This window comes from Panthera pardus, unplaced genomic scaffold (genome assembly GCF_024362965.1).
Source record: "Panthera pardus isolate Hobbes unplaced genomic scaffold, ASM2436296v1 HiC_scaffold_2, whole genome shotgun sequence".
Lineage (NCBI taxonomy): Eukaryota > Metazoa > Chordata > Mammalia > Carnivora > Felidae > Panthera > Panthera pardus.
Genome location: NW_026526765.1, coordinates 35,440,358 through 35,584,536, shown reverse-complemented (window position 1 = coordinate 35,584,536; position 144,179 = coordinate 35,440,358). Strand labels below are relative to the sequence as shown.

General features: G+C 37.2%; 1 protein-coding gene across 1 annotated transcript; it reads left to right on the top strand.

The window, feature by feature from the left end:
• The first annotated feature begins 24,334 nt into the window (after positions 1–24,334).
• Positions 24,335–105,703, top strand: FGF10 (fibroblast growth factor 10). Its single transcript, XM_019464312.2, has 3 exons — positions 24,335–25,550; positions 98,611–98,714; positions 102,764–105,703. The coding sequence occupies exons 1-3, from the start codon at positions 25,178–25,180 to the stop codon at positions 102,959–102,961; spliced, it is 675 nt and encodes a 224-aa protein (XP_019319857.2). The 5' UTR covers positions 24,335–25,177; the 3' UTR covers positions 102,962–105,703.
• Positions 105,704–144,179: the final 38,476 nt, after the last annotated feature.

Here is a 144,179-nt window from a genome sequence, read left to right as displayed (position 1 = left end):
AATCAAGTTTAACTCACTGATTTTTAACTCACATTTTCATGTTTAATGTCTACTCAAGTATTTTGCTCATTTTTAATTGGGTTGTTATTTGCTTAGTGAATTATAGGGTTTTCTTCTATATCCTATATACCACTTCTTTGTCAGATGAATGCTTTGTGTATATTTTCCCCCCATCTGTGGTTTGCCGATTCATTTCCTTAATTGTGTATTTTGACAAGCATAAGTTTTAACTTTCAAAAAAGTATAATTTATCAATTTTTATAGTTACTGCTTTCTGTAACCTTAGAAACTTTTGCTTATATACACAATGAAGAAATTCTCCTGGCTTTTTTTTTTCCCCCTGAAAGTTTGATGATTTAAGCTTTTGCATTTAGGCTAATAACTCATCTTGAATTAAGTTTTATGTATAGTGAGGTAGAGTTAAGCTACTTCTTTTTTTATAATATATTTTATATTTATTTATATATATACATAGACATATATATGTATATACATACACACACATTTAAAGTGCATTTTAATACATTTTATTTTTAGAGCAATTCAGGTTCACAGCAAAATTGAACAGAAAGTAGAGAGAGCTCCTGTCAGCATACTGTGCACTACCTGTTACCAATCTTAGGGCAGGACTACAAATACTTCTGTCCACTGAATCTTAATATTAGAGTCACCAAGGAAAACACAACACAGTTAAGCACTGGATGGAATAATACTTTACTTACATAAAGAGACAGAGAAAGATCAGCTTCAATACAGGGTGTGACCCATGGCCAACGGTCTCTCCTGGCAGCCAATACAGGACAGTTTGCTTACTTACATCCTTCTCTAGCAATGGTTAAAAAAAAAAAAAAAATCCTGACCCCCCCCCCCCACCCCCCGCTTGTGGAGTCTAAAATACTCAAAGCTGGTGGACTCGCTGAGGGCCAACGACTTCCATGCTTAAGCAGAACAAAGGAACACGCACTGCTCCTGAAACAGGAAATAAAATTTCCCGCTACAAGGTGGTAAATCTAGCACAGGCTGTGCAGTTCTTTACCTGTTGGTAAGTTAGTGCTGCAGGCCCAAGGCTCGTTGTTTTACAGCAGAGTAGGGATCAAAAGACTGAATGTATGAGACTGCATTTCTCAATAATTCCCATAGACAATCTGTCCCCACCCATGCATAACCTACCCCCACTATCAACATCCTGCACCAGAGTGGTATATTTGTTGTAACTGACACATTGTTATCAGCCAGAGCTCATAGTTTACATTAGGATTCATTCTCTGTGCTGTACATTTTATGGGGTTTAACAAATGGATAATGACATGTATCCACCATTACAGTCTGCACACTAGTTTTACTAGCGTAAAAATCCTGTGCTCTGCCTGTTCATCTCTCTCTCTCCTACTCAAGACTGGTGAGCACCGATTATTTTTACTGTCTCCATTGTTGTACTTTTTCTAGAATGTCATACAGTTGGAATAACAGTATGTAGCCATTTTGGATTGGCTTCATTCACTTGGCAATATGCATTTAAGTTTCCTCCATGTCTGTCATGGCTTGATATAACTCATTTCTTTTTAGTGCTGAATAATATTCCATTCTCTGGATGTATTTGAGTTTATTCACCCATTCGCTAATAAAGTACGTCTTGGTTGCTCCAAAGTTTTGGTAGTTTTATGAATAAAGCTACTATAAACGTCTGTGTGAAGGTTTTTGTGTAAACATAAATTTTAAAATTCATTTGAGTAAATACCAAGAAATATGATTGTTGGATCACATGGTAAGCATAGGGTTAGCTGCCTGTCTTCTAAAGTGACTGTACCACTTTGCACTCCCACCAGCAATGAATTGGAGTTCTTCTTTCCAAATCCTAGCCAGTATTTGGTGCTGTCCATATCCTGAATTTTTACCATTCTAATAGGTGTATGGGATCTTTTTTGCTGTTTTTTTTAATGTTTTATTTATTTTTGACAGAGAGAGAGAGATAGAGCATGAGCAGGGGAGGGTCAGAGAGAGAGGGAGACACAGAATCTGAAGCAGGCTCCAGGCTCTGAGCCATCAGCACAGAGCCCGATGCGGGGCTCGAACTCACAGACCACGAGATCATGACATGAGCCGAAGTCGGATGCTCAACCGACTGAGCCACCCAGGCGCCCCTCTTTTTTGCTGTTTTAATTTGGAATTCTCTAGTAACATGATGTCGATTAACTTTTCATGTACTTACTTGCTCTCTATTATTTATTTATTTATTTATTTATTTATTTATTTATTTATTTATTTATTTATTTATGAGAGAGAGAGAGAGAGACAGAGAGAGAGAGCGTGAGTGGGGGAGGGACAGAGAGAGGGCTCAGCATGGAGCCCAATGCAGGGCTCAAACTAACAAACCATGAGATCATGACCTGAGCTGAAGTCAGATACTTAATCAACTGAGCCACCCAGATGCCCCTGTATATCTTCTTCTGTGAGGTATCAAAGTAACCTGCCCAGTTTTAAATCAGGTTGTTCATTTTCTTTTTGAGTTTTAAACTTTCTTTATATATTTTGGATAACAGTCCTTAATTAGATACGTCTTTTGAAAAATATTTTCTCACAGTCTGTATTATCAACTTATTCTCTTGACACTCTCTTTTGCAGAGCATGTTTGTAATTGTTACGAAGCCCAGCTTCTCTATTCTTTCTTTCACGGATCTTGCCTTTGATGTTGTTTCTAAAAAGTCACTGCCATACCCAAGGCATCTAACTTTTCTCCAAGGTTGTCTTCTGGGAGTTTTATAGTTTTGTGTTTTGCATTTAGACCTATGATCCATTTTTTAAGAAATTTTTTTAATGTTTATTTATTTTTGAGACAGAGAGAGAGAGAGAGAGACAGAGCATGAGTAGGGGAGGGGCAGAGAGAGAGGGAGACACAGAATCTGAAGCAGGCTCCAGGCTCTGTGCTGTCAGCACAGAGCCCCACACGGGGCTTGAACTCACAGACCATGAGATCATGACCTGAGCTGAAGTTGGACACTCAACCAACTGAGTCACCCAGGCGCCTCCCTATGAGCCATTTTGAGTTAATTTTTGTGAAGGTGTAAGGTCTGTGTCTGGATTTATTTATTTTTATTTATTTTTTTGCATGTAGATGTCCACTTGCTCTGGCACCAAATATTGAAAAGACTATCTTTGCTCCATGTATTGTTTTTTTTTGCTTCTTTGTCAAAGATAAGTTGACAGTATTTTTGTGGGTCTACCTTTGGGATCTCTATTCTGTTTCGCTGATATATTTGTTGATCTTTTCACCAATACCATGCTGTCTCGATTACTGGTAGCTTTATAATAAGTCTTGAAGTCAGGTAGTGTGAGTCCTCCAATTGTTCTTCTTGTTCATTATTGTGTTGACTATTCTGGGTCTTTTGCCTATGTAAACTTTAGAACCAGCTTGTTAATATCTACAAAATAACTTGCTGAGATTTTAACTAGGATTTTATGGAATCTACAGATCAGGTTAAGGAAAACTGACAACTTGACAATATTTATCCTTCTTATCCATGAATATGGAACACTTCTCCATTTATGACGTTCTTTGATTTCATTCATCAGAGTTTTGTAGATTTTCTCATTTACATCTTGTGCATGTTTAGTTTTATAACTAAGTATTTCATTTGAGAGATGCTAACGTAAATGTGTTTTTAATTTCAAATTCCACTAATTACTGGCATACAGAAAAGTTGTTGACTTTTGTATGTTAATCTTGTATCTTGCAATATTACTATAAATGCTTAAGCTCCATGAAGTGTTTTTTTATTGATTTTTAAAAATTTCTACATAGACAATCATGTTATCTACTAAGAGTTTTATTTCTTTTTTCCTATTCTGTACACATTTTCTTTTCTTGTGTTATTGCATTAGTTAGGACTGATAGTACAATGTTGAAAAGCAGTGGGTAAGAGGGGACACCCTTTCCATGTTCCTGGCCTTGGTGGGAAAGCTTTGAGTTTCTCACCATTAACTATGATGTCAGCTGAAGATGTTTTATAGATGTTCTTATCAAGTTTTGGAAGTTTTCCTTCTATTCCTAGTTTGCTGAGTTTTTGCCATGAGTGGATATTGGATTTTGTCAAGTGCTTTTTACGCATCTATCTAGACGATTATGTGATTTTTTTTCTTCTACAGTCTGTTGATGTGATGGATTATATTGATTTTTGAGTGTTCAATTAGCCTTGCACACCTGGGATAAATCTCGCTTGCTTGTGGTATATGACTATTTTCATACATTGTTGGATTTGACTTGCTAATATTTTGTCAAATATTTTTGCATCGATGTTCATGGCAGATATTGATCTGTAGTTTCCTTTTCTTGTAATATCTTTGTCTGGTTTGGTATTAGGGTATGCTGGCCTCATAAAATGAGTTAGGGAATATTCCCTCTGGTTCTAGCCTCTGAAGCACATTGTGGGGAATGTATTTAATCTATTGCTTTAATGTTTGGTAGACTTCACCAGTGAATCCATTTGGGCCTGGTGCTTTCTGTTTTGGGAGGTTATTAACTATTGACTCAACTTATTTAACAGATATAGGCCTACTCAGATTGTCTATTCCTGTGTTGGTTCTGGCAAATTATGACTTTCAAGAAGTTGATCCATTTCATCTAGATTATCAAATTTCGGGGCAGAGAGTTGTTCATAATATTCCTTTGTTATCCTTTATTATTCATCAGATCTATAGGAACAACTCTCCTTTTATTTCTCAATAATATCAATAATTCATGTCTGCTTTCTTATTTTTTAGTTAGTGTAGCTAGAGGGTTACCAATTTCATTGATCTTTTCAAAGAACTAGCTCTGATTTTGTTGATTTTCTCTATTATTTTCCATTTTCCATTTCATTTATTTTTCCAGTATATTATTTTTTTTATTTCTTTAAATTTAATCTGCTTTTTTTTAGCTTCCTAACATGGAAGCTTAGATCTTAGATCTTTCTTCTTTTCTAATATATGCATTCAATGCTATAAATTTCCCTCTAAGCAGTGCCTTTACTATATCCCACAAATTTTGATAAATTGTGTTTTCAATTAATTCAAAACATTTTTTTTAATTCAAAAAATTTTTAAATTCCTCTTGATATTTCTTTTTTGAACCATGTTTTATTTAGAAGTCTATTGTTTAATCTCCAAGTATTTGGGGATTTTACAGATTTTTTATAGCTATTTTATTTGTTATTGATTTCTAATTTAATTTTACTTTAGCCTGAAAGTAGACATTGCATGATTTCTACTCTTCTAAATTTGTTAAGATGTGTTTTATCACCCAGAATATGATTCATTTTGGTGAATATTCCATGTGAGTTTGAAAGGAGTATTTAGTCTGCTGTTGTGGGATGAAATAGTCTACAGATATCAATTTTATCTAGTTGAATGATGGTACTGCTGAGTTCAACTATCCTCATTGATCTCCTATTTACTGGATCTGCCATTTCTGATAGAATATTTTTTAAATCTTCCAAATATAATAGTGGATTCATCTATTCTCCTTGTAGTTCTATCAGTTTTTACCTCAAGTAGCTTGATGTTCTATTATTAGATGCATACACCATTCAGGATTCTTATATCTTCTTGGTATACTGACCCTTTTATCATTATGTAATGCCCCTCTTTATCTCTGATAACTCTCCCTGCTCTTAAGTCTACTCTTTCAAACATATAGCTACTCCAGCTTCATTTTGATTAATGTTACTATAGTAGAACTTTCTCCATTAATTTACTTTTAATCTATATGTGTCTTTATATTTAAAGGGGGTTTCATGGGGCACCTGGGTGACTCAGTCAGTTAAGTGTCCAACTTCAGCTCAGGTCATGATCTCGCGGCTCATGAATTTGAGCCCCGCGTTGGGCGCTGTGCCAACAGCTCAGAGCCTGAAGCCTGCTTCAGATTCTGTGTCTCCCATCTCTCTCTTCCCCTCCCCTACTCGTGCTCTGCCCTTCTCTCTCTCTCTCTCTCTCTCTCTCTCTCTCTCAAAAATAAACGTTAAAAATAAATAAGGGAAGGGAAGCAAAAATAATATAAAAACCGGGAGGGGACAGGGGCGCCTGGGTGGCTCAGTTGGTTGAGCCACCGACTTCCACTCAGGTCATGATCTCACAGTTTGGGAGTTTGAGCCCTACATCGGGCTCTGTGCTGACAGCTTGGAGCCTGGAGCTGCTTCAGATTCTGTGTCTCCCTCTCTCTCTGCCCCTAACCCATTCGCATTCTGTCTCTGTCTCTCTAAAAAATAAATAAACATTAAAAAAAATTTAAAAAAAATAGGGAGGATACAAAACATAAGAGATCCTTAAATATAGAGAACAAAATAAGGGTTGCTGGAGGGATTGTGGGTAGGGGGATGGGCTAAATGGTCAAGAGGCATTAAGGAAGACACTTGCTGGGATGAGCACTGGGTGTTGTATGTAGGCGATGAATCACTGGATTCTACTCCTGAAATCATTATTGCACTATATGCTAACTTGGATATAAAGTAAAAAAAAAAAAAAAAAAAAAAAAATATATATATATATATATATATATGCACACACACACACATATATACACACAAACACACACACACACACACACACATATATTTAAATAAATAAATAAATAAATAAATAAATAAATAAATAAATGGTGGGGGTCAGTGCCTGGTGCCTGGGTGGCTCAGTCAGTTAAGCATCTGACTTCAGCTCAGGTCATGATCTTACAGTTCATGGGTTCAGGCCCCGCACTGGGGTCTGTGCTGACAGCTCAGAGCCTGGAGCCTATTTCAGATTCTGTGTCCCCCTCTCTCTTTACCCCTCCCCTGCTCATGCTCTGTCTCTGTCTCTCAAAAATGAATAAACATTAAAAACATTTTTGTTTTAATAAAAAAATAAAGTGGGTTTCTTATAGACAACATATTGTTGGGTCTTGTTTTTAGATCCACTCACAATCTGTCCTTCAAACCATTGACATGTAAGGTGATTTTCATATAATAGAATTAATATGTACTATATTTGCTACTGTTTTTATTTGTTGCCCTATTCTTTGCTCCTGTTTTTGTCTTCCATACTTTCTCATATATTTTGTGGCACTAAGTATTTTGTATGATTCCATGTTTTCTTCTTAGCATATCAAACATTTTTTTTAGTGTTGTGTTTAATTCACAACATACATTGCAACTAATCTAAGTCCACTTTCAAATAACATTATGCCACTTCACAGGTAGTACAAGTATCTTTTAATAACAAAATACTCCTAATTCCTCTCTCCTATCTCTTGTATCATTACTGTCATTCATTTCTCCTATAAATAAGCACACATTAGCATATATATATATATATATATATATATATATATATAATCAAATACATAGTAGCTATGATTTTGAACTGTTATATATCAATTAAGAATAAGAAACATAGGGGTGTCTGGGTGGCTGAGTTGGTTAAGCCTCCAACTTTGGCTCAGGTCATGATCTCAAGGTTTGTGAGTTTGAGTCTGCATCTGGCTCTGTGCTGACTGATAGCTCAGAGCCTGGAGCCTGCTTCAGATTCTGCCCCTCCTCCACTCGCATTCTGTCTCTCTCTCAAAGATAAGCATTAATTTAAAAAAAATAAAGAATAAGAAAAATAAAAGATCTACCTTTATCACCTGATGCTCTTCTTCTTTTTTTAATGTAGATCACAGTTTTTGACCTACACCACTTACCTTCTCTCTGAAGTGTTTCTTTTAACATTTCTTACTAGGCAGACTAGCAACAAATTCTCTCAGTTTCTGTGTGAAAAAAGTTTCTCCTTCACTCTTGAAGGGTCATTTTTCAGGGCACATAACTTTATGTTGGCAGCTTTTTTTCTCTTAACATTTTAAAATGTTTCACTCCATTCTCTTCTTGCTTACATGGTTTCTGAGGTGTCAGGTGTAATTTTTATCTTTTCCCCTATAGGTATTTTTTTTCTTCTGGCTTCTTCCAAAAGAAATTTTTTTAATCTTTGATTTTCTAAAGTTTAAATCAAATATGCTTAAATGTAGATTTTTTGGTATCTCCTGCTTAGTATACTTCGAGGCTCCTGAATCTGTGATTTAGTTTCCGACATTAATTGGGACAATTTTCAGTCATTATTGCTTCTGTTCCTTCCTCTTTTTTTTTTTCCACTTCTAGTATTCCCAATATGTATATGTTATACCTTTTATAGTTATCCCACAGTTCTTGGATCTTTTTTTTAATCATTTTTTTTCTCATTCTTTCTTTTCCCTTGCTTTTTAGTTTTAGAAGTTTCTATGGTCATATCCTCAAGCTCAGTGATTCTTTTCTCAGCCATGTCCGTCTACTAATGAGTCCATCAAAGGCATTCTTCATTTCTATTACAGTTTTTTGTTCTCTATCATTTATTTTTTATTTTCTTAGAATTTCCATCTTTCTGCTTACATTACCTCTATATTCTTATATGTTATCTATTATTTTCTAGCATATTAATATATGTTTTAAAAATTCCTTCTCCAATGAACACTATAGTCTTGCCTTATCTGACTCTGGTTTTGATGCTTGTTCAGCCTCTCCAAACAATATTTTTTGCCTTTTAACATGTCTTGTAATTTTGTGTTGAAAGGCAGACATGATGTATTTGGTAAAGGAGCTGTGGTAAATAGGCTTTTAGTAATGTAATGACAAGGTGTGGGGAAGAGAAGAAGCATTCTACAATCCTAGGATTGCATCTGCCTTTTGGTGAGTCTATGCCGCTGGACTATGAACTTCACCATTACTTCTCAGTATATCTTCCTGCTCTTAGGTGGAATAGTATGGCTAGAGGAGGCTAGATTTGGCTATTTCCCTTCCCCTATATTTAAAGCTAGGGCTTACTGAAGTTGAATTAAAACTCAGAAGGTTACACTCTTATAAAATAGTTTTTCTTGAGAAAACACCTCATTATGAAGAACGGAGTTTTCTGGTATATTTAAACATGGTTCCTATTCCTTCCGCCTGTCAAAGCCTGAGATTTTTGTCCAATATTCACTCTGAGGACCTGATAGAGCTCCTGGAAGTAAAGCTCACAGAAGTGTGGGAGGCCTCCTATGACCAGGTCCCCATAGTTTTTAACTCTCAGAGTTGTATACACATAGCCTCTAACACTTGTCAATTACTGTCATATTTCCCTGCCCTAGTACTAGTTCCCGTGGAGATACCTGCTCATGGGTTTCTGTTCTGGTAAGTTCTGTTTCCTTGCCTCTCTGTCTGTCCGATATTTGGGGCAGTGGTTTTATCTGTGATCTCATTTCTCTAAAAGATCTAAGAAGAGTTGCTAATTTTTCAGTTTGTCCAGATTTTTGTTGTTAGGATAGCTGTTGTGACTTCTAAGCTGCTCACACGCTGGCCTGCAAATCCTCAATCTCAATTTTTTTTTAATTTTTAATCTGGATTCCCAGTTATTAAAACATCATTTGTTGAAAATACTTTCCTCTACCACTGGATTGCTTATCTAACTTTGTTGAAAATAAGATCACCACACAAGTATAGATCTGTTTCTGAGATTTCTCTTCCGTTTCATTGTCAATTTTTTTTTTTGTCTATCCCATACTGTCTTTATGATACAGAATTACAGTCTTTTATTCTTCTTGAAAAGTGCTTTAAATATATTTTTAGATTGCAATATACATTTTAGAATCAGTTTTAGATTTTTATAAGTTAAGTCTGCTAAGACTATGATTAGGATTGCATTGAATCTACAGATTTTGAGAGAATTAATGTCTTAAAAATACTGAGTCTTTCAAATCATAAGATATATCTCTCCATTTATGTAGGTCTTAATTTCTCTTAAAAACATTTTGTTTTCCGTGTAGAGATATCATACATCTACTGTTTAATTTACTCTTAAGCACTGTATGTATTGTGACATGATTGCTAATGGAATTATTTTATACTTTATTTCTCAATTGTTCCTGCTAGTTTGTAAAGAAAGGTACATAGGTTTTTTCCATATTTGCTTAGTGTCCTGCATCATACTCAGATTTAATTTCTAGTATTTTTGTAGATTCCTTAGGATTTTCTATATAAAGTCATACCACCTGTGAATTAAAGGCAATTAAGATGTTTATTTTGGGGCGCCTGAGTGGCTCAGTCGGTTAAGCAGCCGACTTTGGCTCAGGTCATGATCCGCGTTCCATGAGTTCCAGCCCCACATCGGGCTCTGTGCTGACAGCTCAGAGCCTAGAGCCTGCTTTGGATTCTGTCTCCCTCTCTCTTTGTCCCTCCCCCATTCACGTTCTGTCTCTCTCTGCCTTTCAAAAATGAATAAAATGTTAAAAAAATATTTAAAAAAATAAGATGTTTATTTCCTGTCTTATTCCAACAAATACTGGGACTTCCAAGGAATGTTAAATAAAAGTGGGTGTCCATGTGTATTTTTGCCTTGTTTCCAACATCTAGGGGAAAATATTCAATATTTTATCAACGTGTATGATAGTAACTATATTTACATACGTCATTTATCATATTAAGGAAACCACCTTTTATTCTTTGCTGGAAATTTTTATCACATATGGGTGAATTTTCTCAAATTTTTTCTTTGCACTTATTGAAATATTTTTCTCCTTTATTCTGTTAATACAGTGACTTACGTATTTATATTAAATGTTTAAAAGGGGAATTCTTAAACCCTATTTAGTCAAGATTTAATGTCTGATTTATAATTTTAAATGTTTATAAAAAGCATTTTTAAATCCTGCGTAGTAAAGGCTTAATTTTTTTTGTGCTAAATTTGGTTGCGCTAATATTTTGTTCGTTGCCTATATTCCCAAGAAATACTGGTCTTTGGTTTCCTTTGTTTTTTCAATATCTTAGACTATTAGTTTCATAAAATAATTTGGGAGCAATTTGTCCTCTTTTTCATGAAATGTTTAGTGTAATATTGGGGCTTTTTCTCCATTAATGTTTCTTGGAATTCATTAGTGAAACCATCTGGGTCTGTAGTTTACTTTGTGGTAAAATCTTCTTTAATAATTTGATTTACTTAGGAGATATGGAGCTATTATTCATTTGAGTCTGGGAGTAAAATTACAGATTTATAGCTTCTGTAAATCTGTAACTTTGTGTCTTTCAGAACTCTAGCCACTATTTCTTCTCTTCTTCCCCCTCCTCCTCCTTCTTTTTGTCATATTTTCTCCTTTCTCCCCTTTGGCATACCAATTACACATATATTAGAACTTATAATATTACGCTATAAGTCCCAGAGTCTCTTTTTATGGTTTTAAAATCTTTTTCTCTATATACTCCAGATCATTACCATTTTCCTAGTTAGCTTCACTGATTCTTTCCTTTGAAATTTCCATTCTATTATTAGGTGACATTTTTAGTAAGGAAGTAAGGATGTTGTGTTTTTCCTTTCAGCTTCAGAATTTCTATTTGCTTCTTTTTTTGAATGTTTTTTATCTCTCTGCTTTGATTTCCCACCTTTTAAACCATTGTGAGTATATTTTCCTTTATCTTAATTTACCTCATTGAGTACAACTCTTTACAGTCTTTCTACTACTTTCAACAGTTGGGTCACCCTTACATTGGTATCTCCTGAGTGTCCTTTCTCTTGAGAAAGGATCACATATTTCTGATTCGTCACACATTAAGTGAACTTGGGTTAGATACTAGATACTGTGAATGATATGCTGAGGATCGTGTTATATTACTGATTACTTTAATTGGATTCAAGTTGGAGGCAAATTCTTTAGTAGCTCAAATCCCAGCACAGTTATTTTATCTTCAGCTAGGGTTCTGTTCAGCAAACACAATGGTATATTTATGTTTGACTTAGTGAGTTTACATGGACTTGAGGAGAAGGGTGGGTTCACCAAATAAATTAGAGACTATGTCACAAAGGGAAAAGCTGGTGATGATTCTTGGATAGGCAGTCAATAGCGTCTGCTACATAAAACTCTGAATCGCAAAATACCAGGAGATACTTTTCACATAGACTAACATAGGAATGATAGGTCCCAGAATTGTGCAATGTGGTGCTGTTAAAATTAATTACTAGATAATTTTATGAAAATAGTATTGGAAAATTTATAAAGTAAAAATTGATTTATTTTCATTCAACTGTATAGCCACTGAAATGGGAGTGTGATTAGTGTTGTTTAAGAATTCCAAGGTATGAACATTCTAAGCATGGATATACAAGGAACAGGGAGAGTACTCTAGCCGGGGAAGTATATGGACTGATATATAATCATATTGAGAAAATATACAGTTAAATGGATATCATTAGACTATGATTTTCTAAAAGGTCTATGGTAAGTTTTCTCAAAAAAAAAAAAAAAAACCAAAAAACAAAGAAAGTATATTAAAAACAAGAAACACCCGGTATTATACAAGCAACCTTCTTTATTTAAAGAAGTACCCTAGAGGAGACATGACCAAAATAGTTAGGGATGAAGTCCAGTTAGTTCAAGAGCGAGAATGATATTAAAAATTAAGTCATCTTTCCACACAGATGAAAGGAAATGTCAAGGATTATTTCCTTGGAATAAATTCCTAGAAATCACCTGATGAAAGATTATATCATTGTCCTGCTCATTCATGCAGTTTTTTGACAATTTCTTTTCAAAACTTCCAATTGACCTAGAACTTTCAACTGCTGATCATTTCAGTGTCTTTGGACCTCAAAAATATTACAGCGGCACCTGGGTGACTCAGTCAGTTAAGTATCTGACTCTTGATTTCGGCTCAATGATCTCATGGTTCATGAGTTCGAGCCCTATGTTGGGCTCTGTTGAGCATGGACCCTGCTTGGGATTCTCTCTCTCCCTCTCTCTCTGCCCCTACCCCACTCACAAGTGTACACTCTCTCTCAAAATAAATAAACTTAAAAAATGTTAAAGAAATAAAATAAAGTATTATAAATATATATCATCAAACATAGTGGTCTCATCAGGGATGCCTATGGTTAATCAAGTATCAGATACTTGACTTCTAACCCCTTCTCATCCTAAAGTACCTGGATTTTTGCCAGTCTTTTTTATAGGAGCTTGCATAAGATCTTTAAAAATCTATTTAGTCAGAGTTCCCCTTAATCCACATTTACGTTTACTCAGTATATTTCTCACTCTATTACTATCCTCCTAAAAAAAATTTTACATTATTTTTGCTTTAAGAGATGGATATAGTGAGAAGAATATTGGGAAGTTCGGATACACAGCTTCTAAAGTTCTGTCAGTAATTACCTGGATAATATTGGGCAAGTAATTTTTCCTTTATGGACCATAGTTGCCTCATGTGCAATTATAGAGGAAAAAATGAAAAGAGAGTTTGGTATTAGATGGGCATTTCAGTTCTATTACTCCATGATTCCAGAAGATAACCTCAGTGACAAGATCACACTTCCAATGTTTAATATCATCCACAGTGCAGTACTGAAAAAATATAACCTTTGTTATTCTGGGCCTCATGTGTAAGAGAATTTTAAAGCCAGAAGTTATTTATCCCTTTGCCTAAATATTAGCCCTAGGTCTCACAATTGTTTGTGTCAGAACCAGAAATATAATCTAGATTTCCTAACTTCTAGGTCTCATGCACATCCCTCTTTTTTCACCTGACAATGTCGTAATTACACACTATGTGAGTCTGACGAATATTCTCAATTGTTCTTTTCTCCTCAGGTGAACGTTGTAGAAGACACTATCAGAGGAGATAATTAAAACACAGGTTATCAATCATTTGTCATTCCACATTTTACTCGTATCTGGACAGACTCAGCATTCTCCAATAGTAATGAAAGCCTTGAAAGTAAAGGCTAAGAAACTAAATATCTTCCTGTAAGAAACAGCGCCGGGAAATACACCTTGGTCAGAAAATAAACCCAGAATAACATCCAACAGCAAATAGCATACACATCTCCTGAGTCAAAGGCTGAGTTGAGCTTCAAAATATTGCTCAATTTAAAAGACAGCCCCTTTCCTTTCTATGCATTTTAAGACATTTTTAAATGAAAAATCATTAAAAATCTACTGGTTAAAGATGATCTGCCTCTCCAACAAAAACATGTTACTTTTTATTAGCTTTACTAGTCTCTGTACAGTAGTGCTGAAGATAAAACATTATAAGAAAATAGTGATGATTTATGTAAAGGCTCTTAAAATGGTTCTGTTTGCAAAATGTAGGGCAGGGGGCAACCACTCCCATAGGTCCTGTCCCTGTATAATCTTCCAGTTCCTTCCATAGGAACCTCACACACTTAGAACTGAGGACAGTGCCTCACCTGCTTCTCTCTACCCAAGGGGAAAGCTCCCTGGGCTCTGGCTGTCAGTCTTACAGCTGCTTTGATGAAAGATAGGGATCTAGATGGGATCCCCTCCATCTGCACACCAGCCTCCCTTCACTGTGCCCCTGTAGGAGACAGCCACTGTGACAAAACAGTTCACCTCAACCTCATCCCTCCCCACCTGGGATTTACTTCCAGCTTCTGCTCTTTCCTGATGGGAGCTGAGGGATACCCAGTTTTCTCTTTATCCTCCACCAACATAATGCCAGCCACAAATTTCTAATTTTCCCTAATAGCCACTTAGTGAGGTGGCTTTGAAAAATTCACTTGGTAATAAAGACAAGTCAGATAGGAAGGAACAACAACAACAAAAAAATCCCTCCAAATGACAGAAGCAAATATTTTTAAGACAAAATATTATGTAAATGAAACTGGCTCCCAAGCCTTTACACAATTCATTTCTTCCTAAAACATTCGTCTGCTGCCATGTGGATACAGCCTTGTGCATTTTCAGTAGTCCTAAAAGGGTAGTGTTTATCAATAAAATGTTCCTAAGTACCAAAACTAATTATACTTTATATTGCTAAATCTGGAAGTTGCTTTATTTAAAAAAAAATCTGAGGTTTTTATCTTTACCAAATATGTGGCTTCCTTGCTGTCTGTATTTCATTTCCCTTGCTTATTTACCAAAAGATAAACTAGTCACATTTCCCCCCTGGCTTTGCTTAGTTCTAATTTTTTTTAACCTCACGGACAATTTTCTTTTGAAGTTTGAGAATGGGAGATCCTGTCCTTAGGTTTACTGAGTTTGTTGTAATTTAAAATTTTACTCAATTTAAAAATGCACTAACAGAAATTCAACCAACAAACTTAAAATTCAAAAACAGAGTTGAAAACAGCAGCAGAGTTTGCTACCTAAATTCTAACTCATAAGCAATGAGTCAACAGGGATTTTTTTTTTCCCTCTCGCAGCCCCCATTGTTCTCTGAAAAAATGATTTGGCATCATCCCTCAGGCCTTCAGTGCTCAGATTGGGATCTGGTGTTAAGAATCCTCACTGAAAGACGCCCCAAGTGCTTACTGGGAATGTCCTCGAGTAGCTTAAAAAGGCTTTTTCTCCACTCATTATGTACAATCTATCCGCTGCCATCCAGCCCTAGATTTCTAAGCAAAAAAAACAAATTGTGTTTAATCTTGGCACAAAACTAGCTCAAGAGTCAGGTGTCTACCCCAAGCGAAAGAAAGGGAGGAGCAACTTGGCACATAGAGCAAGCCCTCAAGTTAGGGCAAAAGGCTGTCATTACTACTACTGTGGTAGTATTAATAATTAAATGGAAGAGGCAGTTATGCAGAACAAGTGTCTACGTTTAGCAAAGGAATAAAGAAGCAGAGGACATGCGTTTGAGTATGTATTCAGAACCCAGAACTTTCTGGAAGAATAAAATCAGGCACCTGAAAGAGAAAAATACAGAAACATCAATGTAAAGAACCACTGTCCTTACTCCTTAGATCCTTCCAACACAGATACCCCCAAACTTCGATACTGATATTTCTGAAGTTCAGAGTCCTCAGACTGGGTACCCAGGACTTTTCTATTCACAGGAGAGTGTCCGAAGAGGGGTCCTGGCTCTGCCACCAGAACAGTTTTCTTCACCTTCCTGGACTCCAACACATACATCTAAGGTCAATACTCTTTTCTGCTTCCCTCTGTTATTTGTCAAAGACTACGAACTCACATGTTTATTCTTGTACAGCACTTAAATTTCTTTGATAAACCAAATATCCAAAGTTGCCTTCCAATTACAATGGGCTGCTTTCCCAGTTGTACTAAGCAATTCTTTTACTGGGCTTATTTCTATCAATCTAGAAGCTGACCTCCAAAAGACAAAGAACCCAGCACCAATTCATATAAATAACATTAATCTGTTATAAGTAAATATTGAACTAGTGCAAAAGCTGTTCAAGTATTTGGAGGAAGGTGGTCAAAAGGTACAAACTTCCTGTTGTAAACAGGTACTAGGGATGTAATGAACAACGTTAACGCTGCTATATGATAAGCAGGAAAGTTGTTAAAAGAACAGATCCTAGGAGTTCTCTCACAAGGAGAAATACATTTTTTTTCTTTTAATTGTATCTATCTGGGATGATGGATGTTACCTAAACCTACCGTGGTGAGCATTTCACAATATATGTAAGTCAAATCATCACGCTGCATACCTTAAACTTACACTGATGCACTGATGCATGTTAATTATTTCTCAATAAAACAGGGAAAAATGAAAATGGGCCATGTTAGCTCTTGGCCCTCTTCTTAATTCATGCTTTGCAGTTTAAAAAAAAAAAAAACTATCTTTCAATCAATTCCAAATAATCTGACAGGCTCTGTATTTCAAAAATAAAAAAAAAAGACCAGATGTCTAAGAAGAGGTGCTTGAAGAGGAGTGTGTATTTGTGTATGTATGTTTAATAAATGAGTAAGGTAACTTCTCACAGTTATACTTCTGGTTGCAAAAAATACAAGAATAAACCACTTCTCATATACATTTCCCTATTTTTAAACATGGCGAAAATAGGTAAAACAGTAAAAATAATACCAGCTACGTAAATAAATCCAGGAAACATTGCTACCTAGTGCTATAAAGTAGGAAGAATATAACCTAATCCACCCACAAATGAGCATGACTTTGGTTAAAGGCAAAACAGTATTTCTTTCTCACAAGTTAGCCAAAAAGTTTTCTAAGTCCTTTCTCCCTTTGCCCATAAAATTTAAATACATCAAATCAAAATAGCAAAACCCCACTGACAACTGAAACAGGAATGTGAAAGCCAGAATGGTATAGGCAAGAAGGAGCCATTGTAGATACTTGAGCACAAATTAATTTTAAAATGACATATTTTTGAACTATTATCCTGAGGGCAGTCTCTTTATCCCTTAGCTAGAATTCAAGCAATTTATTGAAATGCTCTCCTAATTCACGGATAGTTTAGGATGTTCTCAACCACAAGGACGTGCTCTTCTAAAGGCACAAATTGGAATAAACTCTGAGAATTTTCCAAAAAAACTGCTAAATGCCCCGAACGTTAGGAAATGTTCTTCCTCCCTATCCCACAGCTTCAGCAGGGGCCACTGTTGTTCTTGCAAGTGTACTACATCTTTTAAGTATATGACGCTTTCTTGCAATTCACTAGTTTCGTGCAGGCGTAGTAGTTCATTACTACTAGCCCTGTCACCCTAGGCAGTTTGCCTCATCTTCCCAGGCCACCAGCCTCCAGCTGCTCTCCCTCCTTCTCCTCCTCCCACTCCTCCTTTTTGTTCTCTTTCTTCCTCCCACACCCCACCTGTGAAGCAAGGGCAGCAGAACTAAGAAATTTAACGTCTTTTCCAACTATAAAGGTTCACAATTTTATAACTGTTCATGCTGATAAGGGGAGATGACACACAAAGGGGAGAAAAAGACAAAGGCTTGATCTGAGCTCCATAAATTCTGGGTTATGTTGATTTCTGTGAAAAGTTATTTGTGAAATTTATGGAATTGTCTAGGTAGTGATCAATCCACAAAATTATCTGTATATATAGTTTGTCTTGCACGTTTTGGTACTGTACCCAGCTTTTATGCCTAACTGAAAAATTCAAGGCTAGCTGCATACCCATTTTTAAAGACTTGTCTTTAGATAAAAACAAAGCAGGCTAGAAAATAATACTATTTACCTCCGTCCTTCTTTTCTAACTAAACTATAAGTAAAGTTCAATGAAACAAATTTACTCACACAAAAATAATGATTTTAAAGATTAGGAAACATTCAAATTTTTCATAGTGAACTGAAAAGAAAAAGGTAATTTTAATATGGAGCTCTTACTACAGCTTTTCACAATTGCATGCTATTTATGAACATAATTTCTACTTTACTGTATTCATTTTCTAGTTATTTGTGTGAAAGTATTTTATTGAACATTTAGCAATCAAAATGTTTTTAGACCTCAAAGTCATTCACTAAATTAAAAAAAAAATCTCTGCAATAATCATTCAAAACTCAATACTAGATTACATATTTCTTGAGGTCAAGTGCCATGTGTCATTATCTTCTACATAGTTCAAAGATTATAGCATATCAAGCAAGCACTAGATGTTTCACAATGCACTTCGTATTAAATTACACTCCTCTGTTACCTTGCACACATATAAAACATATTCCTCACTAGTTACTTACTGCAGAAGATGTGCACTGTAGTCAGTGTCCTGACTATGACACAGAATTTATCCCAACTGACCCAGAAGAAGAGACTGGAACAAAGTTACCAGTCATGGAGGTGTAGCTAGGGGAAATTAACAAGCAAGGAATGATGATGGCAGACCAGCAATAGAGAGGAACTGTTACCACTCCTTGAACTTAAGGGGCAAGCGGAGGAAATAATATTGCAGGGACTCCAATGAAAGTTGGATCCCTGGAGGAGGGGTCATCCAGCAGGATATGTGGATCTGGAAGGACACAGCCAATGTCAGAAAAGTTACAGGCAATTGAAGAGGAGAAGGAGAGGAAGAAATACCCAGAACTCTCTCTCCTGGGCTCTGATCTTCTGGAGATCCCATTCTCCCACCAAGAAAACTAACTGCAAGTTGACACTGGTGATGCACAAGCGTTAACACAGAGCTGAGCAGAGACGGGCAGGAAACAGATCTGAGAACCAATCTACGAAAAACCCAGAACCGTGAATATTGCCTTCTCTCAACACAATAATATTTCTAATAGTAATTAGTGGATAATCTTCTTTGTGGAAGTCTATTTAACAGAGGCAAATTTTGTCAGATAGGGAGAATGAGTTTCAGGTCAAATTATATTTGGTAATATATATGTTTTAATAGGAGGCACACAGGACAGCATATAGATTAGGGAACCCTTACTGGGAAGGAATTAAAATAATAAGGTGGAAAACACAAAATATGCATACAGGAGTCTGAGAACAAAAGGCAAGGACAACAAGTCAGGTTGCATTGTTGGCAAAAAGGATGTAGCCCAGTTGCCCAGACTACAGGAGAAACTGTGAGGGATTGTGTCGGGGGCATATCACAGGAAAAGATGGAACCCTGATCCTTCATGAAGCCAGAAAATAGAAGTCACACAGTTCCCTTCAGCTCTTTTTATAGGCAGTAGGACAACCAGAAAAAAAAAAATTCAGGGGCTATTTTCTCCTCCAAAATCTCTCCATTTGTTTTCTGGGTCCTAAGATAACTTTACTTCATTTGTCATGAATAATAAAGCACCTAAAACCATCCATTCATTCATGCTTTTTACAAGGGATGTTGCTCTTAGTTATTTGTAAAATCCCTCACCATGCACACCCAGCTGGCACATAGTAGGTATCAATAAACTTTAGTTAAATCAAAACCAGTTAAATGAATGCACGAAGAAAGACATGTATAAATGTCTGTTGTTGTTTTAAGACACTGCACCTTTAAAGAAAACATGATGACGTACCAACTGAGTCACAAACATAAATTACTGATATCAGAGTGTTTAAAATTCTGATCAAGGATACAGGACTAAGAAACCTAGAGGGCATGAGGTGGAAGGAAGGACAGCGCTACAAAGGGACAGCTGGAAACACAGAAAACAAACAGAACTCTTCATACTTCACAGCTTTGTCAAGGGAAGGTTCTGTTTACCATCAGCTGGGAGGAGACAAACAGAAGCTTTGTGCAAATATGTTTGGTGTGTTTCGTGCCAATTGAGGCAGAGTGGAGTTTCCAAGAACTTTTGTGATTTATTGTATAATTTAAACATTCTTATATAGTTGTTTTTTTTTTTTTTTTTTTTTTTTTTTCCCTTCAAAAGATCTTTGTCACTACCTGGGCCATTTTTCATTCTCCACAACAGATCATTAAGTCTGTCCGAAAGCTTGGGAATAGAACATTTAATTTAGTTTCAAATTTTGAAAAAAAATAGTTAAGCCAATACCTATGCTTTGAAATATCACACTGCTTTATGGAGATTTAGTCTTAGAGAAGGCAGAATCAAATTATAAGTCTGCTCTTTTTTTTGAAGATGCCATGGATTTCCTAGAGGAGAACTTATACATCCAGATTATATAGAAAAAAATCATTGAAAAACATGGCATGCATTACTTTCTAATTGTGTTCATTTCACGAGTTTTGATAAAAAAGCCCCCCTTTGCCAAATATATATCAATATTTATTTGGCTGATTAACTGGTACTCAATAATTCAACACAGAGCTATTTTATTACTTTTCTCTGCCTAATCTTTTCCAGCAAAAATACATTGGTTTTGCATAAGTAAAGCCTCCTAACCATTCTTATCATTTCCACTCTGCCATCTCTGACATATTAGAGTGATGAGTGGTCATTGATAAGGAGGAGAGGAGCAGGGACAGGGGGAAAGAGAAAACAGACAAGGCAGGTGTTACCAAAAAAATTAGGACAGCAGCCTCTGATTGTTAAAATTAGGACTCAGCCCCTGAGTTCTAAACTCTGTTCTATCACTGAGTGACTTGGGCATCTGTTCATTCAGCTATAAAATGAATGAGGTAGATTCATCTGTTGCTAAAGTTCCCACTAGCTCTGAAGTATTGCACTGCTCTCTGTGGTTTAAGACCTCTTTCCCTTTCAATTGAAACCCCTTGTTAAAAAAATATCACTGTTTGATTTGTCCCAAATGTCACTGACTATACGCATCGTCTCCAGCCTCATCCTGGAAAGACCAGAAGCTCCAACAATGCCTTAAAACTGGCCTCTTCCATATCGGAAAGGGAATAAGAGCTGGGACACACAGCCCGGAAGACTACAACTGCAGACTTCAAAATAAGGCCCGCACATGTCTACTTTGTAGAACAGCCTGGCTGACTTTTGACCTGACTTATTATTATTTGAAGCAGCTTACTGACACTGTCAATTACATCACACATAATAGAACACACATCTTGTAATTGAGCCACAGATAGTGCCAAGCAACATAAAGAATCCAGGAAATACATACTTAAAATGTAAACTGCTCAAACAGAAGAGCTACCGAAGGATCTGGAAGTACATACGCAAACTGCTTCTCTGAGGCTGAATAGCTACAGCTTAGGATTCTTCAGTGGCTGCTGCCATGGTCTTGCTTTTAAAAGCCTCAATAACTTCTCAAGGCATCACATTAAACAAAAGGCCACATCTATTTCCTCCAATAAAGACTTAATCTAATATTACTGGATATGTTTAGGACATAGAAATAAAGCATGCCTTCCAGAGGTTAGAAAAAAAAAAGAAACACAGCCTTTGAGAATTAGTAGGTACCACTCTAATCTGAAGCTTGTACTGTCCTTTTCAATCGTTGCAGAGAAACAATTAATAAAGGAACCCATTAAGACCTGATTATTGCTGCTAAAAAAGGAAGGTAGAATTTCAGTCCTTTGAAGTAACTGAGAATGATTCAGGCCTCATTACAGAGATATAATCTACATTCATACATTTATGTTAGTGATTCAAATCTATTGGGAGAGATTGAATTCCGTTAAATAGTGCATCTTTCCTGTGGAACTTTTCTCAGGCTTTCTCGGGCTAACCTAAGAGGTGACCTAACAATGAAAAGCAGTGGAGTATTTAGGGATTCAACTGTGCTATAAAAGAAAGGCTGTACAGAAAAGAAAAAGAAGAATGAGATATAATCTAAAAAGCTATGTCAGCTTTTCCTTTGGGCTGTTTTGTAAATGCCCTTCCTGTCATCACGCTGTACAGAAGAACGGCGAGAGGACTCTAGAACTTTTAAACACTGCACCTGCTGCAACCAGATTTTAATATGGAAGTTTGACGATGTGTTTTCCCCCCCATTTCAAACAGAATAAAAACACAAAACTTCTCACAAAGATCTGAATAGCTTTCTCTGCTGGAGCAGAAAGTTGGAGTGTCTATTGTGAGCTTTAAAAAAAATTAAAAGGATCTCAAGCTGGCATCAATAGGGTTGATGCCCAGTGTAGAGAAACCTCAAAATAATAACTTCCTGTACTTTGTAACTTTTCACAGCAGAATCTTTACTGTATGGTTTCATCAAACATATTTTTAAAAACAACATGTAGTTTTAATTAGTTGTCAATTCAAACATTTGGATTCTGCTAAACAATTGGACTGAAACTCAAGTCCCTTAGAAACACTACACTCTTTCAGGCATTTGTTAGCTCAGGTATAAAACTGTCAGCTAGAAAATTAAAATTAGCACAGTGATTTCATTTTTAAACACCCATGCTTTAGTGAAAGAACAAAACTTTAAGCATACACATGACATATGCTCTTTATTTGTTTAACTTTCCAATTAATAGCCACAGAAATTAGAACTGATTATATTAAATTAAAAACCCTACTGTGGTGTTCACATTGTCAAAATCTTTTCAGTAAGCATTGCAATTGGTTACAAACAATGCAATTAAAATTCTGATTCTAGCATTACAGGGTTCTATTTCAAAGACCCTGAATGCATATAGGAAAATGTAAGCGCATGCATATAAAGTCATTTTTTCAGGTCACTAAACAACATAATTGGGCAATCATTCCTAATGCCCATCCCTAAAGCTAGATTTTTTTATTTCTTCGAATTTTGTTCGGTTCACAATGAAGACTAAGGTCAAACGCACACTATAGGGATTCTGGCTTGTAGTATATACACAAGCACTTCTGATTAGTTCTCGCCAGATTACAGTTGCAGAGGTCAAACTCCCAAGTTCACCTTGAAGCGATTCTCCATCTTAGAATAGCAGTCTAAATATTAAGCTGAACCATATGAAATTGCCACTTGGGAAGGTCAAGAAATAGAAAATAGTGGCCATTTCATATGCTTCCACATAAGGCTAATGTCCAGCTGCCTTACAGAAGCTAAATATTTTACATTACATCTTCAGTAATTCCCTCCAGTTAAGCCTTCCCTCGTTCACCGAAATTCTAGTAGTGAGCCTCTAGAAACTCTCTCTTACTTGTGTTGGAACCAATTCTGCTAGTATTGTCCTCTCGCGCCTCTTAATTCTTGGCAAGGCTTCCTAGCCAGGGATTTGGTTCTGTCTACACCTGGGTTGTGGGCACTGCTAGCAGTAAGGGTGTTTCGAGGTGGTGAGTGTGGAACCGAGAGGGAGACTGGTAGTTCACTTGCATTGCAAAACAAAGCTCTCTTAACATAAAAAGTAAAGATAGAAAAAAGAAAATGCCCCTTTTATGACAGGGTGCAAAGGAAATCGCATAGAAAACAGCAGAATTCGGCCAAATCGCATGGTTAAATCTTCGCAATCTCAGTAAAGTGGGTTCGCTTTGAAGTGCACGCGTGGTTCAGTAACCGACTCATGCTAGCAATTAGAAATCGGTCTTTTCGGTCCCCGATTTCATGTGCGCCAAGAGAGAGGCGACTTTTAAGGGTGACGATAAATCTCCCTGAGCTTAAAAGGCAGAGAGGGCCAAAGTGTGAACTTTTTACTTCAGCAACGGAAGCGAGAAATCAGTGATTCATTAAAGCAGAGACCTCCTTGGAAGCTGGCAGAAGAGGAGGAAAAGAAGCTAATTATGGTCTCCCTTCTCTGTGCTCACTCCGACCAGTTTATAATCTGCTGCTTTAGAAGGTTTATCCTCAGCATCTTCTGCTTTCTCCCCCAGGCCTCCCCTCCTTCTGGGAGCCAGCGGGGGCGAGAGGGGGGAACAGTCAGCCGAGCACCAAGCTCCAGGTGGCTCTCCAGTACTGCACGGCCAAAAGAAGTTGGGGGGGGGGGGGGATCCTACGCTGCAAAACAAGTGAGAAAGGGGCTCCCCAGAGGGGACTGGTTCAGGCTGGAAGACAGCAAACTTCGGAGAGCCTGAGGCTACAGCTCGCGCCGGTGGCCAGCGCAGCCAGCACACGGACACTTCACAGCAACTCCCCGGAGCTGGAGGCGCGGGCGGAGGCGGCGGCCGCGGGGCCACAAGGCAGGGACCCGGCAGCCCCCAGCTCCGCGCGGAGGCACCGCGCCCTCTCCTCCTTGCTCCCCTGCTCTCCCCCCCCCTCCCAGCCCCCTCCCCCTCCCCCTCCTGGCTTTCCCAGCAGCCGAGGGTTTCAGATGTCCCACCGCCGTTTGACCCCCTCCCCGCCCCCCCCCCCCCCCCCCCCCCCCCCCCCGCTTCTCCACCCCTGCAAATGAGGTTTGACCAGCGGAGGCAGAGCCCACCTCTGGCTTGGAATCACTGACATTTGGACTCCTGGCTGCAACCTGTTTACAAGCGGGCTTTCCAGAGGAAGGGGGTGGGGAGGGAGGGAAGTAGGGCCAAACAAAACACCAACCGCCATCTCCCCCCAAACAAGAAGTGACTTTCTGGAGGCTTCAAATCAACAGGCACCACCAAAAAGAGAAAGCAGGAGGGGGGAAGCAAACAACGGCGACCGGCAGCCGCCTCCAGCCCTGACAACTCCGAAGGGACGCGCTTTTCGAAGGCGGCTAGCAGGCTGGGGCTCTGCGCAGAGGGACCAGAAGGTGCCAACCTCAGAGAGGCGCAGATATCTCCCCCCGGCCTCTGTGGGTTTTGTTCACCGTGCTGTCATCTGTTTTTCAGACTTTTTTTTTTTTTTTTTTTTTTTTTTTTTTTTGCATCTAACATGGTGAAGAAAGGCGTGAAGAAGAGAACAAAGTAACTCCGGGTGGAGTGAAGATCGCTGGTGACCACCGCCACCGCCACCACCAGCTCCTGCTACTGCGGCCACCCACATCCACCATTCACCGGGAGACTCGAGAGGCTCACGGCAGCGGCAGCGGATCCGAGAAAGGAGCCAGGAGAGGCAGCCGGCCCTTCCGAGGAGTTATGGATGTTGGTGTATTCACTTCTGGCCAGATCCGCGCCCAGAGGGAGCTAACCAGCGGCCTCCACCTCCAGCTGTCTCCTTGCCTCGCACCAGGTCTTACCCTTCCAGTATGTTCCTTCTGATGAGACAATTTCCAGTGCCGAGAGTTCCAGTACAATGTGGAAATGGATACTGACACATTGTGCCTCAGCCTTTCCCCAGCTGCCCGGCTGCTGCTGCTGCTTCTTGTTGCTGTTCTTGGTGTCTTCCATCCCTGTCACCTGCCAAGCCCTTGGTCAGGACATGGTGTCACCAGAGGCCACCAACTCCTCTTCCTCCTCCTCCTCCTCCTCCTCCTCCTCCTCCTCCTCCTCCTCCTCCTCCTCGTCCTCCTTTTCCTCTCCTTCCAGTGCGGGGAGGCATGTGCGGAGCTACAATCACCTCCAAGGAGATGTCCGCTGGAGAAAGCTGTTCTCCTTTACCAAGTACTTTCTCAAGATTGAGAAGAACGGGAAGGTCAGCGGTACCAAGAAGGAGAACTGCCCGTACAGTAAGTTACAAATGCGCGCTCCCCTCCTTCCAATTATCCACCCCCCACCCCACAAGGGGGGGAAAATCTGTTCCAGATGTGGCCAGCTAAATATTTACGTCCCCAACCCCTGTAAAATGATGAAGTGGAATACTTTCACACTAAATCACCCCCATACATTGTGCCGCCGCACCCCCTACCCTTGGCGCGGCTCCCTCCATACACCCCCACTCCTTGCCACCCTAGCTGCCCTGTCTCCGCTGCTTGTCATTACCTGGACCGCGCAGGGCGCTGGAGAGTAGTGCAGGCGCAGAGATTCATAGATGCCCCCCTCTCCGTCTCCGTCGCCCTTCCGCACCTCATCCCAAGGTCCCCTCTCCCTCCCTTCTGGAAATGGCTCAAGTAAACACATTTTGTTTCTTTTCACTGGCAATCTTATTAAGAGTTTTGGGACAGCTTCCTCAAGCTGAAAATAATTATCCGCTGTCAATTACAGGGGCTTTATGGGAGCCTTATTTAAGAAAGAAAAGTCAATTCCACTAGCTCCCCACCCCCAACCCTTTACCCACTACCTATCTAGACAGGAGTGCAAACATTTCTCTGGTTTTGATTCTTTTTTTTTTTTTTTCTTTTTTCTTTTTCTTTTTGGCCCCTCATGTTGGTTTGAGTGATTGCAGTCCGTGAAGTTAGCTTTTCAGGCACCAGCGCCGCTATTTGTCTTCTGCCTGCCTTCTCTCTTGGTAACATGATGCTCATGTCTGCATTGTCAATGGCATATGCGCTGCTTTGTGGTGTCCTGTTGTACTCATTTCTTCTGAAACCTCTCATATTGCACAGCCATACTACTACAGCATTGTAAACATCTGGGACTGGATTCACACAGACCTCACACAAATTTCATTGTCATTCTTTTATTTTCAAAGTAAAAGTCGTAAGTCTGTTTCCATGGCTATAGTTTGTCCCACTGGATGAACTTTTCTGCTCTGTATACATAAATTATGACCCCCTCCCCAGCCCACCCCACCTCTGCATTTCTTTCCATTTTCCTTTCTCTCATTCTTTCCTTCTTTACCTCTTGCTCTTCTTTCTTTCTTGCAGGGCTGTGGGCTGGGTAGGGGGAGGGAGAACTGGAGGAGGAGGGGTGGATATTGTGTCTCTTCTTGAATCAGTCCAGCAAAGCCAGATTACTCTGTTGGCTTCTTTTCCTAGCTACTTTCAAGTGGTGAGACTTATTCACCCTCTATTGACTGCTATTTGAAAGGAGCCCGAGGCTATGTAATGGCACACTGAAGACAGTAGACAATGACATTTACACATCTTTAATGACTATTTAGCATTATCTCAATGGTTCTTCCAAGTCACCTCTTTAAGGGACCTTAAAGTGTCAGTCATTTGGGAATTTCTTGCCAACTAACTTAAATACACGGGTCATACATTCCAAGACACCTTGGCCCAGAAAAGTATCTGGTACCAATGGGAAAGACAGTTAATCGGAATTTAGCATTTTCTTTTTAAATAAGGATTTATAAGAATTAAAACTTGGTTTTCTTCTCTGGAGATCCACATACATTTGACATTAACTTCTGCTGCTGCTTCCACTTACTAAAATTAGCAATAAGTTTGTAAGTAATAAAAATACTTGTCAAAGTATTTTAACGTATCCATCTTACATTTAATACTAGAGCTGTTTCTGTTTCTGATTCATAGAAAGTGGCTGAAATAATGTCATTATGATTTCTTTGGGTTAAAAGTCATTTGTTGCCTGAATTCAGTAGGTATTATGTATAGACGTTATCATTGTTGGTTAAAATTTAATACTTTTGTTCACTTCTAAAACAAAATAGTTATGGTGTCATCCAGGTAGGAAAATGGGGAAGAACTGAGCCAAACACTTGCTGAAGAGTGAGCTGAGAGTTAAAAAATAAAAAATAAAAAATAATAATACCCATGGGCTGAAAATCTTCTGTGTATTTTTAGTTCATGGAGATAAATATAATAAATTTTCAGTTTTAAGCTCGAGCAAAATTCCTTTTTTTGGACACTAACTTAATTTTGCTATTGGTATATTTTTAAGTATCTTTATGATTTACTACAAGGACCAATCTATATTTGTTTATACAACTGAAATGACTATTTTCTAAAATCATAATCATGTGTGATTATTTAATAAAATGATTGCTAGGGGTATACCTTGAATTATATTTTTAGAGTAAGAATTATCTGCAAAGAGAAAAGTATCTGATTTTTATTGCATAAAAACTAGTATGGAAAGTTTCCATCCCAATTGTCCAAAATAGAATAATATCCCTTCCATATGATAAAGCATACCAATAGTCCTTATTAAAATATAATATCTTATGTAGTAATGCAATCTTAATCAATGGTTGAAAATGAGAGGGGGTGGGGTTTACTCTGTTAAATAATGTTAAACCATAAATAACTTAGGCTTTCCAAGAATATCTGTATCAAGACATAGCAAGTGAAAAGTAAAGGTTGAAAAAGGCTAAATTTCACATGTGGCTGGGTAATCAGAACACTCCTACAATTTCCAGCTGGACTGATTCAGCTGAACTACATGGTATCATTAAGATATTGTCTAAATGTTGCATAATTGCATGTGAACAAACTTTTGCCATGCCTACAGGGTAACCAGCCGGCCAGCCCACCAAATGGTAGCCTGTTAAATATTAGGATTTCTGAAGAGTGTCAGTTCCTTGTCCAAAAACCACTTTTCAGTAACATTTTCCTAAACAAGTTATTAATTATTTTCAATACACAAAGCTGTTCTTTTGAGGTTTGCTTATTTGAAGCTTAATTTTCTTTGTTACTTTTGACCCTAGTATTATTGCTGCTAAAATACAGTAACAGCTTATCTGAGAGGTGACATGTTTGGGATGTCCTGGGTAATTAAACAACTGTTTTACTGGCTTTTTGCCAGCAAAATACTAACAAAAGGGAAGTAAGGAAATCACCCATAAGCATTGCAAAATCATTTTTAACTTCTACCTCCAAAGCTGGTTCCCAGAAATTGGATGATTCTAAAAATATTATATGTGCTTGGGGTGATTACAAACGTTTATGTGTGTGTGTGTGTGTGTGGAAAGGAGGGTGATTTTTTGTTTGCTTTTTTGTCATTATGTGAAAACAGAATAAAGGGAGCAGAGATGAATTATGTTTCTCCTGCTGGAAGTGTAAGAAAGCTTGAATAATTTAGAATAGCTGTGGTGTATCTGTCACTAGATATGCTTAGGCTCATTTAAGTTTGTTTTATCACTCTTTATATCTAGAGCTTTGCCCTTGAAACATTACCACTCAGCTCTATTTCTGGACTCCTGGAAAGGCTGGATACAGCTGTTGGGTACCCTTGCGACTGGGACTGGATGCGAGTGGGCTGTGGGCTTCTCCCCTGGTTGTCACTGGTAGAAAAGGGGAGTCTAGTGAAAAGAAAATGTATCCCTAAACTTGAGACAGCCAAAAATGGATATTCTCAAAATGGAAAGCCACAGTGCTTATGAGTCTTTGCAGGAAAGGCGATTAAGCTACAATAGAGAAATCAGGATGTACTGTGTAGTAAGTGCCCTGTTTCTTCAAATATATATTTCATTTGACACACAATAGTCCTATAATTTAGATATTAACTATCCATACTTTTTCAAAGATGAAAAATAAGCTGAAAACAGTTAATTCCCCAAGGTCATTCAACTGGAAATTGGTAGAGTCAGGATTCAAGCCTACATCTATTTGATTACGTTATTCCTTTTACCCCCGTTACTGGCAACAATGATACCAATATATTAGAATTCGATATCTCAAAACTCTAAAAAACAAATTATCCGAAATCTTAATTGCTTCTTGCTATGAACACCAACAGTTCTTCAGGTTCACGCTGGAATAGTAGTAAATGGAGAGTGGAAGAGAAGTGAAATATGTTAAAGGTTATCATTGCAGGTGGCTATGCAGACATGGTATCAGACAATGTTAGTGCGTTCTCTAGGTGAAATACCTCTTCCGATATTTTGTTTGGGAATATATTTGCTTACGGAAACGCAAAATACATGTACACGGATCTCACCTTCTTAACAGAGGGCATTAGGAATACATTTAAGAAAATCCATGAATGTCATTGTATATCGTAATTGTTTACAGCTGAGGGCAAAATGTTTAATTGTTCCCACATGTAATAAAATAATTTGGTTGTAAATACCGGTGTGAAAGTGGGCTGTTGCAGGAACTTCTGATATATGACTCTAAAAAGGGCAAAATCTTAGAGACCTAAAGCTATATACATGTTAAGAAGGCTTTAAAATGAGCCTGCAAATCAAAAAGGTACTTCACCACATATAAATGACAAATTACTGTCTGGGATTAAAGGTTTGCATTATTACTTTTAAATCAGGACTGGGGCTGATTGTAGGAAGTTACATAAAGTGAGAAAGGAAGTGTTGAGGGAAATAGGGACTTGAATATCATCTCCTAATAAATGATTTTATTTTGGATTTTTGAAAAGAAAACCTATATACAACTTATGGCTTCCACTGGTGTCTTATTTAAGTTGTGGTTGTTTCTAGAGTTTGGTTGCATAATTTATAACTGGCAGCATTTAATCATGCACATTGAGGATTTATGAAGGTGGAAGCACTGTATTTAATGTTTACATGACATTGTCCCGTTACCTTTACCGCATTCCTACCATATGGACCCTCCACTTTGATGGCTTTATCATAAATCCATTAAAAATGCACAATTACCCAGTTTCCTCTTCATAAACCTGATTTATAACCTTCTACTAGAAGAAACCCAAGAAAACAGTTGGCAGAAATCACATGCCAACAGTGGAATATGAGAATTCAGAAACACCACTCTCTAGGTTGTCTTGGGTATTTCAGGAATCTATGAGGCAAAGGTATGGACCACTCTTTAAAAACAGGTGTTTTCAAAATGATGTTGAGGCACAGAATTTAAAATAAAAATTGTCTTATTAAATGAGGGAAACCCCAGTGCATGCATATTTTCTTCTATATTTTTACTGTCTGCTTTAGAGCAAAAAGGCTTATTCGAGTTCTTTTTTTTTTTTTTTTAACTGTTTAATGAACTCATAGTGGAACGTGAAGGAGCACTTAACACTCCTGTAGTTACCTTCCTGTGCAGAGGCAAACCCCACTTATTATTCAAACGCCTGACTTTCCACAAGCCAAAATGCTGGAAAAAAGTTGACAGCTCATTTGAAATGGAGCTAATGTTCCTCACATTTATGAGCTGCCTGGGAATATCTACATCTTTCCTAAGCCTTAAATGTCTGTATGCTTATCCAAAATTGTAGTACAAATGATATTTCCTTATTATGCTTCAGAAGGAAGAGTAACACATGTGTATTAGTTCAAAGTGATTTTAATCTATCTTAACATTAATTCTGTGAACTTTGCAACGAGGAGTAATTCAGATGACGTTTTTAGTATTACTGTTCCAACATTTGTTAGCATTAATAGTTGATATTTGCTTAATGTAAGTAAGTAAAATATTAGTATTTCCCTCCCAGAAATTAAAGTTCTCTTTTAATTTTCCAGCAAGATGGGACACAAGATTTATGTTTATGTAATTTTAATACAGCTTTATCACAGTTTAGAAAATAATGGGCCTCATTTTGTCTCAAGTCCTCTATACACAAATATCTTCATTTTTCATGGTATATTGCAATCACTGAAGATCATTTACACTTACCATTTGACCAATGGTATTTGTTACCTGTTTTTGCAGATTAAAAATATTTACTTTTCATAATTGGCACTCTTTTTTTTCACTGCCTGTTAACCTTTGCCTGTGCCAGTCAGTCAGTATAACAAGTAATAACCTAGACATAGGCCTTTAAAATTAGTGAAAGAAAATATACCTGCATCTTGGGAAGCCAGTGATATTCTGATCAAGAGCTAATGAATACAAAATGTTGATGCTTTATAGAATCAGTTTAAAAGCAAATATTTAATCAGTACAGATTTTACACAAATAGAAAGTTTCAAGATAAACTAAAAGGGAGCCAGGTCATCCACCAATGGCCTTAAAGGCCATCCAATAATGGCCTTAAAGGTTCCCTTGCCTTTAAATCCGGTCAGTTGTGTTCTTTCTTTGAACACTGTGTTCTAATTGGAACAATAAATCAAAGAAGACACTCAGAGTAGATTCCCATGTAAGGTGGACAACTGGACAGTGACTTTTTACTGCTGCTAACACGTGCATCCAATTACCATTTGAAAGATTCATAGTGCTGGCAGTAAAGCATTGCCTCGTTTTATAGTTCACCTAATAATTCTTCAGCCTAAATCTGTCCACCTTTACCTATATCTAATCTGTCAGTATGTGTGTTATCATTAATGAGGAATTTTCAAATGTTTGGCATGCTTCCTACAATGGATGGTGACATTGAGAGATTAATGAGCCATTTAATTAACCATAATAGAAGAGGTAAAGTATTGATTAGGTCAATATATACCCAACTTCGAGTAAACTGTCAACTAAACATAACCTAGTACTTCCACCACAACTATAACTTAATCATGGATCATGGATAGTATGGGTTAACAGCAACCCAACTCTATGTGGCAATGGTTAACTGCAAAATTGAGAACTTTTTTAAAAGGCATTTTCCTATAATCATTATTGTCTTTCAAGGACCTGGTGTTATCATGCTTTACTGATAAACATGTGTGTTAGTTCATTCTTAACCCTTTTCAAGGCATTGCCCCTGTCTGAGGATAACTTGACATGTTAATAGAGTCTTTACAATTCAAGGCTCATCAGTTTCTTTTTTTTTAATATTAAAAAAATTTTTTAGTGTTTATTTTTGAGAAAGAGAGAGACACAGTGTGAACAGGGGAGGGGCAGAGAGAGAGAGAGAGAGAGAGAGAGACAGAATCTGAAGCAGGTTCCAGGCTCTGCTAAGAGCACAGAGCTCAATGTGGGGCTTGAATCCGTGAATTGTAACATCATGACCTGAGCTGAAGTGGGATGCTTAACCAACTGAACCACCCAGGCGCCCCAAGGCTCATCAACTACTAATAATTCTGTCTGGAGGCATTTATACATCTGGAACATCAGACATCTGCGACAGCCCTGCCTCTATGGCACTGTGAATCATGATACTTTTTTGCCCCTTCACCACTCCGTTGTTTTCTCCTCTTTTTCTTATTTTCTTTTTTTTCCTTTTCCCTGATGTTCAAACCCGTTACATGTCATGTAGGCCAGGGAAAGTCATCCATTATCATTGCTCAGCATGCCATGTTATATTTGGAGCCAGCAGCCTAGACCTTTTTGGATGTTCAGCATCCAAAATGCTGAGGAGTCTCTTCTCATTTTGAATCTGCACTGAATTCTCCCTTATCCCAGCACTCAGACCAATTTCTTACAGCCTTGCCTTTAGTGAAACAGGCAAATCACAGATAAGCACCTTCTGCCAATGAATGCTGATTGTCTGGTTATTCTGCATTTTCCTCCAGATTAAATATTCTATCTCCAATAACTCTCTTTGCTGGTTCATTTTGCCTTTGTTTTAAATTATTTTAGTACATGTAACACTTACTAGCTACTTTGCCAATTTCCCTACATTTTGCCTTTGTCTGGACTCCTATGAGAGAAAGTGAAGCGGAATTAGGAAGTCCAATAACTACTGCTCTTTTATTTTAGTCATCATTTATTTCAAAGAAGATGAATGCTAATCATAAAGGTCTTTACCATTTCTAACTTCCATGATTTCCCTTAAAACACAGGGCTTCTCTGTATACCCCTGCCAAATGTAGCTTTGAAAAGTAAAACCTACTTTTCTCATTAATACTGGTGGTCAAGGGGGAAAAATATAAAATACACATGCATTTATACTCCAGGCTGACCAAATATAGAAATGCACATATATTTTTAGAAAGATATTAAGATACCAACAGGAGTTAGAATTTGAATCAAGAGCATACGTCTCACTTATTTCTTTTAAAGAAGAACCTTTTTGTACTGATTGCTGAATTAAATTTATTTTTATGATATGTAGAATCTGACTATATAAGTTAGATTGGTCTGTTATAATAATTAAAAGTCAAGCTTCTTATAATTGGTTTCAAATTATATAGATACATAGATGTAAGTAGATTTCCAAAGCCTAAATAGCTTTGAATTACTGATAGAATTATTAAAAGAAAAATTAACATTCTGTAATATGGGCAAAATGATAACACATGATATGAATTTGTAAGCTATTTCTTATCTAAAGTGAAATAGCTTTACAATGCTATTAATAACAGTAAGTAAACCAGATTTCTAGGGCGTTTTTTGGAACATCTCTGTAGAAGGGTATGATTCCACAAATATGAAAAAGAAAAGTGCTAAGGATGTTGATAAGATTATGGTATAAAAACTAGATCAACGAAACTACCGAAGTGCTTTAAAGCAGAAGCAAGAGGGATGGTAAAGAACATATGATCAGAATGTTAGAAGCCAGAGGAAAAGCAAAAGAAGCCATTGAGCATTTCGACAGACCATGGAAGGGAGGAAGAGATGTTGGGCTAGAGTGATGGAGACAAGGGTTCTGAACTCCCAGCAAAGAGATCAAGCTAATGAGTAGCTCTGCAAAAGGACGGACATGACAAGAAAGGTGTGAGGGAAATATAACCCAAGCCCTGGCATTTGACTGCATGTTAAATTAACTGAAATGAGAACCTGTGATCTAAAAGGAATCCCACAGAAGTAATCGCAGCCACGGTATCAAAGTAAGGAAGGCTAAATCCAGAATTCTTGCTAAGGAGGCAGCAGGATAGAGGGATTAAAAGTGTGGGCTTTGATGATGACAGGTATGGCCCTGGACTGAAAATGAACTTTGGAGACACAAAAGTGGGTGTATTGGAGGCTTTGACCTGCCAGGGTATATGACTTGGCAACTTGCCATCAGTAAAACAACAACATTAACAATACCTTCCTTTTTCCTATACCATAAAGATTAAATGAGATTATTCATTCATTCAACAGAAATTGAGTGCCTGCTTTGTGTCAGATACTATGTGACACATACATACAGTACTGAAAAAAGAGCCTGGTTTAGCTCTCAGAGAGCTTCACTCTAAAGACAGTGTCAAAAAAAAAAAAAAAAAAATAGCTATGTGATGAAAACTTGGGGTAAATGCTATGGAAGAAAGAAGGAGAGTACTCCAGAAGAAAATAATTGGAAACTATTCTAAATCTCATGGCTAAGAAGTCCTGGAAGGTGAGATGTGGGTGGAAGGAACAGCATGGGGAGGGTTTGGTACCTCCTCCAAGAAGGACAGAATAGGCACACTGAGCCTGGGGTTTGGGGAGAAGTTTGGAGAAGTCAGACGTAATGCACGGAATAGCTTAATGGTGCCTGGTGCATAACAAGTCCTCATCAAATGGGTATTTTATAAAGAAAAAGTAAAGAGGGGCACTTGGGTGGCTTGGTCGGTTAAGCATCCGACTTCGGCTCAGGTCATGATCTCACGGTCCATGGGTTCGAGCCCCGTGTCGGGCTCTGTGCTGACAGCTCAGAGCCTGGAGCTTGTTTCAGATTCTGTGTCTCCCTCTCTCTCTGCCCCTCCCCTGCTCATGCTCTGTGTCTCTCTGTCTCAAAAATAAATAAACATTACAAAAATAAATTTAAAAGAAAAGAGTAAGTTATGACCCAGTGCTCTCTCTGTCTCAAAAATAAATAAACGTTAAAAAAATAAATTAAAAAAAAAAAGAAAGAAAAAGTAAAGAGAATGCTTCCCTTTGTTGGAAGGGAAAGGGCTGGGAAACCAACTAGTTAGATTATTTGCTGAAGTTAGAATTTAAAATATTGGAATTAAAGAAAGAGGCAGGAATGAGGAATAAAATGACATTTTTAGAAAAGGAAATATTACAACATCGGAAATTATTTAAGGTTTGCAATTGTAGCATTCATAATGTTCTGAAGTGTGGGGGGCAAAGAGTAAAGTTCTGGTTTATTAAGAGACTACCAGCAGATATTTAAAAACTGAAGATAATTTGAGGAAAGAGCGAGGAGCTGAAAATAAGTAGAAGGTAACAAATGAGTTCAGGACATATTAGAAAAGAACAAATGGGAAAAGTAGGAATGAAACAGGTAACTAGAGATCGGAAGAAGAAAGATTACTGCACAAGAGGCAAAAAAAGAAGTGACTGGATGTTTACATATTTCAAGACAAACTATGTTCCAAGTTATGATATGGTTTTAAACCAGGGTTATCACAGATGCTTAGCTCTCAGTAAATTCTGTATCTAAGGTTCTTGTTTCTCATCCCACCACGGTGACCTGTTTGGCCCATAGCTTTAAAGGGTTCACAACCTAGAGACAGAGACAGGAGATCTTCCCAAGGAGTTGGAAGATAATATAAGACAGTTTATACTAACCGCCAAAGAAGCAGAGCAGAAATTAAGTGAAAGGTAACCCAAGGGATGCATGAATGACATGGGCAGTGTCGCACCAAGGATAAGGACTCCAGCTAGACACAGATAAAAAGAGAGGAGTAAGAACATCCTAAGAGAAGGCACAGAAGCATATGGGTGCAGAACCTTACATGAAGTTTCCAGGTAATAACAGGCAGGCAAACAGCGTGGAACACTGTTTACAGGCTGGGGGCTTACCTTATGAAACACAAAGTGAAATACACTGGAACATGTTGTCATGTGAGAGGGAGGAATGTAAACACCCTTATATTTGAGAACTTAACTTTTCTGCTAAAATATTACATTAACAGTTTTCATTTAATATTGGCCTTATTTTACTTTTTAAAGAAAAAAAACAGAGAGCAGAGATATATTTTAAAAGAGTATACAAATTACAGTATAAGAGACATAACCTACCCATATTGAAATTCTAGCTTGATCAGCAAAACAAACAAAAACCCAAAACTAATTTTATACTAGGGACACGGAGAAAGTAGTTCCTCTGACCTATACCAAGTGGCATCATCGTTAGCATTCATCATTATTTAAAAATTTAAAATAGTCCCTTTGCAGAAGTTCCTAAAATATGCATAGCACGGGGTGGGGTTTTGTCGTTTCTCAGCAGATTCCCAAAGGCAACTACTGAGGCCTCAACATTACTTGCTCCCATTGTATATTTTTTCTTGTCATTCCTAATTCTAAATTATCTCAGATTTACTTGGTTGAGGTGATTAGGAAAAGAAACAAAGTAGATACAGGTCCTTCTCTTGCTCCTTCTCTTCTCTTATATACTTTAAAAAATTTTTTTAATGTTTATTTTTGAGAGAGAGAGAGAATATGAACAGGGGAGGGGCAGAGAGAGAGGGAGACACAGAATCGGAAGCAGGCTCCAGGCTTTCTGCTGTGAGCACCGAGCCTAGTGTGGGGCTTGAACCCACCAACCATGAGATCATGACCTGAGCCAAAGTCAGACGCTTAGCCAACGGAGCCACCCAGGCACCCCAGCACTTATGTATTTTTAAAACAAACAATGAGTAGGACACAGGCAGTATATATGCAGTCACACCCATAATGAAGACCATCAGCTTTGGAGACAAACTTCTGGATGTAGAATCAGGGTTCTAAAAGTGTGTAGCTTTGTGGCCTTGGGCAAATTACTGGGTTGTGATCCTTGCAACTGTTAAGTAAAGATAGTAATATCGCCCACCTCATCACTGTTGGAAGGATGAGCTTGTAAACTTGCAACTGAGATTATAAATGTGAAAGTCTCAATACCGGACACAGAGTCCGACATGGGGCTCCACATGACCTGAGCCGAAATCAAGAGTCAGACCCTTAACTGACTGAGCCACCCAGGTGTCCCTTAATTATCCCATATTCTGAAAGGATCCCTAAGCCATGGCCGAATATAAAATTAGACAGGAAATTGATATCATACTATTTTACTTCATTTTATAGTTTATGAAGTATTTTAATGTTTTCATGAATTGATTCCTGGAAAACTTCCATACAATGGGTAAAATAGTCCTTGTAATTCCCAAACTATATTTAGGTGAGAAAATTGAGTCCAAAAGTTATGATGCCAGGCTGAAGTTGGATAGTTAGCATAAGTGAGTCAGGATTCAAACTTAGGCCAGTCTTAGCAAAGGTGACCTTCATCTTCTAACTTGGTTTCCCAGGAACAGTCTCAGATGTGCCTCTTGCTCTGGCATATTATTAATAGCACCCTTTTCACTCTCCAGGTCTCACATGACAAAATCACCCTTAACCAACTTGGTCTGTGTAAGGCACAAATCTACACAAGTCAGTTCCCTATTAAATACTTTAATTTCTTCCTAGTGTCCCTAGAACAAGATCCGTATTCCTCAGCATGTCATGTAAGGCCCTCAGTATTTGTTCCCTACTGACTACTCACCCCATTTCTTACTATTTCCCATTATAGATATACTGAGTTGATGTTAGTTCCAGAACACGCCTTGTCCCCTCATGTCCAGACCCTGCACACATTACTAGGTCTGACTGGAGTGATGTTTCTATCGTTGCTCCTCGCACTTCTTCAACTTTCTATTGGATGTCATCTCTAGGAAGCCTTCCTGAACACTCCCCAAACACCTTGTCTCTGGTATTTTAACACAGTGCCACACTTGATTACTTTACCCATCTAGTTTCCTCATACACAGAAAACTTACTGAAGGGTAAGGACTATATACATCATATTGACCTTTGCATCCAAGCCCTTAATACAGAGTCTGGCCTATAATGGGTCCTTTCTATATTATTTACCAGGTAAATTGTTTTTAACTGCATATCCTTGATCCAAGTCACTTAGACATTTTGGTTCAGTCACTTGGTCTGGAAAGTATGATTAATATGCCACCTACCTAAAAAAATGTGGTTGAAGTAAATTATCTTTTAAAACTACATTAGGTTCTAAGTTCCACAGTTCTGAGAACTTGAAAATGTTAGGGCCATCATTACTTAACTGAATGTTAAGAACTTAAAGTCATACTAACTTCTGAATGGAAATATTGTGTAATCCCTGAAATGGATTGTTTCCCATATTTCTCCAGTTTTCCTAAGATTACTATTGACTATGATCAGTGGATATAAGTGACGACTGCTCTCTTTTAAAATTGATGCTGGTTGTGACACAGTTTTGGTTTCAGAGTTATAGTTGGATTCTGGAGTAATTTAGTACCAATTAAGAAATAATCAATTCTTGGTAATTCATTTATAGAAGAAGAGTGTATACACTATGAACAGTGGCAGAACATATGGTTCATAGTCTTGGTCATGTCACAACATTTACTGTGCAACCTTAGGCATGCCATTTACTTTAACTTGACCTTGGACCCTAATCTATGAAATGAGTGAATTGAACTAAATTAGTACTAAAATATTTTTATTCAAGATACTCATTTCCTAGATTAAGGACCAAATTCCACAAGCGTACCTATATTAGGAGATATCAACTATGATATGCTGAATGATAGCCACCCAAAGGTATTAAGTCCTAATCCCTAGAGCCTGTGAATGTTACTTTTTATGAAAAAGTTTCTGCAGGTAGATTAAGTTACGGGTTCGTAGATGAAGAGATCATCCCGCATTCTCCAGGTGGGCTTTCCACCCACCTGTTGTTATAACATTTGTCACTTGTTGTTATTATAAGATAGAGACAGAGGGAGTTTAGACACACACACAGAAGACAGTTTGGTGACAGAGGCAGAGAAAGAGAGACTTAAAGATGTGATGCTTTGGTTTTGAAGACAATGAAGGAGCCACAAGCCAAGGAATGTCACTGTAGAAGCTGGAAGAGGACAGAAACAGATTCTCCCCCAGACCCTCTGGAAGAAGCTTGGCCATTCTGACACCTTCATTTGAGCCCAGTAAAATGGATATTGGGCCTCTGCTCTCCAGGACTATGAGAGAACCAATTTCTATTGCAGTAAGACACAACTCTGTGGCAATTTGTTACAGCAGCCAAAGAAAACAAATACAGATTTTGATACCTCAGCATACGGTGCTGCTGTAACAAATACCTAAAAGTGTGGAAGGGACTCTGGAATTGGATTGGTATAGGCAGGAAGAATTTTGAGACACATGATGGAAAAAGCTTAGATGGTCTGAAACAGACTTCTGGTAGAAATACAATGAAAGCACTCTGGTGAGGGCTCAGAAGGAAGTAAAGAGCACAGAAGAGAAAGCCTATGTTATCTTAGAGAACGCATATATCCTCATAAAGAGGATACTGGTAGAAATACGAAGATTAAACTTGATTCTGGGGCACCTGGGTGGCTCAGTCTGTTAAATGTCAGACTTCAGCTCGGGTCATGATCTCACGGTTCGTAAATTTGAGCCCTGCATGGGGCTCTGTGCTGACGGTGTGGGGCCTGCTTGGGATTCTCCCTCTCTCTGCCCCTTCCGTGCTCTCTCTCTCTCTCTAAAAATAAATAAATAAATTTTAAAAAATAAATAAAAAATAAAAGTGATTCTTAGGACAGCTAGAGGAAACAGGGAGCATGTTATTGGAGCCAGAGGAAAGACTGTCCCTGTTATATAGTGGCAGACACTTAGCTGAGCTGTGTTTAATAGTCGTGTGGGAAGCAGAACTTGTATGTGGTGAACTTGGAAATGTAACTGTGGGGAATTCCAAGAAAAATGTTGAAGGTGCAGCCTGATTTCTTCTTGCTGCTTTTAGTAAAATGTGAGAAGAAAGAAATAAAGTGAAGAAAGAACTGTTAAGCAAAACAGAACCAGCACTCAATGATCTGGGAAATTCTCAGCCTATCCAGATTGCAAAAGATGCTAAATTAGGAGGTACACTGCTAAGGAAGTGTGCTGTAAAGACAAAGCCAAGGGTGTGGCTGAATAGCTTTAATCTAGTGCCGGGAGAGATTAGGCACTTGACTGATCGGTTCCTTCAGCCATCTCAACAGAAGCTAGGAATAGAGATTATAAAAGCAAGACCTGAGGAGGACCCTGTGACTACTGGCATGAATGCCTATGACATACACAGGAGACTCACAAAGTTCTTGAGAATGCCGCATCAGCAGAAACACTGCCAGCGTGGACTGAAAGACAGCTGATAAATGAAGGAAAGCTGTCAGACTCCCACAATTGTACAGGCAGGAAACAGACAGATAAAACTATTCAGCTACAGATACATGCTAGCTTTAAAAAAAAAAAAAAAAGCAGGATCACCAGGATCACCGTGAGGGAAGAGCCTTGGGCACAGAGGGTACAACCATAGGTGCAGAGGCAGAGACTAACCACAGGCCCAGAGCCAGGACCCTCAAGCAACAGAGGACTATTCCGAGGTGCTGAAATCTACTGGCAGTTGTCCTGCTAGATTTTGAAACTGGTTGAGACTGTTGACACTTTTCTTTCTTCCACGTTTGCTTTTTGGCAAAGCAAATGTCTATAACTGGTGTACTATGCCTGTCCCAACTGTATTTTGGGAACAGATATTTTCTAGTTTTACAGGTTCAGAGGTATAGAGGAATTCTGCCCCAAGAAGGCTCATACCCAGAGTCTTTTCACACCTGATTTAGATTATGTAGATGATGAGAGTTGGGATTTCTTAAATGATGATATTTAAATGAGATTTTGGACTGGAGTTTATGTTGGGTGTGAACTTTGGGGGGTGTTGGGATAGGATGAATGTAGTTTATTTCACATAAGAGGTGCATGTGAATTTTGCAGGTCTAGAAGATGGACTATAGTATGCTGAATAATGGTCATCTAAAGATACTGGGTCCTAACCCTTGGAACCTCTGGATGTTATCAAATGTAGTAAAGTTTTACAGTTGTGGTTAAGTCAAGTGTTTTGAGATGAGGAGATTATCCTGATTTATTCAAGTAGGCCCTAAATACCATCACAAATGTCTTTATAAAATAGAGGCAGAGGGAGATTAGACATAAACCCAGAAGGCAGAGGGTGATCTAATGACTGAGGCAGAGAAGGGATTTCAAGATGCTATACCATTGGCTTTGAATCTGAAGGAAGGACCATGAGCCAAGGAACATGGCTCAAGAATCTGGAAGTGACAATGAATAGTTTCTCTCCTAGAGAGCTTTCAGAGGAAATGTGGCCCTGCCAACATTTTTACTTCAGCCCAGTGACACTGATATTGGACTTCTGGCCCCCAGAACTGTGACAAAATAAATTTCTGTTATTTTAAGCCACCAACTTTGGGGTAATTGTTACAGCATCCCTAAGAAACTAATACAGCCTCCTATGACAGTTCTATGTGACTCACATTAAGGATAATTGGACAAAAATAATATTTTGCCATGGAAAGTACTAAGCATGGACTCAGATGGAAGTTCAAACACTTTGTCTACCTCCTGGGTGTCTGGATTCTTCATCTGATCCGTGAAGATTAAAATAATTTCTGTAAAAATATCTAGCCAAGTATCACGCTTATAATAGAACCTGAAATTTTAATTGAATCTAAATTGATGCTGAGTTTCAATGACCATATATCTGTAAAACATTGTTTAAAAAATATAGTTTATTTGCACCTAGTACCTTCTTTGCTGGGCACTACCAGAGCAAAGGAACGGCTTTGATTCTCTGATGCAGAACCTGGTTGTACCTGTGGTCTGATTTTCCACCGGGTTGTAAATTCAATCCGGATCCAGAAGTATCTGTCCTCTTCCTCCTCACTGGTCCAGAAGCCACATTCCTGAACGTGCATGCTATACCCATATTTTTTCAACTGAAAGAGGCCCTTTTAGAGTTAAAGGTGATAGAAGATCTATTTAATAAATGGATAATTAATACGATTGAAATGTAACCAAGTGGTACTTTCCAAAGTATTTCAATGTCTATGTTGAAGTTACATTTGCTCTCTTTGAAACTATATCCCACATCCTCTATCCTCTGTCACTGCGGGTAAAATTCACATAACACCCTAGCTTAAACTTTTCACTTTGCAAAATGTTTCCATAATGGTACAACTCTCCTAAAATTTATTATCACGGCTGTTTATATCACCTAAAATTTTAAAGCCTGGAAAAAAAAGCATGAGTCTAAAACTGACATTTCCTCTTACAGAAAATTAGTTTCTCTCACAGCAACAGGGGCTATGAAGCTTTAGACAATAGATAAATGTTTTGTTGTCATGTCTTAGGGTAACGGGCTTTTATCCCAAGCTGAGGCGGACAGTGACATCTCCTAGGTTGGAGCGTTATGGGGCTCACTCCTTTTTCTCCTTTGCACTCACTGTTAACTGAGTGCTGGACCTATAATACTTTGAGAAGAGAGGTAATGGTGGTGATTTGGGGGAAAAGTGGGTGCGATTAGGAATAGGACTCTTATGCAAGGGAACTGGATAAAAGATCTGATCCACGATTGTCTTGAGCACAATGAGCATGCTAGTGGTCACGATCAATCTTACCATCCTTGGTGCCATTCAAAGATTTTAACTTACAGTCTCTGAGACCAGGTAAATTGCACAGGTCCATGTAAATCCACACTTCTGAAACATTTTTAGCAATAGAATGGTTGTTTGTGAGTTATGGCTTGAGAGGCAGCCCCTACCTATTTCTCTTAAAAAATAAGATTCCTTCTAATAAGTATACAGAAAAGACATTTGGGGAAAAGAGAGAGAGAGAGAGAGAGAGAGAGAGAGAGAGAGGCCAGATTATAATAGCTAATAAGAATAGACAATGCCAAGTATTTCTCAGAGTTGGGCCCCTGGGCCACATGATCAGAATAAACTAGGGTGCTTGCTCCAAATACAAATGGTAAGAGTCCTGTTTCAGAAGGGCTGCACGGGGGAAGAGGAGACTAATAAGAGGTATACACACAGGAATCTGAACTTTAATGAACACCTCAAGCAATTCTCAATGCCAACAAACCTCTGAGAAACAATGAAATTAAGGATGACGCTAAGGTAAGCGTGGAGGTGATGAGATGAAAGGCCAAAGGTGTTTTGAGCTTGGAATCATCCAAAAAACTTGGCAGAATGGATTTCATACACATACTCCATGTCTGCATATTTTCCATTTTTGCACATAATCTGGAAATGGGGAAAGTGCCAGTGTATTTTGCAAAGAGGAAGTAATTTTAAAAGTGAGTTAAAACATATGCTAAAGTGTAAATACTCTTTCACCGGTGGAAGATATTGATACATCTGAGATTAGGTCAGTTTACAGCTCCCTACTGTAAAGTGCATGGGTCGTGTATGCCAAATCTGGGGTGAGGGGAGCGGAGACGTGACCTCCCCCTCCCCCCCCACCCCCCCCCCCCCCACCGTCTACAGCTGCCTGTTTTCGCCCAGTGTCAGGGTGCTCTGCGGCTGCTACTTATGAGGAAGAGCCGGGGGTATACACCTCATGACAGTTGTGCAAAACAAACTTTTACAGATTCAGGGTTCCTTCCCACTTGTTTTGCTGTGATTGGCTAAGCCACAGGAATCTGTGACCAAGCACCTCTATCCCAAGAGGGTTAGCAAGAACATAAACCTCAAAGTGATCCACTTCCAAAGCTAGAATCCTGAAAAAGGAATACAGATGACATTCTGTAGTTTCCCGGAAACCATCTTTCAAACTCCAGCAGCTCTTTAATGGTTTCGGCATTATTGAGAGGATTTCCTCTTTGTTGTGAGGTTCTCTTTCTTTCACTTGTGGAAATGATTTGAGCATCAGTTCCTGTATATGACCCTTTTTTCAGATGAATCGGACTGGCAGACACTATGGTGAAGGCTGTGGAATGTCCACCTTGTGCTTCATGAATATGCAAATGATAGGCTCCCTTCTGGTTCAGTGACATGTCTTTATACCTACAAAAGACCAGATTTACAGCCCAAATAACTTATAGAATGTCTCCTGCGAAGTCACAGGGAATATGAATCTGAAAATGTTAATTTCAAAAAAAAAAGTCAACAATTAGCATACCCTCTGATGGATCTTTTTTCCCATGTTTCTTTCTTCTTGTATTTTTTTTCTTTGTACTGTAAAGGCTTTGAAGGCATTTAATAAGATTAGTCAGAATATAGTCATCTGAGTTTAGCTATATGTAACCACTGACACTGGCTATAATTTATTAATCTGAGATGGTTATTGTACTGACCAACCCAAAGTAGTGTGGTTGGGTTTTTCACAATCCAAAAAAACTTCATAGGGTTTTAAGTTATTTGTTATATCCTGATGTGCTATACGAAGTGCCTGGCCAAAGGTGTTTTTTCCCTAATGTCTTATGCTCCAAAGAAGGCATCAAATTTTTTCAACTTTTAAAAAAATCTCAAATTGAACACTGCTGATTTTATTCATCAGAAAAGTGCCATCCATAAGTTGTCATATTATTTTCCATTTTGATGACAAGGATTATAGAATAAAAGCATGTTGTTCGGAACCTTCCCACCATCCCGTGGCCGTATTCAGTGACTGACACTTTAATTGAAGTAAAGTTTTCAATTGAAGTAAAGTAATAGTGACATTTTGTGACACAGCAAAACCAGAAAGATACTAGAAAAAGAAAAACGACTGAGGAAAAGTTGTATTCTTAAATTCATTCTTATTTTACCTTAAGCACAATAAACATTCAGTAATACTCCTATAATCTCTTAGATTAACTACATAGAAAATCCTTGTTTTCCTGTGTTGATCACTGACAATGTTTGGAAGCAGTCAAGTTTTCATTAACATACGGGTTCCTCATGTCCTATTGATTGTTTGTTTTATCATTTTGGATATCAGCAGAATCCACTGAATAATCAGGGAAAGCTTTATTTAAAAAACAATATAATCAGGATTTTATTAGGCAACATTCAATGATGGATGCAAACTGGGTGAACAGTCTTAACTACAGATACCTAGCTCCACAGTTGGAGATACTGTTTCAGTTCTGTGTTTAGGATGGGATAAAACAGTACAGCCATTAAATGCTTCATTAGTCCTAAATGCTTCACATGTGTACTCATTTAAACTTCAAACAACCCTAAGGTGTGGGTACTAGTATCATCCCAATTACAGATGGCAAAATCTAAAGCTTCTAGGAGACGGAGTAAGTTACCAAGAGGTGGAGGTGGGACTGGAACCCAGGTAGAGAGGCTCCAGCGTACATGCCCTTTATCAGTATGAAATTGTGCCCTTCAATATGTTACAACATACAACAAGTCTAACATAAAATCCTTTAGTCAAGCAGAGGCAAACTGGGCAGTATGGTGCATCAGCAAATTACATTTTATAGCGGGGGGAGCTCTATGCAGTATTCTATGCTTTCCTGACTTAACTTTGCCTACTCAAGACCAAAGAAGATCTCTTCTTGCGATCTAAAAGTTTGTACCTGCAGCTCCAAAAGGCTGGCTCCTGATCACTTTTGTCTTGATATGATGACTAAAAAAAGGAACAGGTCAAAAAAAAATGTACTTTTTCTTTTCCAGTAGTAAACATTTTAAAGAATGATAAACTGGAAATGTTTTAAAAATAAAGTTTTATAGTGTGAATTTATTTTTCTCTAATTCTTTCAGCTTGAAATTCTTTAGGTCATTTACTTAATATCAAAGATAATACTTTTGACCTAATCACATATGAGGAGAAAATATTTTGTTTTCTTGCAGTTTGGGAAATATTTGTCTTGAAGCCAAACTACCCAAAGATATATTCTTTTACTAAGAAAGCAAAATTTTAAGAGTTTACTTTTCCCTTTTATTTAATGTCCCTATAGTTCCCAAGTTCAAGACTTGAAGTATTCTCTTTATTAAAGAAAGTCATTCATATTAACCCCTACATCTACATGAGCCATTTCTAAATTCATAGAACTTAAAAATGATCCAAATATTGAATCAAATAAAAGACTTATTCCCCTATCTTAGCAAATGTCTTTCCTAATGAATTTTAACCAAACTAACCTAACTCAGCTTTTGGTATACCTATGCTAATGGTAGATTTGCTCTCTGCTTTTGAAGGTGAATTGATATTCACAAATCATAGGTCACAAGCCACTAAAAGTGTCAGAATCCCACAGCAGGCCCTTGGTGGCTTGTTAATCTCTCCTGTTTAAAGGAAACAGACTAATTCACTTAAATATAATGAAAGCCATGCCTGCTCCAGCCTAGTCCTTCAGAGTGTCAGCCCATGCAAAGTCCTGCCTTCTTTCTTCACCTCTTTCCTTCCTGGCTCTGACAATTAAACATGAAACGAAGACGCAATGATTTCCTTAATGTTACCATGTCTGAGTTATTTCAGATGTCACATATGCACAAAATATTGAATGCTTTTTTTTTTTTTGCACTGAAAATACATACAAGAACGTATTCCTGCCCACCTTTCACCATTGTTCTCAACAAAGCATAAAAGATAAACCAGGATGCTAAATGGAGGGACCAGATGTATATATAACCTTTTGCCCTCATTATTCTAGTTGGCTTCCATTAGGGAAGACAAATAAAATAATACACAATAGGAAATAACTGACACAGAGGTGTGAGAATGAACTTTAATAGTGGATTGGCTAAAATCTGAAAATATGATCAGAAAGATGGAAGAGCGGTTTTCAAAAGTGCCAAATAATATATGATTGGTATAATATTTATAGAAGGGAAAGAAAGAATTTATCTTAATTCTACACACATAGAAACTGTCCAACTGTGGTCAGTCATGTTCAAGCTACACTGTTTTTACCATTTCTAGTTTTTACATTTTTTAATACTTTGAAAGAAGAGCCAAATGTTCTGTGATTCTTTTTACCCAAATACACACAACCCACACTCTTTTGGCTAATTTTGACCGTAGTTCGCTACCCCCTAAAAGAGTGCATTACCCTCTTTTAATAGCATTATTTATTTATGGTTGTCCATGCTGTAATGAACTGCAACATATGGTAAGATGAGATTTTTCTATCAAGTACCTTAGTGACAAAGGAAGGGACCTAGGACTGGGATGAAAGCAGATCTTTACTTTTAACATATGTCTTAATCAAGCTTAAAGTACTAAGAGTGAAAATCTGGAGTTAGGACACTGAAAGAGAAAAACAATTTTCATTGCAAGCATACTGTACATGTTAGTCATGGCTCAGTGGAGTAGAAACTTTATGGAGCAAGAAGGGGGAGGTGCAAGAAGAAGGTTTTGAATTTCCTTCCAAGTGTATTTTTAAAAAAGCATTATGGAATCAGGATTTATGAAAAAAGAAAGATAATAACTAAAAGAAAGCTTTTTCTTTGGCAAATTCTGAGAACTGGATTGACCACCAGTAAAGGGGCATGAAGAGACCAAACGAAGATAATTAATTGAAGAACTCCCAAACGTGGCAATGTCTGGAATCCTACACACAACCTGCCAGAGCCTGCTGACAGCTAATCTTGGGGGATAGAGTCTGAGTGGAAGTTGTAGGAGTGGAAGGAGCTTTCAGAGGTCATTTAGATCACCTCCTCTCTCTCGCCACAAACCACACTCTTCTCATTTTAGCCAGCTCATACCCACACAGATATTTAAAAATCATCATAATTGGAGAATCTACAGTATTCATTAATACCCAATTCTAGTTTTGAATATACTATCTGGAGTGTGTGTATGTATATATATATATATATATATATATATATATATATACACATATATATATATATTAGTATACTAGTGTGTATATATATATATATATAATATATATATAGTACATATATAGTATAGTAGTATACTAGTATATATATATATAGTATATATATAGTATAGTAGTATAGTAGTATACTAGTATATATATAGTATAGTAGTATACTAGTATACTAGTATATATTTATGTATATATATATATATAATATATTCTTTATATATATTAGTGTATTCCTAAGTATTTTATTGGTTTTGGTGCTATTATGAATGAGTTTGTGCTCTTTATTTCTTCTTCAGACGGTTGGTGGGTAGTGTGTAGAAACATGGCTGATTCTGTATGTTGATTTTGTATCCTGCAACTTTACATTTTCCACATGAAGAGAATCTACAGAGATTATACTGCCATATTTCTACCTTGACTTCCTTAAAGCAAAAGGACTCTTATACTCGTTGAATTCATTTGGATATTTTATTTGGTTTACAGGATACTTTCACATCTGTGAGCTTATTTGATTTTCACAACAGCTCTTTCAATTAGGCAGGGTAGGTGGTAATATCTTCATTATATATATGAAAACACTAATCATATTGCACTTAACCTAGAATTCTCTTCCTCTGATTTCTAATTAATAATCTTTCTGCTGCACTATTCCGTTTCGCCTAGATCAGGCTTTCTCAGCCACAGCACGTTTGATACTTTGGATCAAATAATGCTTTGTTGTGGGAGGCTGTCCTGTGCATTGCAGGGTGTTTAGCAGTGTCCATGGTCTCTATCCACTAGATGCCAGTAATATTCCTGTCCCAATTGTGACAACAAAAAATTGTCATTGTCACAGGCCATGGGTTGAGAGGCTGCCAAGCAGATCATATCTAGAGAAAAACAGTATTCAATTTCTATTAGTTATCCTGAAATTCTTTAAATGTAAGATGTGTGTTTTCCTATTAATATACATAGAATTGTTGAGTCATCACCTTTTTGATAACAAGGGTGTCTATTTACTCACAGAGGATATAAATTACTACCTTCCCGTAATTCTTCTAAGGCCTTTAGTTTCCCATCATAAGGTAATTTTCCATCTTTCCTTTAGAAAGAGTCCAGTAAGAAATGTTCTTTTTTTCTTTTTCTCTTAGAAGTTTAAATGGCAAAAGAAGAAAACGTACCTTGGATAAGTTTGGAAATCTCTTAGCCACCTAGACCTTGGTCTATAGCCAAGATCTGAGCCCTGAAGTCTTCTTTATTTGTTATAGTATACTCTGAAGCTGAGAGCTACTGAAATATATCGTAAATTTTACAATGCCATTCAAATATGAAGAAATCATGTTTACCAACAATTAATTTGTTACTCCATTACCATGTGATCCAGAGCTATCTATCTTACTTGTATATTCAGGGGTACATGAAAGACTTGGAGAGACAAATTACGAAGGAAAAATTTATCTGGAGAAACCAAGAAAATAACGAATGAGAACAAAAAAAAATGATTGAGATTTCCCATAGATCAAAAGTATATGCAAAATTATGAGTGACTGCAAGTAGATATGTAAATAACCACTTTCTAATTTAATAAATTTCCTTATGACATAGAACATATACCAACTTGCCAAAAATTACTTTCTACAGGGGTGCATGGATGGCTCAGTCAGTTGAGTTCTGACTCTTTATTTCAGCTCAGGTCATGATCCCAGGGTTATGGGATCAAGCCCTGTGCCGGGCTCCATGTTGGGCATGGAGCCTACTCAAGATTCTCTTTTTCTCCCTCTGTCCCTCTCCTCCACTCGTGCTTTCTCTCTAAAATAAAAAATTACTTTCTGCATATTATAAAGAGGGTCTCATTAATTAGTGAAGGAAGATACTGTCAATGACCTTACTGGAAAGTCACATTTAAACTGGACAAATCTGGGGCGCCTGGGTGGCTCAGTCGGTTAAGCGTCCGACTTCGGCTCAGGTCATGATCTCACGGTCCGTGAGTTCGAGCCCGCGTCGGGCTCTGGGCTGATGGCTCAGAGCCTGGAGCCTGCTTCCGATTCTGTGTCTCCCTCTCTCTCTGCCCCTCCCCCGTTATGCTCTGTCTCTCTGTGTCTCAAAAATAAATAAAAACATTTAAAAAATAAATAAATAAAAATAAACTGGACAAATCCTTCACACTCTCTTTTCACTTTTCAACAAACATATCTTCTTCGGTGCTTCTTGGGTGTCTTAAGATAATTTGTGTCAAACCCCATATTCTGAAATTTGCTTGGTCCAAATTCTCACAGCAATTTACAGTAGTCAAGTTTTACTTGAAATGTCTTTAAACCTTACAATCTACATACTTTTAAATCGTTATTGATTCTGAGAATATCTAATGACTAAATCTTGCTGGTTCCCTAAGGAATAATTTTATTTCCTTAAGAAAGGTTACATATTTACTTCACCACGACTATTTAAGTTTCCTGTTAACATTCACAATTGCCTATTAAAGGAGAATATGTTGAACTGAGATTCAAGAGTTATTCCAATGCAAGCTTATACTTAAAGAGCTGAAAACTGAAAAGCCGAAAAGCTGAAAACTATATTAATTATGCATTAAATGACGGGCATTTAGAGATATGAAGTGAAACAAATTACTTCATTAACATGCTAATTTTAGGTAAATTATATTCATCTCTTGCTTTTACCAAACTGAACTCCAGGAAAATTGATACTGTTATGAAACACTGGACAAGTTACAGAGCAAACGTATTCAGGAATATATTCACTATTCAACAAATACTGAGTACCTACTGCATTCTAGGCCCTGTGAAATATTTTGGGGATAACAAAATTAGTCGTTGCTGTTTCCCACATGGAGCTCACAGTCTGGAACTAGAGACAGACAGACAGACACACACACACACACACACACACACACACACACACACACAATTATATAGTACATGAAGTGCAAAAGAACAGGGCAGTGGAAGCACAAGAAAAGAGACGACTTAAACCTGCCGCAGTCTGAGTGTTTTGGGCAGGAACATGCAGAGATAAGTGATGGCAATTCAAGCTTCTCTAGGAAAGAATCTCTTCAGCAGAGAAGACAGGATATATGGAATATCTCCAAGAGGTTAGGGACATTGTGAATGGAAGGAGAGTAGCACATATAAGGCAAAGAGGAATACACTGCGGATTTATTCTCTAGCACATAGCATTCATTTTTACTCTAGGATATCTCTACGTGGGATGGAGAAAATGACAAAATGGATATAGGACCAGCTGCTGTGAGTGTTAATGTTGTCAAATATGAGGAAATGTAAGAATAGCTGGTTATGCTGTATGCCGGGTTATAGGAGCTTTACATATGTGCTGGTTAATTCTATCAAAAATAGTATGGAACAGATGGAGTGGGTTTTTTTTTCCATTTTTCAGAAGAATTAAGGGATAATTTATCACAGTTGACAAGGACAGTGAATAGCAAAGCCCTGATGCCAACTTGGGTCTGTTTGGATCTAATCCTTACAGAATATTCTTCCTCTTCTGTGTGTGTTATCTGGCTCAGTAAGATTTTTTTTAGAGAGTACAGTCTCCTCCTCTGAGAAATGGAAGCAGAAGGCATAAAGGCACGGGATTTATTTGGACAAAATAAACATAGATCACCTTTCTGGTAAAGGGAGCAACTGAGAGAGTGGTAGGAGGTAGTTTTGTGTGTGTGTGTAGTTGAGAGGAAGACTTTTTGCAAATGCAGATGTAAGTGAGTAAAAAATGGCATCTAGGTGCTCAGGAAATGGAAACTACAAAACTGCTGAGCAGACAAATTGAAATCAGTGAAAATTTTCAAGTAAACTCACAGAAAATATCCAATGTAGATTTATTAAGTGCAACATAGTAATGAGTTTGTGAGGCACAAAGAATCTGTAGAAGCCCGATATTTCTAAGTTTTGCCAGACTATGCAAGACAGACTTCTCTCTCCTCCCTGGCTCGGCTCCTAAACAGAGCTATTATCTGGAGAGATAATTCCAGATGCTCTGACCCCTTCCAAATTCTTATTTGATGATCAGTCATCTGGAGTGGAACTCTTACTCTCCAATGGGTTTTCAGAGTAGTGCACCAAGCTTTGCTCTCCTAATTAACACTATGGGTCATCTCCATGCACCCAGTAGTTCTTGGAGACTGTCAGAATTCTCAAATCTATGACACTGCCCCTGGGAAGGAGAGGGATGGGTGGACCCCTTGAGTGGCCTTCAAATGCCTCTGCATTAAAATAGAAGTCTCTCATGAGTGTCTGAAAAATCTCAGCTGTTATTTCTCCAGCTTAAAAAATTTTTGAACTCAGAAAGCAATAAACTACAAACTAAGAAGGCCCAGAGAGCTTCTGTGGGACAGCAGAAGCCGTTTTTAGCTGAACTAGCAAACTCTGATTGTCATCATTCAAGATTTCAACACTGGAGAATAATCTTAACACAGTTGCTCTGCCAGGCAACTCTTTCCATTTACAAATTTGTATTATTGCTTGTAAGTACAATACCTTTTAATACAAAAACTTCAGGGCACTTTGGTTTGTATTCTATACTGGGTCAATGAGAAAACTAAGAGGACGTTCGTTCAGAAAAAGAAGTTTCAGTTCGGAAAATTAGCAATTCACCCATGTTTTCATCAGCATCTGACCTCTTTACAAGATCCAAGTCTTGAAATATCATTTAGACAGAATATTTTCTAGACAAAGTCACACCCTTACTATTCTTTGGCAATCAGTCAACTGGTAATGGGGTTGCTACAGGTGTCTTGCTACTTTTAGTGGTAGCGAAAACGATTATCATCATGTGCTGCAAACACCGAGTTCCTGCAGGCATAACACAAAGTGATATAAGATTCCAGCCCCCAAGCTTAAGAGTCTTACAATCTAATTTAGGAAACAAGGTTGGTAGTATAATTATAAGAACATACACAATTTCCTAATTATTGAACACAAATAAAATGGTATGTAAAGTCAATACAAAGGCAGGCATGAAGAAGCCGTGCATCCTTGAAAGATGCTCTTTAAAGGAAGAATGCAATCTAGAAAAGTGGCTGAGATGGCAAGGAACTCAAGGTGGTGGCCATGGCTTAAATTGGAACTATGTTCAGGGATCTAGGACCGGATGCTTTTGGCAGAATCAACGGCTGCCATAGGGCAGAGAATGTGAGATATTCGTAGGAAAAGCTACACTGACATATCAAAAGCTGTCAGAATATCTTAAATGTCAGTCCCAGAAGGAAAGTCCAATAGTACATTAAATGTCTTACCATTCAAAACTACTTTTATTAATACGGTATATTTTAAACAATGAAGTCTGTTTCAATTAAAGACGAGTCTTATGTGGTTAAGATAACGTCATTTTATAGTGGAGTAATGAATTGTTAACATTTGGGCTTCAAAATCCTCCAAATGTGTCTTGGCAAATGTCATCCTGTGAAATCACAATATGTCATTATGAGCCAATGTGTTGAATGAACACTGGTCAGTACAAAGCCTTTTTGTGGTTTCTAGGACTGTGAGGATTTGGGAGGATTTCAAGACTAACTCGAAGAGTTAATAAAAGGATACAGGTATCACAAAAAGATAATTCATTCCAGGGAGGTAGCATTTTCTAAACAATCACAGAGCTAAATATAGATCCCATTGTTCAAGTCGGAATTAGGTTTTCCAGTCCAAACGAGCCTACCGTTACCTAGCTAGCACAAGCTACCTTGGGAAGTAAGGGACAGAGTAAAACCAACCATTAAAGAATATTTGCCATATGCAAATGATTTACATGTGCCGTTGTATAGGTCCTTACTGAAATATCCAACGTACAACACTCTCCTGATGCAGTCTGCACGACTGGCCCAAAGAAGGTGTGTCTAATCCAGACTTCTCCCTTCCCCAGTAAAGTGGAAAGTTTTGTAATTTCCCTGGAAAACTGCACAATGACAAATGCTAAGTACAATAATTAAGGATTATTTTCTCTAGGATATCCAGAATGTCATATATCAGTGTCTGAATACGCATCTGATTTTTGCCACAGATACATCCAATGTGTGTCAATATAATTCTTTCCTTAAAAATTCCATTATGTAAAAATGGGAAAGTTCAGAGCTTATCCAACAACAAAAAGAAAAGCCTGAGGACTTCACTAGCACAAAACTAAATATAAGCACTCTGCAATGTACTATGGATGATTCAAAAGAACTACAAGATGGTACCTGCCTTTATAAGACTTTGAATCTTGTTAGGGGACTCTCCCTGGGATGTAAGACTACACATAATCAACTGCTGAAAGGCTTGAGCCTTTGTGCATAGTGAGGTTTGGAGGCTTGTTGGGCCTGTGTATGCTGCATCACACAGAGAGAAAATGTACCATAAAAACAGAGTCTTTCTTAGAGCATATCATTCTGAATATTTGGGGAAGCTAATCCTATTAATTATATAATTTCCATTTTTTCTTGGCTTTTGAAATAGATATATCAATTTAAGGTCCAATGTACTAGCTTTTAGTGTTCTTATGGGTTGAGCATGTACCATTAAAACTGATGTGTGGAGATAATATGGACCACATGGTTTCTTACTGTCTATATGTCTGGCTTTAATCACAGATTCTTCATGAAATGTTGCAATCCTGGGGTGAGCTAGCTGTGAGATTCTTCTGGGGTACAGGCTGAGCTGTGGATTATAGGTGAAACTGCATTACGAGGCTACTGAGGTTAATTATGTCTGAAAGTTTCCAGCACAATCCACATCAGTTGACAGTCTGTGCGCACTACATAAACAATCTGGAGGGAGTCCTTTATTAGCAGAGCAAGAAAGCAGCTAGCTGTCTGTGTTCTATAATGTCCTCTTGGTTTTTAGAGACTTTGACTCAAATAGCCCTCTGTTTGCTTAATGTATGTTTATTCAAATCTATATTTATTCAGTCAAATAACAAGAGCCAAGAGGATCAAAATATTGAATATAAATTCTCAGTGTCAAAGAAAAGTTCTTAATATAAGATCATGTGCTCCAGGACAGCAGTCCGGTGCACCACAGGGAAAGCATCCCAGTGTTCACCCAGAACTCCACAGTCCGTGGTACAGTGCTGGGAGCCTCCCTAACCTGCAGAAGTTTGATGAGGAAGTTAGCCAACAAGCATTTGTTAAAGGTCTCCTACCCTGAGGATGTTGTGTCTTATCTGTTGGAATTTCTGCCATGTAGAAGTCTCCCAATTCTCAATGAATCACAATCCTCTGTGATGCTCTTTCAGTCGTTAAACAATAACAACAACCACAAAAAGGTGCGGGGAGCCGGTAGAAGAACACTGGGGGCCCAATAGTCTAGGCTGGCCTGGGAATGCTTTTGTTTTCCATCAAGTCTCCCGACTTCGACGTCACTCAGCCTCTGGAGTACACCAGAGCCACGTTTCCTCATATGGGCTCTGCTTCGTCATCTTATCATCTGGTGGGTCTCACACATTCTGGAGGAGACAGAGGGAAATGTAGAATTCCTACAGGTCTTCTGAATTACCTCTGTAGATGAAAAGGGCAGGAAGTTTTAGGGTCCTGAAGATCTTGTAAGTAAAAAGGTACTGTGCTCACAAAGAGAAACCTATATTCACTAAGATGTTGACAAAGTAGGAGAATTTTGCCCCAAATTGGCATCTTTGTCATTATAGTGCTTAAGCACCTTGCAGAGAGAGGAACAGGAGCCCAGTGGCTAAGATCAAGGACACAGGATCCATGTTGTTTGAATCATGGCTTCACCACTTAACATATGACCTCAGGCAAGTTACCTAAGGTTCAGGTGCCTGTTATCTCTCAGTAAACTAGGAAACTAACAGCATCTCACTCATAGGACTATTCGATGGTTAAATGACTTGATACGTGGTAAGCGTTCAAATTTCAACTGGAAATTATCAATTCCATCCATTTCTCTAATACCATTTTCATCGTTAGCCATTTGTATATAGACAAAATTTTATATCTGTAAACTAATGGGAAAGGAAACACATGCACATTACAAGATACCTAAATTTTGTATCCCAGCACCAGTGAACTGTGTGACTATGCAATTATCTGATCTTTTTGGGTTCGAGTTTCCTCAGCTGTAACATGAGGAGGTTGAAGTAGATTACTTCTATGGCTCTCTTCAGGTCTAACGTCTAATTACTCTAACCCTAGAGTTGTTGTTGCCAAGCCAAAATAACTCATCATGTTTCCAAATTGCATTAGAGTATTTGTTTCTCACCAAATCTTAGGAAATTACAGGTAGTGTTAGTGATCTAAATGGCATCCCTCACCTACATACATACACACACACACACACACACACACACACACACACACACACACACATACACACACGCTTTTTTTTTTCTTTGTAACAATCCTTCCAAAAGTTTTGGCAGTTGGAGCAGGAAGAAGTGAAACATTAGATTTTTGAAAGCAAAGTATATTGCAGGGAAAGGGTTATAAGGTCACCCGGTTAGTCTAAAGTGTGTAATTCTTTTCTCTCTCACCTCATTCTTGGTTTTTCAGAGTAGCCGTTGAGTAATATTGTATCAGTTTGATAAGGCTCTCGTGCCCTTCCTAACAACTAAAACCATCTTTTCAGGGACACTCCCTCCATTAAAGCATCAGAGAACTTTAGAGCTGCTTTTTAAAAAACAGATAAATTAATGATTTTCTTAAGAAATAGTTCTCACGAGAAGAATCTGAGAAAGAATTGATGATGCCGTATAAGATCCTGACACCGAATAAAGACACGGAGCATTTCTGCCTCCTGAAACATGTTCAGGAAATATCCCTGGGACATTGATATTAGAAAAGGAACAGACACAAACTCCACTGCATTTGGCTGCCAGTAAAGAGCTCGTTTTGTTTACATTATTACTCTCCAAAGAAGACAAGATGAGATTGTCATTATCCAAATGTTATCCAGTGTTTTCCAACTCAGTTCCTGAGCTAAAGTAAGAGATTGCCAAAAATCATGTTTACAACATTGAATGCATTGTGTAATAAAGTGTTAGGTAGATCAGCTAATAAAATTACTTATTTTAGACTTAAATTGAAGTTGAATTTGGGTCTAATTCTCGTCCCCAAAGGGACAAGAGAGAGCTGATTTTCTGATAAACTGAAACATACCCAACTTTTTGTTGATAGTAAGGGGTGAGATCCTTTATTGAGATACCACCCATGGGAACCACTCTTTTTCAGTGGGAGAAATTGGCCAATCTTGACTGAATTGCTAATGGTCATCTTTCTAATTGATTTTGTTTCTCAAATTTGTTAAAACAAAGTTGGCAAAGACTATTCTTTATTGTCCCTGTTGGCTGACCTATAGACTCTGAGCTGGAATGGAGTTGGTAGAAGTTTAGGAATGGAACTGAAATTAAATCCTTAGATCCCCATCATTAATTTCCTAGGGGAGACTGTAACAACTTCACCTCCCACCCTTTCCTGACACTGAGAGTTGTATGATCAGCATTCCCTTGTTAAGGCATTAGTGGATCAGGCCTCTTGGGAAAAGCAGTGCTGTGCTTTGAATATTTGACCCAAAGTACCACTCAGGATAATTCATCTCAATTTATTCTACTTATAAAATTCAGATTAGGAAAACTGAATCATGATGCTTTAAAATAAATGCAGCCTGCTCTTAAATAGCCATGTGGAGTCATACATAAGTAGTCTTCTATACTATGTTGTACTTTTATTATTTTATGGTTGCTCAAATATTGCAGAAAAACATGGGTCACTGAATTCTCCTTGTTTTCATACCTTTGTATACTAACACTTAATTAGTCATCCTTTGTTTTGAAGCTCATAAATCTGAGATGTTTATTAGTTCTCTATTTTCTTGGTAAAGAATACCATTATAATGTGGCTTGAAGCAGGATATATCCACACCTGGGAGTCTTCAACAAACTTTCTGTGCTACTCAAGACTATTCATATCAGATCCTTGTAACCTGTTTGCTCTTTCTGTTCAGTCTTTTAACATGTCCACACGAAAGGCATTATCCCATGTAGATAGGGAATATACTTGGACTTTTCTATAAATATGCCCGTTAGAAGATCATTTGTAATATTAGATTGGGGCCACATATGTTAAGAGTGTTTTGGTGAGATGCTAAGAGTCCACGAGGCAATGACAACACTTCCTGAATCACTTATCTTCTTACCTACCCCATTCTCCCAACATTACATACAAGTGAACTAAATGTTCTTATAAACCCTATTTTCCTTTTCATGCCATTTGGACCACAGTTCTGCAGTGCATGGACATATAATTTAGAGACTGGGTGGATGCAAAGAGGAGAAAGTCACCGTCTTTTTAAGATCCAGGTTTATATCAACACTGCCTAGCCAGAGAGAAAGCCTAATGAAGGAAAAGGGCACTAGTATTACAACAGTAGTGAATCATAAAACCTAATAAAACCAAGATCCAACCAAAGCCGCATCTGGGAGTAAGGTTTTAAGGAGCAGGCAGGAATGTGCACTAATTATCGGATTGTTAATATGTTACATGTGTTTTGGAGAAGAGATAGTGTGACTCAGGGCAGGCAGTAGCTGGACCAGTAGCTCTGGGTTTTATCCATCACAGATTTAGTATTAAAACACCAGCTGCATTATAACTTTCCTAATGGAACAAATGCCCATACGTCACCTGGTGTAACAAGTAAACATCCTGCCATTTTTAGAGATGTTGAATATGAAGACTGGGGTCTATTTGGACACCTTCTCAGCAGGAGAGGAAGTTTAGATATGTATGTTAGGTGATTAAAGCTTTGCCATGGCAATGAACAAAATTTGAGGGCTCTCAAGTTCTTCGTAAGCAATTAGATTTAAGAGTAAAGTGGTTATTTGACTTAAAGCCAGGTAATTGTCCTTTAATATAGGATAGTTGGAGAGTCAGGGAAGACTTATTATTTTAACTACTACACACAACACATATAAATATATATATACATATATATAATACAATATGTTACAGATTATATTTATGTGTAATAAACACTTCTAATATAATAAACACTTCTAATTAACCTTCCTCTTAATCAATATGAGAAATGCCATCAATTACAATACTAAGGCAACATGTCTGCTAGGCAAAACATTTTAGTAACAACTGAGAACATAGACATTTAACATGTCACCCACTCTCTAATTTCTGTTTAAGAATTTAACTTGAAAAGGAGATTTAAATGTTACTAGAACTGCAATTTCAGAATCTTATATATTCTTTGTTAAGCAGTTTGCATTCTCCTAAAAAAGGAAACTTTCTAACATTCAAAAGGTAAGGTATATCTAACATACCCTAATTTTCCTAAACTAAGAAAAGAATCCCAGAGAGTTATAGCTTCTTATTTACCACCTTACTCTGTGCTTTGCTTTATTACTTAGTTGTATTACTACCAGTACAAATGACAAAAATACAGGGAAAAATCTTCAAATTATTTATGAAATAAGTGCATTTGTTACAAATTCATTTCATTTCAGAAATGGAAATACGTGGGGCACGTGAGTGGCTCAGTTGAGCGTCTGACTTTGGCTCAGGTGATGATCTCACAGTTCTTGAGTTCGAGCCCCGCGTCAGGCTCTGTGCTGACAGCTCAGAACCTGGAGCCTACTTTGGATTCTGTGTCTCCCTCTCTGCCCCTTCCCTGCTCACACTCTATATCTCCCTGTCTCTCAAAAATAAATAAACGTTAAAAATAATTTTTAAAAAAAGAAATGGAAATACATGAGCTAGCAGGATAAATTAGAAGTACTCTTTCAAGCATAGCTGCTTTCTAGCAAGGAAAATAAGAGCCTTTTTCTTCATGATAAATGACTTTTCTTTCCCTAATCATGACTTACTTGTAAAGCTAATAGGCAATTGTAAAGCCTTCACAAATTTCCTTACTTCCCAGTTTCTTTTGCTGAAGTAAAGTTTTCCAGATATATCCAATTTTACTAACAGAATCTTCCTATTTAGAAGGTATATAAAAGGGGCACCTGGGTGGCTCGGTCAGTTAAGCTTCTGACTCTTGGTTTCGGCTCAGGTCACTATCTCTTGGTTTTCTGAGTTCAGGCCCAGGGCTGGGCTCTAGACCAGCAACATGCAGCCTGCTTGGGATTCTCTCTCTCCCTCTGCCCCTCCCCCACTTGCGCTGTCTCTGTCTCTCTAAAAATAAATAAATACACTTAAAGAAAATAGAAGGTATCTAAGAAACTCTTGTGACATTTGGAAAGTACCCTTGGGATTTCTCTTCTTTATTATTTCTACTTAATTACCAAAGGATCTGAAGCAATTAAAAAATACAAACGCAAGACACCGCCACTGAAATAAGGAAATAAGAATAGGAATTATATAATAATTTTGTTGCAATAGTTTTATTAAAAACTATGCTAGAGGTTGCTCTTAAGCATAACATTTAGCTCTAAGCTTATTGTTGAATGTAAACCGAAAAATGGAACAATGCAATCGTTCTCAACAACAATAGAAAAGCAAAACAACGGGGAGGTTATTTGGACAGTCAGAAATAGATCTCGGCATTGGATTCTTTTGTGACTACTGAAGACAGAGAATGGCTGACAGAAATGGAAACTAATATTACTAAGTAGAGAATGTTGACCAGATGCTATTTTAGGTGCCTACATCATTTAATTCATATACATTACAAGATCTCGGTGAAATTAGTATTAACTCTGTGAGAAGGATGACCACACAGAGGCTGTGTGATTTAATTCTACCTACACATGGCCCTATGTCACATTAAGGGAAATGTTTTTAAATTCCAAAACATGTTTTCGGAGTATCTCATCCATTCTTGTGACAAGTCTAGGATATAATAATAAGGAGACTGAAAGTTTATTTCTAATAGTAACAACACAACTTCTGTTAGCACTTATGGGGCACACATCATACATCAACTCATTTAAGCCTCAGAAACCCCCTTGTGTTAGGTACTGTTAATATCTATTTTACTGATGAGGAAACTTTCCCAAGTTCTCATAATTATAGAACCTAGAAGGTTCCCAGGATAATGTCTAAATCATGTACTCCTGGTGATCTAAATTAACACAAGTGTGCATCTTAGAATACTTTGATATTCTTGGGGTTTCAACTGCTGATCTCAAAAATCAGTTATCTCAAAGCTCTGACAGGAGCCGGGAAGGAGTCAGGCAAAGCTTCTGAAATGCAGTGGATATTTTGTTCCTAAAATCTACGAGCCTGGTTTGGACCCTGGGCCAGAAGAGGGTCATGCTGACTCTGCATTTTTCAACCCGAATGCTATGACCAGTGCTGAATGACAGTCACCCACTCATAACAACTGATGTGCTCATCTTTCATGGAATATGATTCTGATTGTTTTGGGCTCTTCTTAGCCTGAGATGGAATCACTAGTCATAAAATAATTGACCAATCCTACAAATATCCCCTAGCTTTTAAATTTTACCACTGAATTCAAATTAAAACACAGTTCTCAGTTGTTGGAAAATTCACAACTTACAGTACAAAATAATAAATAAGACATAAATCAATAAATAATTTAACTCTAGAGTGTGTATCTGTGTGTGTGTGTGTGTGTGTGTGTGTGCGTGTGTCTTTAATTTGAAGAAAGGAACATGACCATTGTGCATCTTTTAGCACAAACTACTAGGCTGAATCATGTACTTTTAACTCTATTCCTCCAAATCTTATCTATGAAAAAATTGAAATTTACATGGTCCAATCCAGTACCTCCAAATAACAGACTATTATTATTAACAGCAAAGTAGCAATAGAAATGTTACTTAGCATAGTGGGGGTGCCTGGCTGACTCAGTTGAGCGTCTGACTCTTGATTTGGGCTCAGGTCATGATATCATGGAAATCAAGTCCTGCATCAGGCTCTGCACAGATAATGGGGATTCTGCTTGGGATTCTCACTCTTCCTCTCTCTCTGCCCCTCTACACTTGCTTTCTCTCTCTCAAAATAAATAAACATTAACAAAATAAAAAGAAATGCTAGCATAGAAATTAGTCAGTGATGACATGGAAACCTTCCTTCCTTAAGAAGATGATTCCAGGGGCGCCTGGGTGGCGCAGTCGGTTAAGCGTCCGACTTCAGCCAGGTCACGATCTCGCGGTCCGTGAGTTCGAGCCCCACGTCGGGCTCTGGGCTGACGGCTCAGAGCCTGGAGCCTGTTTCCGATTCTGTGTCTCCCTCTCTCTCTGCCCCTCCCCCGTTCACGCTCTGTCTCTCTCTGTCCCAAAAATAAATAAAAAACGTTGAAAAAAAAAAAAAAAAAAAAAAAAAAAAAAGAAGATGATTCCAGGGGCACCACCTGGATGTCTTAGTCGGTTGAGCTTCGTACTTCAGCTCAGGTCATCATCTCCCAGTTTGTGGGTTCGAGCCCAGCATCAGGCTCTATGCTGACAGCTCAGAGCCTGGAGCCTGCTTGGGATTCTGTGTTTCCCTCCCTCTCTGCCCCTCCCCCACTCATTCTCCCTCCCTCTTTCTCCCTCTCTCTCTCTCTCTCAAATAATGAATAAACATTTTTTTAAAATTTAAAAAAAAAGAAGATGATTCCAACAATGATCTGCCCTGAAAAACACCTACTTCTGGTTTTCAGAGATAGCATGCATTGTAGTATGTTTCTCTGTTTAATTAAGCAGGCACAGTGTTTGTAATCATCTGACTCGAGTTTTACTTATCGTTCTCAGATCCTCAGAGATTTTTCTGTTTTTAAATATTTGGAGACCCACGTAACTTTAAAAACAAAGTAGATTACATTAAATAAGACAAATCAGAGAACATGACCTGTCTTTTATCAAGCATAACCTCTAAGCATAAATAATAAGAGAATGAATCACTGACTCATTTTATCTATTATCTATCTGTTCATCTACTAACATTGAATGATAAAGCACTTCTTTATGTAAGAAAATTGGAAGACACTGTCATGTCTTTAAATCATGCCTTGTGTGCTGATTAGTATATTTTGAATAAGATAAATAAGAAACTCATATCATGGATCATTATCTTCTCTCAAAAGAGAGAAAATAGGACTATTTAAAACCCAAGAGAATTTAAATTTTAACTTGGGCTAAACTGAATTAGCTTATGTTTATCAACTTAACAATGCCAGAGAAAGCAAGTTGACCTGAGAAGATTAATTTTAACAAATGGATATTTACCTAAGTACTTTCTAAGTTCTTAGGTGCAATATAACACATATAAGTTTTCGTTGGGCATTATTTTCTAAGCTACTTAATGATGCAAATATAAGCAAGTTTTCTCAACATGTAAGTTACAAAAAAAAAAAAAAATCAACATTCCTGAGGTGCCTGGGTGGCTCAGTCAGTTGAGGGACCAACTCTTCAGCTTGAGTCATGATGTCACAATTCATGGGTTCAAGCCCTGCATCAGGCTCTGCGCTGACAGAGTGGAGATTGCTTGGGATTCTGTTTCTCCCTCTCTCTGCCCCTCCCCTGCTTTAAAGCAAACCTTAAAGTTTAAAGTAAACTTTAAAAACAATTAACATTCTCCTAAAAAAGTAACTGCACTGCCATCTGAAGCATGAATCAAAACTAAGAATGACCATAGTGATTTTATAGACTCTTTGCTAAATCCAAATACTGATTTTTCCATGTAACAGATATAATGAAAATATTCCTCATTTTAAAAAATGGGCATTCTTAGTGATCATTTTAAACTGAATATATTTCTTAAGTTATATATATAATACATATTACATACAGTCACCTATACATCAAATATGTGTATATGTTATCCAGATATGTTTATGCATACACACATGATTTTCTCGTTGCTAACAGTATTGTGTGTCCAATGCTAGAAGTATGTGAGATAAAAGGTATTAAAATAATAATTATTCATAATTTCACTATCCAGTGGTGACTGCCATTATGTGGTCAATTTCCTTTTATTCTCTACTTTGTATCTGTGATTACATAATTCTATATTATGTGGCTACTCCTAGTGGATATCATGCTGCACATAGTACATTTTATCTTGGTTATAGTTTTATGTTTCTAATGGACACTTTCATATTGTTAAAAATATTTATAGACAGTAGTTTAAGACCTTTGTAAGATTCTAACTTGCAACTATAACATAATTTACTTAACCATTTATAACATATATTTATTATACATACTTAGGAAACACATATACCTTGTTATTTAAAATACTCAGAATTATCACTTAGTTTAATATTCTTGTTATTCCAGTCTTTCGGACAAACAAATGAGACTTAGGTTTCCACAGTGGATAGATGGCAAAACTAGGATTGCTTGTATGACTCTAAACACTACGCTCTTAACCACTCAACTTCACAGTCTTCAATTGATCTCCTAGAAGCCAACCTTTTAGGCTCAAAGAGTACTCAAATTTTTGAAGTTATTGACACATATTCCCAAATAGCTTTCCAATGTTTCCTAAAGATACTTAACCAGAGCAAAATTAGAATACTTACCTATTTTCAAAACCAAGCATGAATCAAACTGATAATGACATGTACACCTAGACCAAGTCTAACTTGATTTCAAAACAGAGACTACATTCCAGCAAGGGAAATACCCGGACTTCACCAAAGGTAGTGAGATACAGAGAACACGTAAGCGTGCAAACACACACACACACACACACACACGATTTTTCTTAGGGAAGAATTGCCATTGTTAAAAAATTAAGGCCATGAAGACACGGTCTGTAAAGTGATGGTAAAAAAAAGACAAGATAGCTAACTGCCTTGCATGTGAACTGAATAGAAATCTGGCTGCTGGGGTAAAGTAGTAAGAGAAGAAATGAAGAGGTGAAACAAAATAGGAGGAAGTAAAAGATTATAGAGGTAAGTGGTGAGTGAGAAATTTGCTCAGAGTGGAATGTAGGAGAAGGGCGAAGTGGGATGAAGTATCCTGGAAAATAAGCTCATCTTTCCTGAATCTTATTTACACTGTGAAGACCTGTATCTCCTCCCTAGCTGCAAATGTTAAGGGAAGCCCACTATATACATAATGGCTTGAATGAGTTCAGGGGAAAACATTTACAGAGAAGGAGCCCAGTTTCGCAATGCAATCAGTATGGAGCATAAGAAAGAGAACATTCAAGGAAAGTGAGATGGAAATTGACACCTAAGATTCAGGGTTTTAGTACAAGCAAAAATTTAGAACCAGAGGTGATGAAGAGAAGCAAAAGTCACCACCTCCCAGCACAATCTTAAATTCCAAAAGATGATGGTGTTAGTAGGTGGAACCTTTTGGAGGTGATTGGGTCTCCAAGGTGGAGTCCTCACAAATGGGATTAGTGCTCTTTTATAAAAGAGATTCACAGAGCTCCCTTCTGCCCTGTGAGAACATTAGAAGTCCGTAACCCAGAAATGAGCTCTCACCCCCATCCCAGCACCCTAATCTCAGACTTTTAGCTTCCAGAACCACAAACAGCAAATTTCTGTTTATAAGCCACCCAGTCTAGTATTTGCTTACAGCAGCCTGACCCTGTTTCTGTCCCTAGCTCTGCTTCCATTATGACAGGACTATTCCATTAGCAAGTTTTATTAGTGTTAATAATAAATAGTATTAATAAATAGATTAATAAAATCTAAATAAATACAAAAAATATAAAAATACATTTATTAATTTGTAAATTCTAAAATTCTTGTTAATTAAAGTAATACTAAATTAAATTAAGTTCTTATTAAATTAATAAATTCTAATTAATAAATCAATAAAATTAATTTATTGATGAAATTAATAAATTCCAAATAAATTAATAAATTCTAAATAAATTAATAAATAGTATTAATAGATAAAACTAATAGTTAATAATAGTGTGATACCTATACTTCATCCTACTTTGCCATCTTACTATTGGTTCCAGAAAAGAAAATTAGACTTTTAACAACTCACTGCTCACTCACCTCTAAATGCACAACTCTTTAGAATAGCTAAGAGCTTTCCTTAAAGAAAGGCTGCAGGAAAAAAAAATTTAAAAATTTAAATAAAAAAGGAAGAAAGGCTTCCGGGAATGGCTAACATCAACAACTCAGGCAACAACAGATGTTGCCAAGGATGCAGAGAAAGAGGATCTTTTTTGCCCTGCTGGTGGAAATGCACACTGGTGCAGCCGCTCTGGAAACAGTATGGAGGTTCCTCAAAAAGTTAAAAAGAGAACTGCCCTATGACCCAGCAATTGCACTACTAGGTATTTATACAACGGATACAGGTATGCTGTTTCAAAGGGGCACTGCACCCCAATGTTTATAGCAGCACTACCAACAATAGCCAAAGTATGGATAGAGCCCAAATGTCCATTGATGGATGAATGGATAAAGAAGATGTGGTGTATACACACACACACACACACACACACATATATATATATATCTTCCATACATACAATGGAGTATTATTCAGCCATAAGAAAGATTGAAATCTTGCCATTTGCAACAACATGGATGGAGCCTGAAAGTATAATGCTAAGCAAAGTAAGTCAGTCAGACAAAGATAAATACCATATAATTTCATTTATATGTGGAATTTAAGAAACAAAACAAATGAACAAAGTGGGGGGAAAAAAGAGAGACAAACCAAGAAACAGGCTCTTAACTACAGAGAACAAACTGAGGCTTACCAGAGGGGAGGTGGGTGGGGGGTGGGGTAAATAAGTGATGGGGATTAAGGAGGGTACTTATCATGATGAGCACTGAGCAATATATAGGAATTGTTCAATCGCTATATTGTACACCTGAAGTTAGCATAACATTGTATGTTAACTCTACTGGAATTAAAATTAAAAACAATAAAATTAAAAAAATACTTGATGTTAACTAACTTGGATTTAAATAAAATTTAAAAAAATAAAAACACTTGAAATCCAGAAAAAAAAAAAGGTAGGTTGTTTTTAAGATGAGAGATACTCAAACACATTGCGGAGAATGATCCTGTATTTGGGTTGAAATTGATAATGGTAATGGCCTTTTGCTTGAGCAAAGATGAATGGAATTTCAATAATAATGGAATTTTTAATGTATTAACATTTTTATAAACAATACAAATGTGGTTGAAATCTGAGGTCTTGGGAAATACAATCTTAGTTCAGTTTTATTTTACTTATTTTTTCCCTAATGTACCTTCAAGTCAAATCTTCTCATTTTCTCATTCTATCACTATTTTTCAAGAAAACAACCAATAGACTGTCAGTAATGCTTAATCTTTTGGCATCTGAAGACCATTTTTTAGGTTAAGATATCTTGCAGACTTCCACATGTAATCACTATAATTACATAATGATACAAAGCTAATAAGAATGCTTTAAAAAATTTTATCATTTTATCACTACAAAATATTCTACAAAATATCACTACAAAATGTATTTGAAAAAGAGTCTATATGCTTGGGAAATAATGTTTTTTCAGGTTATAGGTGATGTGTAATGTGACCACTGACCACAGTAACTGAAATCCTTAAGGTACCCAAGGCCACAGATTGGAGGTCCACATACAATACAAAAAAAAAAGGGGGGGGGAGCCAGCAAGTAATTGCAATTACTACTGTAGCCTGAATCAGGGAAGTTTCTAGGACTATACAAGTGCTTTTATCCAAATTCAAAAAGTTATTTTCAAATGAAATCCTTTGAAAGTCCGAACACTTCCTTTCCTTTACTGACCCCTAGAAACCATTGACCCAGTACATACCATAAAATCAGAACAATGCTGAAACTGTTATTATTAGCAAATGTTTCACAGAAAATCATCTTGAAGGAATACTTGTACTCTCTCAATCCTAATTACTGGAAATACAAAATATTTATCCCTGGAAACAGAAGTGGGTCAGGGAGTTGGTAGGGAAAAAAAACTGAGAAAACCCTAATTTTGGTAAAAAGAAAAATTATTGCCCAATTAGAACTGAGCTTAAATCTGGCATTGTTACTGTGTTTAATTTAAATTTAGGGATGAAAACATTCATTGAATCTTTTTAAAATTTTCAAATGATATATCCTGTGGTTTTATAGCAACTTAGTGAAAACTACAGTTGGTCAAAATGCTATTTTGCTACCAGCTTGTCTTTACTCGAACATGGTACCCTCATCTGCCTGAAGGTATCCCCATGCAGGGATAAAGTCTGCTTGAGCCTCAACACTGGACTGTGACAATGGACTGCATTGAAGTGCTTGGACTGGGAAAGGAACTCTGCTCAGCCTTGGAGCAGATACCCTTACTGCCCTGTCATGCACACCCAACTCATTGTTCTCTCTGGATGTCCCTTTGTTTGCTCTCTGCCCAGATTTCTAACAGAAATCTTGTCCTCTTGGTCCCTATGTCTGGATACCTATCTGTCCACCTCTCTGGTTTCTTCATCATAGCTTTTCCCTGAAATGTTGACATGCAGGATTTTTTACTCTTCCAGAGTTACATGTGCAGACAACACTGAACTCTAAGGAGAAACACTTCCCAGTCTACATTATTGAAATGTGTCAAAGTGTGTAACTGGGTTTTTTTGTTTTTAAATGTAGGTGTGCTTTAATGTGGTGGGCAAGGTTACAAAGAATTTTCATTTCCTTTATTCTAAGGGTCCCTTGCTCCCTCCTCCTACCTGTGTTTTCCTAGAGTGCTTGACCTAGAGCTGGCAGTCAGTAAATACTTTGAATAATGGATTCTGCTGTCTCCATAAAGCCTTCTGTAACTTTCCTAATCCAAAATCCTTATTCCCTTGAACTTCCATTGAAGTTATTGTTTGTACTACTCATTTGGCAACATATATATTTATAGATGGATTTGTGGCATCATTAACTCGTATTTGTTAACTTTTCACAAATTGTTTTGCCCCTTGACAGGATTTGCCTAGTACGGTGTTCAGTGAATTTTAGTGGCTGAACTAAGAACAAGGTCTAGATGCTAGAGTGTGACTTGTACTTCCTGCAGTAAATTATGCATATGGTACTTGACAAGGGGTCACTGATTTGTCTGTGATGCTTATGAAGTTCAAATTTAAAGCTAGAAGAATATGTTTTATGGAGGAGACAACTAAGGAATAAATAACAATAGGTGGTAAAGACTGAAAATATAAATCTACTGGCTTCTAAATGGTACTAAATTCACACACATCTAAGGAACAATGGAGTTATTAAGGGATACATACCTAGGTTTTAAAGCTTATGTTAGAAAAGACAGAGCAACCTTCCCAGCTTTGCCTCTATCATCACTAAATGGTATTTCTGCAAAGCCTACTGGATTAGTTACAATATAGAACTAAAAATAGCCATTATTTGTTGAACATTTTCCATGCATTGAATTATTTATTCCTTATATGAATCTTAGGAAGTAGGGTTGTTCAACATCACCTAAAATAATAAAAGGTAGAACTGGGTTCAGGTCTGTCTGATTTTAAATTCTATGATCAATCCACTATCCTATGATTTCTTCCCAGTCACTTCAGATCATTTACTGTGATGGTTCTGTTCTTACAATTGGGTCCTAAAATATATAGTGCTGAGTAATCCTGATAGTTCTCTAATTGATTTAGGTCTTCAAATAATGGGTGTGAAATCTCTTCTAAGACAATTCCCTTATCATGGGGGTGGTCTATAATGTGGACATTATAGAGCCTTTACTGTTTTGCTCAATGTCTTGAGGTGTAAAGTAACTTACCCACTTGTAAACTCATTTTATGGCCTTCCTTCCTTCCTTCCTTTTCCCCCGCCTCTCTCTTACTTTCTTTCCTTCTTACTTTCTATGTAAATTAATGAACCATATTGTATTGGTCTTTCACTGTATTCAGTAAATCAGATCCATGACCTAATGAGGTAGAACTGATTGATGTAGTTTTATTTTAAATTCTTGCTCCTTTCTAAGAATTCCTTAAAAGTGAAATCTAACCAATTTTTACTTAGACCAGTATTTATTACATACATCAAATTCCAAGAAGACATTTTCAATGGTTTTGCATAATATAAACAGGAAAGAAGCAATTTCTGTTTTAAACCTTACACTATCATATTTATTAGATTTGTACACATTTATTACCATTTATTTCCTCAAGAATTCAGGTGCAAGCTTTCTCTCTGGAAGGTAGATATCAGACAACCCCCAGAGTGGTGAAAAATAGGAACACATAAAGAACTGATTAGAGTAACTTCTTCTCTTATTAGACAGACAGTGATACCCATCAGATCATCACACAAATCCATCCTAATTTAGGTGCTTCTCATGTTAATTTCTAGGACATTCATAAGGAAGTGGATTTTTTTCTTCCTGGGCTGATTCTACCTTTGACTTCATCTTTTTTTTTTTTTTCCTTTTGGGTAGAAAAGAATACATAAAATCTTAATTCCCTTTTCTTCCTTTTTTGAATTTGCCCAAAGAGATAGATTCTAAATCTTAGAAGAGGGCTGTGTATCAAAAACAGCTATTCCATCAGAGCCTAAATTCTCAAAAGGCACTCTCTTTCAAAATTTAATGTTTGCTGGGGGCACCAGGGTGGCTCAGTTGGTTAAGTGTCCAACTTCTGTTCAGGTCATGGTCTCACAGTTCTGAGTTCAAGCCCCACATTGGGCTCTCCGCTGTCAGCGCAGAGCCTGCTTCGGATCCTCTATATCCCTCTCTCTCTATCTCTACCCCTCCCCCCTCTCAAAAATAAATAATAAACATTTTTTTAAAAAAAGAAAAGAAACATTTAATGTTTGCTACCACTCTTCAGTCATAAAGTGAGAGGTACGGGCTAGCAATCATTTATGTTAATATCCTCAGAATAATGAAAAGTTAAACTATCACACTGGCAAAAGACAATGCCTATTGCCATCATTATAAAGAAACAATTAACTGTGTCCTGGAATTAACTGCTTCTTAGAGCCTGCATATGGCCATGTTCTTAAACTTTCAAACTTTTATTACGTCTCATAATATTTTGTTACCAGGTCAGTGCTGTGTGTTTTTTTAATAGTTAAAGGAAAGTATCAAGAAGCTAAAAAAGATAGGCACTTTATGGGTACAAGGGTAGACTTCAAAGGTTTATGACTCTCACTCAAGTTTATAGCTCTTAGGCAATTATTGTAGGGATGGGGAGAGAAGCAAGCCCAAGGAATGTTATTCCTGTCCTTTGGGCTACTTTCATTCCACCTTCCAAATTCTGTATCGATGCATACTCCCACTTTTTCCCTCCACCCGCTATTTCAGCTTTTATATATTCCTCTCTTCTTTACTGCTACTCCTTAACTGTCTAAAGTAGCAAATGCATGTGAAGTGGAAGAATTCATGGTCACTTTGGCGACAGTGGCAACTGGTAAATGGAAAAAATAATGACTATATTCTAAAATTCTTCATTCCTAGTCTTCCATAAATTCCAGTTTCTTACCATTTGCTGTCCCATTAACCAAATAGTGAAGAAAGAAATTTAAAGTTAAGGGAAATGAATAAGGTTTCACTTGGCTTAAAGAGGTATCTAAGAATGGAGACCTAAGTCTTCAGAGGCAAGAGATGGGTGTTGATAGGAGCACAAAAAGAATGGGGACAGATGGCCTGGAGTGGTAGTCCTTTGTTCAAGATAAAGAGCCTGAAGAAGGGGGAGAATTCAGTCAAACGTGAGAAGGTGAGAAGCTGAAGAGCAAAGAGCAGAAAGCAAGATGTTAAAGATAGGGGTCAAATGGCAAGAGGAAAACTTTAAGATAAGAGGAGACCGTTCAAAGGATCTCAAAGTGGAAAACGAAGAAGTAAGTGGAAATTTCTCAGCACGGGCCTAATAGGTCACTGGTTCTTATATGGTGTGTTGATAGGAGGTTATCACTGCATTTCAGATAATCAACAAATACACAACATGAGAAATTCTCTTCCTAGGACAGAACATAGCTCATTCATAAAAGAAGGATAATTTCTCTTACAGGATGCTTTCTACTACATTTTAATTTTTACTTTTTTTTTTCTATTTTCTTCAACCCTACGTTTCTTCAATATATTTTAAGAATGGTATTATCATCTCTCCATTTAAAAGTTAAACATCAATTAGATTATGATATGTGTAACATGTTTGAGGTGTGGGTTAATTTACACTCGTTTGTGTTACTAAATTCTAAACCGATTTAACTATTCTGATCATCATGTTGCAACACTTAGAACCTAAGATGTACAGACTTCAGATAAAAATAGGTAAATAAAATTTTTAAATGTTCTTGGATTTAATCTCTCCTTTGAGACAGATTCAATATTTTAGAAATTTTCAAAAAATACCCTCTTTAAATCATATTCATTGTTTGCTTTGATCACTTTTAGAAAGGAAAACAATAAGAGGGAAGGCACTTTTTATAATTAAATATACTTGGTGCTAAATGACCAGGAAATTTGATTCATTGATTTGGTTTTGCATGAAGCTCTACCCACATTCTTTTTTATTTTTTTATTTTATTTTTTAACATTTATTTATTTTTGAGACAGAGAGAGACAGAGCATGAGCGGGGGAGGGTCAGAGAGAGGGAGACACAGAATCTGAAACAGGCTCTGGGCTCTGAGCTGTCAGCTCAGAGCCCGACGCGGGGCTTGAACTCATGGACCGTGAGATCATGACCTGAGCCGAAGTCGGCTGCTTAACCGACTGAGCTACCCAGGCGCCCCTCTCTATCCACATTCTAACTGACATTTGTAACCCACCTCTTAAATTCATTATTAAGTAGCTGGTTAGATAATCTCAATCTCACACTATAAAAATACAGTTTGCTATTCTAAATCAATTTTCCATCTCATGACATTCCTCACTGAAAAACAAGTTGTCTCTATTATTTGTCTTTGATACTTCAAACAGAACACATATATTCGCAAAGGCCCAGTGAAAATTAATAGAGTACTTTAACTCAGCTGTTGGGACATTTCTGATAAAGTTGCAGATGAACTTTGCCTTGGAAATCAAAACTAGGAGGAGCTTCTGTTACAATTTAGTCTCTTGATAATAAATGTTTCTTTGAACTTGTGCTGCAGTGAGGGAAGGCACGGGGAAGCTTTGCTGATCTTTTAAACACATGTAGAGAGCCAATCATGTCGGACAGGTGCTTTTGTCAACCTGGATGGTATCTGTGCCCATCTTCCTATGGAGATGTGGCATTGATCTTCTCTCAAAGGTGAACAGGAGCTCCATCACTTCAGGAACTCTAGAAGACCTACACAGAGCTTCAAAATTTCTATGTCTTCTAGCATCTCTCCGCTTTATTATTATGTTGTCTTTTCTGACAATTTTGCACTCAGAAGAAAAAAAACACATTCAAAATACTGGGTGTGGAAAATACAGAAGATTAAAAAGAAAAAGGAAAATCACCAATAAAGTGATCATTCAGAAAGAATCACGATTATTTTAGATTATCTTCCTCCTTTCTGATAATTATATGTGATATATAAGATATGTGCTGAACTGTAGCTTTTATAGGATGGCGATCATACAGCATCATATTGAAAGCTTATATTATTATCAAATCGTTCTATCACTAAATAATGTTACTTTAACGTTTTTCTAACATGTTTTATATGATTGCCAGTGGAAATATAATAATATGACGACAATAATTTCATGTGTACATTTAGTTGGATATTTAGATTGTTTTCCATTTGTTGGTATTACATGTAATGATCTCAATTTACTTTTTTTTTTTTAACGTTTTATTTATTTTTGAGACAGAGAGAGACAGAGCATGAACGGGGGAGGGGCAGAGAGAGAGGGAGACACAGAATCGGAAGCAGGCTCCAGACTCTGAGCTGTCAGCACAGAGCCCGACGCGGGGTTCGAACTCACAGACCGCGAGATCGTGACCTGAGCCCAAGTCGGACGCCCAACCGACTGAGCCACCCAGGCGCCCCTCAATTTACTTTTTAATATATAAATCTATTTTTTTCCATTCCTAACTTTTTTTTGCACAGATTTATAAAAGTGAAGTTATTTGGTTAAAGGGTTTAACAGTTTTAAAAAAAAAAAATTTTTTTAATGTTTACTTATTTTTGAGACACACACAGAGAGAGACAGAGCACGAGCAGGGGAGGGGCAGAGACAGAGAGGGAGACGCAGAATCCAAAGCAGTGCTGACAGCTCAGAGCCCGATGCGGGGCTCGAACTCACAAACCACGATATCATGACCTGGGCTGAAATTGAGAGTCAGACACTTAACTTACTCAGCCACCCAGGTGACCTCTTGCTGAATTTTAGTTCTTTTTCATTGATTTATGTGAGCTCTTAATGGACTGGGGTTAGTTTCCTTGTCAGATTTGTGGTAGAAATGTTCTCTTTTATAACATTTTGGTTTATTATGTACTTTGACGTAGAGAATCATTAATTTTTTATATTCAAACATATCATTTTCACTTTGAGAGTATGTCCTTGTATTTTATTTTTTTCTCATGCCCCAGACCACATTATTTCTCTATATTTTTATGTCTGATTACATGATGGCATTGCTTTTGAAAGTGAATGCTTTCATTAACTCAGAGAGTGTAATATTGATTTGAGGACAGGATCTAATCACTCCCCACCCCTCATTTTTTGCCCAGATAGGTAATTGCTCAGCATCCTATACTGAATCTTGTGATTTTTCATGCTACCTGAATCATAAACTCTATTTGACATGCTAATCATTTATTATTTCTTTACATTGTGTTTAATTCTAAATTAAGAAAGCATGTAAAGAAAAGGATAAAACAAAGGTAAAATTAAGCAAAGAAAAAATAATAATTGAAATTGTATATGGAGTCAATAATAACACAGATTTTTTACCTTCCATCATAATTATTCAAGGAATGGGCCATAAGTAGCATACCTTAGGCTTTTAAGCATCTAGTGAGAATAGACAAGTGTGTTGCAGGATTCAAGACTCATAAGTATAAAAAACTACCGCTCTTAAAAATTACAAATTACCGGGGCGCCTGGGTGGCTCAGTCGGTTAAGCGGCCGACTTCGGCTCAGGTCATGATCTCGCGGTCCGTGAGTTTGAGCCCCGCGTCGGGCTCTGTGCTGACAGCTCAGAGCCTGGAGCCTGTTTCAGATTCTGTATCTCCCTCTCTCTGACCCTCCCCCGTTCATGCTTTGTCTCTCTCTGTCTCAAAAATAAATAAACGTTAAAAAAAAAAAAATTAAAAAAAAAAAATTACAAATTACCTGCTCAATGAAACTATAATGAAGAACACCAGAATGTGGTAAAATATATTCTTTGTTTTTGTAACAAACAGAGCAACATTTTTACTAACAGGCTATTTTCAAGCCCATGGCTTTGACTTTCTGGTAAGTTTAATTTCACTACAGTTTTACAAATCGTAACTGTAAGAACAGAATCCATATCCTTCAACGTTTTTCATACCACTACACAATTTTTTAAAGATACTGTGCAGCCACAAATTCAGAAATATTCAAGCTTAGAAGGTCCCTGAAGTGCCTCGAAGGCATGCAAACAGTTGAGGGCAGGGGGACGATGAGCAATTCGAAGAGTTATGCTAGAAAGGACATCTGCATGAGCCAGCCGAGAAGTGATAAAAGGTCATGTCTTATGTCTAACAGAAGTCCACACTCCCTCTGCTTGAAGGAAATGTTTATATGTAGGATAACCAGTGTCCCAGCTGTCTATTCCACCCATCAGTCTTTGTGCCACTGTCGCATTGTTGAAATTCTTATACCTGTATAACACATTTTATGATCAGGTAGAAAATGTGTGCCTCAGAATTACGTATTTTTAAAGGTGAAATTTTGCTATTCTTAACTATTTATTTTTCTCAATGAAAGATTAGACCCCTTTACCAAGTGAAAACCTTAAAATTGAATCAAGCACATAATAAATGAAAAACTGAAATGCTTATAATATTCGTAATTCTTTATACTCCCCTTCTTTTATATCTCAACATTGCATAAGTTTTTCCCATAGGCCATGCGTATTTTGCTCATGATTATTTCTTATGTTTTATTTCTTATGATTTATAAAGGGATTTTTTTAAAGATTTTTTTTAACATTTTTATTTATTGTGGGAGAGACAGCGAGAGCACACATGTGAGCGAGGGAGGGGCAGAAAGAGAAGCGAGAGAGAGAGAGAATACAAGCAGGCCCTGTGCTGCCAGCACAGAGCCCAGTGCAGGGCTCAAACTCACAAACCATGAGATCATGACCTGAACTGAGATCAAGAGTCGGGATGCTTAACCGACTGATCTACCCAGGCGCCCCACAGGGATTATTTCCAAATAGTAGTTAGCATATAGAAAAACTATTAATTTTAAATATCTTTGTATTGAACCAACTTAAGAACTGTTAAGGTTTTCAGTAGATTATTTTGATGTTGTAGTTAGATAATCCTATCACCCAAAGGTAATGATAGTATGGCTTCCTCTTTTCAATACTTATCCTTCTAATTTCTATTTAATGTTGTATTTCATTGACCTGAACTTCTTGGTTAATATTAAATACTGGTTGTGGCAGAGGGTGTAGTTACCTGGTATTAAACTATGTTTGAATTGCTGGATAAATCTCACTTGATCATAATGTCATCTTTCTATAGTGTATTAATGAATTTGATTAATTAGTATTTTATTTAAGATGCAACGGAGCGTTCTCTTTGTGTTATCTTTATCATATTCCAGGGTCAGTTGTATGCTTTTTCTTCTCAAAAGCAAAATGGGATCGTTAATATAGCATGGGATTACCTGGTTTTGAAAATTAAATAACATTCATAATAACAACCATTAGATCCATTGTTAGGATTGGAGAAACTGTTATAATAGTAGAAGTAGTAAATGTGGTCTTCTATCTTAAAATAGATTCTTTTCTCACTTTGAGTCAGGTGATGAAGAACATAGGTTCTAAGGATATTTGAAGGTCAGCCCTGGTGTTCAAGTCATTATCGTTATTAACATTCACTAATTATATTCTGATATTTTTAATATTCAAGAATATAAAGTTATAGGGGTTATTAAATTGGGTGTGCATATGTAATATAGTATATTCTACAGTTTGTTTACAGAATTATTTTTTCCATTTTTACAATCTGGATTTTTCCAACATGTACAGTTAACAGGGAGGAAAACAGTAAATTAAAGCTTGATATACAGGCAAAGTCGAGGCATATAGTTTAACTACTCTGTGAATCTGTACACAGGATGTGTTTTCCATGATTAGCTTCCGTGTATTAAAGAGTACATTGATTTCCATTAATGATGCTCAAGTTGTAAATCAGCATATAATTTAGCATGCCAAAAGTTGTATTTGGCATGTAGCTTTGGGATCATAAAATCTGAATGTTTCTTCCCAGGAGAATTCCCAAGAAGACTTCTGTTTAAATTTTCTTTTGCTAAAGTGTACTTAATATGAAAGGTTTTTTATTATATACCAAGATATATACTAAGCAGAAAATGAGCTGTGAACACGACTGAAGGTACAGCCCAAACTGAAGATTTTCAATTATCAAAATTATCAACATTTCTTGATACAAAAAGAAATCTGGAGACTTTTCCAATATATCAGTGTTTGCTTAAGGGAAGGTGGAATAGGTCATTCTCATGATGATGCATGAGTGTCTCTTGGTGAGCAACCATTGTGGATGATCGTTGTTTTTTTGTGACCCACATATTCCTGCCTGTAGGCATAAGTCCTTCTAACTGGTAGTTAGAAAAGTACAATCTATTCCAGTCTTTAACTTATTCTCTTGCTGTTATTCACCCTTCTTCATGTTGAAGCTAAATTCTGAGTCTGGCACTATGTAAAAAGAGATTAGGCTACATGCAATAGCAGATCTTTAAAAAATCACATAACATTACCAGGGAAAACGTTCAAATGAGAATGACTAGGAAGAGAGAGACATTTTCTTACACTCAGTTATTTCCCCTCAGCATTTATGATCAATTTCCACTGAGCCTTCCTGAGGTTGATTCATGACCAGTAAATTTGCTTTCCAGATGACTGAACCTCTTAGACATCAGCTTTCTTGTTCTCCTGTCATTAACCATCTCAGGTAGAAGCTACTTTGCATAGCATCATTTTTTTCTAGAGCTAGTAGAAAGAACATTAAGTTGGGGTTGAAAAAACATGGACTAACCACTACTGTATAAAGTGAGATAATTCCTTTAACTACTGTGTACATCTAGTCTGTCCAATCCAAATTACTGATATTCTTTAATATTACCTCTATAAGCATTGCTATTGATAAGCTTCTAAGGCATTTCTGAATGTAGTTTTTGTGTGAAGTGACTATATTCCCCTTCGTAGCTGGGATGAGAACGTGGCAAGCATTTCTTTTCAGTGAATTGGGAGAAAATTTATGTTGGTATTGGGTTTCAAGAAATCTTTGCAGAAGATGCCTAGGAATCTTCAAAACACACTTAAGGAAAGGGCTAGAAGAAGCAGTATTTTTCAAAGGAATTCTCATTCTAGAGTGCAGGGATAATATGGCAAAATGGGAGAAGATAGAGAGCCTAGAATAATGGACATGATGATAAGGAGCTCGTATCCTCATTCAGAATCATGATATGGGGCATCACAAAGTTTCAAGACCAAGGCTTACTGGAAGCATAATGCTAGGAAGATAAATTTGGAGAAACACTTAGTGTGAGGGAGTGGTGCCCTTGCTAGCTGTAGGAGCAAAAGAAGTGATAATCACCTTTTTGTACCATGAGACCATTTGCTTCTGAAAAGAGAGTGAGGCCCAGAAGAGGTAGTGGAAGAGAATGAATGCTCTCATGAAGGAGAAGGAAGCCAGATCTAAAAACAGATGAGAGGGTCAGGCTCTGCCTTCTCTCCTCCTGCCAGCTCCTCCCTCTTCCTACAGTCAACTCCCTGCACATAAAATACAAATGTAGAGATAGTGGGATCCAGACACACATCATTTATTATTCAAACTGGCAGTCTCAGCATCATCTCCCTCCAGTGCACTACAGAAGTGGTTACTGAGAATATGGAAACAAATCACACACAGGAAAAGGATTCACTTCATCTGTTAGTCAACTGGATTTAACATTTTGAAAACCAATGAAATGCAACATAATCTAGCAGTTAAGAGCCTACACATCTGATGTCTCATAAGAGATGGGATCTTAACTCTGAGCTTTTTCAACTTCAGCTTCCATATGCATATAATGGGGCCATCAAGGTGAGGACCACAGTGTGCTTAGTCTAGGGTCAAGTACATGGTGATATCCCATACACTGGAGCGATTATTAATCTCCTACAAGCTTCATTACACTTTATCATAGTTAATGTTAATTTTCTCTCTTCCCCTCTGTGAAATGACAAAATACTACTGTTGTCTTCCTTGGGTAGGTCTACACCCAGCACAGTGCTTTGAACAGATATAATGTTTTGCTGCTAAACTTAGACTGCTCTTCTGTCTGAAAAGAAATCCCACGATGCCAAGAGTTGAGTGCATCTGGACATATGTACTCATTGTTCCCATCAACACAGCTTCCTTCTGCAATAAATTACACAAATATGGAGAATATTTTCTGTCTAGACTGATTCCAATGTGTTTGTCCATAATTATAGAATTGTTTTCTATATTTAGGTTCAATTAGTTCTAATTTTTTGGTAGGCCTGTTAATTAAAATTTACTAAACTACAATACAACATTAGAGGGGCCCTAAGTCCTAATCCATATACTGTCATATGAAGCCTAGACTTAGAAACTTTCTAGAGATAGCCACTGAACGAGAGCAATGTGGCTTTGCCAAATGAGTCCTTTCAATCTGGTGTACTTATTTCCCTCTCCTCCTCCTTCTCCTGCTTCTCTTCTTATACTTCTCCCTCCTCCTCCTTTTTTTCTCCTTCCTTTTCATCTTTTACTAACTAGAAACTTATTTCTCAGCACATGCTGAATGGGTTTCCTTCCTCACTTGGACCAATTTTGTGCCAAAGAACACTAATCATTTAAACTCTTGCTAGTCAAACTCTTGCTGGTTCTAGGACCAGAAGCAATGAAATCACCTGGGAATTTGTAATGCAGAAGCTGAGACCCCAACCTCATGTGATTAGTTTGAGAAGCCTTGCCTTAACCTATTTTGGGGGGGATCTAGGGAAGATATGGTTTCACCCACTAGAGGGCAGTAGGACGTGTGCACCACTGAGCATTACATTTATTTCCGAAGTATGATTAAAAGTTCTTTTAAGAATCACCTGCAGTTGCCACAGGGATAGTATACTTAGTTCCTTTAAAGGAAAAAACCACAAAGTCAAACCAGGTTACATAGAGAAATTCAACATGTGAGATTAATGAAAAAAGCAGTTCCATGGCACTAGCATAGTATGAAGTCAGGTGCCAAATCCTAAATTGTATTTTTGGCTCTTGTTCGAAGGTCACAGAATTATAAAGCTGGAAAAGCCTTTGATAATCACCTCTGGGGCAACCTCTTTATTTTACAGATGACGAAGGAGACTCTGAGAGGTTAACTGGCTCTTCCAAATTCATATACTCACTATCTGCCAAGCCAAATCTGGAACTACTATCAACAGACTCCCTACCAAGAGTAAAAAGTTTTTAACAAAACACTAAACATATCTCTGTAGTATTCCATGGTAAAATGGAGTTCATTTTTATGCTTTACACATATGGTGGGTTTAACACTATTAGTTCTTGTTTCTTAAGAGGGAAGATAGAAAGGGAAGTGTGTGTGTGTGTGTGTGTGTGTGTGTGTGTGTGTGTGTGTGTGTTTCCCTTCAGCTATTGAGTAACCATAATATTCATGGCACGGTTTCACATTCCTTTTAGCATGATGCTAGCCTGGTTTCTGCTCTTGGTGGTCTTTGGTTTTGTGTGTTATAATAGCTTGGCTGGTAACTGTTTTTAATTCTCAGTCCCATATGGTTTTTTGCATGCAAAATGGGATCAACAACATTGTGTCAGACCCAAAGATACAGAAGATGATGAAAACTGAACTGGTAGATCCTCATTCATCTAAGAAGCTGGTGAGGCTTTACAGAGAAAGGAATCCTAATTGCACATACAACACCCTCAGTACAACTTGCTCACATGTCTTCAAAATGACCTTTTAAAGAATGTTTTAAATGTCAGTGCTTTTTTAGAAAACATTGAACCAAACATGGAAATCGCATGAGAAAAAATTCGGAGTCTCCAATTAAAGGAACAAAGCTACATTTTCAATTCCCTCTTCCCTTTTCTCTTATCAATGCAATTATTTAAGAAAAACTAAAGTTATGTAAAGTTAGCAGACACATTCCATTGGTTGCCTTTTAGTTTTGTTGATTGTTTCCTTTGCAGTGCAGAAGCTTTTTATCTTCATGAGGTCCCAATAGTTCATTTTTGCTTTTAATTCCTTGCCTTTGGAGATGTCTCAAGTAAGAAATTGCTGAGGCTGAGATCAGAGAGGTTTTTCCCTGTTTTCTCCTCTAGGGTTTTGATGGTTTCTTGTCTCACATTTGGGTCCTTCATCCATTTTGAATTTATTTTTGTGAATGGTGTAAGAAAGTGGTCTAGTTTCATTCTTCTGCATGTTGCTGTCCAGTTCTCCCAGCACCATTTGTTAAAGAGATGGTCTTTTTTTCCATTGGACATTCTTTCCTGCTTTGTCAAAGATTAGTTGGCCATACTTTTGTGGGTCTAATTCTAGAGTCTCTATTCTATTTCATTGGTCTATATGTCTGTTTTTGTGCCAATACCATGCTGTCTTGATGATTACAGCTTTGTAGTAGAGGCTAAAGTCTGGGATTGTGATGCCTCCTGATTTGGTCTTCTTCTTCAATACTACTACTTTGGCTATTACGGGTCTTTTGTGGTTCCATATAAATTTTAGGATTGCTTGTTCTAGCTTTGAGAAGAATGCTGGTGCAATTTTGATTGGGATTGCACTGAATGTGTAGATTGCTTTGGGTATTATTGACATTTTATGACATATCAGACAAAGGGCTAGTATCCAAAATGTATAAAGAACTCACCAAACTCCACACCCAAAAAACAAATAATCCGGTGAAGAAATGGACACTTCTCTGAAGAATAGACACTTCTCTGAAGAAGACATCCAGACGGCCAATAGGCAATGAAAAGATGCTCAACATCACTCCTCATCAGGGAAATACAAATCCAAACCACACTGAGATATCACCTCATGCCAGTCAGAGTGGCTAAAATGAACAAATCAGGAGACTATAGATGCTGGGAGGGATGTGGAGAAATGGGAACCCTCTTGCACTGTTGGTGGGAATGCAAACTGGTGCAGCCGGTCTGGAAAGCAGTGTGGAAGTTCCTCAAAAAATTAAAAATAGATCTACCCTATGACCCAGCAATAGCACTACTAGGAATTTACCCAAGGGATACAGGAGTGCTGATGCATAGGGGCACTTGTACCCCCAATGTTTACAGCAGCACTTTCAACAATAGCCAAATTATGGAAAGAGCCTAAATGTCCATCAACTGATGAATGGATAAAGAAGTTGTGGTTTATATATATAGAATGGACTACTACTTGGCAATGAGAAAGAATGAAATATGGCCTTTTGTAGCAACATGAATGGAACTGGAGAGTGTTATGCTAAGTGAAATAAGTCATACAGAGAAAGACAGATACCATATGTTTTCACTCTTATGTGGATCCTGAGAAACTTAACAGAAGACCATGGGGGAGGGGAAGGGAGAAAAAAAAGTTACAGAGAGGGAAGGAGGCAAACAATGAGAGACTCTTAAAAACTGAGAATAACCTGGGGGTGGAAGGGAGGGGAAAGTGGGTGATGGATATTGAGGAGGGCACCTGTTGGGATGAGCACTGGGTGTTGTATGGAAACCAATTTGACAGTAAATTTCACATTTAAAAAAAGTTAGCAGACATAAGCATTTGGATATTGATGGCTATAATGCAAGCAGATTCCTAGAGTCTCAGTTATTGAGCAAACTTCCAAGATAAAAAAAAATATGGTGAAACAACATCTGAGTGGGGAGACTCCAGCAACAAAGAAGCTCCAAAATTAGTGCATATGTTTCTTAAAGAAGTATCTAATCTTGCTTAATTTCTATGTTGACAAAAAATTTCAATCCAGCTCCCAAATAAATGTTTCCAAGTTACTTCCCATGTACCACCTCTCTTTTAACCTTTATCCTGTGCAAATGATGTCATAACCAATGGTAATAATTTTACCGGTTGTAACTGTTTATAGTGTTAGCCACAAAATCTTTTTTTTTTAACTTTTTTTATTTTGAAGTTTATTTATTTGACAGAGACACCGAGAGAGAGAGACAGAGAGAACAAGTGAGCACAGAGTGGCAGAGAGAGAGAGGGAGAGAGAGAATCCCAAGCAGGCTCTGCACTGTCAGCACAGAGCCTGATGTAAGCCTCAAACTCATGAACCATGAGATCATGACTTGAGCAGTAACCAACAGACACTTAACCGACTGAGTCACCCAGGCCCCACAAGATCATTTTTAATTATCAGAATATGAATGCGAAATATAACTGCTAGGATTCAATCATTCTGAATAAAAGATGCAAGTAGTTGTTTCTATTTTAAACTGAATAGGCAACAGTTTAGCAAAAAAAAATGACAATATCTAATCAATTGAGCAAATACATAATCCCTAACCTGTAAACAATTTAAATTGTTAACTATTTTTATAGGGTGTTTCCCCTACTATAAAAACAGTATGACCATAAAGACAAACAGTAGCATTTAATAAACTTTATTTTTAGCATTTATATAAAAATGTATATGCAGTTATTTTAGGAGAATATTACCATTTGGAGTTACGCTATGTATTTCATCTGAGAATATTCTTTCTTTTTTTTCCCCACTATAATAAAAAGAATAGCTCTCAATTATTGCCAGTAATATTAGTGGCATATTCATGTTTATATCTCAAATATGCTTTTAATTTTCTGAAGCAGAGGCAAATTGCTGGTGATATCTTAATGTTTAGAGGTGGTTAATGCCAAAAGGCTTGGATCTGATCTTAAACTGAATATTTCCCAGATGTGTGGCAGGGTGAAAGGTGGAACAGCTAACAGAAACCAACTTCCTATCCATGTTAGACTTACTTAGGTGAGTTTTAAGTAAGGATTAATTAGACAATGAGACTTCATAAGCAGTCACCCTCACAGCTCCCACAGATAAAAGCTGAGGACCTGTTCAGTTGTAACATAAGCCATATGTTGAGAAAGAGTAGTTATCAACTACAATTGTCTCCTTGCACCTTGTTTATAATGCCTTTTTAGTCAACTTTCTTTTGAAAATCAAATACTTTTGGAAATGTTGAAAAGCTATTCACTGAAGGATTAAAGAACTTGCAGTTTTTGAGTAAGTATCAGCTATTGAAGTAGCAAAAATATATGCAAAACATTTAATTCATACGGATGAGCTCATAAATATAAAAGGACAGCTTAAGAATGACAAGAGGAAACTGCTATTAATGTGGCTTATCCTAGACCAGCTTTGTACTAGCAGATACCCTGGGGACACTAAGGCTCTAAAAACTCTATGTCTCCGTGGGAAGCCAGGCTGCCTATTTCAGGAAGAGGAATTTGGCACAAATTCACAGTTGTTTGTCCAGATTCAGCAGAGGCTAAAGATGAATTGGAACAAGATCTTGCCAGTTAGCCATTCTGAAGGGCTGACAAGAGTTTGCCACCTACAACAGCTGTTTTCTTTTGGAGCCTAGAAGGTAATTTTGCCAGGACTACTTAGAAGGTCTGAGCCATAGATGTCAAAACAAATGTTTTTGATATTGAATATATGCTCATTCTGTGGTATTTTTCACTTAAGTTATCGTGGCAATATGGGTGCTGGTTGAGGTTGGAGGTGTTAATGAAGAAGAGAGTGGTGTCAGGTTAAAAGCCTACTATCAAAATATGCCAAACTATTAGGACAAGATCTGCTTCAACACACATCATAAAAACTAGATTTGGTGAAGTCAAAAAAAAATCAATGAAATGTACCTATTTGCTAAAAGTAAGAGCAAAATCTTCATTTGTAATATCAATTCTTCAAATATATCATATATCAACAAGTTATTCTGGATAGGGATCTACATGAGATAATTTTCCTTATATAGTTTTCTCCTTAATCTTTTTAAAAGTATTTATGAACATAGGTAAGACTGTCAGGCTATGGTAAGAATTAAGGGAAGTATGAAGAATCTGAGAAAGTATCTTGCAAAGAAATTAACTATATGTTTTTCTGCCTCTAATAAATTGGTCCAAAAATTCTGTTTACTTAAAGACTTAGTGTGTCAATACTTTGCTTCAATTTAAAAGTCAAAAATACCTCTGACTTTCCAACACGATTACCTTACACAGTAATTAGCAAGCAAGGGCAACTGAAAAAAGAAAACAATCAGATTCCAGTAGGTAGTACACTCCTCACTCTCTAGGGATGCCAGTATTTTTGGAAGAGCTGAATGAAGTTGAAAGGGAAAAAAAATGAAAACAGTGGTCAGGTACAGGCATTTCACAGGATGGTGTTCATATCCCTTGAAGTTTGTGAATGGGCAGACAGCTAAGAAAATGTCTCAGAAGCTCTCTTTTTGGAAATCAAGTTTGTGTAACTGGACAAGACATGTGCCACAAGTCTGTGCAATTAGATCACATAGCCTAGTACCACAAACATAATTATTAGCGGCTGTTTTTGTTGAATGGCAGGTTAGAAAAACAGTGAAAAGAGGAGTTGATGATGATGAATGGGGAAAGGCGTGAAATGGCTGTGCTCTTCTAGGAGCTTTTAAGTCTCAACATAAAGAAAAGACTCTGTCATCCTCTCCGGACTTAAAGTGTTGACTGAGAAAGCAAAGAGGGATGAGAAGGCTGTTTGTAGGCTAGAGGAATAAAGATAGGATCTCCCACCATGTCAGAAAGTTGTTAAGCACTCAAGGTGAAAACACCCATTGGGGTTTCAGAGTCAACAAGTAATTGTTTGTATTTGGACACTGGCAGCAGACTTCATTACCTTAACATTCTTGACCAAGTTTCTGAGGCAAAGGACAGACCTTTGGTGTGGACTGAGTCCACTGGAGTGGTGTGGACTGAGATTCTAGACTTCAAGGTTAGGGGACTTTTTTAAAGCTTTTCAAATAGGTTCTTATGACTGCACACCTATGTAAGGAGAAGGAATAAAGTGGTCTTTGACTTTTGTTGTGGCAGAAGCGAGTAGAATTTAGGAGGAAAAGATTGAGCAGAATAATTCTGTACTTAGGTTTGGGACTTCATTTTATTCTTTCTCTTCCAATACCATGCAAGTTACGGTGGCTCTTTTCATGCTCGGTAGGTGGCTTTCATACACAGTAAACATCCAGTATTTTTTAATGTTTTCATAGGATTACATAAGGTAATCAGTCCCTCGAGGTAATGACTCATAACTTTGAGTTGAATATATATACCCAAGATTAATGTGAGGGATCAGTCTCTGGGTCAGAGACCCAGTAGAAGAAAAATTGGGCCAGTGGAGGGGGACAATGTTGTGCTCCTCTACATTCCTATCTGCCACAGAAGGTGAAAATGAACTGGCTTCTGATTTTACCCAAGTACCCAGGGTCGCTTGGCACCCCAAATTAAGAAGGGATATCTGCCAATAGCTTTCTCTCTTTTCCTCTTTCCAGAGGAAAGTAAGTAGGCCAAAGTTGAAACAGGTACTTTGCACATTAATTTACTCAGATAAATTAATTTGTTCCATGATTCTATATTGGGCATCTGCTATGGGCAAGGTGCTGGTAGTACAGATGTGGCCCATACAACAAACAAAAGAGTCATGCTTTCAATAAACTAAGGGAAAATTGAGACTCTACCTCCAACCAAATTCATTCTCCTTGTTCTTCGCTGTAGTTCTCACTTCTGCCCAATGATCCACGATCAGAGTTTTGAAAGAAGTTGCAATAGGCATACTGAACCATTTCTCCTTGATAAGAAAATTGGCCTACTTCTTTTATCAGTGCATCAAGAATTAAGTTCAGCTACAGAGTAGCTGTAACCTGTCCATAAATAAAAACTGCTTCATAGAGTTTTATTCCTCAGCCCCATTTCTATGGTCTGCCATGGTTTAATCAAGCTTTTTGAGCTTTCTCAGAGCATGTCTATTTTTATTTATTTATTTGCTTAGTTTTTTAATTTTTATGATTGTATTTTAACCAGTTTGTTTGTATAAGACAGTCGTGCATGTTTCTATTCATATATCTATTTAATAACACTGACCAAAAATGTATACTGTATTATGGTCCTGGATTTCTGGGTCTGTTTTGGTAAAATAAGGAGACTTTAAATATAGCTCCTCCTAAAATTAAATTATGACACTAGATTTGACATCTCTTTGGACATCATTTGTAAAGATTCTTATATGAAAACAAACAGGGTTTACTTTGAATCTTACCCAAGAATAATCTCCACTGAAATATTTCAATGTTTGTACTAAATTAAATTATATTATAATCAGAGTTTTCTTTTGGCTATCTAGAATTAGTAGGAGAGGAGGAAACATTTGCAATAGAAATCAAATAGTATGAAACTATTGAATACTACTTGATTTTTATAGATATTTGAATTAATTTACTAACCTGACTTGCTAAAAAGCCAACCACTTTGCCTAGAAATGTATTTTGCCATTTCTTTTTTTTTTTTTAATTTTTTTAATGTTTATTTATTTTTGAGACAGAGAGAGACAGAGCATGAACGGGGGAGGGTCAGAGAGAGAGGGAGACAGAATCTGGAACAGGCTCCAGGCTCTGAGCAGTCAGCACAGAGCCCGACGCGGGGCTTGAACTCATGGACGGCGAGATCGTGACCTGAGCTGAAGTCAGACGCTTAACTGACTGAGCCACCCAGGCGCCCCGCATTTTGCCATTTCAATGGCAGTTTGACAAATTATTTTCAAGTTTTTAGCTTCTGTTTTCCCTATCCCATATCTATACACTGAAATTTTAATCATCATAAATTTTTATAAATTATCATATTTCAGGTGAATTTAATCATTATTTGACAATACTATATACACTAGTCTGAATTGAGCAAGTGAATTCAAATTCCTTCTTACAATTGATTATATGAATTAAATAATATTAATTGAGTCTTCTGGGGGGGGATGTTTTCAGATTTTGATAAATAAACATAAATGAAAACATTTCTTCAAAATATAATATTGTGGCATTTCATCCAGCGTAACTAATGTATCCTACAAAGAAGTTAAGACAACTTTTCTCTGCATATATTTTTTCCCCCAAATTTTAAAGGTTTTCACGATTTTGGATAAAATTTTGAGTAAAGTGAAACATTTGCAGTTAGCGTGATTTAGGTCAAGTCAGTGCATTCATTCTATTTCTTGCAGTGTTTCTCCTCTATCAACTTTTCAGTTTTGGTTTTCTCTTCATCTCTTTTTTTCTATAATCTGGATCCCAGAAATATTTTATGTGTAAGAACTCAGGTACATAGTAGTTGTAACCTATCTTCTAGTCTTAAATACTAAATTTTCAGCACATTTTATTCAGACAAGTTGACTAAGACTTGCACTAAGATGAGTGTGAAATAACACTTGCCTAAAATGCTGATAAATAATTATTTCCTGACATAATTCAATAAGGTTAAATGGACAAAAAGCAATCTTTGGAGAGGGAAATAGAAAAGAAAAATTGTTGTATTATTAAATCTATTGATCTAGCACAGTGCCATGAAGAGACCTTAAATGACCACCTGCAAGTATTTGTTGACTGATGATCAATCGGGAACACTCCAGAGTCACATTTAATTTGCAGTTAAAAATGCAGCAGAAAATTATTCTTTAACACACTTTAACAATTAATTTACAATTTGGAGTACTGTCCCTAAAATTGTGTTGTTACTTTCTGGTACTTTTAACAGTAGGTCAATGACAATGGCTAAACTATAATACTGTTCAATTGAATGTAGCCTTAAATTGAGAAGTGATTTAGAATTTGCCACTGTGTTCATCAATAAGGCCAAGCTAATGACTACATTTGTCCTTGAAGCACCAGTTAAAAATGTCAAAAGGTCATTCTGGTCTTTAACAAATTAAGAAAAATACGTATCCTCTTATACAGAGAATTTTCTGCTAATGCGGGTCCTGTTTATGTCTGCGGTTCTAAATTCATGTCACGGTATCTCAAAGAACTGTGGATGATAGAGAAACTAAATCATTTCGGTTGCATTATGCTGAAAGGGCATCTGGAGTCTAAAATAGCACAGGGTGGCCCAGAACTAGGCTAATGATTAGCCCACTCTGGTGTCCTCTTTTTAAAAGTGGGGAGATCATTCCAGAGCAAGTATATGCCTTTAACTCTGGGTGGAGGATAACAGATCAAGTGACTACTGATTTGTAGCAATTTCTTGGCCATAGGCATAACAATAGAGGGGTCACATGGTCCCTTAATTTTTAGAATGGGGACACAAGTAGCCCTATGAGAATGCATGTAAAATACTTAAAGGAGTAACTGAAGGCACTTAAGTTTCAACCAACATTTCCACACTCTTATTCAGGGTAAGAAAATGATGATTATGATAATCTTCTTGCAAATCTCTAAAAAAAATTACCTATAGACAACGATGAGGTATATTTGTACACAAATACCAAGTCCACATGGCTATAGTCATGCAGATGTTGAGTCCCACACGTATCAAAAATACACAAAAGAGGGGTGCCTAGGTGGCTTAGTTGGCTGAGTCTCAGACTCTGGATTCTGGCTCAGAACATGATTCCAGGGTCGTGGGATCAAGCCCTGCATCTGGCTCCACGCTGAGGGTGGAGCCTCCTTAAGATTTTCTCTCCCTCTCTCTTTCTCTCTCTCTCTCTCTCTCTCTCAAATAAATAAACATTTTAAAAATACACAAAAGAAAAACCTAGGACTTCTTTCCACATTCTTTAAAATTTTTTCATTGATGTTAGGCTGCTAACATTATGTGTGTCTATTCCTGTTTGTGGTTCTGTTTCTCTGTTTCTGTCAATGCTTTTTTTATGTCAAAAACCTGCTCCATTTCTGAACTGTAGTGTATAGAACAGTGTGTGGTCCTTGCACCAACAGATTCAGCCATTCCCTAGGAAATGGCTAGAAATTCAAATTCTCTGGCGCTTCCCCAGATCTAGTAAATTAAAAAGCCCAGCAATCTGTGTTTAAACGAAGCTTCCAGATAATTCTGATGCATGCTTAAGTTTGAGAACAGCTGATATAAAAAAATGAGCCAACTTCAGCAGATAGTAAATACCTATTCAATACCCACTTCTCCAGATTCCATGCAATCCTATGAACTGTATGCAATTAGTCCCAATTTGCAAATGAGGAAACCAAGACTCAGGAATTATAAATCACTTATTCAAAGTCATTTTGATGGATGAGTAACAAAGCTGAGATGCTAAGCCAAGTTCTTCTGCTCTTTTAGAGCCATTTCCCTCTCATTTATACTTCTTCCATTAATTTCGTCACATAAAATATGACTTTGATGTTCCCTTTAAAATTTTGTGTGTATGTGTGTCTGAAATTACTGGCCACCTCATTGTGTGTGTGTGTGTGTGTGTGTGTGTGTGTGTGTGTGTGTGTGCGCATGATTGAGAGACAGACAGACAGATGGTGGAAGGCAGGGTGGAGAGAAATGAAATGGGAATATAAGTAGGCAATACAAAAAATAAAAGTAGTATCACAAATGTTGCTGTCCAGTTACTCTCAATTTACAGAATTAGAAACATTTTGGCATTCTTTCAAGACAGTTAAGCTAGAGTCTAGATGCAATTTTTGATATTGTTGAATCAAGTAAATATGCAATTCCAAACAGGGCTACTTAAGCTAAGAGCCATACCCCTCAGCTATGTGCTCTCCTTTCCCAGTCTTCAAAAACACATTCTCTTCTTCCTTTTTGCATTCACCACTCATAGACTATTTTGCAGGGCATATGCTACCCATGAATTTGGTGACAGTTTTCTACTCATAATTTCTGTGAAACTTTTTGAGCTCATGTAATTGAAGCAAACAAACAGCATCAAATGCTGTTAAAGGTGATAAGACAGATTTTATTCAGACTACTGTAGTAAGGGAGAGAGATTACAATATTAACTGAGCTCAACTCCAACTAAGCCAAAGATGAATGAGGTTCTAAGGGAGAACAAAGGATTATGAGACTGGAGGAGGTGAGAAAAAAGAGAAGAGTCTACATGGAAGTGAAAAATTATGGAAGGGAATAAGTAGAGAATCACTGAAAATAGTTTGGGAAGGTAGGTTTGGACAATGTATGATTTAAAGCTGGATAGAATTGTGTTTTCTTAAGTAAAGACTCGGCATAGGACCTGAGGTCACCTTTAGGGACAGAGCCTATTGCAGGTGGAAGGCAGGCTTAAGTGTGGTCAAGTCTCTTTGCAAAGTGTTCAGGGAAGATCCTTTGTGCTCTGTGAGAGCAGCAGTTACATAATGTGTTGAGGTTTCAATTAATTTAACTTTCACATTAAAGAGAAATGAAAACATTATTTGAAATATTTTTAATTATTACAATGGAAACTATTTAGCTTTGAAAACTGCTATGTATTTTTTCTGGACATAATCTTATGAGCCTAGAATCTATTGGACTTCCTAGATGTAAAGTAGCATTTCACTGTCAAAAACCATGAGTGGAATCATGTTTTCAAGAAATTAAAGAGTGTAAATGAACTACCAGCTGAAATAATAATTGCTGTATAATTTTTGCAACCTTGGTAATTATGAAGCAAAATTATACCCCATTAGATTGTTTGCAAATTATCACAATTTTTATAACATAAGAAAATTATATTTGTTTTATCATAAATATAAAAGATGAAACTAACATAATTTGTTCTAAATATAAGCCTAAATATTATCATGTTTCCCCAGAATTTTGCACATTTGTGTAGAACTTCACTCTCTGGAATGTAAGAAAGAATGTATCAAAAAGAGATTCTAGGATTTCTACACAAAACCTCATATCCTGTACTCAGAAAAAAAAACACCATCAAAACCTGCTCATAATTTTGACTCAATTCTAACCAGACCTCATATTAATTTATCAGCTTATTTTAATGGAGGTACTCATAAGCCCCTTAGAGCATCCTACTTTCACAGCAGAGAAAGTCATTAGAGATAATGTCATCAAGAAAAATATTAAATTTTGATTAGTAATCTCCATATATGAACAAAAAAGTGAATGAACTTGAAGATGAAGGTGCCAAATTATTTTTTAATGAAGTCTAAAAAGCTATAAAACTTTAATTACCTAGAAAATTAATCTATATAAAAATTAATCTCTTTGTGTTAACTAATCGGTATGTGTCTCTAAAATACCTTTTGAAATCTAAAAATCAAGTGTCTGCTAGAATATGGAGAAAAGTATTCAAAACAGATAAAACAGTCTTTATTACTGCCTTTTTTATTTTGCTATTTTTAACTTTATTCAACAAAACCTGATTTAGTGGAAAGAGAATGGGCCTTGGATCCAAACATTGAACCTACCCTACCCCAGGTGAGTGTGTGTTCACCAATTGATTGAATTTCTCCAAGGCCCAATTTCAACATGTACAGAAAATAATGCTTAGCTGATACATTTTGTGAGACTGAGATATGAATATAAAAAGTATATGATACAAGACAGTCATTCTGTATTAGTTCTTGATTTTTATACTGTTACTCTCTTCCAATTCAACTTACCCCAACCGGTGCTTTTCTTAACCAGGAAAGCTGCCTTGAGACCTCATGCTCTAGATAGCCTTTCTGATCCATGTCTGACACCCCTTTTCTCACAATTTTAATAATGAATAGTTGAAGAGCCATACATATATTAAGAAAGTTTAAAGGAGTTTCAGATTTGTAATAATTGCCTATAAATAACAAATATTTATATTTTGCAATCCACTGACTTTTCCTTTGAAGTATACACATTTTGGCATTTCCTTTTACTTTCATTTTCATTTTATTTGGATGTAGAGTTATTAATTTATCTCAAGGATTTACAAATTTTACTATACTATCGAAAGAAAAAAATTCTGTATTTAATGAATGCTGAGTTTTCCTTTATTCAGCTAGTTGCTGGACTGCCCACTCATTGATTCATTATGATTCATTCAATAAAAATATATTGAGCTCATATTATGAACCATGTATGTATGCCCTGTTCCAATTAAAAAAAAAAAATGAACATCATTGCGATTTCTATGGTTCTTTGAGAAAGATACATTACGGAGATACGACTCACAGGTGATTCTCAAGACCGCAGATGGAGCCATTTAGCCCCATACTCTAGGGTATGGCCACACAATCTCTGAGGTGTATAGTGTAAATGTGATAACAACTCCAGAAAGTCAGAGTCGGGAGTACAGGCCTTTTTATATTAGTATATAATTAGAAATTATAATTAGGATATATTATATTATATTATATTATATTATATTATATTATTTGGGACACTTGACAACAATCATGAGAAAGAGATTTAGTTTAGAGAAGTTAGGATTTGTTTACTACACTATACTAATTATAAAATGTTTCAGTACATTGTCTAAAACTATCAAACATTATAATTTTGAGTAAAATGTTCGGAGCGAAATAACAGATGTGACAGATTTTGGATTCGTGAGGCTCTGACATTTATGGAGCTGCTTCCAAGTTTCACAACAAAGTTTTTCAAAAGTACATTCTTCACCCAGGAGAGCACCACTGCTACTCAATAAAATACAATCTATACTTGTATCAAGAGTGGTCCCTACAAAGTACAATTGGTAGAGTCAACCATAGCTCAAATACACACTGAATCCCTCTCCCTCCCCCATGCCTTTCTTTACTCATTCACTTTTCTCCATACATATTATTCTCCTCGACTTTTCAAATTCTTACCTACTAAAATCCTATCCCTGAAAGATTCACCCAAAACATCAACCATCTTCTTCAGGACAACATTTTATTATTTAAAATCATGACAATGTGTTTTCTCTCTCATATAGCACTTAAAACATTTTCCTTGTATTGTAATTAATTATTTGTGTCCTTATTCTACCCAGTTTTAAAACTCCTTGATGGTAAAGACTGTGTCTTGTCTTTGCCTCCTCCATAGTAAGAGATAACATAAATCTTACAGTGTTGCTTAATAGGTATTAGCCAAATTAATTTACTCAGATAATCTCTAGGATTCCTTTATATATTCATGTTCTGTTTATTTAGGAGAGAATAATGGAATTTTGCATTTATTTTTATGTCTAGTTTTCCCCTTGTCTGTACCAATTTTATTAAAGTTTTACTTGCTTTTTACTTTCTCCTATTTTTTAAAGTTGCCTCTTACTTTAAAAAAATGTTTAAGGAGAAAGTTACCATGATGGCCAATAGCTTGTTTATTCTAATAGCCCCAAAAGAGAAGTATTCTTGGTCCAACCTGATTGCTGGGGAGAAAATCAGTCAGATGCTTCTCTTCTGGAGAAGGATGAAAAGCATAAACTGGAAGAGAAACTTGTGAATGGCCCTCCTCAGATTAACTACCCAATGATTCATCAAAACATAACTCATGCCTTGGCAAGTTAAAAGAAAAGATGATTTACATGAAAATTGTGACTTCTAGGTTATTTCCATTTGGACTTCATCAGTTTGCAAAATCCTCCCCATTACTATGGTGATGTTCCATTCTTTGGTAGAATCTGCTCATAAACAGGAGCTGATTTATGTCACAATCACTTGTAATGTCAATAATCAAACTTCATCATGTAGGATTTTAAGTATAATTCAAAATAAACTTTACAGATTGCTATTATTTACTTACATGAATTTGAATTTGCCAAATCCTGGCTTTTTCTAATATGGTTTTTAAGTAATATATTTTTATATAAAATACTTCCTATTTTCCAGAATACAGCATGGTTGATACCTTGAGCCTTATTAACTCCCTAATCTCACTTCTTATGACTTTCTGCCTTGCTCCTTGTTCTCTAGTTGGTAAATCAAACTTATGATTTTTCTGGAAAACACCATACTGTTTTCACCTTAATGCTTTTGTTCATGTCTTCCCACCTTTCCCCTGAATGCCTCTTGTGCAACCTTCAAAACTCAGTTCAAGTCTCATCTCCAAAGAGGAAGTCTGCCTTGGAGCCACAGCCAATATGAGCCACGTTTATTTTTGCCTCTTTTGTCTTCCATCTTAGCTCTCACTATCACTTAATATGTTTTATTGTAATTCTCTGTGTATTTGTCTTTTACTCCCAGTAGAGCACAGATTTTGATTGAGGAGGAGGGGTTTTAGATTTTGATTGATTCATTTGATTTTATGTTCCCATTTCCTACAAGAGTGCCCTTCTCCTCATAGGTCTTCCTATGTGTCTGAATTAAACTGTCCCAAAGCTCTTAAACAGATTTAGAAAACCACTTGGGATATTCATCTTTTAAGAGACATCAAAACTGATGCTGTTACAACAAATTTCACTACAAGAATATGTCTTTAAATTTAAAAAAACAGCTGACATATATGAATGGGAAATATAATTTGTGTTCCCTTTCATCGATGATATAATTTTTAGGTGTTAGTTTCTTTGAGTAACAAAATAGTACTTTATAACTTTTGAGATAATTGTATGCTCATATAAGTTGTAAGAAATACAGAAAAATTTGTATGTCTTTCACTTTCCCTTAGGAGGTCATCCTTTAATTGGCATTGAATTTTGAACCAAAATACACTAAGTTATTAGTCTAACAACCATAAAGCAAAATTCTGGTTCTCCTTTGCAAAAATACTTTTTTTTTAATTTTCTTTTTTTTTCTTTTTAGTGTTTATTTATTTTTGAGAGAGAGACAGAGAGACAGAGTATGAGCAGGGGAGGGGCACAGAGAGAGGGAGACACAGAATCCGAAGAAGGATCCAGGCCCTGAGCTGTCAGCACAGAGCCCAACGCAGGGCTCAGACCCGTGAACCATGAGATCATGACCTGAGCCAAAGTCTGATGCTTAACTGACTGAGCCACCCAGGCGCCCTGCAAAAATACTTTTTATTGGAAGACTTGATCATTCTCACCAAAGAACATAGAACACTGGAGAGATTTTTTATGAAAAATGGATAAGTCCTCTAGACTTGAGCCCCTCAGAAAGTCACTTTCGTATTAACAGATGTTTATAGTAAAGACAGTCATTGTTCATTACCACAAAATTATCAGATTATAATTTGCTGGCATATGTTATACCATAAAAGTTCTTTTTCAGAATTTGAAAGACCCTTAAATCATCTAGTTCTTCCCACTTTGTATTTTGAAGCATAGTGAACCTTTTCACGCCAGTCTTAACTGGTTACAGAGTGGGGAAAATGGTTCATTGACTGAACGGATTCTTTCAATATCGAGATTCTATTTTGTGCAAAGCAGAAAAACCCAGGGGTTTCCAAGCTAAATATGATATATCATTGTCCAGTGCATGCTCAGAAGTGATTGGTCAAGGATTTGGTAACATTTGTCTCACGTTTCTCCTTTTGTCAACTCAGTCTGTTACTACAGATTAACCCCACTACATCTTGTTCACCTTCAAAAATCCTGCTTTACTCTTTGCTTCAATCTTTCATTCTAACAATTTCTAGTTACAAAAGCATATATAGGGAACATCTTGCAATTTACTGACAGTGCTTACCTGTTTCTTAGGCAAAGTAAATACTGGCCTAAATATTTTGCCCCAGAATTCAACCTCCTGCCTCACTCTGTATCTTCTGCTTGTGACATAAAATATATTAGATTCCCTTCCCTGATACTTAGACATTTTCCTCTGTGGCATGCCTATTAAAGACTATTATCTTGATGAGTCATTTTGTCAGATGGTTTTCCAACAGGATTCCCTTGAGACAATGGGAAAGAGAGGGGAGATATGATGGAGAGACAAGTAGTCAGAGATGGAGAGAAATAGTTTGAAAGCCAGAGCTTAGGTATTGGATCCATCATTATTGACCTGTGTCACCTCATCATCTTGTATCAGTTATATAATCTCATATCCTCTGGTTTGTTTCATCTGTAATTAAGAGCAATGCCCATCTTAGAGGAGTGTTGTGAGAATTAAAGAAATAAACTATAAGAAAATATTTTAAATATGCAAATAAGTGAGTGTATTTGTTTGTACCTTGAGGGCAACTAGCTGCATAAGGAAACAGGATACTAAAAATACAGATACGGTCTCCTTCACCCTTTGTAACCTATCCTTGGTTTGAGCTTGCCAACTGAGATTTATTTCACCCTACTATTGAGGGAGTGTGTTGTGTTAGGTCAGAGGCTTCCTACAAGATACATGGAAAGAATGATTCATTCATGGCATGTAGTCTAGCTCTCTGGTTTTGTCAACTTTGCAGTGGGGGAACTCAAACATTTCTATTGGCCTCCACATGGCTGGTCCACGTAGGACGGATGAGGAGGAAAGAAGGTATTCATGTCTTAAGAACAAGCCACTCTTTCCCTACGGGAAGGTATACGTATAAACATCCAATTTGTTGAGCACATTTAGAACGGCATTTCTTATGACAGTTGATACATAATAAATGATAACGTATAATCACCTTTCAGATTTTATGGGCTAAGCCAACGGGAATTTGTATGTTCTGTCCAGGATTTACACAGTTGGGTGAAGGAGGAGTTCCAAAATCTATTAAATGGGAGAGGAAATTTATTTTCTTTAATAATATTTAAGGAGGCACTAAAGCTCTAGCTGCAGGCAAGTTCTAATTATTTTATACGTACCAGCTCATTTATTCCTCACAACACGACTAGGAAGGAGGTACTATCATGTTGCCCATTTTACAAATGAAATGTAAACACAAGCGGTTCAGTGACTTCTCCTGTGGTCATTCACCAGTACATGTAAAGCCAGATTCAAACCCAGACACTCTGGATCCAGAAGCCTTTGCTATTCACCTGAGAAAGCTTTTCCGAGTTCTAGAATAAGAAGTAGTCTTAGCACCTGAGGGTTTCTTAACCTAAAATAGATTTGGGGTAAAATATCAAATGCTCTCCCTTTAGTTACCTACATACTTTTCAGAGAAAATTACCTTTAGATGCACCAACCAAAATATGTGTATGAGGAGAAAAGTTCTCTTGTCTATCAGTTACAAAAACCCTCAGCTTTCCATTCTTTTTAGGGGGGAAAAAGCCTTTAAAAATGCTGATGAATACTGGATATTCTCCCAACTCAGAGTAGTAATTTTGCTATTTTACAGATAATGTGGATGTTGGGATCAGTCTTTCTGTATCTCAGAATGTCAACACATTTTCCCAGACTGAATTTATCAGTTAAATGTAGCCAAGAGATTTAGTTTATCTGAGTATCCTACAACAGAGAAATAGTTTACCACTGTTTTTACAGATTGAGGTAAATCTGACATATTATTGACATATGCTATGGATTTAATTTAATACCATAGTACAGATGTGTGTTCTGATAAGTTTTTTGTGAAATCTAGGCTACGATAGAGTTGTTTCAATATTTATGGGGTTGAAAATGTAGAGTTAGCAAAGGAAGTATTTTAATTAAAACAACATTTTTCCTTATATGCTCAGAATAAAAATAGGGGAATTCTTTTAAAGACTTACTATTTTTTCAATATAACTCCTGGGTTTTTAGGCACATTGAAAGAGGTTTGGGTTTTTTTTTCCCCAGTTTTTTAAATCTACTAATTTTAGAATGATCAGAAATTAAAACTCAGTAGGTCTTCTGATTTTCTTTCTTTCACCTAAATTTATGCGACTCTTTAAGTTTAGCTATTGTTGTTTTTTTGTGTGTTTGTTTTTTCCATTGTATGGTTTAGGTATCCTGGAGATAACTTCAGTGGAAATCGGAGTTGTTGCCGTCAAAGCCATTAACAGCAACTATTATTTAGCCATGAACAAGAAGGGGAAACTCTATGGCTCAGTAAGTATTCTGCTTTAATTTTCCAAGTCCGCTGTAGTAAATCATTACCAGAGTTTTGGAATGTTTCCCTCAGACATTGAAGAGCTTTGTTATCATTCTATTGCTAGTAAATAGAGCCACAGTGGGCTGGTCACCAGAGTTTCAAGGGCTGGCAAAGCGGCTCTTGCAACTCTGTAATTTCCTCTGTTGTTCACCCATCAGTCTACCACACAAGCTGTTACTGGCATTCGTCAGTCTATGCTCTGAACTGTTAAAGGGTCAGACTCTCACGGAAGCATCTGGTCAGATTGGCACGGGTGCTGCAGACAACTTGGAGAAGAATCATTGAAAACAAAGATCTTAAATTAAGGAGGAAATCATATACTGTGTTTTAGAGCTGGTATTTTGTATTCTTTTAAAATATGAGACGGGGAGACAGATTAAGAAATTTACCATTTGTGTGCCGTGCAATCAACTCCAGATTTTTATTTATGTGGGTGACAATCATTAATTCAGTGATGGAGCTGGAATCCAGCCAATGCTTTGAGTACATATATCTCTGGTGTTTCATAGCAAGTATTAAGGCCTATGACTTCAAAATGTGTAAATAACCTTATTTTGTTGATTAGCATAAGGATGATGGTAGTGGCTGCCTACAGCCAGCAGGTCCCAAACTTCAGTATGCATCACAATCACCGGGAAGATTAAATCACATTTCTAGATTTTTTGATACACTAAAGCTGTGGTAAGTTCTAGGAATTTGCATTTCTTTTTCTTTTCTTTCTTTCTTTTCCTTCCTTCCTTCCTTCCTTTCTTTTGAGAGAGAGAGAGAAAGAGAGAGAGAGAACACAAGCAAACAAGCAGAGGACAGGAAAAGGAAGAGGGAGAGAGAGAGAATCTCAAGCAGATTCCACTCCCAGTGCAGAGCCTGATGCAGGGCTCAATCCCACAAACCGTGAGATCATGACCTAGCTGAAATCAAGAGTCAGACACTTAACCGACTGAACCACCCAGGCCCCTCAAGAAATGGATAATTCTTAAATGAACAGTGTCATCAAAATATTTACTACTTCTCTCATTTCCCCACTTTTTTCTTCTGTCCCAACACAGCTCATGTACTGTGCCTATGATGCTTCTTGAACTCTAAGATGTGTGAATTATTTTGTCCCATCTCTGTATCTAAAGTAGACGCCCACTTTCTAGCATAGCGCCCCCTTTTACTTATCTGCAATAGGATTCATCGGAAAAATCTCTCATTACTGTGTTTAGTGTTTACTATCTTCCCCCAATTTATTGTAAACTTCAATTGGGCAGGGTCTGCCTTGTCCTGCACTATACCCTCAGCACGCAGTCCATCCAGAGCACAAAGTCATCAATGCATAAACCTAACCACCTCTCCTAGCAGCTCATCCCATCGTAGGCTGTACTCTCCACTTTCAGCCCATTTCAGAAAGAAGTCCATTTTCTAACCACAGTGCATTTGGTTTGCAATTTTGCATTACCACCAGGAAGAGTAAAATATGATGGCTTCAAATTAAAGGAAAAATCTACTCAAACTGAATGTCCCTCTCAGGGTGGACTAGGACTAGGAATTTTGCACTGAAGGGTATGCCATCAAAAGTCATGAGGACATACCTAATATAATTCTGTATATCAGTGGCAATGCTTAAAAATTCTTGTCATCTGTTTTCAGGTGATCTCCATTGATGCCAGAAACCTTCTTGAAAATATTAGGCCAACACTCAGAGTGATTAGCTAAACCAGCTCTTTATTCTATTCTGTATTGAATATTTTCCTCTGTTCCCTTTTGGGAAATGTATGTCTCTCTTATATTCTCATTATTCCTTCTCTGAATAATGCATCTATGGTATTCTTGGTTTCCACATGACTGACAGAATTAGGTTAACTAGAAAATGGTGTTTAAATAAAACAGGCTCTCATCCAGCCTGATTTAAGGACCAAAGAAATTTATGAGGCATCCTGAGGAAGTTTAAAACCTTTCTCTAAACTACCAAAACCCTACTTTTGAGATCTTGCTCTAGCCTAGACTTTTTTTTTAACTTTAATACTGATGATTCGCCTAAATGCTATAAACACATAGATTCCTAGGTCCCTCCTCCAGAGATTCTGATATATTTGAGCTAAAGTGTAAATATTAAAAAACACTTGAGATTAGGAGTCTGCCACAGGTATACCTCACTTTAAGAGACATTGCTCTATAAATTTATATTGGGGAGACAAAATAACTACACATCCACTGCTCTTTTCTATATACAGCTCTGTTGCGAATATGAAGTCATCTCGGGGCACCTGGGTGGTTCAGTCAGCTAAGTGCATCCAACTCTTGATTTCGGCTCAGGTCATGATTTCGCAGCTTCATGGGTTTGAGCCCCGCGTTGGGCTCTGTGATGATGGCATGAAGCCTGCTTCGGATTCTCTGTCTCTCCATCTCTCTCTGCCCCTCCCCGACTTGCACTGTCTCTGTCTCTCTCAAAAGGAATAAATATACTTTAAAAAATAAAAATAAAAAAATAAAGTCATCCCAAAAACCTCAGTCCTCCCACAGTCTCTAAACTGCGCCCCCTTTATTAGAATGAATATAACTATGTTAAAAAATCATCTCTGCTTTGAAAGCCACATAGCTTTAGACAAACTAAGATGAATAAATGGGGAAAAAAACATAGGAAGGACTTAAATTCCTTTCTAATGCAGAATTTTTGTCACATTAAAATATTTACCTTAAATAATTTACCAATTTTCCTCTTACTTTCAACCAAATGAACCATTTGAATGTTACACTTCAATATTACTTTATAGAAGAGAAGCACATTGGATAAATAAATTCCAGGAAACAAAGCTTAAACTAGAAACATGAACATAATATATACCTGTTTGTGATGGCTCTGATAATGTTCAAAATTAGGATCTAGTTCACAGAAACCTGAATATTTAAACATACACACATTCAGGAGTTGAGAATTTAGTAACTTTTTTTTTTAATCCCGAGGTGAGAAAAACTGTTTGAACTGCCCAGCAGAGGCCAACGAAAGATGCCTATGATACCCTTGGCTTGAATTGGAAAAGGTAGAACCAGAAGAGCAAAAGCTCCAATTCTTGTGCTTCTTACCTGCTTTAGTGTGGGTGTAAGGGAAGAGGGACATTTCCAAAGCCAGAGTTTTGAGATTAGTGAGGTACCTCCTCTACATCAGTAACTCCGGAGTGAGACACTGGATCTATGGAATGAAGGAAAATCAATTCTTGTCCCAAAGACCCCTTAAAAACACATGGTCACCTGTAACAAAGCCAAAGGACTGTGACAACTGAGTGGAATTTCTGAGGGTCAAAGTCTCAGGTTTATACAATATACACAGTGATCAGTCACCATGTTTGCAATTTCTTTGATATGGTAATTCACAAAGCAAGGCATTTCATGTCCTAATTTTCAATCATTCCTAGAGCTCAGAGTAAAATCTGTTAAAATTCCAGGTTATGGAGAAATCTAGTATTTTTAAGAAAGGAAGGCATCCCTCCACCCCTCCCTGGCCTCTTGATTATCTAGATCTATTATGATTTTCCTATAAGATCTGTTTTCTTACCAACGTGGATGTATTTATTATGGATTTACAGGCAAAGTCTGCAAACTTGAGAAACACAGGTTTTTCTGTAATTCTATTTTTCCGATGAGACCCCATGGTCCTTACTCTGAAAACAGGATTGTAACACTATTGTTTGTCATTGGCTCTTCACAAATACCACCAGTAGAATCTTTGCTCTCGACAATCATTCTAGGCACTTAAACCATGTCATATTCAAAACACACTAGCTTTTTAAAGGGACCCTAATATGTTTATGATGATCAATTAAAATGAATCATGAGCCTTCAAACACAGAATCTGCTTTGTGGTTGAGTTTTACTCTTCTGTTGTTGATAATGTGCCTTAAGTGCACAACTTAGGTACAAATGGTAACAGCAAAGAAAGCTCTTGAACTGGAGTTCTCCGGATGGTTTGTGTCAAATGGAATGAAGTATCATCATCACAGAAATAAAAGATTCTATTTTTCACTTGCAGAAAGAATTTAACAATGACTGTAAGCTGAAGGAGAGGATAGAGGAAAACGGATACAATACGTATGCATCCTTTAACTGGCAGCACAATGGGAGGCAAATGTATGTGGCACTGAATGGAAAAGGAGCTCCCAGGAGAGGACAGAAAACACGAAGGAAAAACACCTCAGCTCATTTTCTTCCAATGGTGGTCCACTCATAGAGGAAGGAATGTTTGTGGATACAGCAGAACTAACAGCCCTTTCGCCAGGACTAGTCGGTATTCTTCATGAAGACAGTAGCTCAAAAGGCAAAGACACATTGCAGATGTCTGCCTGCTTGCAAGAAAGGAAGTCTTGGAAGGTTTTGTACTCACTGCTGACATATGATGTTCTTTTAATTAGTTCTGTGTCATGCCTTATAATCGAGATAATAGGCAGATTAAATGGGATGGAAGTTATTCCTAAGTGAACAACACTGTGGCTGGGTTTTTGGTTACGTTTTTGTTTATGTTCTTGTTTTTGAACCTCTGAGATAGAACTTAAAGGACATGGAACAATCTGTTGAATGATCTTCGGGAAAGTTATTTATGGAATACGAACTCGTATCAAAAACTTTCATTGCTCATTCAAGCCTAGTGATTCAATGAGCAGTAGGACACGCAAGCATTTACTGGAAAGCACTTGGGTCATATCATATGCACAACCAAAGGAGCTTTGGGCGTGGCATCACGGAAGAATTGGATAAGATTTAAAAATGTAAACATGTTAGCGTAAAACTGTTCTAACAAAACAAATAGTATGGTATGCTTGTGCATTCTGCCTTCATCCCTTTCTATTTCTTTCTAAGTTATTTATTTAATAGGATGTTAAATATCTTTTGGGGTTTTAAAGAGTATCCACAGCAGCTGCCCTCTGATTTACCTTTTCTTTTTCTTCAGCACACCCCATGCATGTTCATGACAAAGTGTTTTTAAAACTTGGCAAACACTTAAGACTAGGAGAGGAGCTAGGGAAGGAGGGTGAGAGCCCCATGTAGTATCAGTTAACTTAATATCACTTCTGCAACAAGAAGAATCAACAGTAAATATGACAGTGCTGGGGCATGGCTTGATGAGACATATCTGCCATCATTTAGAAAGAGCTATCACTCCTAAGGCTTCCTTTCATAAAAAATAGACCAGAACGCCAGATTCTTTTCTCTCAGTATATCCATGGGTCTCCAATACAAAAAGAAGGAAAATTGTGAAGTAAATTTTAGTAGCCTAGCCTCATTATTTGCTAATGATTTTTTGCCATGTCTCACAGTAGTAAGTGATGAAGAGGCTGTCTGCATATATAAGAACCCTTTGTAAGTCCCACATAGCACATCTCCCCCAAAGGAATTATCAAGGAATTTGAAGTGCAACCCTTCCAGGGGCTTAAACTGAGCAAATATATCCTGGTATATGTCTAATCACATACGGAAACCTGTTCCAGCTATATGGCCTAGTCATTACAAAACCAAATAAAACTTATTTTCTGTAAATTTAACGAGCTTTGGAAGATTCCATAATGTAACCGTATCAAAATTCATTTTGTTAGAGCAGGCATAGAAAACAATACATAGGAATATACCAGGCATCGTCACATTGTATTCCACTAAATAAACACATAAGCCTTATTTGCAGTGTCTGTAGTGATTTTAAAAGAAAAGTGTAGAAAAATACTATTTGTTTTAAATACTTTAAATCATAACTATAAGATTATATTGATGCTGCGGTTTTATCTTCATATTTCTTGTTTTGAAAAGGTCTGTTTATTTTTATTGTTCAGACACAGTATTTTGGTACAAGGGAAAGACTCACTAAATGTCTTTGTACTAAAGTTTAACCTCTAGAAAGGCTGGTGTTTTGTGATCCTCTCTTATAACTTCATTGTGTCGATACTTAACCAGCACTTCCAGTTAATCTGTTACTTAAGAATTAGTTTCATTAAGACATTTTCCCATAAAGTTATTCCATTACAGGTCTTTATTTTTTTCATTCCTTAAAAAAGTTGGAATTTCAAAAGATATGCATTTGAGGCAGAGTGTTTTGGCTTATAGCTAAAGTTGCATTTCAGAGCATTTGGCTTCCAACTTGCTTCTTGACAAATCAGATTCTAAAAATGTTTAATTTTTGTGGTTGGAATCTGTATGTTAAAATATAATTGGTAACTGAGTCTGAGAGTTGTAATGCAATGTATTGCTATCAGAACTAGATTATCTTTGTTCTTTTATTTTAAAATAATAATTGCACCTGACACATGAACACGGACCACCCAAAACCAAAATTAAACGTTTGGTAAGACAAATACAGTATTAGATGACTACACTAACAGCAAACAGGGCACAAACTGGATTCGTATTTCACATAGCCATTTAGATTACCAAGGAGACTATGTGTAAACAGGCATCATTATTGCACTCGAAACACTAAAACAGCTTCTAGCAAAATGTATCAAAGCTTGCAGAAGCCAAAAATAGAAAACATATCCCTCACCTCCCCCCCAACACACACACACACACACACACACACACACACACACACACACACACACAGATAAGAACAGAAACAGTATGGTAAGGAGTAAGGAGATTCTCCTGCATTTAAAAATGGCATCTTTGCTTGATAATTGAGACAGAATTCTGGTCCCCTCTGCAGCTGGATTGTGCTACTGAAGAAAAAGCAGTTCCAGTTCGGAATATGTTAAAAAGAAATCATCATGATTTGGGGAGCTCAGCCTCTGTGGGAAGTGTGGCCCCTGGCCATGATGTCAAAGTGTGTCAGCCACAAATGTATGTCCCCATCTGAGTGTTGGTTCGGAGAAGACTCCTCATAAAGATATAGAATCCCTTCCTCCTCCTACCTCCCAAAAGGCTGAACAGTGTATAGTATGTTACATTTAAGTAAATCAATAAAAATGCTGGGAAAGGAAAACAGAAATATTGTCCTTGTTTGTTTTATTAGCCTATACCTAACTATACCTGGGAATAGAAAGAGAGGCTCTAGTGTTCTATGCATGGCAGGATGTGGTTAAATGCCCCACAGTCCCAAACAACAACAAAAGAAAAACATCACTCAAACATTTGTAAGTTTTCTTTAATGTTTTACATGTGTGAGTCAGCTATCCTTACTCTAATAACAACCAAATGCTTTGGATTTTTCCTAAGTATTCAGGTCCACCTAATTTACACAGTGGATAAAGAAGGATGAATTGAAAACAAGGATGGCTTGTGAAACAATGAAAGACTTTTGGAGAAAAGCCAGGAGGCTGCAAAATCTGATTTCAAGGGGAGAGAATAGGCCAATGAATTTGATTTGAGAAGTAGAGACAGAAAAGCATATAATTATGCAAGGTGTGTCCAGGATCCAAGAAAAGTTATGGACACTATCTAAATTGGTCAGCATTAATACTGCACCGTTCCAATAATTTGGACATTGTTCCTTCAGGATTTATGATTATTCAGCAAAAATAAAATTTACCCTTTCCTTATCAGTGAAGGCATTAGCTATTCCAAACTTTGCTTAAAAAAGTTAACTGTAGGAAACCATGAAATACTTACAATACCTCGTGCATTAGAAGTAACCCATTTACATGCAAACAAATACCATGTTGAATAAGAATTCTTGTCTATTTCACTTGACAGAACTTTTCCAACTTAAAGCAGTAAGGAAAAAAGAGGAGTATTTTGGAAGCGTACTGGAAAGAAAAGGACAAGTCTGAGTTCCACTGGAACTGGGATATGAGGCAACTAAGCTCTGCCTCCTCACAGGCACTCATTTCCTCTTACCTCAGACTGGCTTTTTTTGCTGGGCTACTTACTGCTTGCCACCGATTTCCACCCTTCCAACTCTGAAACCGCAAATCTCTTTTTCTCGAGATCTCCAAGTGCAAATATACTAGGTGTGACTGTTACTGGCCAGGTGTGGAGAGCATCACAACCTCTAGAGCAAACCGTCTGGCATGCGGACTGGCCAAGTGTCAAGCACATGACCACAGAGCTGCAAGGTGCAGCTTCTGCCCACAACTGGAAGTAATGAAGAACAGTGTACCAAGGAAAGGGCAAAGTGCTGCACAGATGCAAAACCCAAAACGGTTCTTAGTTATATCAGTGAGACCACTGACCTAATCATGTATCTCTTTTTAAAACATAGATCTTTTAATCTTATATTTTTCACTAATTCTAATTAGCCTTCATCTAATTTGTTCAAATCAGAGGCATCTCAAGATTGTTTTTCTTTTATGCATCTTTTATAATGGAAAGATTATATTTGTTTTGCTTTGTTCTAAAGCCAAGAGAAGGACCCTGAATGTAGCCAGGATCACTGTAATTTTGTAAACTTTACGGAATAATAACAGATGAACGAAAGTTTTCACTAAATCAAAAGGTAATTCTTCTACTCAATACCAATCTCTATCATAATAACAAGAAAAGTTATTTAACTCAAGAGTATATCCCAGTATTTTCAAGTCTATCAACATGTAGAAAAAAATTGCAACTCAAATGCCATTCGTTATTTAAAATATGGAATAAAAAGGAGAGAAAAATAAAAAAACCTGCTTTATATCTTTTACTACGTCTTTTATACATTCACTATGAGCCAAAGGAAAACCTTATAACATGCATTTCTCTCTTTTGCTGATTAGGATAAAACACAGAATGTCCTTGCAAGGGACTAATCTACTGAAAAACACCTTTACAAACACTATGTATTCATTAAAATGGAATAATCATGATCAAACTAATGAGATCAAAGGAACTGGTCTCATTCCTAAGTGGCTATTAATGAATATTCCCATGTGGCTGCTCCGTGATAGCAGCTAAGGGCAACAATTCCATACTCAAAGAGAAAAGCCATATGTCAACCATATATGCATGTGGCACGTATTATCTTACACATTTTTATTATCCCCCATAAAAGAGCCTATATTCATTTTTTAATACAGGCCATTGCATCCTCTAGAGATGAGCACAGGCAAATGAAGAATCAAAACATCCCATGTTCCTCATTACAACTGTAAATTGAACATATGCCTTCGTACAACTTAGGCAGTGACCCCAGCTACAGAGTAACCAACAACAGTCAGGTCTTAACCCTCCTAAGGGTTTGTTTTTAATTACCTTATATTCATCCTAAATGACTAAATAATCTTACAATTTTCTAAATTAGTTATCATTTCTGTGCTCAATTTAAGCTGCTGACAATGCAAAGATTCCTAGGTCTTTCAAGGAGCAGTAAATTAAAATCAGTGTTTCATAGGTATTATTTAAAAAAAACAACAACAACAAAGACTGCCCTTTATGGTTACAGCAGACATTCAGGTGAGAGGTCACTTATCAATTCAACATTAAAAATGTTTTAACATCTGCTATTTAAACACCAGACTTTTCAATATCCATTTTTTTTCAGTGACATGATCAATATATTCAGACACTAATAGTATTTCAGCCAATATCTGTAAAACTGATATGAGAAAAAAATCTGTATTTAGGGAGCTTTGCAACTAACAAAACACTGAAAAATGGTATTGCAAATAAGCAAAGATACAAATGATATCTTATTTACTTTCCTAATAAATTGATATTAAATGTAAAATGCATTGTATCCTCATGCAGGAAACAAATGAAATTTAACAATATTTAATAATATTTTTTAAGTCAGATTACATAATGTTCCTTCTCATCCTACCCCAGGGAAGTTTTGCATTCCATCCTCTAAAATCTCCTAACAAACACTCAAATCCCCACATTTCAACTGCAACATTTTCTCTCTTTCCTCATTTTTAACTCCAGGTGATATCAAATAGCTATGTGAAATCGACTTCCTTATTAGACTCACAAGAAAAGACAGACTTTATTTACACCCATACCTACCTTCAGCTGCTTCAAACAAGTAAAGACTCCACAATAATAATGTTAGTAGAGATTGTTGGAGGCCTCTAATATTGAGTGCTTGGAATTGTTACATTCTCCTTTCTGGTCATTATTATTCCTATTTCTCTCTATGGTTATAAATATTCCCTAGTGATAAAAATTAGTGGTTCCTAATCATTTAAATTACTCATCTCTACTTTTAAGAATAAAAGAAAAACAATTTAAACATAGGACCTACTAGGGGCTGTAGTCCTAACTGCCAGTATTTTAGGATATAGTCCTATTAAATAAATGGGTGGTGGGTACTAAGGAGGGCACCTGTGTTGAGCACTGGGTGTTATATGTAAGTCATGAATCACTAAAACTAGAGTGGACCTCTAACCTAGCATGACTTGTGTCCTGATAAAAACAGGAAACTTGGACACAGACACACACTCAGGGAGAACACCATACAAACGCAAAGACAGGGACTGGGTGATGAGTCTATAAGCCAGGCAACACCAACAATTGCCAGTAAACCACCAAAAGCTCTTCACTCTCACAGGCGTTAGAAGGAACCAACCCTCCCAATGCCTTGATTTCAGACTTCTAGCATTCAGCCAAGTGAGACAATGAAATTCTGTTGTTTAATCCACCAAGTTTATAATACTTTGTTACAGTAGCTCTAGGAAACTAATACAGAGTCCATAACTTAAGACCCACAGAAATCAGTTAGGAGGATGTTTGACACATTGGGAATCATAATGCTTTCATGTCAGTACATAGAATTGTTTGACATCAACCGTCATATCAAACAACCTGTAACACACTCCTAAGCCATGTCCCTGAGAAGTCCAATGTACAGTTTTGCTCAATAAATCTATACTTATGCCATAGATTTTTGGAGTGTCCCCACAATCATGTCATACTTTCCCCACAAATTTTGTGGTTTCTCAATGACCCCAAATATGATAGATTCAAAAAACTACACTTGACCCAAATCTCAAAATGGTAGTTAGGTGAATTTGATATAACCAGAAAATTTAGTGGGAAACAGACATACTTTGGGGAGTTCTAATTTTTTTTTAAATCTTGACCTTCTTTGTTTACTAGAGGAACAACAAAAAACAATCAAATTAGTACGTACAAATATAAATCTACATATGGTAGCCTCCACTAATTTCTGACAATTTTATGAATTAGCATCTCCATTATTTTATGCAAAATATTTACAATAGACTACAACGAAGACGTGACAATAACATAATGGAATTGGCTAATATATTAAAATTTATACGTCTAATGAATATTGCTCACTTCAGAGAATATTAGGAGACCATATTTATAATATTCTTCATCCTAGAAATCAAATGTTCTCAGCTCCTACCTCCTTTTCAAAGCACTGATTTGATGCCGGGGACTTTCTGTTCCATCCCATCCATAGTAGTTTATACCAAAGATGGGCACCTGTGCTCACACTCATTTACAATCCTAGCTTTTATCTTTTTAGTCTTAATTTCCCCAGTAGAATTACACAATTAGCTTTTGAGTCCGAATACATTACTGAACTTGTTTCTATGATCCTACTGTTGTGCAACCATAAGATGGATGGCTAATAAGGGCCATCTTCAAAAACTTTAGTAAATCCATCCAGAACCAAAAATGTATAAAACAATGAAATGCTTGTGTTATGTACTCAAAAACTACAAGGATCTTCTGTAAATATAGTCGCATTTGCCAAACCGTTTCTCCTAATTTGTTTATTCCTCCTCCTTTGATCATTTCCCATCTGAACTTCCATCTTCTTTTGTACAACTAGTAATCAAATAAGCAAGAAGCTAGGAGGCCTTCAACAAAACAGACATCTGCTAGGCAAATAAAATAACTCCAGGATAATCCAATGCTGAGTCAGTGCTGCATTTAACCACAAGAAAACTCAACATTCAAAATATCACAGGTTGGTTCCGGGACACAACATAATACCATCACTGGAAGGTTTGTCCAAGATTTGTCTCCTATATCAAACGCAGTAAATTAGCTGAAAGGTTGAGCTCCGTCATTTGGCTCTTCCCCCTAATTTTATAAAGGATAAGACTGAGGTTCATTTTCCTTACCAGAGCTCCATGCTAGGTAATGAATGCAGGTCTCCTGGTGCCAAAATCACTCTTCCTTCCATTAGATGAGAACTTTGCCAAACAAATAAATAGAGAACCACACCATTTACAGTCCAAGGTTGTTTTTTTTCAATGTACGTCTAAGGATAATGAAAGTGTTTCCTTTAATGACACATCTCCTCTTATGGATGCTTTTTTGAGAGGAATATATATATACTTTGAATCAGAGAGACAGAATTTTTTTAATGTTTATTTATTTTTGAGAGAGAGAGAGAGAGAGAGAGAGCGCACACGTGCAAGTGAGCAAGCCTGAGTGGGGAAAGGACAGAGAGAGAGGGAGACACAGAATCTGAAGCAAGCTCCAGGCTCTGAGCTGTCAGCACAGATCCCGATGTGGGACTTGAACTCACGGATCACAACGTCATGACCTGAGCCAAAATCAGATGCTTAACTGACTGAGCCACCCAGGTGCTCCAGAGATACAATTTTTAATCTTAGCTCTGCCATTCTGTAGCAGTGTAAACTTAAAAAAGTTACCCCATTTAAGATAAAAATGAATGAACAAAAAAAACTTGAATAATTCCTAATGTTGGGAAAGATCATATTTGTTAACTGTTTTGTGTAATGACTGGTAAGCAATAAGTACTCGATACATGTTGGTTTTTTGCCCTCTCGTTGGTCAATTGTTAATATTTATGAAACATGTCCCAATGTGCTAAAATAATGACTGGGTCAAAATCTCTACATTACTCAGGAGGTTACTTCAATACACAGATTCCAGGTTTAACTTATGATTCTTCCTTTCTTCAAATCTTTTTCTGACCATTGAGTAGATCATCACTGTATATTAAAATCAGCTTCTCCAGCACTGTTGGTTACTGGGCTCTGGGCCAGCTTTTGAGGAAGTACTGTGGTTTTGAAGTATGATTTTCTCACCTGAATAAAACGGGCTTTCTGAGGCACTGGAGCAAAGGAGGCACAGATAATATGAAAAGAACGTAAGCATGGACATAGCTTTCTTCAGATACAGAGGTGACATTGTCTGTGGAAAGTCTGGTTTGAGAACAAGAGGGATCGACGTTTTAAAATATTCACTTGGAAGGAAGAATAAACACTATGAGCGCAAGGGTTTCTAGAGAAATTGTAGAGGTTTTAGTTTAGCAATGTTTTAGCAGTATTTCAGCTTCCCTCTCCCTTCCAACTAATACAAACCTCACTTTCATAGAAAGTGAAAGTGACAACTATTCAGCCCACAGTAAATAGTAAATACAAAAAAACACAGCAAGATTATTTTTCATATTCTCCACTGTACGGCCATCTACCTTCTGTTACATTTTTAATCCTTTTGCAAATAGTCTGGGAAATGAGGGAAGGTATGCCTATCTACCACCTTTGTTTCCCAGCTTTTAGCATCCCGAATACTAATGGGAGGTACACTGCCCAAATGCTCTTTGCAGGACCGAGGCACTCATTCCCTGGGTGCTAAAGGCAAGTTGCACGCTCCCCCTGCCGCCTGCTGTGGCAGTCACATCAATGTCAGGTATTAAAGCCTTGCCCCCTTGCTCAATTGGGAATAAAGCTCATCCCTTATTTGACGGGTCATCCCCGTGGGATCAGCTGAGACATCTCTTGTGACTTCATCTCAGATCAACTTTTTTCGCTCTGCCTACAGCTGTTTACTTCACCTCTCACAGGTGTTCGTTCCAAGAGCACTCCCCCATAAACTTCCTACATGCAAACCTCCATCACAGAGTCCGTTTCTCTTGGAACTAGATCGAAGACAGCCTGTAAGTGTAGTTTGTTTGTTTTTAAGGTAGGGACTATTTGACAAAACTGTAGCAAAAAGACTACCCCTTCTTCTGAACGATGGTTGCCTCAGTTTTAACTTAAACAACATGTGAGTTTAATAAGTCCACCAGAGAAACCTAAGGATGCACAACACTTCCTAGGAATAAATTGATGCGGGAAGCAGCAATGTTTAGGACTAGCATGGAGAGAGCCAGTAGCATAAGAGATTGGGAATGGGTTTACCAATCCAGTCGCAGGATATGAACTAGAGGTCAATGGGCAATAAGCTAAGCGCAAAACCATACAAGGGCAAAACAGCAATTGTCTAAAAGTCTTTCCTTTTTATTTTTTGACAGAACCTGCAGAGAGAAGTTATGGTAGATGCGGTTCTATTGTGGAAAGCCTAAGGATTAAAAAAGTATACTCAAGCATTTTAATCTTTTTTTAATGTTTATTTAGAGAGAGAGACAGACAGACAGAACGTGAGCAGGGCAAGGGTGGGAGGAGAGTAGAGAGAGAGACACAGAATCGGAAGCAGGCTCCAGGCTCCGAGCTGTCAGCACAGAGCCCCACGTGGGGCTTGAACCCACGAATCAGGAGATCATGACCTGAGCCGAAGTCAGATGCTTAACCGACTGAACTACCCGGGTGCCCCAAAAGTATACTCAAGACATTTTAAAAGGAATATTCCCAAATGTTTCTTTACAGGAAAAAAAAGTCAGTATAAAATGAGACATGTGTAGGTATATGAACTTCACTGTAAGAGGGTTCATTTCAGTTTACCAGGAGTCCAGAAAGCCAAGGATGCTATTCCCAAAACTACAAAAAGTTCCAGAGCAGCCCCTCCAAACAGTTTCTGGAACCTAAGTATTTGTATTTTTCTAAAGAAAATCACTGATAACAATTTGCTATTATTTTTTTTCCCCCAATGTGCTATGTTGAAATTCCATTACTGAGAGCCTCAGACATCATTATCCAGGACAATTCCCTATTATTATGTTGGAAATGGAACTTAATTTTAGGTTTTCAATTCCAAGTCCTAAGCGGGAACTAAATGTCACAGAACAAAATGTCACGCAATGAGATCGGATACTAAAATATGTGACAGTAACCAGATGTTTCCCTAACAATTACCACATAGCAAAGGCCAGTCAAAGAAATGAGGTACAGTGTTTCTCACAAGTCAGAGGGCCTCCACATTGTTATGTGATGCTGGTATTTGCCAGTTTATATTCTGGTGGGCATACTCTAGATGCCTCTGAAGAAACACAGAACACAAAACACGATTATTTCTATGAAAGACTTTTGAAAGAAATTACTTAAAGAATTCTCAAACAGGGCAGTATCAACAAGATCCAGGCTCTCATTAAAATATAAAGCAGACAGAAATAGGTCCCTAATCACTCGACTAAATCCTTATCACCATCATCTCTGCCTTAACACCCTCCTGTTAACTACTTTACCATTTGTGAGGCATGACAGGAGGCAAAAAGAAACAGGATTTAGGAGACAGATGTTCAGCTCAGAGATGAAGAAGCAAAATTAGAGCGGACCAAAGAACAAGAACATGCTGCCTTCCACCTTGGATACTATTTATGACCAGATCCCTGAGTCTCAGTCCTTGGACTGGTTCCTCAATATTAACCAAAACCTGCAAGTTTCAGGGAGCAAGAGATTTGTTTTCAGGACTGATATTCCTGTAGCCTCTTGACATACAGTTTTAATACTGTGGTAAAATGGTGGCCAATAGTGAAACCAAAGATGAAAAACAGAAACACTCTTCAAGCCCAATAGAGATAGATACCCAAACTTCCATGACACAAGGGTAAATATTAATTTAGTGGATTTATTACTTTAATGGATTAAAAAAATATTTCAACAACTCAAGTCAGAAATGGAATATAGGGAATACACAGCCTTCTGATGTGAGAACAAACTTAGATTAAAACAAATTTTAGAGATAGTTATATGGTATAACAATTTGATCCAAGAAAACATAAAATATATTTAATTCACCTTACATGTGCAATGTTTCTTTTCTGGAGGTTCTAAAGTATTATATGAACTAGTATATTTGTATTAACACGTATAAGTTTAATGTAGGATAGGACAACAATTTGGGAAGTGTTTAAGTTCTAAAATGTATCCTTGAACCTTTTAAAAACTTCACTCCCCATTATATCTAAGATCTCCCTCGGCAGCTAAAACACAATATACAATATGTTGGGTTCTTAAAAAAATATTGAGTTTGTTAATAAATCTTTTTTTTTTAACGTTTATTTATTTTTGAGACAGAGAGAGACAGAGAATGAACGGGGGAGGGTCAGAGAGAGGGAGACACAGAATCTGAAACAGGCTCCAGGCTCTGAGCGGTCAGCACAGAGCCCGACAGGGGGCTCGAACTCACAGACCGTGAGATCATGACCTGAGCTGAAGTCGGCCGCCCAACCGACTGAGCCACCCAGGCGCCCCAATAAATCTTAAAATATAAAGGTATATAGTATTCCTCTTTTTCCACTTTGACAAAAATAATGAGGTCTTTATGCTCATTATTGCTGTCTTCAGCAGACTTGGTTATGCAAAACACAAGAAAACAGGTGGCTCCATCAATCTGGAAAGAAATGCCAACATCCATCTCTCCATGATTTAGTGCAAGTCTTAACTTGGCATATTTAATTGCTACATGGCATTCCATCTTAAGAAAATAATATTACTCATTTATTCATCTATCTTCAAATGGATGCACATCTAGTTTGTTTCTAAATTTTTATAGCCAGCGATGCAGTAAAACATCTCATGCAAGTCCCTTGGGGTACAAAGTCAAAAGGCCTCTTCAGTGTGCAATTAGAGACGGACTCTAGGGTTTTATCACCTTTGAACTTTCCCATATATTGTCAAGTTGCTCTCCAAAAGAAAAAAAATTTAATTTTAACATGGTTTGTGTTTTCATGTCATTTTAAAGAAATTCTTCCCCATCTTAATGTTACAAAATTTTTCTTACAAGATTTTTTCTAAAAGTTCTGAAGATTTCTTTCCTATTTTGATTTTCAATTCATGTGAAATTTATTTTTGTTATAGTGTGGGATATGGATACAAGTTTATTCTTTTCAACATAGACAGCCAATGGTTTCCCTACTTACTTTTAGGTCCAACCTTATCATATATATAGGATAACCATATATTTTTGTTCATAGAAAGCAAAATGCTTTTGATATTAAAGGGGTGATTGTTAATAATTATGCTCAGACAAGCATAAGCAAAAATTGTCCCATGCAAACTGGGACATATAGTCATTTTACTCATAAATCAAATTCAAATATGTGTGTCGTTCTATTTTTTGACTATTTGGTTTCCTCTGTTAAAGCTTAGATGCCTGCAGCTGCAACACACAATTTTAGTGATGAATTTATAATGCCAGATAGCGGAGCACCTGGGTGGCTCAGTGGGTTAAGTGTCCGACTTCGGTTCAGGTCATGATCTCATGGTTTGTGGGTTCGAGCCCTGTGTCGGGCTCTGTGCTGACAACTCAGAGCCCAGAGTCTCCTTCAGATTCTGTGTCTCCCTCTCTCTCTGTCCCTCCCCTGCTCATGCTCTCTCTCTCAAAAATGAATAAATGTTAAAAAATTAAAAATATATATATAATGCCAGATAATTTCAGGCCAGTTTTAACAAAATTTTAAGAACCATGGGATCTTGCAGTAGAAAACTTTTTCATATAAAGTTCAGATGGGAAATAATATTTGCAGCTCATAACACTAAGAAAGATTAATATGCAGAACATATCGAGAACTACAAACCTCTACTAAAATAAAGAGATCACTTCACATCCATCAAATTAGGAAAAATTAGAAATTCTGACAACACTAAGTGCTGGAGAAGATTTGGTAAAATGGAAAATCGTAGGTACTGCAGGGGTCTTGTCAAACAGAGAGGGAAAAAGAAGAACAATCTACCCAGCATCTTCATCAAAAATGTTCCAAAATGCTCCACAGCCCTTTTGATTTTACATGAGTTTTCAAATCAACTCATCTTACTCCTCTGCAAATTGTTTTGCTTCATCTGAGTAGCTGTTCTGCTCTCAACTGGCCACATCACAGCCTGCTTGCCTAGGAGAGTACCAGTGAATTTAAATTATTGATAATGTTGCTTTTTTGCACCAAGGGATACATGTGCTTTAATACACTAAGGGATAAACATGTCATAGACTGTAGAGTGCCAAGACAGCCTTAGTAGAAAGATGCCAGAGGAACTGTGATGTGAGTGAGAGAGTTCAGTTGCCTCAAGTTGCCCTCTAGCATCATGATGGTCATTATTTTTTAAACTCTTATACTTGGAGATACTTACAGGTTTGACATACCGTTGAAAAAAAATAATAGATCAAGATTCTGAATCCTTGAGCTAATTCCCCTCAATGGTAACATCTTGTGAAACTAATACAATAGCACAACCAGGATATTGGGAGGAAGAGTCAACATATTGAACATTTTTTTTAAGTTTATGTATTTACTTTGAGAGAGTGCAAGCTTGAGCCACTGAGGAGTGGGAGAGAGAGAGGGAGAGAAAGAATGCCAAGCAGGCTCCGCATTGTCAGCCTAGAGCCCGACATGGGGCTCAAACTCATGAACTGCGAGATCATGACCTGAGCTGAAATTAAGAGTCAGACGCTTATCCAACACCGCCATCCAGACGCCCCCATATAGAACATTTTCATTACCACGAGCACCCCTTATATTGCCCTTTTATAGCCACACCTACTTCCCTCTCACTCCCTTGCTCTTAACATCTGGCAACCATTAATCTGTTTTCTATTTCTACAGTTTTGTCATTTCAAGAATGTTATATAATGAAATCATAAAGCATGTAACCTTTTGAAAGTAAAAGCAAGAAGAGGGGAGGGAAGGAAAAGAGAAAAAAGAGGCATCATTTTGGGATTCTGCCTGAATTGTTAAAAATGCATAGCCTAATTAGGGGAATTTTTTTTTTCTCTCAATTATCTGCTTCTCTTGTTTCAACAAGCTTTCCACCTCTTCTTGTGTATTTAGGTTTCCTCCTTTTTAATTGCATCCCTGCCAATGTTCTGACAAATCTGGCAAAGGGAAGAGTCCGAAATTCTAAACTCATGTGGCAGAGCCCTTCCAGCGGCACTACGAATTTATGGTAAAACAGCAACTGTGTCAATGAATGAACCTGCTTATTACTGGTTCTTTCACATGCCAGCCTGTGCTCCAGACTCAGTAACTGGGGAGTTCTTTCTTGCTAACACTCTGAACATGCCTTTTACTGTTTTCCTCCGTGTTCACTCATCTCCAACACACTGTTCTCACTGCTTCTCAAATACACAGGTATGAGGGCACCTCAGGAGCTTTGTGCTTGCTGGTCCTCCTTTGTGAGACTCTTCCCCCAGGGCACCTAATGGCTTCCTCACCCATTTCAATCAGGTCTCTGCCTAAAGATCACTTTTCATAAAGGCCTTTCCTAACTATTCTACATATTTTTGTACATGGATTCATTTTTATGCATGGCACTTAATACAATCCAACGTACCGAGTATTGGTGTATTCTCCGCTGGCATTTAAGGTCCAAAAGAACAGATTCTTTCTTTTCACTATTATATCCCCAGAACTTAGACTATTTCCTGACAGGTAGTTAGCAAGGAAATATTTGTTGAGCAAATGAATAAGTAAATGATAGAAGGAATTTTCACCCCCTTAGGATGCTTGTATATCCCTAGTGATCAAGCATGGGGAGATGTTACTGCTGCATATTTTTTAAGGTAGGAATTCAGAGAACAAGTTTGAAGACAATCACAGAATTATTGGCAATACAAAGAATAGAACCCAAGCTTCAGGATCCAAAGTTTCAATCAATCTCTTCCATGAATTCTGACAATTCTCTACTTCTAATTATCTAAATTTTATTATCTGAAATTCTTCCATCTGTTCAACCCACTAGAAATTTCATAGACAGAAGTTTTTTAATGCAAAATTTATAGCAGAAGTTGGCTTCCTCAAATCAGGTCTAAATTACCCCAAGAATAAGCCTTTCCCCAAAGTATTTTGGCATTTCCTCTCCTGGCTGCAGTCAGATCCCAGAAGCCAAAAGGTGTTCTAAAGTGAAAAGTAACAGGAAGGAAAAATTAACCAAACTCTTGAAGCTTCCAAAACTATTGGTGCCAAGTTGCATTTGCATTTTGGTGTGGATCAATTATGAAAGAAGAAGGGGAAGGGTTATTATTCAGTCTGATCCCTCAAGTTTGAGATAAATTTTTGGTTAAGCTCTACTTGGGAGTTTCTTTGTTTAAATCCCTCCTGTTTCTTGCTGACAGTTCACTTTTAACTAGGTTCTCCTTCATGTATATTTAGATAATTTTCTTAGCGGGAGCCAGAACACATTTAACATCATCAGGATGGACCTAATTAAATGGGGGACAGATGTCGATCTTTCCATAATACGTGGAAGAGTTGTAAGATTTCTTTTTAATTGAGCATGAAATATGCAACAGATTTGTCGTCACCTATGTAGAATTACAGATTCAATAAATATATATGATAGTGTACACATTCATACACAACAGTTTTCAAAGACAGAGGAAAATAAAAAATAATCACTTATAGAAAATATTTTACATGTAGTTGTTATGCAGTTTAGCCTAAAACCAAACTTACCAAGTTTGAGAAACAACTACCTTCCACTCCCTTCAGTAATATGAAAGTATACTGTACCATGAGGATAATCATTAGCATTTCTTGCCCCTTCTCATTATTGCCCCCCTACATGCCCAAGGTAAAGTAACAACACATTTTGTCGTAAACCATTTCATAGGCTTGTTAAAGAACTAGCCTCAACAATCTTAGTATGGTGGAGAGAATATTAATATTGGTGTCTGACAGGGGCACCTGGGTGGCTCAGTTGGTTAAGCGTCTGACTTCGGCTCAGGTTATGATCTCACGGTTGGTGAGTTCAAGCCCCGTGCTGGACTCTGTGCTGACAGCTCAGAGCCTGGAGCCTGCTTTGGATTCTGTGTCTGCCTCTCTCTTTGTCCCTCCCCTGCTTGTACTCTGTCTCTCTCTCAAAAATAAATAATGAACGTTTTTTAAAAAAATGTTGGAGTCTGACATAACCTGCATTCAAATTCTGGCTTAGTCATTTAGCCGAATTTAAAGGAACTTTACTTACGATAAAATAGGGATTAGAATTCTCCCCTCAAAGGTTAGTATAAAAACCTGAAACAGTGCATGCAGAGCTCCTAGGCCAGCTCCTGGGTTACAGAAAATGTTCAATAAATGCAGAACCAATTGAATTCTAAGAAGAAAGCCTTAAAGATTCTTACTGATATTTGTTTCAAATAAAAAACTGACTTGCCTCCTAAATTTTTCAGATACCTGATATAACATTAGTATTGGAAGGGACTTAGAGATCAACCAGTTCAACCCACTCATTTCGGAGATGATGAAACAGAGACCCTGAGAAGTTAAGCGATGGAAGAGACAAGACTTCAGGTAGCCTGGCTTCAGAGTAATGACCAGAAAAATCACTAAAAAAATGAAATTCACAATTCCATGACTGATCACTTCAATTTTCCTATTGTTTCTCCGCCCATCTCTTTCCATATGGATATTTCTTCTCATGTGCTGGAATTATAGCCTAAATACAATTTTATAGCTTTTTTTTTAAGCTTATGATTTAAAAAGTAAAAGAAGCAGCAGAGTTGAAGAAACACAGAAAAAGAATATCCTGTTTGGGGAATTACTGTTATTTGATGGTCTCAAATTCTGGATGGCCAATTGTCTTCACATTTATACTCACTCGGTTAGAATTTTCTTTTTCTCCCTATCCAAGTAAATGACCACTGTGACCTAAAACCATGGTCCTCAACCAGGGATACAGTGGAGACAAAAATCATATGTATGCAATGACAGTGTAGAAGTTTCTTTGTTAATTCTTCATCTCTTCATGCTGCATCGATAATCAATAGATTATTAATTCATAGGATTTCAAAAGTGGAATGAAGAAGCCACAAAATTATCTGTGTCATACATGAAAATTTTTCTTGTATAGTTTAAGTGAAAAAGTAAAACAGAAACTATACTCTCTTAAAGTCTAACAGATGCATGGGCACTGTTGACCTCCTGTGGTCCATTTGTCCAAGAGCCACGATCACTCACTAGGTGAGATGTCCTAAGGGAAGAGGAAGAGGGACAGTGAGGCCCTCAAGATTTGTTTGCTTTTGGCAGGTTAGCGTATAAGGGAATTGACGTGTGGCCAGCAAAGTAGATTTATTAGGTTATACGAGCCAGGTTTTTTAAATTTTGTTTTTGTTTGTTTGTTTGAGAAAGCACAAGAGCAGAGGAGATGCAGAAAGAGAGGGAGGCAGAGAGTCCAAAGTGGGCTCTGCACTGACAGCAGAACACCGACGCAGGGCTCAAACTCACAGACTAAGATCATGACCTGAGCTGATGTCAGACACTTAACCGACTGAGCTATCCAGGCGCCCCTGTAAGAGCCAGTTTTTTGGTTTTTTTTTTTTAACGTTTATTTATTTTTGAGATAGAGAGAGACAGAGCATGAACGGGGGAGGGTCAGAGAGAGAGAGAGGGAGACACAGAATCTGAAACAGGCTCCAGGCTGTCAGCACAGAGCCCGACGCGGGGATAGAACTCATGGACCACGAGATCATGACCTGAGCCAAAGTTGGACGCTTAACCGACTGAGCCACCCAGGCGCCCCTGTAAGAACCAGTTTTAATTCAACTGGCCCTAACAAAACAATGAGATGGACAACTGTTTTATGTTGTAAATGACTTTAAAACATTTCTATAAATATTCAGAATAAAGATAACATTATTAATAGAAGCACAAGAAAACAACTATAATACTAGAATTGGCACTTCTATTCCAAGAACAAGCTTTAGCTTCATCACAAAGTTCAAAACAGTAACTGAGTGGGGCGCCTGGGTGGCTCAGTCGGTTAAGCGTCCAACTTCGGCTCAGGTCATGATCTCGGGGTCCATGGGTTCGAGCCCCGCGTCCGGTTCTGTGCTGACAGCTCAGAGCCTGGAGCCTGTTTCAGATTCTGTGTCTCCCTCTTTCTCTGACCCTCCCCTGTTCATGCTCTCTCTCTGTCTCAAAAATAAATAAACGTTAAACAAAAAACAAAAAAAAACCAAAAAAACCCGAGTAACTGAGCAACCCCATCTGACACAGTAATACTGTGTGTAGTTGTTGAAAATATAAACGATCTATTTCTCCAAAGTAAAATTTTATCAATGAGCTTGAAAGTAAAGCTTTTCTAAAAAAATACACACTCATTATGTGGTAAGAGTAATTTGAAAATAAAGGCTTGGAAATGTTTCTATTGTTATGATTTTATATTGAAAATTATATATATTACTTAAAAAATCTCAAATGTCTGTGCCTATGCACAAACATGTGCATACATATACAGACCCACACACTGTGAATTCTTTTTCCTAATTCCATTTTCATAGCTTTGCCCCTAAAACAATCCTCCTCTTTATATTTTGTTTAAAATTTGAAGATACAGAGCAAACAAAGTGTTCTTCCTTTACATAACCTCATTATAAGGCTTTAAGGGGTTTATAATAAAGTGAATTTCAGTTAAAATACAATTCTATTAAAAAAATGTGAGTACTTGTACATATTCTAGGCACTTTGCTAAAGGCTGTGAGGTTGTAAAAAATCAAGGACTAATTATCTCTGTCTGAGATGGCAGCAACATAAAAGGAATCATGGACAAGTAGATAAATAATCTCGCACAAAATATAATGTGATAATATAATGAATACATATTATAGAAAAGACTGGGTAAATGCTGGGTCATGGAGAAAAAGTATTCAAATTTGGCTGTTCAAAACAGGGTAAGATTTTAACAGGTGATTTTAGATGAAGAGAAAGAGGAGAAGCACAAAGCCAAATGAATAGTACCATTAAGGCGAGGAGAAGGGAACCAAGGGAAAAGGGTGTTGGGATAATCAATCTCTGCTTTTTCATCATAGCTTTATCACATATGGATATACTCCTAAGCAACTTACTATTTAGTTTAACTTACTTTTGAACTTCATGTAAAAGAAACCAACTGTATGTATTTTGTTATTTTTTTTTAACGTTTATTTATTTTTGAGACAGAGAGAGAGCATGAATGAGAGAGGCTCAGAGAGAGGGAGACACAGAATCTGAAACAGGCTCCAGGCTCTGAGCTGTCAGCACAGAGCCCGATGCGGGGCTTGAACTCACGGCCCGCGAGATCATGACCTGAGCCAAAGTTGGCCGCTTAACCGACTGAGCCACCCAGGCGCCCCTGTATTTTGTTATTTTACCCAAATTTGGGTTTGAGACTCATCCACGTTGAAAAAATTGGCTGCAGTTAATTCGTATTTTTTTGCCGTTTTATAAAGATGTAACTAATTATTCTAGTATTAAAGAATCTAGGTTTTGTTTGATTATTTTTTTTAGTTTTTGCTGGTGTAACACGTCTTCAAGGATGTGCACACACCTAGTAGCGAAATTGCTGGTATGTGTGCATTTATTACTTTACACGGTAATATGAAATGGTTTTTCACAGCAATGGTAATAGTTACACTTCCATGACATTCCCATCCCAACAATTCCTTACCAACACATTGTATTTTTAGAACTTTAAAAAAATAGTTTAGTGACCTGGTGGTGTGAAATGGTAACTCACTGCTACCATTAATAATCATGAAAATAAAAGTTATTAATAAAGATGAGTATTTCATATGTTTATAGGTCATTCTTGGCATAAGGTATGTCCCCAGTAATGGTTTCTTAAATTAATGAAGAATAATCAAACAGCACTATGTGAATTCTATCAAATCATGAATAGTGGCATAGCAAGATCCTACTGTTTTTATGAGGGTACCAAGGATTTTGAAAACAAAACCAATGGTATTTGGAAAATGTCGCTACATATCTTTTAGAGTTGTGGTCGGTTCTGTAGAAACAAAGCAGAATGGTATGTTTCTTATTTAACTCTAATTTTTCTTATCATTTGCACTGGATCTACAAGAATATTTGCTTCTAATTAGAGTAATGCTCAGATAACATTGGCTTGCCCTTAAATTTCCCAAACTGTTTGATAGGCAGTTTAAAATTAGATTTACTAACCATTATTTAACAGATCTGTAGTTACAGATCACAGGAATATTTAAAAATCATGACCACAGATCAGTTGTAATTGCTGGCTCAATATCCACTATAGAAGCGCCCCTAATGTTTTGTTAAGTTAAGCATAGGTTCCAGCCATGGAGAACTTATTTCAGGTTTCTGAATGTGCCTGACCTTTGTGCCTCAAGGTTTTTAAATATGCAGTTCTTTCTGTTATTAATTCTTCCATCAGTTTCTGGGTCCACGGTTTCCTTAGACTCTATGTATCAAAAATTTATATTTTCAATATTGACATTAACCCACTGTGGCAGATGCTTACAATCATTTCCTCCTTCCCTTTTTCACACAATTATATTTTACTTTATCACCTCTCCTCATTATTCTTCGAACAGAGAAAAATCATGTAGAAAGCTATTATTTTAAAGTAATATTTTTCAAATAATCTTTATATATTTTTATAATATCCACACAGTCCAAGAACCTAATGGATATTTTTCTTATTAAAGACATATGTTACAATAAAATTAATGGTACAGTCATTGGAATCTTTTGTTTGTTCTTTACACCTTTAACATTTGCGAGTGGTTGTATTTTTGCCACTATAAATTTTATATATATTTTTTGGATGGCTATTTTTATAAATATATATTAACTATTTGAGTTAATCCCATCTGGGATTTTCTGCCACACTTAATATATATAGTTTAAATAAGAAAGAAAGAATGTTTAATTCACCATTCCAATAAAGGTAATAAAAATAAATAATTTCCAGAAAAGAAATAAAAGAATCAAGTCAACAGAATCATGTAGACACCAAATTAAGTATTTTTACTTATGCAAGTATGATCATACCATTCTATATAAGAAAATGAAGCTTCCCTTCTGAGGCCAGAGGTGAGCCCTTCCCCTCCATAAAATGCAGAGCATAAGGTTATTTCTTAGAACTTCCCATTTTGTTTTGGTTTTCTACTTGCTTCCTCTTGAAATAGTGTGCCATTTCCCAGGTTTTAGACATTATTATACATTTATGACTATAGCATTTAATATTAGAAATACACTATTTTGGAAGGGTTTGTATGTACATTTTTTTTCAACTGTATTCTCTAAGCATTTTTCTAGACAGTAAAGATCAGTTCTGCACACTGGAGACAAAAAAGTTTCAATTTCCATCCTCTTACTCTCAACATTCAAATTCTTCCCCTAGATCATAAGGAAGGCTAGAAAACATCTGGGTTCTTTATCGCCTGCCCTCCTTTTGCAGAGATCTTCCTGTTACTTCCAGGAATTATTGAGGTTGCTTTCTCTAAGACACTAGTCATTCCGTATAAGGAGGTGAACTAGCATTTCATTTCTGTTTCAAGAACATCAAGATTTACCATCAGCCCCCACACCCGCCGCAAGTTCCTTCCACGGTGAATAACTTAGGTATTTTCAAAACACGGTATGTTATCCCACGAGTAAAGAGACATTAGAAGGAAACAGAGAGTGGATCTGTAGCTCTCCCTTGCCTGGAGTACTTAATGTGAGGTGGGGATGTATTGCATTGAAGGTTCTTCAAATTGACCATCCTCATATCCTCTTTTCAAAATACTAGTCTATTTGATATCTTCCTTATGTTAAATATAATAAAACAATCTTTTTAGTCTGATTCCAGCCAAGTTTTCCATTTTTTAATGTTTTATATTTCACCCCAAATTACTAAATATTACTAATTAAAGTTAGATATGGATTTATTGATTTTATTTAACACTTAATGCGTACAGATACTGAAGAAGAAACAATATCCTTTGTAGTTTCTCATGTTAGGTCAATACATCTTGTTAAAGAAAGTGTTTTGTTACTTCATCATGTGACCTTCCTTTGTGTGCGTGTGAATTAAAGCAACTTGCACACACATGCATACGGAAGCAAATCCTATTAGTTGTAGAAACCTGATCTTCTGCATGTTCTATAATAATTCCTGCTGAAGTAATTTAATTACTTTTAAATATTTCTTGGATTTTTAAGATTTTATTATGCTGGTGTTTTTCCAATTCTGTAAGGAATTATGAATTTTATTATTTCAAGTTACCAAAAAACTCTGGTGGTTAGCAAATAATTTTGTGTTTTTGTGTTTGTATTGGACAGCACTCTCAGCACAGATGAGTGGTCTATAAATGAATTCAGAAACCAAACTATAAGCCATCCCGTTATAACTTGGGCGTGTGAATCCCAGGGGAAAAAATGATTCAGCTGCATCTCAATAGCTTATAGAATAATTAGGACCCTTAGGTGTGGAATTTCACCTCATCAATTCCATTCACTAGTTAGAATTCCAACATGTTATTTTTCTTGTGACCTGTCTCACGCTGCGCTATGCGGTGAATACAGTACAGTGCACCTCTGACCGATAATTAAGACAACTTGCTATTGGGGGAAGTGTCAATGGAGCCCCTACTGTGGATTTGACAGTAAGCATTTTTGTCTGATGATTAAGCACTTCTCTTTTAAGAGTTTCTCCAACCATTCCTATCTAGGAATATGCCTAAGTAACCCATTTCTATTTCCTGAAATTGATCTAAGTGACACAAAGATTACTAGTAGGACTGAGAGCAGCAAATTGAGAACCTACGGTCTCATCCCAGCCACTAGTTTTTGTTTTGTTTTGCTTTTTAGACATTTAACGCTAGCAAGGGTAATGCTATGAAAGAAATGCATGACAATTTTTTCAAGTTTATTTATTTATTTTGAGAGCGAGTCGGGGAGGAGCAGAGGGAGAGAGAGAATCCCAAGCAGGCTTCGCACTGTCAGCACAGAGCTCAGTGTGGGGCTCCAACTCACAAACCGTGAGATCATGACCTGAGCCTAAGTCGACGCTTAACCAACTGAGTCACCGAGTGCCCTGACAGTTAATTTAAATGGAACTATCGGTTTTGCTGGGAACAAAAGGAATGGAGACAAAATTTATACATGTGAAACGGAAAATTAAAAAGTGAATCAGATCTCAGCCTAATGTTGACATCCCAACTAGAATGTAAATGACGTTGGCAACAGGGACCTTGGCTGTCTTATTCAGCTCCATCCTCAGGGACTAAGACACTGCCTGGTACACAGTAACAATGAACTTTATAGTCTGGACTGTTTCTGACCATCGTCTTGATCGTGAATGTGACAGCACGTGAAAAAAGGAGAGTTCATTTGAGTTGGCACACGCGAAAAGCACTTCCTCCTCGGAGCAAACAGGATCTCAACAAGCAAGTGCACCTTTAGTTCTTACAGAGTTGTTAACTAAGAACTAATGAACATCTGTCGTGATTGATAAAGAACTCGCCTCGACCATATTTCACTGATTTTGAAATCCTTCACCACATTTGAAAACCATTTCTTTTTCTACTCCTACTGTTGTGCTACCAATAATGCTTAGGTAACTTTTAACATGCTTATTCTTGAAATATTTCCCCTCATGGACTTCCTATACACAAATATTCAATTGTTTCCATTTAATATTTTTGAATTCCATTATCACAGTATAAATACGAATGAGACACGGTTCATTCTTCAAGGACTTCAAAATCCAGTATGCTTAAAATAGAAATCCCATTCTGAATAATAAATGCAACACTAGGAAGCAGAGAAACCAGATATTATTGGGGACCAACTGTGTTCTAAGCTTAGGATCAGGCAATATTCTTTGGCTTTCCATGATCTTGCAAGTTAGGTTATATAATACGTAATGTTTAATGTTATATCTGAGGATTCTATGTTCATGGACATAGAATATCTTCCAAACCAAGAACTTGTACTCTTGGGATCCACACTTCACTGAGCTGAATACACTGTACTACAACTTGTAATTCTGAAATCCAAACTCCACCATACTGATTACCCCATAGTGTGTTGCTTCTTCCATTTGTCTCTTTGCTATTCCTCCTCCTCTGATTCCCTGGCATATCCTCTGGCATGAGGTGAAAGATATTAATAATTACCCAAGCTTACATCTTCTTTTTTTAAATTTTTTAACATTTATTTATTATTGAGAGACAGAGACACACAGAGCGTGAGCCGGGGGGGGGGGGGGGCAGAGAGAGGGAGACACAGAATCGGAAGCAGGCTCCGGGCTCTGAGTTGTCACCACAGAGCCCAATGCGGGGCTCGAACTCACAAACTGTGAGATCATGACCTGAGCCGAAGTCGGTCGCCCAACCAACTGAGCCACCCAGGAGCCCCTGAGCTTACATATTCTTTGGTAAGATGTTTCTAACGTCCTAAAATTGCTTCTCAGTATCAATGAAACCATATAATTTGATATAGTGACCTCATATTCTGTGTTTTAATAAATGCAAAATTGGTATTGTGTTATGGGAAATCTAAGGCACAACTCGAGAGGATTCAAACGCTGTTTTACTAAAGATGCAAAGAACTCAACAAGAATATCTTCCCATAGCTATCACAAGGATTCCGGGGGTTTAGATACACCCCCTTTGGCCAAATAAAACCTTTCAGTCTAAAGTCTAGTATCAAAGTGATATTTTCATTTAAATCTGCTAAATGGTTCCAATACTTAAATTCATCTGTAAAAACATATAAGGACTTACATATATTTCTATTGGTTTTATCTGAACTGGGATCACCAGATTGCAGGTTTTTAATAAGGCACTCTGCTAACTAGACCCCCAAACTTAAACTGTGAGTTCAAAACAAACTTGTAAAAACTAATAGATGCCATTTATGTGCCCTAAGTCTTGCCTCTGATTTTATAAAATTCTTTTTCCAATGGCATCATTCATATAAAAGAAGTGTTTGTTTTAAGTTTTTCCCTCTCCTCTCCACATTTGTGGTAACATTTCACTCTTAGTTATTAATATTATAATACAGAAAGTGTTCTCTGAGCAATGGTGTGGCTACTGTGGCTGGAAAAACAGGAGAATCTGCTTACAAAGAATTAGCCACCAAAGCAAATAAACTGGTTTTGAACTATACAAGCTGCCCACAAAATGTTTCTGGGCTTTTTGACCCCGTTTTTTCCTTTGAGTAAACAGAATTCAAGGACATGAATACCAACCATTGCTGACAAAAAGTTCTTAGACTTCACTTACTGAATTCTCACTCTCTCTTGTTTCTGAAATGATGCTACCCCTCTGGAGGGCAACCGCCTTTAAAATCAATCTCACTTTCTTCCAGCTCAAGTACATTTTAAAGTTATTTTGACAGGACAGCAGGAAGTAACATATCCTTTAATCTTCTTGGCAACATTTCATATTTTAAATGCTTTACATATTTAATTTGGCATTCTTATCTGAAAGAAAAAAGTGGGGGGAAAAATTGTGCATGACATTCAAAGCCATAGAACGGTGACAGGCCATGCGACACTGTCTTCTGTATAGGTACCCTCTCAGACAGCAGATTGAAAAGGCAAGCTTACTTGTGTGTATAGAGAACTAATTGGAGTATTTTACTGCCTCTGACTGAAGATTTTATTTCTCTGGGCTGACTAGTTCTTAGAAATAATTCCATATAATCTTCTATCACTTTGCTTCCTATGCAGCTAAGCATCTCGGTTCAGTGTCTAACGTGCACTAGCTTTGAAGAATATTTGAGACAAATATTTGAACAAATGAATAATGCATATAGAGAAATATTTAGGGAAAACTAAAAATCATATCATCATGGAATATATAATGGCCCTCTAAAATAACTATTTAACCATCAAATGGGTCGCTTTTAGTGTGTCTACATTATACTGATGTAGAAATACCAGATGTTTTTACTTAGTTCATGGAGGTGGCCTGAAAATAATTATTTCCTCTTTTGAGGGCCTTGCAGACATGTGGCAGAAAAAAAATTTTCAATGCCTTATAGCTCCGGTGGAGGCACATATAATGGTACATCTATCATCAAGGGAGCTAGGAAGAAACACCTTGGCAGCTTATGAACATAGCACCATCATATTATATAAGGTGCCCTGTAAAGCCCAGGCTGAAAAATCTATACGAAAGAGATAGGAACCTACCATGTTTCAAGTCAATGATTTGAAGAAAATTTAACATGTAAGTTAAAAGTAAATAAAAGCTGAACTGTCACCAGACCACATTTTGCTTCACTTGCAAGTTATTATCTATTAACAGGTTCATCCTGTAGGCAATTCAGAAAGACAGACATTTTTTATGAAATGCACAGTGACATGCTGGGTTCCAAGATATCCGAAGGTCTTTTCAACTGTCACCAACAGGCTTCCTGTTCAGGAAATCTTTTCATTTTTGTCCCTTCCTTATAACTTATTAAGCATATGTTTTTGGGTGATGAGATGCCATGATGCAGATCACATGCCTTTTTCTGTCCACAAATTATTTAAACTCAGCCAAATCTATTTCAGATCTGTTGTTGAAAACAACAGTTCTTGTCAATCTGTGTTGGATATAACAACTGCGGAGTTGTGACTGCATCATCAGAGATTTGAAATAACACCAAGAGTGAGTTGAACCATGGGAAGTCCCAACCAATGAATAAATTATTTTCTTTGAAGGGCTCTGAAAATCCAAGTCAAATCCTGACCAAGCTTCTTAATGACATCCTATACATAGAAAAATAAGCTAACTTTACTAAATTAATAAGTGACCAGTCATTAAATTCCTCTCTAGATTTTGGTTCAATTTCAAATTGCTCATTACCAGTATGTAGCAATACAAATTCTTTTTATATTTTGACCTAGTATCCTCTGACCTTGCTAAAGTCAATTTTTAAGTCTAATAACTTTTTTGTAGGTTCTGTGCATACTCTTCATAGATAATCATCTCATCTATTAATACAGTAAGTTTTATTCCTTTCTCTCCAATCTCTATGGCATCTATTTATTGCACTGGTTATGACCTCCAGCAAAGTGTCAAATAGTAGTGAGATGAGAGCGAGCATACTTCCCCCTTTCCCAATCTTAAGGGTTAAAGAATTCAGCCTTTCACAAAGAAGTGTTATGTGAATTCTATTTGGAGGGTGGGGGATGGGAGGGGAGTAGATCCCTTCACTGGGTTGAGAAAATAAACATTTATTTCTAGTTTGTCAAGAGTTTTATCATGAATGGATGTTGAATTTTGTCAACTGCTTCTTTTGTATAAATACGATCATATGGACTTTCTTCTTTAATTATTGACATGTTGATTGCATTGATTTTGAGTACTGAACTAGCCCTGCTTCTCCAGGATAAATCCCACTCAACCTTGGTGTATTAACATTTTCCTAAAATTACTGATTTTAATTTGATTATATCTTACTGAGGATTTTTGTATCTATCCTCATGAGAAATACCAGTCTATGGTTTTCTCTTCTTGTAATGTCTGGTTTTGCTAGAAGGTTCTGACTTCAGAAAATGAATCTAGAAGTTATTACTCTTCTTCTGTGGTCTGGAAAAGTTTGTGTAGAATTGGTATTTCTTTCTTGAATGTTTGGTGTATCAATTCCACTCCACTGAAACTACCTTAAAATCAGGAATTTCGAGAAAACCATCTGCACCATAAGTAGGAGTCCTCACTGTTTTAAAGATGTCACTTCTCAAATTGACTTTTGGATTTATTTAATTTTAACTTAAATTATAAAAGGGTTTTACAAGGAATTTGATAAGCTCATTCTAAGTTTATGTGGAAAAACAAAAATAATCAAAGTATTGCTGAAGAAGGATAAGAAGATGGTATGATAAGCCCTCGTGAAACATCAATGTTTATTGTAAAGCTGTAATAATTAAAACAGTATGGCATGGAAATGGGATAGCCAAATTGACTAATGTAACTAAATTGGAAGGCCAGAAACAAACCCATACATCTGAGGATATGAGAATATGAGACAAATGAGAGAAATGAATTATAACTCCCTCAAGAAAGGCTGAGCCCTTAAAAAAAAAAGTCTGGGATCACCAATAAGACCACAAAGGAAAATTAAAATTTAATTAGTACCTTATGCTATTTATAAACATTTCTAATGGATTAAAGACATGTGGAAGGAAAACTTTAAAATTTAAGAAACCAAGGTAGAATACCCATGACCTTGAGGAAGGACAGAATGTATTAAATTAGGTACAAGAAAAAACTGATGACAAAAAATAGGTTGATTAGATTACATTAAAATTAAGAATTTCTATTAATATAGCAAAAGCAAATCATCAACAAAGTGAAAACAACCTACGGATTGGGTTGTTGCCAGGAATTAGTTTTTTTTAACTCCCCCAAATGAGTATAATGTTTATTCAGTATTAACAGCCACTTTCTTAGATTTTTATATCTTAAAACCTTTCTAAATTATGTCACCATGTAAGTCGCTTAATAACAGATAATGTGAAATACTCTATTTACAATTTTCTTTCTGATAAGTGTTACATGGCATATTCATTTAATAGCATTTTTCTATGATGTAAAATGTGAGAGCATACCCGTGGCACCTCTGGTTTGGGCACCTCATGCCAGAACCAATCTGCCACTTTTACTTAGTACCATCACCTATCACCGCCCCAAACCTCACTCACTTGGGACAAATCACTCCTGGATTAGTCTCCTCTTACATACTGAGCCTTGTTATTATCCCAGAGAAGCTCAAAATCCACACACACAAAAACCAAAAACTAAAAGCCATAATCTCTAGTCTTATAGATCCATGACTTCCTGAAGTCCTGAAAACTACTTCTACTCCTCTTAGATAGCCAACCACAGTCTGCCCTCCTTATCTTACCTGACCTCAATTAACACTTAGCAATATTACTCAGTCCTTGGTAACCCATTCCCCCTGTCCTTGTCATGATACTCTTTTGGCATCTCTTCTCTTTGGCTATTGCTTCTTATTCTCTTTCATCAGCTTTTCTTCTAACATTCTCCCCTAATTGTGTCTTTCAGTGTCGCTCTTCTTCAGCTCTTGTTTTCTAAACACTTCCCATGGGTAGTTTCGTCAGTGTTTTTTGCTGCAACTGTCATCCATCAGTGAAACCAAAGAACTGTGCCCCCACTTCCTCTAAGAAAACATGGTTAAAAGTGGATATTTATACTATTTGGGTTACATATATTTCATATGTATCATTATTTGAAGGTACAGAGTTGGATTCTTTTTTTCTCATTTTTTAATTACATACATAATTGAAAACATATTCTTTGGCAAAAGTGTCAAATCGCCATCAAATTCAAAAAGAGCCTATCACCAAGAAAAGTGGAGCATCATTAGTCTAGGCAAGTGAAGTCATTTCTAACTGATCAACTGAATTTTAATCATCCACCTACTGCTCCAGTGCAAACACAGGAGGTAATATTTGTTGTCTGAGGAGAATCACAATTGTCATCAACTACTTGCTGCTTTTATTTTCGGTGTAAAGGTTTAGTCTCCTGAACTGTACATAATCTCCCACCTCTGCAGAGAGACTTAGGTGTTTCACTTCTTAGGAGAACACTTTGAGAATGATGAACCTCAAACTGGATTAGAAGCAAGTTTCTGGTGCCCTAACACCACCTGCATTTACAAACTGCCCCGATGATTCCGTTACAAATCACAGGAGCTCAGTCTGGTCCAATGTTGAAGACGTACTAGTGACAGACAGGTACTTACTAATTGATTGATGTCTATCCAAAACAGCTGGAAATTTGATACCATATTTAACATACAGAAAAAGATGACACTTTTCTCATAGGCAAAAATGTTGTTACTTTGCTTTTGTTTTTATTTCCTCTTTAGCAATTTGACTTTGGATGCAAAGAGGGTACCTTTCTTGCATTAATGCAATCATTATCCCTTAATTTCCTTTGACACAAGAAGCTTAGAGTTATCATATGAACATATAATCTATAAACCTCCCCAAAATTCTCAGTTTGTAGGGTGTTTCCCTTTGTATAATTTAAAATTTTATTCATAGTTATTCAACATAAGTCATGATTATCTGTCTTCTGTGACTTCTACTCCTTTCCGTTTTTTCAAGCAGTCACATTTCCATCATTAAATATCGTTTAAATCATGATTATCTATAGAGAAAATAATTTAAAATATGGGAGAATAAAACCCGTATCCCAGCACCAATCACAAACCATGCTTAACCACAGGACACACAGTTTGAGAAGCAAGATGTGACACAGCCTTAAATTTAGCCCCTAAGCACTGTAAGATGTTAAGTGAGCCATTATTTTCACAGTTCATCACAATGAGTAGCTTTGCCATACTTACTTTATAGGGAACATTTTATCCACCCCATAAAAGTCTTATTTTCCCCCTCCCCTCTTCTTTAAGCAAGGGTTGACAATCAGACATCGAATTTTAATGTGCAAGAATGTCCCCAGTTCACTGAGATTAGAAGCTTTCGTTTTCAAGATTCTATTCTAGCTTCAGGAAAACTTCTCTAACACTCTCCACCATAATATATTGCTACTGCTTTGACTTTCATTCACCAAATAACTCCATTAATTACCAGCAACCAGACTTCACTTCCTTATGATGTTTTGTGCACCTGGTTTGCAGACGGGATGTAGTAACAGAAGCCGACACTGCACACCCAGACCGCAGTACAGGCCAGCATGTTGGCTACACTAAACTAATTTTATGTGTCTGTGGAAAACAGAGTTTTGGATTTCGACCAGCTGAAATTACTGTTTGCCACTTCTCTATTCAACACCAACGTCATTCTGGACAAAGTCAGAACAAGGAAAGTGGATTTTCAAGATGGTGACCAAGTCATCATTTACTTGTAGGTCCTACTCAAGTAACCACGGATTCACATGTTGAAATGGAAACCACACGAATCAGAGCCTCCAAATAATTTGGACTTTGGTCATTGCCTTTGCATATGAACAGCATATCTTTCTAGTAATAATTTCACAATAAAGTCTAAAAAAATAAATACCTTAAGAGTCTGCATTCTTATTTACCATTTATGTCTACATTCAGAGACTTGAAATGTTTACTTAAAATAAGTCTTAAAATGCCTTCTCTGCATGTGGCATGAGCTCCATGACTATAACATGCCCAATAAATATTTGGGGAAAAGAAAAATGCTTTGTTTTTATCGTGAAATCAGACTTTCTTCACTCCTATTTCTCTCACGTTAACATGTTTTGCCATATTCGGAAGGTTTTCTGATAAGAAATTAGCCAGAGGAGCTGTCTTTGGATCTTCCCTCTCTGAGATCTTTTTAATAAAACCTCGAAATAAAAGCGCTGATGATGTTCTAGTGAACTGTCCCAAGACCAGGCATGTAGGGTGTGAGGAGCAGGCGGTCTATGAGAGTGTGAGAAGAGTACATCCCACACTTCGACTAGGGGGTTATACTAAGATACAGATGGGGTAAGGACCATAGTGTAATTCTTCAAAGATCTCCAGCACAGCTGAGTTGAGAACGACAGACCACTTTTAGGTACATTACAAAAAATCCTCATACTAACTTCAGCATTCTAAAATAAAATGCAAAAAGATGTATTCTTGGGCTGTATATGCTGTCTCTAGACCCCATGGACCTCACTTTAGGGAGGTTGAGGATCACAAAACTAATGCAGGACCGCCTTAGGGCCACTGTGTGGCACCCCGGGAGACAACCAGAATCTTTCCATAATAACAACACACTATTTGAACCAAATTTATTTTACTTCCCATAAGTTATCAAGAAAAATGGAGTGAGGTGACTGATTTTGTGGGAGGACCAGGGTGAAGAGACAGGCATGATAGAAACATTTCAAGTTACAGAAAACTGGAAATTTTAATTTCTTCTCTCTTAGGGATAGGGCTACTCCGTTTAAAATTAAATGGTTTGGCTCAGAAAATATTTAATACACTATTTTTTTTCTAAAGTAAGAACAGATATAAAGGTGGAGAAGTTGCTGGACTATACAACAAAATGAAGTCTACAACAGCATTTCTTCTAATATTAATTTCATCACTGAAGAAATAATTGCAATTTTTCTTCTAGAGAACAGACTTTGATAGAAATGTCAAAAGATTTTTGCTAACTTTATCTTTTAATCTTAGTCTTTGTGGCAATTATTCCCAGACCTTATTGTGGTTTCCTGCACAAAATTATACCCTTAAGCTTAGCAGCCTTGCATTTACTACAGGCCCAGGACAATAAAAAGTCAACAGCAGGAGAAAATATGTTTTATATGTTCAGTTAACTTTACGGAGAACTGGAAAATATTGGCAAGTGGCACTTAATTATGTTATTCTAGTTTCTTTAATATATATAAAAATTGTCAACCTGAATGGAGATGATTAATTTCCGGTTATTTAGAGGTAGAATAACTATTATTATTTAAAGCGTTCAAATAATAGCCTCTGTATTTACGATTTTGAAATTCTTTCCCTCTTCAATTTATAGTATTATCATTTAGTTTTAAATTATCTTTAAATATAAAATGAAGAAAAAGTGATTTTATTGAAGACACATAAAAATATAAACAACTTAATTTCTTTAGCAGGTTGATTTGGGACTTATATTAGTTTAATATTCTTTGGATCAGAGATCTTCCCATCGGTGGTAGGGTATGTATGCATTAGTTATATATTGCTATATAATGAATTACTCCAAAACTTGGCTGCTTTAAACAATAGACATTTATTTCCTTACAGTTTTGGTGGTCCAGAAATTCAGGAGTGGCTTCACTGAGTGGTTCTGGCTCAGGTTCTCTCATGAGATTGCAGGCAAGGTGACAGCAAGGGCTGCAGTCATCTGAGTGCCTGGCTGGGGCTAGGGAATCTGCTTCCAAAAGTGCTCACTCTTTCATGCTTATGGGCAAGGGGCTTCAGTTCCCCACTGGTTGTTGGCAGGAAGCATCAGGTCCTTGCACATAGGTTTTTCCATAGTCTTCTTGAGTGTCCTTACAGAATGGCAGCTGGAGTTGCCAAAAGAAAGTCATATAAGGGGCACCTGGGTGGCTCAGTCGGTTAAGAGTTCAACTTGGGCTCAGGTCATGATCTCTTGTGAGTTCAAGCCCCACATCAGGCTCACTGCTGTCATCTCAAAGCCTGCTTCAGACCCTCTGTCCCCTTCTCTCTCTGCCCCCCTTCACTTGTGCTCTCTGTCTCTCAAAAATAAACAAAAAAACATTTTTAAAAAGTTATATAAAGCAAGAAAGAGGAAGCCACAATGTGTTATCACCTAGCTTCAGAAGTCACATTCCATCATTTCCATAATATCCTATAGGTTACACAAGTTATCTCTGTTTCACATGGGAGGAAGCTATACCAGGATGTGAATACCAGGAGATAGAGATTGTTGAGATGAGCTACACCAATCTAGGCCAGAGGAGGAGAGGGACAGGGAGAGGGACAGGGACAGGAGGAAATGAAAGGGGGAGGGTGAAGAAGAAGAAGAGAAAGGAGGAGGAGAGAAGGAGGAGGAAGAGGGAAACACGACAGAAAGGAAAAAATCCCCATACACATGAAAGATGGACTGTAAGGTCATAGACAGTAAGAATTTCAGAGTATGAGTAGTTGGCACATTTTTAGTATTAAAATGTTTCTGGGAAATATCTGCACGAAAGCTACTCACACTTTATTTATTTTTAAATATAATTTATTGCCAAATTGGCTTACATACAACACCCAGTGCTCATCCCAGCAAGTGCCCTCCTCAATGCCCATCACCCATTTTCCCTCTCTCCCACTCCCCCCATCCACCTTCAGTTTGTTCTCTGTTTGTTTTTTTTTTCCCCAACGTTTTTTATTTATTTTTGGGACAGAGAGAGACATAGCATGAATGGGGGAGGGGCGGAGAGAGAGGGAGACACAGAATCGGAAACAGGCTCCAGGCTCCGAGCCATCAGCCCAGAGCCTGACGCGGGGCTCGAACTCACGGACCGCGAGATTGTGACCTGGCTGAAGTCGGACGCTTAACCGACTGCGCCACCCAGGCGCCCCTGTTCTCTGTTTTTAAGAGTCTCTTGTGCTTTGCCTCCCTCCCTCTCTGTATTTTTCCTCCTCCCTTCCCCCATGGTCGTCTGTTAAGTTTTCAAGATCCACATATGAGTGAAAACATATGATATATGTCCTTCTCTGGCTGACTTATTTCACTTAGCATAATACCTTCCAGTTCCATCCATATTGCTGCAAATGACAAGACTTCATTCTTTCTCATTGCCAAGTAGTATTGCATTATGTATATAAACCACATCTTCTTTTTCCATTCATCAGTCAATGGACATTTAGGCTCTCTCCATGATTTGGCTATTGCTGAAAGCGCTACTATAATCATTGGGTTACATGTGCCCCTATGCATTAGCACTCCTGTATCCCTTGGGTAAATTCCTAGAAGTGCTATTGCTGGGTCATAGGGTAGTTCTAATTTTAATTTTTTGAGGAACCTCCACACTGGTTTCCAGAGCGGCTGCACCAGTTTGCATTCCCACCAACAGTGCAAGAGGGTTTCCGTTTCTCCACATCCTCTCCAGCATCTATAGTCCCCTGATTTGTTCACTTTAGCCACTCTGACTGGTGTGAGCTGGTATCTCAGTGTGGCTTTGATTTGTATTTCTCTGATGATACTCACACTTTAAAATAAAATGCAAATGCAAGTGATCAAAACCCTGTGGGATTCTGGGCATGTACCTGCCTTTTATTCGTTTATTTGAATTTCAATTCTCAAATCTTTCAGTAATTGATACTTATCATGATTGCTGCTTAGATTTTCTACTCTCTCTGAACACTAAGACAACAGAGAATAACATGTATAAGAAGGACCTCATGAAATTTTTCCAGTAGAAGTTTAACTCAAACGATATAAATAATAATTTGTTATCATTTGAGTTGTAAGCTGACACTGTTGGCTACTATCAGTCCATGACTACATAACTAAAAAGTGGTATTTGTAAACTATAATCTGAGTTTGTACATATATAAATGAAACCTCTGCTAAAAATGCCACATGTGTATCCTGTGTGTAACAGAGACCATACAGAGGTATAAACACACAACATTTTTGCAGTTTCTCAAAGTCCTATTGGGTGACCAACTTTCTTGACAAGAAATCTTCAAAGGAAATATCATTTAGCGTGGATTGGTTTTATTTGCTCATTACTGACTTTCTAGTTGCACTCATTCTTCTAGACCTTCCAGAATGACAATGTTCCCTAATGGAGTCAAACCATGTCCCCCACCATCCAGGAAATGATGGTGAGAAATACACGAATAGTGAGGTCAGATATTTTGTTTGCCTAATGTCTGCCCATAGGACAAGATGGCCAGAAAAAAACACAGCCTTAAATTAAAGATAGACCTTAGCCTGAAGGGAAACACAGTGAATCTAACTGCAAAAGATGGTAACTGAGCCTGGTAGAATAAAAAATAAAGTAAAATTAAAATTAAAATTAAAATTAAAATTAAAATTAAAATTAAAATTAAAATTAAAATTAAAAAAGGACTTAGAAGGAAATGAGCTGAAAGAGGGGAGAAACAGCAGAAAGGATACACTGAGTTAACGTGGAGCAACGAATGTACTATACAACTGGGGGAAATGCAAAGCAAAAACAAAATAAAACAAAAACAAAAACAAAAATCAGAGAGAGAGAGAAAGAGAAACAGAGAGGAAAGAGAAAAAAGAGACAAAAAGAGCTTTATTAGAATTAGCATCCAGCACAGCAGGTACCAAGAAACATACTTCAGAACATCAACTACCAGCAGAAAGATACTCTTACCCACACACAGACATGATACAAAAGGCAGAAGAGAGTCTTGGGGTTACAGCTGGCTCACTAGTCAGAAGTGAGGAGTGGAGTTAGAGATGAATCTAGGCTTGTATTTAGGGAGTGCTAAGCCTCACAGCAAAGGACATCTTATAGATGTGTTTTGCAGGCAAGGGTAGGAAGAAGTTGGGAGGAGCTGGGGATAAAAATGTGGCACAAAAAGTCAGGAGATTCCAAACAGCATCAGGTGTCACAACGGAAGCAAAGAAGGTTGGAGAACAGAGCCCAGACAAGTTCTGAAGATTATACTCTTCTAGTTATTTTCCCAGACACAAATGACAGAGCTCCAGCACTAAAATCTCCTAATGGCACAGAGCAGCTTATCACAAGAAGATGACCCATTAATCAAGAAACCATGAATCAGCCATTAATTATCCAAGCCACGAGAGACTACAGAATTCCTAATGTCAAGGAAGCTTTACTGAAATACTTAATTTGCAAAGTTCCACGTATGGAATTATATTCATACATGCAGTATATTACCAGACACTCCATGGATACCAAATGAGCTATTCTTTTGCTTGAATTTCTTACTTCTCTACAACTTAAAAATGTAAGAAGAAAGTAATGTTACCTTTGGGCATTTTTAGTAGGAGGCTAAACGAATGTGAGTGGGGGTTAGCCATGAAGTAATCAAGGATGTGGCTCAAAATATAGAGGTGGAATAAATTGAAGAGCCAAGTAGCTCTACAAATCTGTGGTTCTATTGACCACATTAGAGTATCAATTTATATAAACAGTGCACTTTTAATCTTTTGAAGTACTTCCACATATTTTCCGTATTCCATCTCATAGCCTTACAACAGTCCTAGGCTAAGTTGGGTGGGTATAATTACATCTGTTCCTTTAGCTGGAGAAATAATCTCGCAGAGGATAAATGACTTGTACAAGCTGGTGAGGAACAGATCTATGGCATACACATACCATGAATCCCAGTATGGTTTGTCTCCCCGAGACCAGTGCTTCAGGAACTTGAAAATAAATCACTAGGAATCTTGCTCAACTACAGATTCTGATGTAGAAGTTCTAGGGGTGGGACTCAGGATTCTGCATTTCCCCAGGTGATACTAATGCTACTGGGCTGCAGTTCTAAACCAGAGTGCATCTAATTCAGTAATCCTTTAATTCAATAGCTGTATATCAATTATTCTTTTAAAATATGGATTCAAGACCTTTAGCTCGGGGGATTCCGTGGATCTGGTACAGAACCCTGATCTCTGATTTTTTTTTTAAGTTCCATCAGTGATTCTGATTAATAACCAGGGATGAGAATGTTTTCACACTTACTTAGTACCTATACTGTACATTTAAAAATCTTGAAGCAAGTCTTTTCACTGCAATTATTAGGGACTCTAGTTCCATCCTAACTCACCACAAGAGAACTTTTTCATACATTTGTAGAATATTGAATTCTTTCAGATTTCCATCCCTCATCTTTTGATCTTGAGATTTTCATTTCTCTAGTTCCCAAGGTACAAAATTTCCCACCACTCTATAATGTCACAAGATGTCAGTTTCACTCATTTTTGTTTTAAATAACATCACTTACAAATTTCAATCCCTATTTTCTTTGACCTTTTAAGACGTCTATGGTTCTTGGAGAATGTATTGTCCAAGTGTAATTTTCATTATAAGGCACAGTTTAGAGGTCTGTACAGAGAGATAAGGATGAAGTATTCAAGACATAAAAATCATTGCAAGAATTACATTCTGGAAGGGGGAAAAAAACTATTATCTGAGTGACAATTAAAGAGATGGCCACCTAACTGCCACAGTTAAGCTTCCCAAGTGAGCACACAGCAAAGACTGGTTGGGTTAAGAACAAGTGCTGACAGAAGGTTTAGAAATGATGTGCCATACCGGTCTTGCATGTGGTCCTTGAGGGTTTGATAAACCAGCAAGTTATCTTCCAGAATTTCCACTCATTGATTTGAGGTACAAGTTAAGAACTAAGGACACACATAGCTTTTTTTTCCTTATAAGGATGACCTTGGCTTTCAATTGCTAAACTCTACTGTAGCCCATGTTACCCTTTGTATAAAAGCAAACAAATGGTGGTCATAAGGCTGTGGGATTCTGGAAGAACAGTCCAGGCAATTGTGAGTTCTCCCCACCACCAAGAGTCTCAAACCCATAATCTCAATTTATTAATGTCACTGCCTTTGGATACTAATAGGGTAATGTCACCAAGGCAGAGAGGTTTTCTCAGTTTACAGTGTTCTTAGTATCACAGTAATTATTTCACAGCACATCCTAAGCTAAAAGAAATATCTAACAGTTCTGTTTATTCAATAGTTAGGGTCTAACCATTTGTAAGTACCTAACAGTTCTATTTATTCAATAGTTAGGGTCTAACCATTTGTAAGTACTTATATCCTAACAATTCAGTGCCTATTGAGCACTGAGTACAATATCTCAAACCTTGCAATTGAAAGGAACACAGCTACCTCCATGTCCTGTTTCAAAATGGTTTTCACTTGGTCCTTGCTTTTTACCATAGAAAACCCAGCCTCACAAAAACATGACATGAAAAAATAGAACATAGCAATCCAATGTTTAAACTATTAGTTCATGTAGTGCCCAAAAGAGGTTACCGTATTTTTCTTGAAAATTTAAAATATTCAGCTATGTCCCTATAAATCTGCTGCAGCACTCCAAAATGCCTTTGCACACAATTTAGAAATGGTGGCTTTAGCAAATTTGAAGCCCAACACTCAGATTTCTGGTCCTGGTTGCTGAATCTTCTAGACCAATGTCTTACAGAGAAAGTCTATTAATACTCTGATCTTCAATTTCTTCATTTAAAATTCATCAACAATTTCATCATCTTAAGAAGGAACATAACCAAAATGTTCTATGTACTTTGTACATAGAAATGCTATACTAGAGATGTATTTTCTTAAAAGTGAGTTGGTCTTGTATCATGAATTTTAAACTTTTGTCTTTTGGAATATAGAATCCCTTCTTCAATAAAACATCCTTGAGATACAGAGCACATGTATGAGATTAAACACAGGAATACTCCATTGGAAAAGGCATGCTGGTCACTTTCCTCAGACCCAGCCCTTAATCTCTTCATGCTCTGTTGATTCCCAAGGAGGATGGACTCCCGATGTTTCCCACTTTCTTGCAGATTGGTGTATCACTGGGCTCGTCTTGTAGGCTACCAGATGCAGAATCTAATAGATTGGCATACCCCTAGGCTCATCTTGTAGGCTACTGGATGGAGAATCTAATATCCCCCTACTCTGCCTCCCAGAAACATTTTCAGTAGTCCTATTTTCTGTCCCCCACTAAAGGCCCCCTCCTAACAAAGCTCCCATTCCCATCACATGGCCTCAGCTCCTCCATCTTTTTCCCCTCCAGCCCTTTGAGTGAGGGTGGACTGCTGCAGGTGCTTATCTTGGAGTTTCCTCAACTTCCTCAGGTTGCACTTTCAAGCTCTTCTAACCTGTAGCTAATTTTCTGTATTAAATTACCTACATCAGTTTTTTTTTGCTGTTGGCTTTATTTGTAACTGGTCCCTAACTGATTCTAAGGTGTGAATGGCCCAGAGCCCCCCTCCAGGCCCCAGGTCTCTTGACATGGTGTTCCTAAGTCACATCTGAAAAACTCAAGGCTCATTCCCCACTCTATCACTAAAAAGCTGAGCAATCTTAGGTAAGTCACAGAACATCTCTGAGCCCCATTTTCCTCACTCAGCAAGGACCATACTTACCTTGACCTCTCCTGATAAATGGAAACTATTTGGGATGACTTAAAGATTAGACTGACCTTTTATTACGTCCCAAAATTTTGCATACTTGGATGAAGGGTTTATTATTAAAAAAATAAAGATTTTGGTTTCCAAGAAACCAAAAAGAATATGCCTCTCCTCTGCCTCCCACCTCCGTCACAAACCAGGCCCACCTTAAAGACAGAAAATTCTAAACGGTTCTTTCAAACAATTAGATTAAATGAGAATTAATCGACTTCCATCAGTTGTAACAAAGTTAAAACAGAGCTTGTTTACAGCCACTGATTCATGTTTCTATTCTGATCCTGGTGTTTATGCCTCACAGCCCGCACTGGTATTGTGCTCATTCCTTCTTGTATTGTGGCTTCAGCACTTCCAGAGTGGTTTTAGGCACTCCTAGTCCAGATTTTAGGTTCATGTACTCAGAGATAATTACCCTCGGTTGCAAGGAGGATGCACATATGACAGAAGATGGAATTAGACAATTATGGTTTGAGAGCTGCCGTTCCAAACAGAAAAGTTGAAATATATATGTTTGTAAATAACTGTGGCCTGGTGTAGATTACAGGTTTTGCTTTTTTCTCAATAAAAATTGTTTTCTTTAAGTTTCACTTTCTGAGTTGCTGTAGTATCAACTCTGTCTGATGGAAAGAAGACATTTGGGTCCATGTTGCTACCACACACAGTCGGATCCATGACCGAGTACTGACGAAAGAGACTACAGCAATCTGAATACATCATATTATGACTCCTCTTATCAGCCTTTAGGCTATTATAAATTTGGACAGGAGAAAGATTGAGTCTTTTACAACATGTATTTCCAGTGCCAGCAGAGTTTCCTGGCACGTAGGTGGTTTTCAAAACACCTGAGATGAGTTAATTAATACAAGGCTCTATTAAGACCAACTGATGCCCTCAGCAGTCAACAATGGTGCCCCCTCAGCCATGGCTGAGAAAATGAAGTGCTTAGGATCATACACACAAATCAGCTGGTAAGTTAAATGCTAACCAGACTCAGCAGCTATGTTTCCATTGGATAGAAGTGAAACTCTCACGCCAGAAGATAGAAACAAATGTGGTATCTGATAACAGCTTGAACCCCAAATTTTAGTCACTCACTGTGACA

Excerpts from the sequence above, each read along its gene's own strand:
- FGF10 (XM_019464312.2), top strand. The coding sequence starts at position 25,178 with ATGTGGAAATGGATACTGACACATTGTGCCTCAGCCTTTCCCCAGCTG. Across the intron at positions 25,551-98,610 it reads GAAGGAGAACTGCCCGTACA|GTATCCTGGAGATAACTTCA; the intron begins GTAAGTTACAAA and ends TGTATGGTTTAG. Across the intron at positions 98,715-102,763 it reads AGGGGAAACTCTATGGCTCA|AAAGAATTTAACAATGACTG; the intron begins GTAAGTATTCTG and ends TTTCACTTGCAG.